This window comes from Actinia tenebrosa, unplaced genomic scaffold, assembly GCF_029948245.1.
Source record: "Actinia tenebrosa isolate PJP-AT-01 unplaced genomic scaffold, QUT_ActTen_1.0 PGA_scaffold2__45_contigs__length_23673736, whole genome shotgun sequence".
Taxonomy (NCBI): Eukaryota; Metazoa; Cnidaria; class Anthozoa; order Actiniaria; family Actiniidae; genus Actinia; species Actinia tenebrosa.
Window position 1 is genome coordinate 10,381,777 of NW_028292579.1, and position 101,747 is coordinate 10,483,523.

The following is a 101,747-nucleotide window of genomic DNA, read 5'->3' on the forward strand; positions in this document are numbered from 1 at the left end:
GCAAAGTAGCAACGCCAGAGCCCGTTAACACAACAGTTATGGATCCTGAAGTTATCGCAATCTTATGTAGCGTACTCCGGGCTCTGACGTACTTTTTTCGGAATTTTTCGTAGTGTTTTGTCTGCCCTTCCAAGTAAGCCAGGATTAAATTTACTTTATTGAGCCTGAAATTCTCCGCGTTTTGTTCGTTGGGTGTAGTATAGGGAATATCTGGGTACATTTTAGGTGCTGATGGTATAACATCCATTATATATACTAATGTACGACGCTTTTGGGAATGATATTGAGGAGCAGCCACATCATGACAACCGGGATTACTGGAATTGGAGAGCATTTAGGAAGATGTTTCCGCATGCAGACCCTAGTAAGTTCGAAAGAAGACCCGATGGGATTTACTTCAACGGCGAAAGAATGTACAGCAATGAGGATTTGAAACCTACGCTGGTCGATCAGATAGACTCTCAGCTGAAGCATCCTAAGATCTTACCGCATAAGCCTAAACCCGAGCAAGGTTGGTCAAAGGAATTATTGCTGGGTACCAGTACTTATCCGATACCCGCGGTTCCATTTGATGAACATCCAAGCTTGGGCCTAACGCTGAATATGCGGATCTCAAACAACCATTCCTTTCCGTTAAAGGTGCGAGATATCTTCAAAGAAGTTCCCATTGTTCATACCACCGCTAAGGAATCTCATGAATGGTTAAGTGGTCCTAACATGCGTTATTGGCCGCAGCAACTAAACTTTGCGGTTTGGTGTGCCACTAGCGGCTGTGGTGTAAGTGCAAACTTGATGAAGAATTCAATATTTATGTTTCATTTTCACTTCACGGTTAGAAGAATACTGCATGAGATGGGTGTTACTGCATTACCAGGAGATGCTGCGTTCTATCCAAGAGATAACAAATACGACGTTCCAGCCTATAACAGGCTTTGTAAGGAGTTCGGTGTTGTAGGGAAGGATTTTAGATGCACTGTCGGTGCTAACAATGGCTTGGGGCATATTTGGGCTTATTGGGGGATTGGTGGACACGAGCTAAGTGATAAGGAAGTTCATGCATTGAATCTACGATGGAACACTGGGTATCATAAAGAAACTCACGACAGTAGCACCTTCTTTGAACCAAATGCTAAGACCACTAAGGAAGTCAGAGACGGACCTCTGTTCAAAGACGAGGGCGGTAAGTATGCAGGGGCCAATCCACTGATTATTAAGATTACCAACGACGAGCAAACAAAGCAATATCTTAATTTCATACCCCCAGAAGGTAAAGGACTAACTAGGGCTGGTCTTGCCCGTTTGAACCGCAGCATAGAAGCTTACGTGTATTCCATCCTTGGAGCTCAGGTAAACACCCGATCAAGTATAATTGGGAATACGGGCGCCGCAGAAGAGACGCGAGCCGAAGCCTTGATCTTATTCGAAAGTTCGATCTTGGAGGGCGACATTAGCAAGGGCGTACAGCGTTACCAACTAGCTATACAAAATTCTAAGGCAAGGTTGAACTATGCAGTAGCCCCGGGTTGTTGGCTAATGCCAAGTAATTTGGTCATCAACGCCAATTCCGTTGTGGGTTATAACAACAAGCTGCAGCGAGCAACCAAAGACATGAAGTTTGGGGCAAATGACGTGAACTCTGACATGACCAAGGGCATTCCTCACTTCGTAGAGAAGCCAAAAAAGGAACACGAAACGAAGCTACCCGTAGTTAAGAAACTATCAAAGCACATTCCCGCGTTACCAACCATACCTGAGGAATATGACCATAACTTACTAAAGGCCGGCTTAGCCACCGCAGGCGTTGGTCTGAGTTATTATATATGGCGATGAACAACCCCTACGTAGCTGGAGTAGATTGTGTCTATACGACTTACACAGGTGAGAAAAAATACACCCAGGCGGCTTGGGTCGATGTCACGGGCATGTCCGTGAATTTGAACTACTCAGGAAAGAAGTTAATCCTTTGTAGTATTTGCATTGGCACGAGCAGCCATGCCAACGTGGGCTTTAGGTTTTGCGACGACAACGGCATGTTGCAGCCTATGCGTGTGAAGACGAATCTAAGGGAGCCTACGCATTTTTCCGTAGAGCCACCAACGAATAGCTCTGAAAATCATTCCGTTTGGACTTTTCACTTAGTTGCCGACTGTCATGGGAAGGTAAAGTTACAAATGCGTGTAGATGACACTGGAAGCGTTTGCGTAAATAGCGTAGAGGATCAGAGAGATCAACCTTATAACCATTTAACCATTAGCACTCTTACGGTGCTTAGCCTTTAGAAGGGGAATTTATTTTCTGAAATATATGAATCCACACGTAAGAGAAGATTGGTTTTTTCATTACCTGGAGGAAGATTGGCATCAGGATGATGAATGGCGCGATGTTTGCACGTGGGTTAAAGTTGGAGGGTTGGGGTTAATTATGTGTGCCATTAACATTAGCGCGGTTAATAGCGCTAATGTTAGGTTTAGGATCATTGATGAGAATAACCAGCCGTTACTACCTTACAGGAAAAAGGTTAATCGTAGGCATCCGGCTCATTTTACGTACGAAGGCTCCACGTTAAGTGTAGAAAACATGGCGTCAGTAGCGTTTCACATGATAGTTAATTGTCAATACGCAAAGCTTCAATTTTGCCCAGACGACGAGTTGAGTTCGGGGGGGTACCCTGGTATTGCTATGGTTAATCGAACTAATAACACAAATGCTACTTGGAGTCATAAGCCTATTAGCACCATGAGCGTGCTGCCGCTAGTTCCGAATTACCAAGGCGGTGCGAATACTATCTTTACTTATCCCCGGTCGAGGATGCCTCGGGCGCCCGACGACGATAAGCCACCAGTAATACACAAGGATAAGATTAACCCCGCATCTTCTTCAGGAGTACCACTCCAGTAGCGACGACCAAGATCCCAATGTTGTTGCCCACGAACTTTAACAGTTCGCCGCCGGCCCTAAGTGCCAAGGAAACAACCGAACCCAGCAGCCCAGGCAAGCCGGCTGCCATCTTTTTTCCCAAGTTTGTTAAGCCCTTACCCAAACCCTTAACGCCTGCGCCTGTTGCCTTAAGCGCATTCATGATAGCCGCGACTGCGCCTGCAATACCAACCGCGAATGCCAGTGGCACCCCATACTTCACCAGAGCTCTTTTTACCTTTTCCTTGGTGGTAAGCCCCCGCTCCCTTTCCGCGGTAGCGAGCTTCGTCTTTGCCTCTTCGAGTCTTTCTAGGGTGGTTTCCAATTCCCTTTCTGCAGCTGCCCGCTCTTCTTCGGGGCGCGTTTGGTCAGCTATTATTTCCCGCTGCACGTTGGCGTGATGTTCTAAGTCTTCGACAGCGCCACTCAATTGCCGAATTTGCTCGTCTTTGCGAGCAATTTCGTTTGACAACTGCATTCTGCGTCGTTCGACTTCCATTAGGGCGTTAGCGGAATTCATGAGTTCCTCGTCCTTTTCGTCTAAGCCCGCTATGGCGTCCTGAAGAGCCTGAAACGTTCCACTTCGGTCTGCTTTAGCCTCGCCGAGTTCTTTCATGGCGCCCTCGTATCTTTTTTCTAATGCAGCCTTTTCCTCCTTTGCAACTTGCAATTCCTCCTTTACGGCTTGTAGTTCCTCGGCTTCCTCGCGACCAGACGTAATGTTTTTGATTTTATCTACGAGCCTTTTTATTTCCGCGTCCTTTTCCCTCTTAAGGGAGGCTATGGACGCGATCTTTTCTTGTTCCAGGTTTTCAATTTCCCAGTTTTGCTTTTCTACTTCCGCAGATAGGCTTTCGATTTCTTCCTTTGCGGCCTGAAGTTGCATGACCTTTTGGTCTTCTGTCTTTCCACCTGCTTCAGGCGGCAGCTTTGAAAGGGCGGCGAAGAATCTTTGTTTGCGGGCGCTTACTTGGTCTTCGGTCATTTGCTCTTGTACTGCTAAATTTGGCTTTCCGATGGCTCGATCCAACGTCTTGGGAATATCGGGGTAAGCAGAGAATCTCCCCCTTTCATCCCTAATCACGTAAATCTTAGAGCCGCTCCTTGGAAGTCTACCCAGGATTACTTCTTTACCCCATTCGTTGCTACCGTCGAATACCATTATCGCATTGCTAGGCTCCCAATCGGGAAATAAGTCCATCAGCCTATCAAAGTCGTCCGGTTGTTCCTTTTCCATGGATTCATCCATTTGCTCCTGGATTTTGCTAAGCCATTGGGCGCCGGGGGCTTCAGGAACCGGTTCTAAGTCCTTCATTTGCATGTAAGACGGAAGTGATTTGCCTGGGTTCTTACGCTTGAACATGTCAGCAAGGGAGTTTAAAGCGCCGCGAGCCCTACTTTCACCAAATTTACGCTTTAATTTATCAAAAAAGCCCGGTTTATCCGCTTCAGGAAGCAAAGACTCATATTCGTCGTCGTTAATGTCAACTCGACCTTCTTCGGTGAGGGGATCCAATTCGGGATCTATTCCTTCTACTTCCATTATATATGATAAGCTCGAAGTTAAATCCCAACGTATTAACTAAGCAGGTTGGCGGACTGAAAGCAGAACGCACCTTTCACCGGGTCACCTTTACTCCCAGCAGCGCAAAGCCAGGAGAAACCTTGTACGTAGGCGTGCCCCGCCTAACGGATAACCTAGTCCTAGTTCCTGGCACCTTGGCGTTAAGGTTTGACCTAGCAATACAGCCAGATACCGCAGACGCGCGTTATGTGGTCAATAACGTGGGCAGGAACCTCGTCTCTAAGATGAGAATCAAGTTCGCCGGGGAATCCCTCTTGGACTTAAATAGGTACGATTTATACACCACATACGAGGACTTATGGTTGACGGCCTTCGACCGCGCGCAAAGGATAGAACAAGGAATAGCAAGCGCAGCCATACGCAAGGTAAGGAGCGCAGCCTCTGGCGCCTCAGGAGAAGACGAAATAAAGGCAGCCTACGGTACTAAATATGTTATCCCGTTGGACTTCGAAGTTATCACGAACCACGGCGCGTATTACCCAAGGCAGCTAAGTGAACTGCAGTTCGAAGTAACCCTAGCAGATACTACGAACATCCTGCAAGGAAAAGATGTAAGTTCAGCAGCCGTGGACCCTTATTTCATCAAGAACTTGGAGTTGCAGTACGAGACGGTATATAGCGAAGAGCTGGCCCTTAGCGCCGGTATGGAATATAGCGCCGGAAAGGCATTCCTTTACGACCACGTAGTGATGTACAAGACGTTCAGCTTCGCAAACAACGTCGAAGAGGTTATTAACCAAAGCATTAACCTTCCTAGGCGCAGCCTTACAGGGTTAATGTTGCTGTTTGCAAAGACATACACCGCAGGATTACGTGACTCTGAGGCATTCTTTAATCCTAACATTACCAACGTAGGTGTTAGTATTAACGGAGTGCCTAACAAGGTTTACTCACAAGGGATAAAGCCAGCGGATATGTACCGGGAAGTCGCACGCAGGTTTGGCGACCAAATTGCCCCAAAGGAGTTCTTCACGGACAAATACGCGTTATGGATTGACATGCGCACTAACAACGATGAATCTATGCACGGCCAGGGTTTACGTCTAGTGAATACGCAGGATGGGATAACATTGGAAATTAAACGCACCAAACATGCCAGCGATTCGACTAAGATAAACTGCTACGTCTTTGTGGTGTCCGACGCGCAGCTAAGCGTAGAAATGAATCAGCTAAAGAGCGTTGCTTATTAAGATATTTGACTGATATACCATGTTACGCGTCTTCGAAAACGACAACACCAAACTGCAATGCATAGTGCAAGGCGACAAACCATATTTCAAAGCGAAGGAGGTGGCGTCTGCGTTAGGATACGAAAACACCAAAAAAGCTATTAGCGACCACGTCTCTGAAAAACATAAGAAAAGGCTGAGCGAGTTAAGGGTAACGAATCGCATCCCTTCTACTATTCACCCACATTCCGTGTTCATATCCGAACCTGGGTTCTATCAATTAATATGTAGTTCAAAGATGCCAAAGGCAGAGGCATTTCAGGATTGGGTATTCGAAGAGGTCCTCCCCGCATTACGTAAGGACGGTCGATACGCAATAGAAAAGCGGTTTGACGGTCCAAACAAGTTGGTCTTCAAGATAGAAAACGAATTCGACCTGCATAAAAAAGTGGTGGACTACATCCGCAAGTTTTACCCCCAAATGCTCGTGGCCCCCGGTTTGGGCGAGCTGCAGGACTCGGATGGTAAGCGCATAAAGTGCTGGCAGAAGGGCTACCAACGTGGTCAGCCCGACCTTCTTATTTTGAATGTGCACGTGCAATACCGTGGTTTCTGCGTAGAGCTGAAGACCCCAAAGGCGACGGCAGGTTGTCGCCGGATCAGCGACTGCTCTTACAGCAGTACGAAGATAACGGTTATAAAGTGTTGATCAGTAACGACTACGATGTCATCTGCAGAGCCATCACGGAGTATGCACGAGGAATGCGTCTACCATGTAGGTGGTGCTGCAAGCGCTTTAAGAACGCGCAGACTCTGGGAACGCATTTAAAGATATTCCATAGGTATAGTGGTGAGGCAAATACATTGGCGAGATCTAATAGAAGGTATTGCGTATGAAATAAAAAATTACGTCGTCTTCGAGGATATCAACCGCTTGCGGCTGGTCCTCAAGCACGACGACGTGGAGTATTCCCTGTGGGCGCCTGATCGCGTCAGGTACGTCATACAGGGCGAGGAATTCACCCATCTGCGCTCGCATGGTAAGCAGAACGGGCGGTGGGAGTTTGACATTGAAAGGAGGGTTGCCGCGTCTCCACTGTGTGGTTAGACGTGTCTAAAGTAGGTGTAGTCATGCCTTCGCTCTTTGGCGGCGAGGATGACTCCCTTTTTTTAACGATGCAGTCGTTGGGTATCTCGCACGTGATACAGTCCATATATTGAAAGGGTGATTAGGAATCCTCCAAAGCGGCTAGCATATATCTTGGATCCCCGGAACCGTTTTAAAGGGGCCTTTATTCTTCTTTATTATTATTCTGCAAACCTCCTTTAAAAGGGGTCATTATTCTTATTTATTATTATTTAACCTTAATAATAATAAATAAAAATAAGATCAGGATTTGAAACTCTTTGCGCAAACCCTGATCTGACTTCCTTACTAGCCCTTACGGGCGATCTTATCTTTTAAGTTATTACCGCTCCAATCTTGGAACGTTTTTACGTGCTCCTTAAAACTGCGGGGATCAAACCGTGGATACAGGCACTGCCAAATATGATCGTTACCTTTCCTTGGACAACCGCAATACTTGCAGTCCGCCTCCCAATATTCCCTGTCTTCCCAGCGCACGCCTTCAACGCAGTCAAACATTGCAAAGCGCTGATCGATCTCCTTTTTACGTTGAGTTAACCGCCGCTTAGTCTCGCGCGGACAACACCTAGCTGCGACGTCGCCATGTTTTAAACAAGCTACGCCTTCTAAGTCGTAATTACCGCGGCAACGGAAACGATGCCACTCTTCATCTTTGTCCTCCTCGTAACGCTCGCATGCATTCTTTAGACAGACACGGTTATCAACGTGATACTTCAACATCTGCGCGCTGCTAAACAGATGATTACACTCCTTGCAACGCCTTTCGCGCACCTTTTGACACACCTTCTTTTCGACGTGGTATCTTAACATTTGCTTTGAGCTGAACTCCTTGTTGCACCGCATGCACTCCATATATAATAAGGATTTAATAAGCCTTATAAGGGATACCGAATGAAGTCCTTAACGGACTCCTTAGCCCAGCCCGCCATCGTTATCAGCGCACCAAACCGTTCTGCGCGCTTCAAACCGCACATTTCATCGTACAATTCCTGCACGCGTTCATTCAGCCGGTCTATCTCCTCCCTTTGCATTTCGACCGTCCTCTCCAGGTCTGACTTTTCTTTGACGACGTTAACCATTGCTTTGACAGCTTCCACGGGCTCCATATATACCAGCAAATAAATTTGCTTCTAGTTCATGCCTCCACAATACTTTTTGAAATGCTCCGTCGTCGTGCGGTAATGCACTTCCTTTATCAGTTCCCGCAGCTCAGATACCCCCTCCTCCATCTCACGAAGTAAGGAATCAGCGCGGTTGGCTAACATGTGCACGCTGCTGTTCATGTGACCCCTGTAATTTTGTAGTGCTATCAGATCTGCTTCCATATACATAATGCGATATACCAACAGCCTGTCCAGTTCCCTTCTTTTGAAGGGATATAATGGATCCGAACCATATTCCTTGTAACGCTCTGATAGTAGGACCCACCGGCTGCGGAAAGACCCAGTTTGTGGTAGAGCAGGTATTAGGACCCTTTAGATACCGATTTGACTATATCGTGTTGCTTTGCCCCACCTACGTGAACAACCGCACCTGGACGGGTGTAGGAGTGAAAGATGATGACTTCTTTGTGGATATCTTAGACCCTAATGAGTTATCCAGCCACCTTAAGGTTTGGCATAAGCAATTCCCTAAGGATACTCAGACTTTACTTATACTGGATGACATTGCCTGCGGGGACGACGTAAAAAGACGCACCTCCGAATTAGTGAAGCTCGCCTTTAGCGGCAGCCATGACAATATTAGCGTTTGGTTGCTCTCGCAGCAGCTTACCAGTGTCTCTAAGCCCTTCAGGGAAAACATAGGATCGCTTGTCGTCTTCTACACGCCCAGTAAGTCAGACCTGGAAACCATCTTAAGCGACTACGGCGGTGAGATATCCAAGGAACAGTTACACGAATACATGCGGCACCTAAAAACGCACCAACATTCCAAGATGATCTTCTCTTTGAGGTTTCCCTACACTGTTGGAATCTATGATTCCTAATGTATATGGATATTGAGCAGCTCTTAGATGAAGTCCCCACACAGCTAAATGAAAGTAACCTCAAGGAACAACTTAACATCCTGGTGTCTTCTGGGAAGTGCAAAGAAATGATAGGCAAGGAACTTACCCATGAGCAGGTTAATAAGTTGTCGGAAGAGGAGGTTAAGAAGTTCCATAAGAGGTACGAGGCCGCCCTTGCAAGTAAGACCACGGACGCCGTAGCAGACTCCGCTATCCGACTTGCGACTAAATTACTTGGACTTGCGCTGCCCATAGACGACGTGAAGCAACTGCGGAAGGACATTAGCGAGGACTATGTCATCGCCCAAGAACTTAAATGAACTTAAGTGCGGTAAGTTAATGGCAGTCGCCTCTGCGGCACTTCACGTAGCTCAGCATGTCGACTTGAAGGAACTTACGACGTCTTGGAAGGACTTCAAGAAGGATAGAGAAGTCGAAAAGGTCTTCCAGGCAGCACTTGCTGAGGTACCTGATCAGGTCGCCTCAAGTACTTAGTCAAGTCGTCCTCAGGAATTACCCAGGTCGCCTCAAGTACTTAGTCAAGTCGTCCTTAAGTACTTAGTCAAGTCGTCCTTAAGTACCTACCCAGGTTACCTTAAGTTACCTGTCAAGTCCTTCAAGTCCCAAGTATAAATGAGTGAAGCTGAATCAAAGGTGGAGGAACCCGAGCAAAAGATTACCAAGGCTAAATCTCCAGGCAGAGTCGCTGCCGGAAAGAAGCTCGCGGAGATGAATAGAAAGAACAAAGCAAAGAAAGAGGAAAAGGTGGAAGAGAAAGAAGAGGAATCCTCCATCAATCCGGGATACGTCATTGGCGCGTTAGGAGTCATCATAGCAGCAGGTAGCCTTTACTTACAATGGAAGGCAGCAAAGCCAAAGGTAGAATTAGAACCCGTGCATGTGACGCAGGAGCCTAGAAGCAAAATACCCGTGATGGAATAGCAAGGTCATTCCCATGCGGAACAACCTTCTCGCTCTGTAATATAATGTCAACCGCGTTATTGAAAACTGTTGAAGAAGCAGCTATCATTACTTCCATCGTTGCGGGTATTGGTTGGGTAGGTAAGAAAGTCCTTAAGGAGGACTTTACTGAAGACCCAAGCAAAAGCTTCGCTAATTTCGCTAAGATGACCGCTTCCGTCGGCGGGGCTATCATGGTAAAGGATTACCTACGGAAGGAAAAGTACCTGCCGACGACGTAAGCTTTGCTTGCGTCTAGTATAAATGGCTAGCGTGGTCGCAGGTGGAGTTATTGCAGCTTTAGCATTCACTGGAGCTAATTATGGCGGTCAGTATTTGGATAGATTAGTTAGAGGTGATCGCAGCGGAGATTTAGCCGCCGAAAGGAAGAGACACGACTTAGCGCTGGAGAAATATCAGCGAGACGTGGCGGCTTGGAATGAAAAAAGACAAGCTTACAGGGATTGGTTGGATAAGAACTACCAAGACAAGATGCAGGCAGACAAGAACTTCGAAAATACAGACTACGCCTTTAAGCTCTATGCGCAAGCACACCCCGCGGCATCGACGGGGTTGAGAAAGCCTCAGTTTAAGAATTACTATCAGCCTTCTAAGAAACCAAAAGATAGTGAGCTGGTCTTCGTAGGAATCGCAGGGCTGGCAGGAGGCGTAGCTTTGGCGTACTTAGTCTAAGTCAGCAAGCGTAGCTTGCTTCTAGAAGGGGACTTGTCCCCTGTAATATATGATCGTCTTTTTGGAAAGCGACAAGAATGACTTTACCACTTATTTGAATCCCCCCATCAAAGCCCATAAGGTTAGGCTGGTTAGTTGCTCTTTGTACAATTCTTGGTATAATTTAGTCAATGCCTTGGTCACCGTACTTAAGGCGCCTTGCAAATATCAAGGTGAAATGCTGCCCGATGGACATTACACGCCAATCACCCTTGCTAAGGAGCTCACCAAGCGCGGTTATACTCTCACCACGGGATAGCCGCACGAAATGACCCTCAAACATAATATGCCAAACTATTCAGTAACTTTTGGAAAGTTTGACCCATTGGGATCTTTATTATGTGCCTCGGGCAAAACAATTACCGACACAGCCATACCTGTGAAATGGAAAGTCGCATCCTCTTACGAAGTCTATTGCGACTTGGTCAATAGTTACAGCAATGGGGAAAAGTCTTCTCTTATGTCCAAGTTTCTACCCAAAGGTAATCCATTTGACCCAGTAGAATACACTCCCATTTCTTTGAGCTATGACTTGTCTCATTTGGTAGAAAGCATGAAGATCACCATTAAAGTGGACGGAGAGACGGTGGATTTCAACGGGCGAAAGATCAATCTTGTTTTGGAATTCATATAATGGGCCGCGTGGAGGACAAACTTAAAAAGATTTACTATGGGCCCGAAGGCTATTGGAGAGGAGCGTCAGCTATCAAGAAACTCGCGACCGCGGCCAGGGTATCAGAAGAAACGGCTAAGAATTGGCTAAGAAAACAAACCCTCTGGTAGGTTTATCTTCCCGTGCCCAAGTACATTCCCAGGCCCAGCTTTACCGTAAATACCCCTAATGAAGTTCATCAGGCGGATTTGCTTTTCTTGCTGCACGATAAGGTGAGAAAAAAGACCTATAGGTACGCTTTGACCGTAGTTGATATCGCAAGCAGATACAAGGACGCCGAACCCATAACCAGCAAGGATTCTGGGGAAGTCGCAGAAGCCCTAGGTAGGATTTATAAGCGCGTTTTGAAATGGCCCAAGCTGCTGCAAGTGGATGCGGGGACAGAGTTCATGGGCGTGGTTACTAAGACCCTGAAAGACCACAACACTAAGATTAGGAGAGCCGAAGCTGAGTACCACAGGGGTCAGAGCATCGTCGAAAGATTCAATAAGACCCTAGCCGAGCGCCTCTTTGGGTACCAGTATTGGAAAGAGCTGGAAGATCCCTCCAAACGCAACAGGGAATGGACTCAGAGGCTCCCCCAGGTGGTCGCGGCCTTGAACAACGAGGCGGCCAGGCTACGGGAATGAAACCCAAGGATGCCATAAAAAAGAAACACGTGGAACACAAGTCCTACGTCAGAAGTTCGAGGGCGGTCGGACTGAAGGAAAAAAAGCTCCCGCGCAACATAGTGGTCAGATACCTCTATCTGCCGGGGGAACTCGAAGGTGGCAGTAAGAGAGCCACGGATCCTAACTGGTCCCTGGAAACGTATAAGATTTCGAAGTCCGTCACCAAGGAAGGGCAACCCGTTTTGTATTACCTAAATGGCCCAAGTCGCGGATTCGTCAAGGAAGAGTTGCTCATAGTCCCCAAAGACTCAGAGTAGCGCTGCTCCGCGCGCCCGATTACACTCTAGGCATGTCAGTCTTACGTTGCCTCTGCAATGCCCGCGTTTGTTATTTATACGATCCACGGAGAACTGCTGATCGTCATTTGGGTCAAACCTCCATAGTAGAGGTATGTTACATTTGGCACACCTTGCCCCTTTCTTATAGACGTCGTCCACGCATAGGTCGAACGTCATATCTTTTTCTTCGTCGTGCCGCTTGTAGCGAAGGAGTTTCTTGGCGATATTCTCTTTGGCTACGTCCTCTGGCGTCTTATCGTAGCGCAATTGCGGACCCCAGGCTCTTTTTAACTGTTTGGCATATTCTACGCGGCTTACGGCGGTGTAGATAAGGTTGCTCCAACACAGCCGCTGGTCTATGATCCATAAGGTTTCTTTTATGGTAAGCCCTTGCGCGCTGTGGACTGTCATGCAATAACCCAAGCGCCAGTCTGGATGGGAGGTAATTCTTTCCACCTTTTCTATGGGTACCCAGGCTTTGTCATGCGTTACTGCGTTCTGCAGTTGGATGTCGGTACCAGGTACCCAGACGTCTCTTTTTTGCATGCGGGTGTCGTGGGGTTTGTAGCAAACATGTACGGGATGTGTAGGGAAGCGCTCTCGGTGTATATTTAGCAAATCCTTTTGTATGCGAGACTGTGCTGCGCGTTTGCTGCTCAGCACCAGATCCTTTGGATGCCATGTGTAAAGGAAGTCCTCGTATTTCTTCGCTCGTACGCGTTTGCGCAGTGTCTTGCATTGCTCGGCGTCACTAAGGCCCCTTAATTCCGCTTTCAGGTTTCTTATTTGATCCTTGCTGCGGTAGTCTGTGTTAATTTCCTCCGCATGGTCTACGAACCCCTTTAGCCATTCGTGGGGCATTTCTCCGGATATTGGAGGAGGCTGGCAGGGATCTCCGGCGAATACTACTTGGCATTTCCCACGGAGAACGTCTACGAACTCCTGCAGGATTTCCAAAGGCACGGTGCAAATCTCATCCCAAAGTATTACTGGTGGTACGTCGTGGATAGCTTGCGGTACCCACTTTTGACCATTCCAACGGAAGAAGCTGTGGTAGGTTTGTGCGTCGTGGCCCATTTCGCAGAGTTCTCTTTCCAAACGGTGCGTTGGCGTTAGCACCTTTATCTTAGGAAAGAGTTCTAACACACGCGTCGTCTTACCGCTGCCTCCCGTACCGTAGAAGTAAGAGAAGCGTTGGTAGGAAATGGGGTCGGCAACTGAAGGTAGAGGCTCTTTGGTAGGCGTTACGGAACCACGGGTGTGCTCGCCGTGATATTCTACACGTGCCCTCCAAGACCTTATCTCCTCATCTTTGACGCGCCATTGGCCACTTTCTGCGAGTTCATCGGCAGTGTAGAATTCCTTCATCTTCTCTAAGACGTGCGGTTTCACGTACAAGGAATCCGTGGCTACACGCGGAATGTCTTCTTTGTCAAACCGCAGGAGCATCGCTAATAGGTTAATGTGCGCATATGCGAGCATGCTGGCACGCAGATGGTAATACTGCGGCCGATGGTCCTGGTAGTAACACAAAGCATTCCACTTACGTTCTTTTTGCTCGGCTTCTATGAAATAATCCCATTTCTCCACGGACACCATCGTTCCTTGGTCGTGGGCACGCTTGATGAGGAAACTTAACTCACCTTCGTCTGTTATTAGGCGCCTTTGCATGTGTTTCTCTTCCTCCTTAGCGCCCTGGGTGAACTTTCCTATGACGATTCGGGCGGTGGGGTTGTGTTCTGGTAACCATTTAGTGAAGGCGCTATGGCAGAGTATGGCTTCATGCGCTGTGTAGGTGAGTAGTTTACGTTCTTCGAGGAACTTTAACAACGGTACGGGTATCCATTCTTTCTCCTGTAAATGCTTGCCATACCATGCGTAAATTATTGGATGCAGGCCCTTTGCTAACTTCCAACTGGTCAGTCTGACAAATCCCGTTGCTGGCGCATCGTAGGTGCCATCCAAGGCTACGCGGAAGAACTGCGAGTCCGGGTGTCCGTAACGGTCGTAATATTCCTTACAGTCTCCCAGGCCCTTAAAGCTTGCGGGGTAACAATGTTTCATATCCAGCGACACGTACTCGTCTTCGTCGTACTCCATGTTCCACAGGCCGCCATGACCGTGCTCCACGCAAGCTTTAGCTATGTCTTTGAACTCCTCCGGCGTGGATTTCCACCCATTTCTCTTTTTGGCCGCTAAGAAGTCCAAGCTGCGACTGCTAAGTACTTCGTCAGAGAAATCCTCTCCAAGGGTTTCGCACGCGCTTTGAATGCGCTGGTGTTCAATCTTGGGCCGGTAAAGGGTACCATCTTGCGTCATAAACGGACTTCCCTCCGCGTCCATCAGCCAAACGGAATTCTCGTGCATTAGTTCTAACAACGGCGAGGCCTCGTAGACTTTCGTTTCTTTCTTCTTTGGGAATCTGAGTTCTCGCCACGCGTGCCCGTTGTGCTGGTAGATGACAATAGGCGCTCCACGACCACCATATTTATGCGTCCCGGAGTAAATAAACCCGTCCGTGATGTCCTTCACGTGGATGCGCCTTTCTAAGGCAACTTCCAGCTTTTTGATGTTGTCTATCGTTGCTCCAGCCCTACGCGTGGCATGCTCCCATTTCCTGATGGCTTCTCTTCTCTTCAACGTAAGCTTACCACCACGAGAGGAATCCTCAAAGAACTCTCTCACCAACTTCCCGACACAATTATCAGGATGTCGCATTGGCTTCAACTTCTTAACGTCCGGCTCCTCAATTTCATACGCGCCGTAAATGACTACGGTAACCGGGTAAGCGACCTCGTAGAACAACATGTCTATTCCCTCAAGTGCTCCCGGACGGGTGTGCTTGTTTAAAACGAACAGGTTCTGCTTACCAGACGCCCGTATTGGATTACGGCCCTTTTCTATCACCCATTCGCCGTCCAAGTACTTTATAAACGTCAACTCCAGGCGGTAATTACCTTCGGGCATTACGTTGATTATCTTTTCGGCCCTTTCGTAATTCATAGTTTCATCTGTATCTCCCTCCATAAATGTCGTGAAGGCAAAGTCGGCGTCCAAGTTGTCCAACACCCGGGTTCTGAGCTTGCGCACAGTTTTGTTCTGAATGCTTTTGATGACGTCCATCTATATCTAAGGAATATTTTAACCCTCATTTACGACCTTGCCCATCGTTTCGGCTACCTTTAATCCCCAACATAGCAGCAGTAAGGAAATCGTCGCGCAACATATAACAGAACACGGGTAATTCCCGCGGGGGACGCTAGTGCGTAAACACGGGTAATTCCCGGGCAATCCCAAATGGTGACCGCGAGTCCCCCTTACTGCTGCTGCAGTGCTTTATATAAAATTGCATAATGATCTAAGAATTTATTTTTGCTATTTTTTTCTTTTTTTTTTAATTTTATATTTTATTTTGTTCATAAAGTCATATATTCGAACTTCCATTTTTTAAAAGTGCTATAATTTTTTTACGTTTACATCAATCAGCTGTTGGAGTTTGATTGCACTGTATTAAAGTACAATATATTTGACAGTGTTAATTTCTTTAGCAACAACTATTTTAAGTTTAGATTTGATTTGTTTTACTATAGCATATCAATTCTTCTGTATTAGGACAAGAATAAGATTTGTTTTAATTGAAAAAAACTTCTCATCGCTTATCACCACCCCAAGTACAGTAGTCAGGCACAGCTTAACGGGGTCAAACTGAAAGCATGTGAAGGTGCCTTTGGCAGCCGCTATGCAGTCCATGTATGGCCCCCGAGCACAGTTCTAACCAGTTTGAATTAGTTAGGGTTGATTTGAGAGGAGGGAGGAAAAACCGGAGGACTGGGAAAACCGCTCGGAGTCAGAAAGGGGGGTGACTGGGATTCGAACCCCGGACCTTAGACGTGAGAGGCGAGTGTTTTACCACCACGCCATCCTGACTCCCCATAAATGAATGAACTCTTCTCAGAATTATGCTGCATGGGAGACTTATTAAACATAAAATTACATAAGAAGCTTGGAATTTGTGTCAATTTTTCCTTAATTTTCAAATTAGCCATCCAAGAAAATTTTGAGTGCTGCGGGTCATTTAAGTAATTTAGAAATATTGCGAACAAGAAAGCTCTTCAAAAACTTTCATTATGCTCATTATCCATGCTACCTTTTAGGGTTTGAAATGAGGTTGGTTTTTAAGAGCCTTTTCAATTGATGCTCCCACTGACCTCACACACACACACTATTTTTGATTTGCGTTGTATATTAATAAACGCGGTTTTTAAACTGTTGAAAAAACAAAAATGTCATAAACCATTATTAATTATAATAAATATTTACATTTTTATTTTTAGTGGCAAATCGTGTACTGGAAAGGGAACACCTATTGAATGGTAACTTGCTTCAGCTGGAGCCATGCTTTAAATTTACAGATGACATGGAGGTAAACAGAAATACATAACATAAAAAGGTTACATTGATTGGCAATGTTACCTTCTAAGACGGAGATGGTTTATTTGGAAAGAGGTTTTCCCATTAACTTTAAAAATGCCATTCCTTATTTCCTTTCATTAATTACCCATAACTGATAGTGCTTTACTTGCTCACCATGCTCACTAAAAACGCACTAATCTGCCCATGCCACCAATAAATCCATAGTAGTATAGGGAATGGGGGTTCCAGCGCAATCTCAACACGGGCAAGACCCGTGTCAAAAATCCACCTACGGAAACAACCCACTCCAAGTGGGGTTGGGGGCAACAGCGCAAATATGTTAGTCTATATATGGAGTGCGAAGATTGTAAAGAGTTTGTTTATGATTTCATTGTAAAGTGCTTGAAACCCAAGTTTGTACCTACTAAACCAAATAAGTATATTTGTTGTGGTAAGAAAATGCAAATAGAAGACGACACGTCAGCACAGTGTTACGAGTGCGGTAAAAATATTCGTAATGCCGTGCCTTGTGCTACCAGGGAACAATATTATTCCAACGGAGGTCGTAAGAAGACGCCATACAAAAGAATAAAATACTTTAGGGACTGGATGAGTCATATCCAAGGTTATCAACCGGTATATTTAGACAACGAAGTAAAGAAGAAAATCATAGACCATTTAGAAGAGCCAACCCCACAAAGTCTACGGAAAACGCTGAAAAAATTAAAACTAGGAAAATATTATAAAGCTATTCCTTATCTTTTATCTGAAATTACCGGTAAGTCTATTACCGAGGTTTCTGATATGACAAAAGCCGAGTGGATGTTTTGTCAGCTGGATAAGGATATTCCTTATTACCCTGACGTAATCTATGAAATATTTTACAAAATTGACCCCAACCATCCCCTGTTAGGATGGATTCCAAGAAGATAGTGGACGATTACGTCATATGTTTTCAGCCAATCAAAACCTTCACAATTTTCTTTCACATTTGTGAAAACGTTTCACATTTGTGAAATAGATTTGTGAAATTAATTTGCATATGGACCAGACAGCCGGCGTTCAATATGTAAATAGAATCCTGTCACGCTCTTTTCAAAGCAGATGTTTACTGAGCGAGTTTTCTTTGAAGCTCTTCTTTCGCTTCTTGGTAGATCTTTTTGCGAGATTCCTCGGAAAGATCTTTTACGACTGTTTTTTTATTCCTTATGTCCGCCTTTAGTTTCTCGTATTTGTCTTCTTCGGCCAGAATAAGCGAGAATTCTACGTCGTCTATCTTTCTGTCACGCAGAGCCTTTGAGACAAGATCGGTAATTGTATTTACTTTAGCCCTTGACAGAGCTATTGTCGTGTCATGCTTGGATATTTTGCTTGACAACTGTTTCATAATACCCGTAGCAACAGCAGAAATAATACCACAGGCTGCCCCAACGCCGGCCAAAGGAACTCCAACAATTATTCCCGGTCCAGTAAGCAAAGTAGCAACGCCAGAGCCCGTTAACACAACAGTTATGGATCCTGAAGTTATCGCAATCTTATGTAGCGTACTCCGGGCTCTGACGTACTTTTTTCGGAATTTTTCGTAGTGTTTTGTCTGCCCTTCCAAGTAAGCCAGGATTAAATTTACTTTATTGAGCCTGAAATTCTCCGCGTTTTGTTCGTTGGGTGTAGTATAGGGAATATCTGGGTACATTTTAGGTGCTGATGGTATAACATCCATTATATATACTAATGTACGACGCTTTTGGGAATGATATACAGGAGCAGCCACATCACAATAATCGAGATTACTGGAATTGGAGGGCCTTTAGGAAGATGTTTCCGCATGCAGACCCTAGTAAGTTCGAAAGGAGGCCTGATGGGATTTACTTTAAAGGCTCTAGGATGTACAGCAATGAGGATTTGAAACCTACGCTGGTCGATCAGATAGACAATCAACTGAAGAATTCTGGTTATATCGAACATAAACCCGTGCAAGGTTGGTCAAAGGAATTATTGCTTGGTACCGGTACTTATCCGATACCCGCAGTTTCATTTGATAAACACCCAAGCTTGGACCTAACGCTGAACATGCGGATTTCTAACAAGCATTCCTTTCCGTTAAAGGTGCGGGATATCTTCAAAGACGTACCCATTATTCATACCACCGCTAAGGAATCTCATGAATGGTTAAGTGGTCCTAACATGCGTTATTGGCCGCAGCAACTAAACTTTGCAGTTTGGTGTGCCACTAGCGGCTGTGGTGTAAGCGCAAGCTTGATGAAGAATTCAATATTTATGTTTCACTTCCACTTTACCGTCCGAAGAATACTGCATGAGATGGGTGTTATTGCGCTGCCGGGAGATGCCACGTTTTATCCAAGAGATAATAAATACAACGTTTCTGCTTACGACCGACTTTGTAAGGAGTTTGGTGTTGTAGGGAAGGATTTTAGATGCACTGTCGGTGCTAACAATGGCTTGGGGCATATTTGGGCTTATTGGGGGATTGGTGGGCACGAGCTAAGCAACAGGGAAGTTCATGCATTGAATCTACGGTGGAACACTGGGTATCATAAGGAAACTCACGACAGTAGCACCTTCTTTGAACCAAATGCCAAAACCACTAAGGAAGTCAGAGACGGACCTCTGTTCAAAGACGAGGGCGGTAAGTATGCAGGGGCTAACCCGCTGATTATCAAGATTACCAACGACGAGCAAACGAAGCAATACTTTAATTTCATACCCCCAGAAGGTAAAGGACTAACCAAAGCCGGCCTTGCCCGTTTGAACCGCAGCATAGAAGCTTACGTGTATTCCATCCTTGGAGCTCAGGTAAACACCCGATCGAGTATAGTGGGGAATACCGGCGCCGCAGAAGAGACGCGAGCCGAAGCCTTGATCTTATTCGAAAGTTCGATCTTGGAGGGCGACATTAGCAAGGGCGTACAGCGTTACCAACTAGCCATACAAAATTCTAAGGCCCGACTGGACTACGCAGTAGCCCCGGGTTGTTGGTTAATGCCTAGTAATTTATCTATAAATACTGGTTCTGTAGTAGGATACAACAACAAACTTCAACGAGCTACTAAGGATATGAAGTTTGGGGTGAACGACGTGAACTCTGACACTCTTAGGAACATCCCCCATTTCGTGGAGAAGTCAAAAAAGTCGCATGAAACGAAGCTACCCGTAGTTAAGAAACCATCAAAGAAGGCTCTACCTGCGATACCTGAGGAATATGACCATAACTTACTAAAAGCCGGCTTAGCCGCTGCAAGCATTAGTCTGAGCTATTATATATGGCGATGAACAACCCCTACGTAGCTGGAGTAGATTGCGTTTATACGACTTACACAGGCGAGAAAAAATACACCCAAGCATCTTGGGTTGATGTCACGGGCATGTCTGTGAATTTGAACTACTCGGGAAAGAAGTTAATCCTTTGTAGTATTTGCATTGGCACGAGCAGTCATGCTAACGTGGGATTTAGGTTCCTGGATGAGAATGGTATACTACAGCCTATGCACGCAAAAACGAATAATAGAGAGCCCACGCATTTTTCCGTAGAGCCCAACCCTAACAGCACTGAGAATCTATCCGTTTGGACTTTCCATATGGTCGCCGACTGCCATGGGATGGTAAAATTACAAATGCGTGTAGACGATACGGGAATCGTCACCGTGAATAGCATACATGACCAAAGAGACCAGCCCTATAATCACGCTACCATTAGCACTCTTACGGTATTAAGTATATGAATCCACATGTAAAGGAAACCCATCATGTTTTCCATTTAGACCAAAAGGAATATGGCGAAAAGAATGAGTGGATTGACATCGGAATGTGGGTTGAAGTCGGTGGCTTGGGATTAATAATATGCACTATTAGCATTAACACGGGTAATGGTGCAAACGTGGGGTTTAGGCTCGTCGACGAGAATAACCACCCATTACCATCATACAGAAAAAAAGTTAACAATAGAAGCCCGACCCATTTTTCGTCGGAGCCCCCTCCGCTAAGCGGAGAAGACTTAACGCCGGTTACTTTTCATATGATAGCCAACTGCCAATATGCCAAGCTGCAAATTCTCCCCCACGATGGCAACGTAAGGATAAATTACGCCGGCGGCGCTGCCACCCCCGACAAGCCCTGGAATCATAAGCCCATTTCTACTATGAGTGTCCTACCCCTGATACCGCATTATCAAGGCGGTGCGAATACTATCTTTACTTATCCCCAGTCGAGAACGCCTCGGGCGACCGACGACGATAAGCCACCAGTAACGTACAAGGATAAGATTAACCCCTCATCTTCTTCAAAAGTACCACTCCGATAGCAACAACTAATATCCAAATGTTGTTACCCACGAACTTTAACAATTCACCTCCTGCCTTTAAGACCAAGGAAACAACAGAACCAAGCAGCCCTGGAATACTGGCTGCCATCTTTTTTCCCAAGTCTGTTAGGCCATTGCCTAACTTCTTCACACCAGCTCCTATAGCTTTAAGGGCAGATATGATTACCCCTACGACGCTTGAAACGGCGACTGCAAATGCTAAAGGTACCCCATACTTCAAGAGAGCCCTTTTTACCTTTTCCTTGGTGGTAAGCCCCAACTCCTTTTCCAGGTTGTCCTTTTGAGCTTGTAATTCCGCGACTCTTTCCTGAAGGGCTTCTAATTCCTTTTGTGCTGCCTCCCTTTCTTCCTCGGTACGAGTTTGGTCATTGATTATTTCCTGCTGCCGCTCTATTTGCCCCTCCAGGTCTTCGATGGCCTGATCTCTTTGCCGGATTTGTTCTTCCTTAGTGTTAATTTCGGCAACCAACCGCCGCCGTTCCTCTAAAGAGCCAGTTATGGTGGTACGTAAGTTCTTAGCATCTTCCTTACTTATGTCTAGGTCTTGTAGGGTGAGATCAAATGCTTTTTCGGCCTGGTTCATTCGACGTTCAGCATCGTCTCTTTGTTCTCTAAGTTCTATTATTCTTTGGTTTTTATCGTCAAGTTCTCTCTTTTGAGCATCAAGGAGTAGTCGGTTTTGTCGCATATAATCTGCTTCCCTTTCTTCCAACGTTTCTTGTAGTCCCTCGACGCGCTTTTCTAGCGCGACCTTTTCATTCAGGATTTGCAGCCTTTCTAACATGCTTCTAGTGGCACGCTGGAAGCCTTTTAATCTCGCCACGTCACCCCTAACGTCACCATTCTCATCAAAGAGGTTTTGCGGTTTCGTCCAGCGGTCTTTATCAGGAAATCTTAGGTCTTGAACGCTTATGAGGACTTTGTTTTCGCGTTCTGTGAGTTTTACGTCGTCAGCATCAAAGTTGTCGTAGCGCTGCGTTAGCTCTTGCGTTGCCCACTCTACGGTTTCCCGCGCGGCTGCTTCCGGCTCGCCCATGTTTTGAAGCTCTATGCGCTCACGCGGAAACAAGTACTCGCGTGCTTTGGGATGTCTTAGGGCCTTTACAATCCTATCCCTTAGGGAATCGTCGACTTGTTGGGTGGGAAGCAGCGGTTCTTCATCACCGTCGTTAATGTCAGCCTGACCTTCCTCAGTGGTGGGATCGAAGTCGGGGTCTGTTCCTTCTACTTCCATTATATATGATAAGCTCAAAGTTAAATCCAAACATATTACCTAAGCAGGTTGGTGGGCTGAAAGCAGAGCGCACCTTTCATCGGGTTACATTCACGCCTTCTAGCGCAAAGCCAGGGGAGACGCTGTATGTAGGCGTGCCCCGTCTAACGGATAACCTAGTATTGGTTCCCGGTACCTTGGCACTAAGGTTTGACCTAGCGGTGCAACCAAGTACCGCAGACAAGCGCTATGCCGTCAATAACGTGGGCAGGAACCTTGTCTCTAAGATGAGAATCAAGTTCGCCGGGGAATCCCTTTTGGACTTAAATAGGTACGACCTGTTCACCACGTATAAGGATCTGTGGTTGACGACCTTTGACCGTGCACAGAAAGTAGAGCAGGGAATTGGAAGCGTTATGCTTCGTAAGCTTCGCAGCGATACCGACCCGGCGCCTACGGACTCCAGCGGAGCAACCGCAGTAGAAGACGCGACGAGGGTAGTAACTGCGTACGGTACCAAATACGTTATCCCTTTGGACTTTGAAGTAATTACGAACCATGGCGTGTACTACCCCAGACAGTTATCCGAGTTACAGTTTGAAGTAACCTTGGCAGACACTACGAACGTCATAGGAGGAATGGACAGCGCAATTAGCGGGGCTGTCGATCCTTATTCTATCACTAACTTAGAGCTACAGTACGAAACCGTGTACAGCGAAGAGCTGGCCCGTAGCGCCGGCATGGAATACAGCTCCGGGAAGGCATTCCTTTACGACCACGTAGTGATGTATAAGACGTTTAGCTTCCTGGATAAGACGGATGAGGTTATTAACCAAAGTATTAACCTCCCCCGAAGAAGTCTCACGGGGTTGATGCTGGTGTTTGCCAAACCCTACGAGGCTGGTAAGCGCGACTCCGAAGCCTTTCACAACCCCAACATTACTAACGTCGGTGTGAATATCAACGGAGTTCCAAACAAGGTCTACTCGCAGGGAATAAAGCCCGCAGACGTGTACAGGGAGGCAATGCGCAAGTTTGGCGACCAAATTAGCCCCGAGGAATTCTTTAATGATAAGTATGCGTTATGGATTGACATGCGCACCATTAACGACGAAGACCTACATGGCCAGGGTTTACGTCTAGTAAATACGCAGGATGGTATAACATTGGAAATCAAGCGCACCAAGAATGCCTCCGCTGGCGACGGTGACAAAATAAACTGCTACGTCTTCGTCGTGTCTGACGCGCAACTGAGCGTAGAAATGAATCAGCTAAAGAGCGTTGCCTATTGATTAAAAAAAAAAAAAATATCCCTTACGTATAATATGCTTCGCGTATTCGAAAACAACGAAACCAAACTGCAATGCATAGTGCAAGGCGATAAACTATACTTCAAAGCAAAGGAAGTGGCGCTGGCATTGGGTTACGAACGTCCAAAAGATGCAATTAAGGTGCATGTTCGTGAAAAATATAAGGTAAAGCTTAGCGAACTTAGAGTGGAGGTGAATCGCCTCCCCTCGTATTCACAGCCTAATTCCCTGTACGTAACCGAATCTGGGTTGTATCAACTAATATTTAGCTCTAAGATGCCAACGGCAGAGACATTCCAGGATTGGGTCCTCGAGGACGTTCTTCCCGCATTGAGAAAGACAGGTAAGTATGAAATAGGAAGGCGGTTCGATAGTCCTAACAAGTTAGTCTTTAAGATCGAGAATGAGTTTGACCTGCATAAGAAAGTCGTGGACTACATACGTCGGTTCCACCCTATCCTATTGCTTGCACCAGGTCTTGGAGAATTACAGGACTCGGACTCCAAAAGGATAGTATGTTGGCAGAAAGGTTACCAGGCAGGTCAGCCTGACATCTTAGTTCTTAATGCACATAAAAAATATAATGGGTTATGCTTGGAGTTGAAGACACCTAAGGGTAACGGCGTATTATCCCCTAAACAAGAGGCGTTACTAGCGCAATACGAGGTAAATGGTTATTTAACTATGGTGTGCAACGATTACGACCTTATCTGCAGGGAAATTGACTATTACGCGGAAGGCATTCGGGTACCTTGTCCTTGGTGTGTTAAGGCTTTTAAGACGCAGGAGACGCTGCAGACCCACCAAAGGATATTTCATAGGTATAATGATCATTGAACAAACGCACTGGTGTAATCTGACCGTGGGTCAAACTTACAAAATAAAAAATTATGTCATGTTTGAAGATATCAACCGATTGAGGTTAATCTTGACGCATGACAATGAAGAGAGCACTTTATGGGCACCTGACTGCGTGCGGTATGTCCTTCAAGGTGAGGAATACACACACATAAGAAGTTATGGTAAAGTGAACGGTCGATGGAAGTTTGACATCGAACGCCGCACCGACGCTAATCCATTATGTGATTAAGCGACCAATAAATTAATGCTCCGCCTACGAATGCGCAGGTGTGAGCGACGACTTTTTTTCTCCGCTATGCTTGATCGATATTTCAGGCAAGTCCCTCGCACAGTACGAGCATTTACCTGTTACGTATTCGCGCACGAGACCGATAGCTTGACATAGGCCCAGCGCTCCAAGGGAATAACGTGCTACGATTAACAAGTTCGACATATATTAAGGGATATTAACTATTTTTTCTCACCTGCAAATGTTCATTTCGATCTTTTCTTGATGTATGAGCTATCAATGTCATAGGCGTTGATAAGAGGAAATTCCTCACTTGCTGGGAAAACCTCTTCGCAAACGGGGCACATGATTATACCATGCTTGCCTATTGCGTAATTATACGCGATACTAGCAGCCATGAGCACAGGTAGACCTATAAGGATAGCGTTCACAATCGTTTCAGATGACATATATATTAATTAATTAAACCATTTTTGGGTGGCTTTGTCCTTTGCATTTTGTTCGGCGGCCTTCTTAAAGACGCCTATGTAATGTAAGAAGGTCCTGGCTGCCGTGGGGTCATACAGGCATTGCCAAATATGTTGGTCTGACCGGCAACAGCCGCAGCGACTGCAAGTATCATCCCAGTAATCCCTGTTTTCCCAAGGAACGCCTTCGTATTTGTCAAAGTTCATAAAGTGAACGTCAATCACCCTTTTTTTACGCTGTTAACCTAGCCGCGGTACCTATGGGGCAGCAGCGGCTGGCTACATTGCCGTGGTCTTCGCAGCTGACATCAGAGAGATCGTAAGATAAACAACGGTGAATATGCCAGTCGTCGGTGATGCTCCGTTGACATCGAATGCATCGATCCTTGAGGCAGACACGATGTTGGGTATGGTAATCTAATGCGTGGTACTCATGATCTTATTACAAAGGAACACGTTAGGGTTTTCTCTTCCTTAAGGCAGACCTTATTTTTGAGGTGGTAGGTCAATCCTTGCTTGCTACTGAAAGTACGCTGACAGGTTTCGCATTGCATGCTATATAGAGTCTTTATTCTTATATAAATTATAAAAGAAATAATAAGGGGTAATTTGGAACTTATTTGTAGGCGTCAGCTAAGGTTCTCTGTGCTTTAGGATCTGCGGGGCACCAATGCCCAACGAAGGATCCTTCAGGGAATACCTTGTCACAATGAAGGCAGGTGTATTTTTTACATGGTTTGGGGGTCGTAATGCAGTCGGCAGGTAGTTCGCACGTAATACAGTCCATATATTAAAATGAGAACTGTATTCTATGGAGGGTATCGCATGAAATCCTTAATGGACTCCTTAGCCCAGCCCGCCATTGTCAACAACGCACCAAACCTCTCCGCGCGCTTCAGACCGCACATTTCATCGTACAATTCCTGCACGCGCTCTTTTAACCGGTCTATCTCCTCCCTTTGCATTTCTATGGTGTCTCTTTTATCTTTTGCGTCGGCGGTAATCCTTCTTACTGCTTCCACTGGGTCCATCGTATATATAATGAACCATATTCCCTGCAATGCTCTGATAGTAGGACCCACCGGCTGCGGTAAAACGCAGTTCGTGGTAGAGCAGCTATTAGGACCCTTTAGATACCGCTTTGACTACATAGTGCTATTATGCCCCACCTACGTGAACAACCGCACCTGGACGGGTATAGGAGTGAAAGACGACGACTTCTTCGTAGATATTTTAGACCCTAACGAGTTATCCAGCCATTTGAAGTTCTGGCACAAGCAATTCCCTAAAGATACGCAGACTTTACTCATACTGGATGATATTGCCTGTGGGGACGACGTAAAAAAGCGCACCTCCGAATTAGTGAAGCTCGCTTTCAGCGGCAGACACGACAATATCAGCGTTTGGTTGCTTTCCCAGCAGCTTACCAGTGTCTCTAAACCCTTTAGGGAAAACATAGGCTCTCTCGTAGTATTTTATACACCCAGTAAGTCTGACCTGGAAACCATCTTAAGCGACTATGGGGGTGAGATATCCAAGGAACAGTTACACGAATACATGCGGCATTTAAAGACGCACCAACATTCCAAGATGATCTTCTCTTTGAGGTTTCCGTATTCCATTAACATATATGGAGATTGAGCAGCTCTTAGATGAAGTCCCCACACAGTTAGATGAAAGTAACCTCAAGGAACAACTTAACATTCTTGTGTCTTCTGGGAAGTGCAAGGAAATGATAGGCAAGGAACTCACCCATGAGCAGGTTAATAAGTTGTCAGAAGAGGAGGTTAAGAAGTTCCATAAGAGGTACGAGGCCGCCCTCGCAAGTAAGACCACGGACGCCGTAGCAGACTCCGCTATCCGACTTGCGACTAAATTGCTTGGACTTGCGCTGCCCATAGACGACGTGGAGCAACTGCGGAAGGACATGAGCGAGGACTATGTCATTGCCCAAGAACTTAAGATAACCTGCGGGTGGTTGTCTTTGAAGTGCGGTAAGTTAATGGCAGTCGCCTCTGCGGCTTTGCACGTGGCTCAGCACGTCGACTTGAAGGAGGTACTAGGTTCCTTTGGAACATCTTGGAAGGACTTCAAGAAGGACAGAGAAGTCGAAAAGGTCTTCCAGGCGGCACTTGCTGATGATCAAGTCGCCTCAAGTACTTAGTCAAGTCGTTGTCAAGTCACCTCAAGTACTTAGTTAAGTCGTCCTTAAGTCATTCTCAAGTACTTAGTCAAGTCGTCCTTAAGTCATTCTCAAGTACTTAGTTAAGTCGTCATTAAGTCATTCTCAAGTACTTAGTCAAGTCGTCCTTAAGTCATTCTCAAGTACTTAGTCAAGTCGTTGTCAAGTCATTGCCAAGTCATTGTCAAGTCGTCATCAAGTTACTTGTCAAGTCCTTCAAGTCCCTTAATATAAGATGAGTGACACCGAAGAACAACCAGAAAAGTCTCCCGTAGAAGATACCAAGATTACCAAGGCTAAATCTCCAGGCAGAGTCGCTGCCGGAAAGAAGCTCGCGGAGATGAATAAAAAGAACAAAGCCAAAAAAGAAGAAAAGGTGGAGGAAAAAGAAGAGGAATCCTTCATTAATCCTGGGTACGTCATTGGCGCGTTAGGAGTTGCTATAGCAGCAGGCAGCCTTTACTTACAATGGCGGGCAACGACAAAGGTAGAACCGCCAACGTATCGCGCACCTGTGGAGGTTAAAAAAAGTAAGATCCCTGAAATGGAGTAGATTTATCACCACGTACCGTGGCGACCTAGATTTTCCTTCTCGCTTTGTAATATAATGTCGACCGCGTTGCTGAAAACTGTTGAAGAAGCAGCTATTATTACTTCTATTGTTGCGGGTATTGGTTGGGTAGGTAAGAAAGTGCTCAAAGAAGACTTTACTGAAGACCCAAGCAAGAGCTTCGCTAATTTTGCTAAGATGACCGCTGCCGTAGGCGGGGCTATCATGCTAAAGGATTACCTACGAAAGGAAAAGTACCTACCTAACATATAATGGTTAGCTTAGTCGCAGGCGGAGTCATTGCAGCTTTAGCATTTACAGGGGCTAATTATGGTGGTCAGTATTTGGATAGATTAGTTAGAGGTGACAAAAGCGGAGAATTAACCGCTGAGAGGAAAAGACACGACTTAGCGCTGGAGAAATATCAGCGAGACGTTGCAGCTTGGAATGAAAAAAGACAAGCCTACAGGGATTGGTTGGACAAGAACTACCAAGATAAGATGCAGGCGGATAAGAACTTTGAAAATACAGACTACGCCTTTAAACTCTATGCACAGGTGCACCCCGCGGCATCGACGGGGTCGGTGCCCCTTAGAATGAGAAAGCCCCAGTTTAAGAATTACTACCAGCCTTCTAAGAAACAAAAAGACAATGAGCTGGTATTTGTAGGAGTTTCAGGGCTGGCAGGAGGCGTAGCTTTGGCGTATTTTGCTTGACGCGAAGCATGAGCGTCTAATATATAATGATCGTCTTTTTGGAAAGCGACAAGAATAACTTTACCACTTATTTGAATCCCCCCATCAAAGCCTATAAGGTTCGGCTGGTTAGTTGCTCTTTGTACAATTCTTGGTATAATTTAGTTAATGGTATGGTCACCGTGCATAAGGGGTCTAACAATTACCAAGGCGTAATGCTACCCGATGGACATTACACACCAATCACCCTTGCTAAGGAGCTCGCCAAGCGCGGTTATACTCTCACCACAGGATTGCCACATGAAATGACCTTCAAACATAATATTCCTAACAATTTCTCGGTAACCCTAGGAAAATACGACGCATTGGGATCTTTACTATGTGTCTCAGGCAAGACGATTACCAACACAGCCATACCTGTGAAATGGAAAGTCGCATCCTCTTACGAAGTCTATTGCGATTTGGTTCATAGTTACAACAATGGAGAAAAGTCTTCTCTTATGTCCAAGTTTCTGCCCCAAGGTAATCCATTTGACCTGGTAGAATACACTCCCATTTCTTTAAGCTATGATTTGTCTAATTTGGTAGAAAGCATAAACATCACCATTAAGGTGGACGGAGAGACGGTGGATTTTAACGGACGTAAGATCAATCTTGTCCTATCCTTCGCTTGAATCAAATTTATATAATGGGCCGCGTAGAGGACAAACTCAAAAGGATTTACTATGGGCCGGAAGGCTATTGGAGAGGAGCGTCAGCTATCAAGAAACTCGCGACCGCGGCCAGGGTATCAGACGAAACAGCTAAGAACTGGTTGAAAAAACAAACCCTCTGGCAGGTTTATCTTCCCGTGCCTAAGTACATTCCCAGGCCCAGCTTCACCGTAAATACCCCCAATGAAGTTCATCAGGCGGATTTGCTTTTCTTACCGCACGACAAGGTGAGAAAAAAGACCTATAGGTACGCTTTGACCGTAGTTGATGTCGCAAGCAGATACAAGGACGCCGAACCCATAACCAGCAAGGATTCTGGGGAAGTCGCAGAAGCCCTAGGTAGGATTTATAAGCGCACCTTGAAATGGCCCAAGCTGCTGCAAGTGGATGCGGGGACAGAGTTTATGGGCGTGGTTACTAAGACCCTGAAAGACCACGACACCAAGATTAGGAGAGCTGAGGCAGAGTACCACAGGGGTCAGAGCATCGTCGAAAGATTCAATAAGACTCTAGCTGAGCGTCTCTTTGGATACCAGTATTGGAAAGAGCTGGAAGATCCCTCCAAACGCAACAGGGAATGGACTCAGAGGCTCCCTCAGGTCGTCGCGGCTTTGAACAACGAGGCGGCCAGGGCTACGGGAATGAAACCCAAGGATGTCATAAAAAAGAAACACGTGGAACACAAGTCCTTCGTCAGAAGTTCGAGGGCGGTCTTCCCCCAGGAAAAGAGATTAGGTGATGTCACGGTTCGATATCTCTATGAGCCGGGTGAATTAGAAGGAGGATCCAAAAGAGCTACGGATCCTAATTGGTCTTTGGAAACTTACCAGATCCGAAGCGTAATAGCTAAGAAGGGTCAGCCCATTCTGTATCATCTTCACGATGGTCCCACGCGTGGGTTCGTCAAAGAAGAACTGCTTATCGTGTGATGTCCGAATGCTATCGTATGCACTCCGTCATCACACATCCATCGCTTACCGTCAAATGCAGACAGCGACACCTTCTCCTGCGTGACGTTATGTATCTGATGACCATAGCTGCGCAGGCTGTTCATTTTATGTCGCTGTTCCTTACGCGTACGCAGGACCTTTAAGTAGGAATCGTGGGTTATGTCCTTCTTAACCACGTATCTTTTTACGCCTTTAGCTTTCTTTTCTACACCGTCCAGCTTTAGCACGCTGTACATCTTGGGTTTCAGCCCCACGTATTCCACGATGGGTTTTCCTTTCATCTCGTCCTTCATTTTCCCGATTACTTTCTTGTTTTTAGGGGAGTAAAGAAAGTGGTCGCGTGGGTAATCGCTGGTGTCGTATTCATCGATGTCGGGAACACAGTCTTCGTAAATGTCTTCCGTCTGCACCTCTAGTATCAAGGAATCGGTGTCGGTGTATAAGAGGCGGCACTTATCACCGTATTTCGGTTTTAGCTTGTCGTAGTAAAACTCATACATGAGCAGCTTTGATAGGTCTAACACTGTAAACCCCGTGTATACGGGCTTGTTTAGTAAGAGGTTTGCCCTTTTCATGTGAATCACGTAGAAGTTCAGCATTTCTACGTATCTAACGAAGCCTGGCTGTGACACGTATGCTTCTGCTTCCTCTCTGGTGCTGACTATCTTTATGCTTACGCGCTTGCGGATGTTCTCCATTGTCTTTCCGAATACGCTGTTGTTCATCAGTTTGAAGAGGTTTTTCTCGAAGTCATTTTTCGCTGCGGTACGCTTTTGCGTGTTAAAGTCAATGTAGGGGCGCATCCAGGGTTCCTGCGTGAATTTTAGGACTCTGTGGATCTTCTCTACACGCATTCCGTGTCGCACGTAGAACTGCAGGTTGCGGTAATGTACCACATACTTCTTCTTATCCATCAGGTTCATAGTTAGTTTCCTGTACGGTTTGTAACCAGGGCACATTTGCTTTTGCAGCGGACTTAGCTGCTTAAATGGTATCTCTATCGCTTCTGGTGCTAAGGGGAACTCATTGTGTTCGTCGTGCAGGCGCTCTGGGTACTCCAGATCCACTTCTAAGACGTAACCCTTGTCTTCCTCCTTTCCTACCTGCATGTAGAAGTCTATCGGCTTCACTGGATCCCATTCGAAGTCTCTCACAGGTAGGTACTGTGACATTGCCCAACCATAAAGGTTATTCGCATCCAGGTAGTAAATGTATGTGGTTGGTTTCTCTGGGTCGTGCTCTACTAAGGGGTTGTTTGCGCGGGCGTAACGTCGGCTGGGTCCGCATACGCCGCCACGAATACCGTCTTCCATAAACCGATACATGTCGTACTCCGTTAGGAGATCCAACTGCGCATTTGTCTTCTTTAACAAAGCACTCCAGCTGAGCCCAGGAGCCGTGTAGAAATTAGCGGGATCCAATCCGTAATATTCCATAGCCATCTTTCTGAAGCTTTGGAAAACATCTGCAAGCAGCACTACGTCAGACCTTAGGTAGATGTCGTGGTAGTCACCCATGTTCTCACAGGAGTACTTTTCCCACACGTCTAACGCATGCTGGTACTCCTCATCCTTTATACCAGACTCGTTTAGGATGTTGTAGAAGCGATCTTTGGGTGGTAGGGACTCTTTGAATCGATCCCAGGAATCCATGTATTCGTATGGGTAGACTCCTTTCCTTTCCGCGCCATATTGACTGGAAATGGGAAAGTTGGTGTTATACTTTACGAGGTTTGCTAAGGAGTCCGCCATAAACTGCTGCGAATCTAAGAACTTTAGCTTACCCACAGTTACGGACATGTAGCGCTCTTTGTTGTTGGGTATGCATTTGACGTCGGAGCCGTCTGTTCCTTGTAGTAGCAAATGGGAGTCGTAACCGCGGAGGTTGTGAAAGAACACCGGAATCTCCATGTCTGGATCTACTTTGAAGTTTATATTACATTTCCAATGAGCCGCTCCTCTGTATTTACCCGTGATGTGGCAGTGATCTCTAACCTTATCCACATAGAAATCCTCAATAAATGCTTTGTGGCAGTGAATGCAATGCGTGGAGGGCTTTCCCGGCTTCTCACCCTTCTTAGCATACTTCCCGCATTTAAAATGAGCTTCTCCTAAATACTTTCCATCTTCATCCCACGCTTTCTTGGCTCGTCTTCCAAACTGGAGAAGCGTATGTTGACAAATGTGGCATTTTTTTGCCTTGTTAAAAGCCTCCTGGTTCTCTTTGGTAAATTCCATCTTCTTTGGACGTCTTAATTGTTCTCTAATCTCCCCCTCCTCTTCTCGCAATGCTTCTAGAAACTCATTAGCTGCGTTCTTACCTCGGTAAATCACAGGAGGGTTTGCTTTACCGTCTGATCTGACTACTATGTAACCAAAGGAGCAGATCTCGTGTAATCCCACCTTATTCGTGGCACCACTTTTCTGCTCTTCCTTAGTTATCAACGCTTCAAAGTCTGCATATATCACGTAAGGCACCTGCATCTGCTTTTGATGGTCTGCGTAGGATAGGTTCTTATCTGTGGGCATCTGGATCCGTTGCGCCACTTCTTCGACTCCGCGGCAGATCTCATCGTGTTTCTTTAGGGTATTTAAGGATGTAAATGACAGCAAGCAGCAGTCGCAGAAGTACTTTTTACCTTTGTGCTTAGTATGTCTGTAGAATAGTCTGCTAATGTGTTTAACCCATGAGTAGTGTCCACCGTGGTAGAATAAATGTACGCGCTCTCCTTTACTTTTTGACAGAACTAACGGTACTATCGTCTGCTCTCTGACTCCGTAAACGTTAATTGCTAGATCGTTTATTTCCTCAAATATGGGGATGTCTATCAACTGCATGGGAAATTCCACACCATCCCACTCTAAATCATCTGTGGGATACTTACTTGTCCTACAGGGATCCTTATCTACTGGATACAGTGCAGACCTGATTGCCCACATAAAGCATCGATTGTCTTCATTCTTCACGTTTACAATAGCCTTCTTCCTTTCTACCCACGTTGGTAGCGGTACGTAACTCCCCCCTCGTATGGGTACGTACCTGGCTATACTTATCTCTATTCCTTCAACCTCCTCTACTGTCCAACCCGATCCTTCTTTCGTGTAGTTAGACAGCGACTCCATTATTGCTTCTAAGGCTTCACTGAGTGACCTATCCAGATTCGTGGATTCTAATATCACTAACGACTTTGATCGCAACATTGCTGTCGTCATTACCTCGTCTTTTGACAAACTTACTTCTACCATTATGCTCGCTTTCAGGGCTCCTAATTCTTCTATACCTTTTCGGAGAGTCCTTTTAACCTTCCTTTCTGACTGACGCCAAAACTGTCTAACGTCAATCTCACCGTTACCGGGTATTGACACCGTGCTGAAGTTGCTTTGGGATTCCATCTATATAATAGGAAATATTTTATACCTAATACCAAGCACTTTTTAGGTCGTCGTAGTCGTACTCACAGTCCTGACAATGCCAAAACAATTTAACCTTAGTCTCAAACTTCTTACCACATCCACAATCATAACTGCTCATACACTTCGTCTTCATTTTCAAATGCTTTTTCAAATCCGCTTCTTTCTTAAAAGTTCTCTTACAATCTTCGCACTCCATATATAGACTAACATATTTGCGCTGTTGCCCCCAACCCCACTTGGAGTGGGTTGTTTCCGTAGGTGGATTTTTGACACGGGTCTTGCCCGTGTTGAGATTGCGCTGGAACCCCCATTCCCTATACTACTATCCATGCACCTATTTATTTATCCATCCATCCATCACCCACCTGCCTATCAATCCATCCATCCATCCCATCCATCCATCCATCCATCCATCCGTCCATCCGTCCATCCGTCCATCCATCCATCCATCCATCCATCCATCCATCCATCCATCCCCTATCATGGCGGAAGGACGCGATTTTAACTCTCTCGTCGAAACTGATTTAAAATCAAATTTACCACTCAAACTAGAAAGCGACCGCGGTAAGCAAAGGATAAAATGGCTTGGTGAGTTCGAAGATTTAAAGGAATTTGCGAATTCAAGCCTTAAACTTAGTGGAAATTGGTCTTTTACGAGCAATAACGGAGGATTCCATGTTCTTAAGTCCGACACTGTAACTCTGTGTTTCTACCCAAACACGAAAACCTTGAATGTTCAGGGAGCGAAACAGGAATCAATGAAGGAAAAGATTATATCTTTTATTTCTGAGGACAGCGAGGAACAAAATGGAAACTGTAATGTAGAATCAAGTCCCGAATCAAGTTCTGAATCAGAAGATGAATCTGAAGAAGAAGAAGAAGAAGACAAAGATGGCGTCGAGGAGGGACAAAAGAAGACCGAAGAATATGTTTCAAGTCAACCGAAACACGATGATATTCAAGTTCTTTTCTCAAGTATTAAGCCTCCCACTGGGGATAATCAATGCCCTGACTGCCAGAAAAACGCCAAAGATATCGAGGACTTGAAACGAAGACTACAAACTATCGAAAGAAGATTTATGGAGTCAAATACTCCTTCCTATGAGGTTCTTCAAGCAAAATTCCAAATGCTTCAAGAAGAAAGAAACAATCTTTTATCATTATTATACTCGTCCAGATATTCAGCTCCAATCCAAAATTGGAATACTCCTCCATGTCCAATGTTTAACAGAACGTCCGTATATCACTCTGACGAAGCTAACTTTAATGGAAGCACTCTTAATTCACAACCCAAGAAGCAGAAAGTTGCACAACAACGCAAAGAACGACAGACAACCAGAGAGATGAACCAAAACTCCGTTCAAAACGAAAATCAAAATAACGAACCCTCTAAAATACCCGAAGTATTCGTTATTGGCGACTCAATGCTAAAATACATCCAAGGAGATAAACTGTCAAGAGATCAAAAAGTCAAATGTATGTCGTATGCTGGTGCCACAGTGGAGGACACTGAGGATTTCATCAAACCTTCCATAAGGAAAAAGCCTAAGAAAGTGATAATACACTGCGGAACGAATAATTTGAACAGCGACAAACCTAAGGTGATCAAGAACAAGCTTATTAAATTAATTGAGAACGTTAAGAAGGAAAGTTCAAGTACTGAAATAGCCTTTTCCTCCATTATACGTCGAAAGAACAATCAAGTAATTAATAACAACGTAAATCAGGTAAACCAACTATTGAAGAAATATTGCGAATGCAATAACATAAGTTTTATTTGCAACGACAATATTGACGATAGTTTTCTCAATAGAGGAGGTATCCATCTAAATCGTCAGGGGGTAATTAAGCTAGCTTCGAACTTTAGGAATCATATTAATAATCATTGATTTAATCAAGTTGTCAGTGCATTACCACATTGTTCATTTTCAAAGCTCTTCCAGACTAACGGTTTTAAAATGGGAATCTTAAATATAAATAGTTTAAGAAAACATATCGATGAGCTCAGAATTGTTATGTCCAATGACATCTTAGATATATTAGCCATTAACGAAACTAAATTAGATAGTAATGACTGTGATTCTCAGTTTTCCATCCCTGGATACGCGCTGATACGTCGAGATAGGAATAAACATGGAGGTGGAGTTTGTTTTTATATTCGTGACTCAATTAGTTTTCGTAGGAAAAAGAACCTAGAGGATGATGAATTGGAAATAATAATTATTGAGATTAGAAAGCCGAATTCTAGTCCCTTTCTCGTAATAACATGGTATCGACCTCCGAAACTACCTTTAGATTTCTTTGATAAATTCGTAAACGTTCTTCATATTATAGAAGATAAATACAAAGAAATTTACATTTTGGGGGATTTAAATTGTGATCTGCTTTCTAATCCCCCTGAGTTGCATACTTCACGGCTCAATGATATACTTGATGAATTTCAATTGGAGCAAATAATCAACGAGCCAACTAGGGTTACGAAAAAGACAGAGTCCTTAATCGACCATGTAATATCAAATTGTAAGAATAATATTATTCAGTCTGGAGTTTATGCACTATCTATTAGTGACCATTATTTGGCTTTCGCCATCAGGAAAATTGGTATCCCAAGAGGAAGACCTAAAATTATTGAAACGAGAAATTTTAAAAATTTTGACTGTGAAGACTTTGAAAATGACCTTAAAAACACTGTTTGGCCACTCTTCGAGCAACTAAAAAACGTGGACGAAGCATGGGCAAGCTGGAAAAAAATCTTCTTAAAAACTATTGATAAGCACGCTCCCACTAGGTTGATAAAAGTGCGCAACAAACCCTCTCCCTGGATAAATGCTAATGTTAAACAGGAAATGCATAACAGGGACTTCCTAAAGAAAAAGGCCACGAAGTCTAATGACCCAGAAGACTTGTCTAAGTATAGAAAGATGAGGAATTTTGTTAATCAATTAGTTACTAAGACGAAAAAGAAATTTTATCAAGATCAAATTGAAAAACACTCTCGTGACACCAAGAAAACTTGGAAGACAATAAATAATATCAGGGGCAAGAGATCACAAAATGTTGAAATCAGCGAAATTAGTCAGACTGTGCAAAATACTGTTACTAATCCAAAGGATGTAGCAAATGTCCTTAACACTTATTTCACAGAAATTGCCGGTAAATTAGCTTCAGAAATAAATTCTAAACGTGCCAGTAATGTAAATTTCGCTGATTATGTTAAAAAAGTAGACCATGTGTTTACTTTTCGTTTGATCGATTCCTCTAGAGTACTTGAGCTTCTGCAAGGTATTAATACTGCTAAAGCAACTGGTCTTGATAAAATTCCAAATATTATTCTAAAAGCAGCGGCTCCTCATATCTGTAATTCATTAACTACCCTTTTTAACCTTTCGATTAAAACAAATATTTTTCCGTCGGAATGGAAAGTGGCTAAAGTCACCCCCATTTTTAAATCTGGTGAACAAGATGACCCAGGCAACTATAGACCTATTTCAGTTACTTCTGCTATCTCCCGCCTTTTTGAAAAACTAATCTGTGAGCAGCTGATTTCATATCTTGACGAACATAATTTACTAGATACCCATCAGTCGGGCTTTAGACCTTATCACTCAACTTTAACTGCGCTTTTAGATCTAACAAATGAATGGTACTTCAATATAGACAGGAAAATGATCAATGGTGTGATATTTTTAGACCTTAAGAAGGCATTTGACACCGTTGATCATAGTATATCGTTAGCAAAACTAGAATATTATGGGTTTAACGCCACAGTCCGACAGTGGTTTCAGTCATATTTGACTGGCAGATCGCAACAGTGTTCAATCAATGGAGTACTTTCCGAAGCCCGTCCCATCTCTTTTGGTATACCTCAGGGGACAATTTTGGGCCCAGTTCTCTTTTTAATCTACATTAATGATCTACCGCGTTGCCTCGACTATAGTACAACTAGGCTTTATGCTGATGATACGACTTTATCATTTTCTGACTGTGGAATTAATAACCTGAATAATCAAATGGAAATCGACTTACAACATGTAGCTTCTTGGCTCTGTGCCAACAAACTCACTTTGAATGCTGTAAAGTCAGAATTTATGTTAATTGGTTCCCGTCAAAGAATTTCTACTTTAGATGACACAGACTTATGTCTGACTATAGACAGTACCGCGTTAAAACGATCTAAAGAAACAAAATGTCTCGGCGTCTATATTGATGAAAATCTGACTTGGCGTTTTCATGTTGAGCACATTAAAAAGAAGATTGCATGTAACCTAAGCACGTTAAAGAAAATTAAGCCAATTTTAAGTAGGCCCTATCTAATCAAAATCTATAAGAACGTAATTGAGCCTTACTTTAACTATTGCTGTTTAGTTTGGGACAGTATCGACGAAACTTTAACTAGCAAGTTACAAAAACTACAAAACCGTGCAGCCCGTATAATTACTGGCGCACCGTATTTAAGCGTACGAACGAGTCAAATTTTTAATGAACTCAAATGGATACCTTTAAATGAACAAAGACTGCAACAAAAGGCCATTATGATGTTCAAAATCGTCAATGATATCGTCCCATCTTATTTAAAAGATATGTTTTCCAGCCAGATTGGTACTCAATCTTACAACTTAAGGCGTTCTTCTAAAAATTTACAAATTCCAAAAGCCAGAACTGACTATTTCAGAAATAGTTTTGCTTTTACTGGAGTCTGGCTTTGGAATTCTCTGCCTCAGTCATTAAAAGAAGAACGATCCTTAAAAGTATTTAAAAAGAAAATAAAAAGCTATAGGTTTTGCACTGATGACAACTAATATTTAATCGTTTTAGTTCTACGAAATATATCTAATTAACCTATTATCTTATTTCAATTGTATATTTATTGTATCAGTGTAGCATTTGTATATTTTACGTAATTATCATTTGTTAATATAGTTTTTACGGCCTCTAGGTAGAGCAACATTAAGTTTTTTATCTTGATATTGATAGAGTTACCGTGCTTAAATAAAGATTATTATTATTATTATTATCCATCCATCCATCCATCCATCCATCCATCCATCCATCCATCCATCCATCCATGACGTGTATGTGTGGAATATGTGAATATAGATATTATGCACCCATACATTAACATACGTATATATTTGTAACTTATTTGGATCTAAGTTGATGTGCAACTTTGTACAAAACGCCAAATAAAAATGTCTGTCTGTCTGTCTGTCCATCCATCCATCTACCCATCCCATCCATCCTATCCATCCTATCCATCCCATCCATCTATCCATCCATCCATCCATCCATCCATCCACCCATCCCACCCATCCCACCTATCCCATCCCAACCCATCCATCCCATCCATCCTATCCATCCCATCCCATCCCATCCCATCTATCCATTCATCCATCCATCCATCCCATCCATTCATCCATCCATCCATCCATCCCATTTATTCAGAAATAAATTCTAAACGTGCCAGTAATGTAAATTTCGCTGATTATGTTAAAAAAGTAGACCATGTGTTTACTTTTCGCTTGATTGATTCCTCTAGAGTACTTGAGCTTCTGCAAGGTATTAATACTGCTAAAGCAACTGGTCTTGATAAAATTCCAAATATTATTCTAAAAGCAGCGGCTCCTCATATCTGTAATTCATTAACTACCCTTTTTAACCTTTCGATTAAAACAAATATTTTTCCGTCGGAATGGAAAGTGGCTAAAGTCACCCCCATTTTTAAATCTGGTGAACAAGATGACCCAGGCAACTATAGACCTATTTCAGTTACTTCTGCTATCTCCCGCCTTTTTGAAAAACTAATCTGTGAGCAGCTGATTTCATATCTTGACGAACATAATTTACTAGATACCCATCAGTCGGGCTTTAGACCTTATCACTCAACTTTAACTGCGCTTTTAGATCTAACAAATGAATGGTACTTCAATATAGACAGGAAAATGATCAATGGTGTGATATTTTTAGACCTTAAGAAGGCATTTGACACCGTTGATCATAGTATATTGTTAGCAAAACTAGAATATTATGGGTTTAACGCCACAGTCCGACAGTGGTTTCAGTCATATTTGACTGGCAGATCGCAACAGTGTTCAATCAATGGAGTACTTTCCGAAGCCCGTCCCATCTCTTTTGGTATACCTCAGGGGACAATTTTGGGCCCAGTTCTCTTTTTAATCTACATTAATGATCTACCGCGTTGCCTCGACTATAGTACAACTAGGCTTTATGCTGATGATACGACTTTATCATTTTCTGACTGTGGAATTAATAACCTGAATAATCAAATGGAAATCGACTTACAACATGTAGCTTCTTGGCTCTGTGCCAACAAACTCACTTTGAATGCTGTAAAGTCAGAATTTATGTTAATTGGTTCTCGTCAAAGAATTTCTACTTTAGATGACACAGACTTATGTCTGACTATAGACAGTACCGTGTTAAAACGATCTAAAGAAACAAAATGTCTCGGCGTCTATATTGATGAAAATCTGACTTGGCGTTCTCATGTTGAGCATATTAAAAAGAAGATTGTATGTAACCTAAGCACGTTAAAGAAAATTAAGCCAATTTTAAGTAGGCCCTATCTAATCAAAATCTATAAGAACATAATTAAGCCTTACTTTAACTATTGTTGTTTAGTTTGGAACAGTATCGACGAAACTTTAACTAGCAAGTTACAAAAACTACAAAACCGTGCAGCCCGTATAATTACTGGCGCACCGTATTTAAGCGTACGAACGAGTCAAATTTTTAATGAACTCAAATGGATACCTTTAAATGAACAAAGACTGCAACAAAAGGCCATTATGATGTTCAAAATCGTTAATGATATCGTCCCATCTTATTTAAAAGACATGTTTTCCAGCCAGATTGGTACTCAAGATAACTGGAAAACAAACAAAAAAAAAAAAAAAAGGAACAATGTTTCTGTGCCATTGAGGTGCCTACAATACAATATAAAGATGAAATTGACAAAAATAACAGTTGATCCTGAGTTGCTTGCAGTAAACGAAGGTATAATTTAAACACCAATGTTATTTTGTTTAGATGCACGTCTATGCTTCCTTTCCTATCTGCTTTCTTTCTGATATATTTATTCGATTTAGTTCTTATATATTTATTTGATAGTTTAATTCCAGGTGATCATTATTTATCTGCTTTTTTGTATAACTGTTTTAGGTATTTTCTTTAGTCAGCGCTAAACTGGATCCATCGCGCTTTACCGTCGACTTGAAAGAGCTTAATGAACTTCTTGTCAAAGCTCAAGAGGAAACAGGCGTGAATTTTCTCGAGACGTGTGAGGGGTTTTTGGTATCAGGGACGTTAGAACAAATAGAAAAGTCATGCTTGTTTTTGTCAAGATATGCTAAACGTGCTACTCCTGTGACAGAGAATTCAGACAATCTACAGAATGTTCACCGCAATGACCATCCCCTTAGTGATTCGGATGATGAGGAAAACGCTCTCAAGACGTTGGTCTTGGACGTTGAACCCAAGCTGATGCAAATTCTTCAAATAAAAGTGAATGAAATTGAGAAAAAATTCAAAATGAAGATAAACTGGAAGAGTGAACCAGGTAAAGCACATTTGAGTCCCAATGGAAAAGATGTCCAGTTATTTGAAGATGGTAAAGAAGAGTTTATCACACTTTACCAGAAAGAGTTCCAAGATTTACAAGAAAAGGACTTTCCATTAGACGCTGGCAAGAACATTGAAGATATAAACTCTACTGCAAAAGAACTGATGAAACAATTTTCTGTGATAATTGAAAGAAAAGACGACAAAAATGTCCACATATTTGGGAAAGAAAATGATGTGACACAAGTAATGCAGCAGTTGCAAGGCAAATTTGGAAAACGCAGAGGAAGAAAGCTCTATAAAGCGTTAAGTAATGGTGAACTGCCGATGCCTGACGCCTATGCGCAAGCTGCCATGCTACCTCTGAGTAAAACATTGGACAATGGAGTAGTGGTGTCTGTCCATCAAGGTGATATTACTAAAGTACACGTTGATGTCATTGTTAATGCAGCCAATGAGCGCCTTGATCATGGAGGGGGTGTTTCAGGGGCCATAGTAAAGCAAGGTGGTCGACAAATCCAACAGGAATCGGATGCATTAGTTAGTAGATATGGACGTGTTCCTGTAGGTCAGGTTGCACATACTGGCCCAGGAAATCTTCCTTACAAGCGTATCTTCCATGCCGTTGGTCCACAATGGAGAGTTCATGGTGAAGAACGTAGTCGACATTTTATTTTTCGAGGCATGTAGGAACAGTTTTCTCATGGCAAGCAAATTCAAAATTTCGTAAGTATTGTTTAGGACGAAAGTTCCGTACTCTTTGCACCTGTTGGCATACTTCAGCTACTTTGCATCTTGCATTAGTTTTGTCCACGTGCATTTCGTTTATGCGATGATTTATAGACATCAATAAAAAACTTAGTTTACAGTGTTATTGTAGGTTAGTATCATTGCTTAATCAGTAATTACAAACAATTAATATTAGTTTTCAACCGTTTTTCTGACGTTCAATTTTCACTAATGACCTCTATATCAAAGCACCATGGTCGAACAAACATTTGAAATTACTGAATACGAAACCTTAAGCTTGTAGGACTTACTCGTACTCATAATCATAATGCTGATAGTATAATCCGCAAAATATCTTGACCACTTTTGATTATTCATGATGTTCATTGAATTCCGTTCTAGTTCCATTGCCCTTCCCGGAATAAGTTCTGGTATATACGGCGTACCAAAACAAGTTTGCGCAGAGATGATGTTTGCTGCCGCAGAGATATTCAGCGCCGAAGCATCAAGTGACAACCAACTGAAGGACATCCGGTTTGTAAACATAGACACCCCAACTTACGATGCATTTCGAAGGGAGTTTCACAATCGTTACAACTTGATGACAAAGGAACCCGCACACCTTGGAAGTAATCTTAAAGAAGAAGACGCGCTTGATCTTTTTCCTCAAGCCGATCAGCAGATGTTTGGCCCGACAAGAAAGACAGATCAAGTGGTTAACATTGAAGAATTTGAGCGCATAAAGAGGGCAGATGCTGCGGCTCGAAGGATGAAGAAGAATGAGACAGCAATAGGTGGAGAAAAACCGGGAGAGCATGAAACTTTGTCAATGATACCATCGAGTGAAAATAAATCATCTTTCCTAGATGGTTTTGAAGAAAAAGAAAAGAATATTGGAAAGATAATAGAAGCAAAAGGGAAAGAGGAAGAGGAAGAGAAGAAGAAGGAAAAGGAGAAGGAGAAGGAGAAGGAGAAGGAGAAGGAGAAGGAGAAGGAGAAGGAGAAGGAGAAGGAGAAGGAGAAGGAGAAGGAGAAGGAGAAGGAGAAGGAGAAGGAGAAGGAAGATGGCGAGAATGGAAATAAAGTTTGTCCCAAAAATAACATAAAAAAGCAACCAGTTGAAGGCCCAAGAAGAAAACGAGGTGATCGCCATGTTTTCAAAAATGGGAATTAATGACGATAAACCTAAAAGAGAAGATGCAGTAAAGACGGAAACAAATGAGAACAATGACCCTGAAATAGTAGAAGCAAAAGAAAAGCCAAAGGTTGCGGATAAAACTAAATCGATTTATGAAACAGAAAACGAGGATTTAGATGTTAAGAAAATTGATCCTGAAATCCCCATTGAGACTGACGAGTCGTCACGTCTGAAAGAAAAGCCCAATGATCAAAGTCATTCTGAAATCAAAAACAAACCTCACGGGAATAAAATAAAAGCTAGTGATAGAGAATTATCCGGAAGAGGAGTCACCTACGAGCATCCAACTGTCTTATATCAAAAACCAAAAAAACCCTTAAAGTCATCTGGACGTGGAAGAGGTGCTCTAGCTTTTACTCCAACGCTTACAGCTACAATGCCTGGACGTGCAGTCAGAGATGATCCCTTCAATGTAAATGGTGACAGTCGAACAGACGAGGACGATCCATCAGGAGGTGATTGCAAAGAACCGCCGGGGCTAACAGTAAGCGAGGAAGGCTTGAAGCTTGCCAACACGATTGCAGAAAGGAGCGAGGAAAGAAAATTAAGTCAGGAAAAAGATAGTGTAAATGCCAGAAAGAAGCATCTAGAAAGCAAGCCCAAAGATACAACAGATGGCGTTCCTCCTAAGAAACTTAAAGTTGATGAAAGGACCGAAGAAAAAAAAGGGGGAGGATTAGCAAAACATGGAGATACCATGACAAACTTCAACAAAAAATATGAGGACCCGCCATCTGGTAAAAGTGACAATAATAAAGAAGAAGTCAAAGAAGAAATAAAAACTGATACGTCTGAGTCTAATGAGTATTATGCTTCCAAGGAAGACTCCAATTCGGACAAAGAAAATAACGAACATGACATCGTGGATAAAAGTGAAAACGTCTGTGATCAGGAAAAGAAAGAAATCAAGTCTAAAGATGACCATCTGAACAACAATCAAACGGAAAAGATCAGTGGGATGCATGCTGAAAAGGAAGAGGAAAGCAGTGCTACATCTGGAGGAACAACTGATTCTAAGGAACCAATGGATTCAAAATTGAAGTCTGATGGTGATGGCCAAAGTTCAGATCATTACGCAAAACAGGAAATCAGTGCTGTGCATGAAAACGCAACTGGACCGAAGCCTTTGTATCCCAACGCCGAGGAAAATGGTGATGATCAAAATATTCATAAAGACGCAAAAGAAGAAATCATTGATGCATCCGCAAAAGCAACTGAACTTAAGAATCTCTTGGATTCTAACGTCGAGGATAGTGCTGATGATCAGAATTCTCAAAAGGATTCAAAGGACGAAAGCAATGTTGCATCATCTACGAAAGCAGACGATCCTAAGGAACAAGTGGATTCCAACGTCGAGGACTATGGTAGTGATCGAAATTCTCATAAAGATTCGAAGGACGAAAGAAGTGTTGCATCTGCAGAAGCAGCTGAACCTAAGACACAAACGGATTCCAACGTCGAGGAAAATGGTAATGATCAAAATTCTCATAAAGACTCAAAGGACGAAAGCAGTATAGTATCTGAAGAAGCAACTGAACCGAATAACCCTTTGGATCCTAACGTCAAGCGTGGTAGTGAAAGTCAAGCTCCTGACCTAGAAGCAAAAAACAACAGCAAAGATGTGTCTTCAGAAGCGGCCGATCCTAAAAAACCTTTGGAGCGTGATGGTGATGGCGAAAGTTCTAATAAAAAAGCAGAAGAGGAAAGCAACACCGAGTCTGCAGAAGCGATTGATCCTAACAACGTTTCAAATTTTAGTGCTGAACCAGATTCCATGAATTCTTTTGTGTTGTTGGATATGCCAAGTGTAGATCATGACAGCTCAATAAGACCTGAAAAGACGTCAGGAAGCAGCGACGAGTCAAGTGAGAGCATCGAACTTCTTAATTCAGAAGGAGATGGATTTTCTGATACTTCGTCTTCAAGCCCTGTCATTGAGCAAGGAAGTGACCTCGCCAAGCCATCTGGTGGTGACCTCGATAACTCCAACACCTTGAGCAATACACTCTACGAGGTAAATCCTATATCAGACTCGCATACAAAAGCAACGGGGGAAACGGTTGGGTCTGCTGTGACGGACAACAAAGACCAAAGTGTTGAAAATAATGCAACGGAACTTGAAGGTGGGGCTGGTAGCTATAGTATGCACCAAGAAGCCAATAATACTGAGAGTATTATCAAAGACAATGATCATCCAAAAAAAATATCATCAGTGGAAGAACTATCTCATGATAACGTTGCAGCAGATACAGTGAAAAAAGCAGTCAACTCGGGTAATGATAAACAACCATATTGCCTTTTTTATGTTGTCCTCTGTTCAAATCTGTTCTGTGTTAATTTGATAGTTTGTTTATTTGTTCAATTCGTCAGTTTGTTCGTTTGTTTGTCCGTTTGTGCGTGTGTGTTCGTATACTTTTTTCTGCCTGTCTGTCTCTTTGTGTATTTGTGCTTTTTTAAATGGGGGAGGGGACGTTTTTCATACGCGCTATAAATAAAGGAGATATTTTAGCATTGTTAATGATGACGAAAAAAGTATATGTCCTGATTGAATTGAGTGATATCCGAAATCGTGCTTCGTCAAAACCCATGAAAACGAGTGAATAGAGTTAATATATTTTTCTTATGTTTTAGATAGCGAAACCACTTCCGCCATATCAAACGAAAAACAAGAATGTGGAGTTTGCTTGTCTACACTTGATTCAGCTCAACTTTTAAGGATTTGTGATTCTGGTCACGCAGTCTGTAGAAACTGCTTCGATAACCTACAAGACGCTGAGCTTAACAGTGTTTGTCCAACTTGCCACGAAGTTGTCCCTAGAATTGCGCTACAGCCTCCAAATGGTCAAATGAAGTCTGGTATTATAGAAAAAGGTTTGGTGGGTTACGAAAGCTGTTTTACAATATATGTCGACTATGAATTTCCTGAGGGAACACAGGTTGGTATCCACGAATGGTTTCCGATGTGAAGTGCTTTGAAATAAATTATTATCATCATCATCATCATCATCATCATTATTATTATTATTATCATTATTATTATTATTATGAAAAAGACAAAATCACTTGTTTTACGAGGCGGTAGCACTTAGCCGTCTTTGGCTAACAAAAACTAGTTGCACCCATTGCTTGACATGTGCATGATCGTATAAATGGAGGGGGCTTCGACCTGTTTTTGTACTAATATCCACTAAATGTTTTTTTTCCCTCGACTTTTCCATACTAGTCTGCTATATTTCCAAATCTAAACCCTATTCCACTTTCAAAGGTGGCTCGCGGTCATTGCATTACAGAAAATTGTTTCACACTTCATTAGTTGGAGGTTTTCGTTTAGCACCCAATATTACTTCTTTTTCTTCCTGCACTTTTTTCTCCTCTGTTGTTATTTGTATATACAGTCAATGTCATTAACGTTGTCCACCGAAAAAAGACATTTACACATTTACACATTTAGACATGTAGACTGAAAGAAATATCACGTGTTTCCTCGAACGTTCTGGCATAAAACAAACGCTGAAATACCATTCTCCATCTTAAATCCTCACTAAATGGTCGGGGCATTCTGGATTTTCGATTCACGAGTTGAATTTTACATTTACAGTTCAGGCTGAGGCACATGGTCTTTTTTCCGTGGACAACGTTAATGACATTGACTGTATTTTTTAATATAATACTTTACTTATCTTTCTCAATCAGGGCCCCTTTCATCCAAACCCTGGCACTCCTTACGACAAACTTTCTAGGAGGACATTCCTTCCTGATAACGAAGAAGGCAGGGAAGTGTTAGATCTTCTCAAGAAAGCATTTGATGCTAGTATTCTCTTCACTGTTGGTAAATCTACGATCAATGACAAGGATAATCAAATCATATTCAACGGGGACATAGATCACAAGACTAATGTCAATGGTGGACCCAAAGTGTGAGTATCAAAAAGTTTGTTGTGTGTTGTTGTTGTATCATGGACGTAGACAAGGGGTGCCTCACTAGGACCCCTCAAAGTCCCCCATTATTTTCCGTTTGCTTTGAAAAGGTCCTGGAAACTATGCAAGTGAAGATATGGCTGTAGTACAGATCTAGAGTAAATATGGTCCCCAACCAGCTGTATGAATTTCATTGCTATTTCATTTCGCATTGTTATCAGCCTTAAATGGAAGGAATACACTGCTAGCTTCCCATGCTTTATTATTCATGTACTTTTTTATTAAAACGTACTTTTAAAAACGTGCTAATTATCTTGACATTTGAACCTAATAAGGACCACTACTTTGATACCCCAAGGATTCCCTACGTGTACAAGCAAGCTCTACCTCATATTCTTCTGTATTTTTTCTAACCATTTTCTTTCTTTGAATAGAAGTGGTTATCCAGATCCAGATTACCTCGACAGAGTAAAGAAACAGCTAAACGCCAAGGGAATCGAGTCAATAAGTCAAAGGCCACCAAGCATTTAAATTGTTATCGTATCTTTCAAAGGATGTTTTTCAAAATCAGTGGTAAACACATGCATATTATACACCAACACGATTGAAAAACGTTTCCACATATAGTTTGTATATATGTTATGCGAGTGATAGTCAAATATCTTGGGCCTGTCTTGGAGTCTTGTTCCTCTAAAGCAACTGGTTAGCACATCCACTTTTTACGATCAACGGCAACAGCGAGAACAGTTGTATAAAAATATGTCCATTTTGGTTATAAAATGCATGCCTTTAAAGTGGATTTTACCAAAATTCAGAGCCAGTCATTTAATCTAAAAAGCATAGTTTCGGCCATTTCACACTAGGAGTATATTCGAAAATAACGCACGCAAAGCGTCTTTCTCTGGATTATAGAGCGCCTTGGCCAGCCGCAGATTGCTTTCTTGTATCTATAAATGAATGAAATAATCGAAAACCGCACGGCTTTATCTAGTTGGATAGATTGAGTTCAAAAACAGGGTTCATTATATAAGGCAATAATGAACCGTTCGATGTTTTATGGTTCTTTCCCATAAGAATTATCATTTGTTTAATAACCAGCCCCGACGTGATGCCATTGTTGATAATTGCACAGATCCGTGATTTAGGAACAATGGATTTGGATTTTGTAATGGTTTGATTTGAATGTCGCCGGGACAGGTCTTTATTTTTGAAATATAGAACTGAACCGGGACATTATTGAGGATAACAACCGCATTACAATATGGGATTGGGGTGTGGCTGGTTATTAAAGCTTGAAATATTTAATAATAAGTTCACAGTGTTACTATAGAGGCTTTGCACCATCACGTGATGGCAGCCATGACAGGAGGTAGGAACAATTGATTCTGGTCTAGTATGATTTATATTAGAAAGGATTCAGTTTCCCAGGGGGAAAAGACTCTATTGTTATGCCCCCTGTCATGGCTGCCATCACGTGATGGTGCAAAGCTTGTATTATAAAAGATTTTTCACTTCTACTTATAAGTTGCCATCACATATTGAATAACCACTAGAGAGCGACCTAGCTTATGTCTCTTTAATTCTGAGTAACGAAGCTGAAAGCCACTGCATATTTGTGACATTTTGTTAGTGTTTGTATATAAGTACTGTTCTTTATTTATCAAATATGTGCGGTAGGTGCCTTCTTAGTCAGGTGGCTAAGTGGTCAGATCTATACATAGCCGACAAAAGCACCAAAATTGGCATAAATGTAGATTAGAGTATGGTAATCAATATTAGGACCGGTGCCCATTTCAATCTCTTCAGGATTCCATATTAATTGGATTTTAATTTTCTGAAAAAAGTCAGTTATGGGCTCCCTGTGGTCAATATCTTAAAAATGTGGTTTTTGGCCGATTTTCTTTTTAAAATTTATATTTTTGATACCAAATAGCTAGTACTGTTTGTTATTATCATTTCCATTAATAAATATATTTCAAACATCGAATAAATGGTGAGATTTCAAATAAATGCTTATCAAGCTCGTACCCAGTCCTCAACTCGGTCATCCAAGATAATAGACAAAAATTACCCATTTTCTTCTAAACGTATGGCGATTTTTACATATTTCCCCATTTTCGATACTTTTAAACTTTCATACCTATAGTTTATACAATTGAATACTATCTTGTATGATATGTACTGTATCTTCAATTCAAGGGAATCTCAAATAGATATTCCTAGATTATACAAATGCCAAATTTCTATCATTAATATGTTCATTAATGTGGCCAGTCTTCACACATTTACATCTGGTACACTGCTACTTGCATGCACGTGCACACTTTAGTAAATAGGCAGCCAAATTGATCAGGAGAAGAAATATCCTGGTTGCTTATGTCACTCGTCCAGATACCTGCCTGGAGGATAACTTACTGAAGCTCTCTTAATATACTGCAATAGTGCATTCTAGAGACATTACATCGGTTATATTTCTAATCATACTATTTTCAATTGTCTTACCTGAGTAGGAGGAATATTGCCAATTGCTCTGTTGTGTCTACAAAACAGATCCATTCTCACATCGTTGATGGAGCTCAAGGGGCTTGACTTATCGTACATGACGACAGTCATTCTTTCAAGCTCGTGGAAGTGGGCTGAATCTGAGGTCAGCTGCTGAAATAGATGTATAGCAAGGAACTCCAAAGTGGGTGTCACATTGTCGTTACAAAGTACCCAAGTCCGGGTACCCAAGCCTGCCAGGCAGACCGTTTGCCTTCCACAGAATGAAGACGTAGTGTCGCAGCCGGTAATAGCGTGGAAAACAGGGAGGGAGCGCGACTTCTGTACACCAAGGGAAGCACAAATCCTGTTAATGCTAAGAACTTGAAGTTTCTTCCCATTCCAAAGGCTACCCAGATATCCACGTCTGAATTGACGGCTTTCATGTCATGGAACTTCCCAACAAGAATCACCACGACATCTGTATCCACAGTTCTGACAAGAGTTGTGACGGTATCTTCAGTGTTCAATGAATGACGCATTTCTACGCTATTACCGGCTGCGACACTACATCTGCATTCTGTGGAAAAAGCAAACGGTCTGCCTAGCAGGCTTGGGTACCTGGGGGAGGTACTCCTATATATTGAAGGGCGGGGATGCAGCCTTGGGTACTTTGTAACGACAAAAATTCAACCCACTTCCATAAGCTTGAAAGAATGACTGTCGTCATGTACGATAAGTCAAGCCCCTTGAGCTCCATCAACGATGTGAGAATGGATCTGTTTTGTAGTTTTGTCTCTAGAATGCACTATTGCAGCATATTAAGAGAGTTATCCTCCAGGAAGGTATCTGGACAACGAGTGACATAAGCAACCAGGATATTTCTTCTCCTGATCAATTTGGCTAGCACAAGATTGACGACGTGTGGACGCCTGTTTAAATGACCATTTCAGAGGTGTCAAAGGCTTGCCAAGAATTACGTAAGTGTGCATGCAAGTAGCAGTGTACAAGATGTAAATGTGTGAAGGCTGGCCTAGACTGCACTCCTCTTTGCAAGTGTCAATGCAATGGGAGTAACACACATTAATGATAGAAATTTGGCATTTGTATAATCTAGGAATATCTATTTGAGATTCCCTTGAATTGAAGATACAGTACATATCATGCAAGATAGTATTCAATTGTATAAACTATAGGTATGAAAGTTTAAAAGTATCGAAAATGGGGAAATATGTAAAAATCGCCATACGTTTAGAAGAAAATGGGTAATTTTTGTCTATTATCTTGGATGACCGAGTTGAGGACTGGGTACGAGCTTGATAAGCATTTATTTGAAATCTCACCATTTATTCGATGTTTGAAATATATTTATTAATGGAAATGATAATAACAAACAGTACTAGCTATTTGGTATCAAAAATATAAATTTTAAAAAGAAAATCGGCCAAAAACCACATTTTTAAGATATTGACCACAGGGAGCCCATAACTGACTTTTTTCAGAAAATTAAAATCCAATTAATATGGAATCCTGAAGAGATTGAAATGGGCACCGGTCCTAATATTGATTACCATACTCTAATCTACATTTATGCCAATTTTGGTGCTTTTGTCCGCTGTGTATAGATCTGACCAAAATTTTGCACTTAGCCACCTGACTATCTTAAGAACAATAACAACACCTCTTTCCCAGTTAAAAAAGTAAATAGAAAACCTATATTTTAAAGCCATGTAAACGTGTTAAAACAGAACGATTAAGTATTTCATTTGTAGCAGGTGCAGAAGACTTATTTGCCTTAAAATGCACACATTTGTAACTCAAGGCAACAAAAACGTAAAGACCGTGGGCTATTAACTTTCCCGAATTCTTGAAATTCGTTGCGTCATAAGGGCTAACAAGAGATAACTAGCTAAAACTAGTGTGAGCTGCTTCGGTGTTTCTAATGAAACAGTAATGATAAAATGGTAAATTTTACACCGCGAAAAGATGAAAAAACTTACTGACGTTTCGGACGCTAGTTCTTCTTCGGAGTAAAAGAGGGTTATATAAGGATATTTTAGGTTTTTTTATTTTCAATTTAATTTTTATTATTTATTTTCTTATTTTTTTATTAAGAAACCAAAGAAGTTTGAGAATTAACAGGATAATTAATGTTTCCAATCACTTAGCAGGGGCATATCCAAAAGTTTCCCTCGATTAGATTTGTCCCCCTCCCGCCTGGCTACGCCTTTACTGTGCTGTTCACTATCAACAAGAGAAAAAACAAGTACAAGTATCAAAGCGTCTCCAAAATTGGGAGAGACTACGTATCAAGCAATTGATGTAATGTGTTCATAAAAATACAATGAGTTACACAATAGATAAAACGACAATAGAATACAATAGATTTTCTGAAGACATTACATCAACTGATAGCTATGTAGGTTCTTCCCTCCTAAATTAGCCCTATGATGCAACGCGTTCTGTAGCTACACGACAAGACTAATCAGCGCGCAAGGGCTGCGCACAATTTATTTAGAAGGGTTTTAGCTCGCCGCACCGTGGGCTTTTTATCGTAAGGTATTTGACTTCATCATGAGTTTTTGCTGTTGAATGTTAATAAATCGTTTATTGGATGAGCTGAGGATTATTCCCGAAAGCAACTTTTTTAGCGAACTTTATCACATTATCCTTTCCTGCATTGGTAAGAAAACCAGTAGTATGAATAAGCAAAAGGCAAACTACAAAACTTCCTTCTTTAAAAAGTTATTCAATCTTAAAGTTGGAACGTCAGAAATTTCAATATCGGTTGACATTTTACCGCATAAAAGACGAAATACTCAAAATATATATGAAAAATCACTCGCGCACTTTCGTGGTTTACTCTTTTGCTTATTCACAACGTGCAATTTTTTTTTTTTTTTTTTGGCTATACGCACTAGCGGCATGTCCATTAATGCACCTCTATGGAACGTGCCCAATTTTGTTTTAAGGCTCCGTAATTGTTTGAAATTAAAAAATCGCTTTTAAATAATATTATTTTCGAAATCTTTATCATGAGAGCTTTAAAACGATATATTTTTTTAATGGGTTTTGTTGAATGTGTTGCGAAGAGAGAGTCTTAAAAAAACATACTACCCCTGAAGGTCTCCAGTTAACTTGAGAAATATTTCCCAAGACTGGGGTAAAGTATTCCGTAACATCCACCCGCAACAGAACCACCCAAACCCATGAGCTCTTCCTTACAAGTTCCTCATGGCATCCGAATTTGTTAACATACTCTTACATGTTCATCCAGCCTTCAGTAATTTGGAATTATAGCGAAAACGGAGTCATTTCATAGTTAATACTCCTTGCAGCACTTTTTTTTGTCCCCCAGATCGAGCTGCTTTGATGTCGCATGTTAGGGATCTATTGGAGACTTCATCACGTTTTTTTCCAAACTAATAGAATAATCAAACTAATAATGACCTGTCTTCCCAGCTAATGAATTGAGTTCCATACAATTTTGTTTAACTTATTCATAGCTTGACCCACTATAGTCTTCAGTCGATTTTGGCAATTCTTCCTTCCCCATGAATACAATTATGGCTAGCTTTGCGCTTTAGTTACTGCCGTTACTTGTTATTTGTTGAATTATGTGAGTTGTGTGACGGCCATCTTTTCTTGGAATTATTCACAAACAGCAAAATATTCTGGGAAGACACCTGAAATTAGAGTCGTCACTACACAACATAATTTAGTGTGAATATCTTTCAAGCTCAAGTAAAATAGTTTCAGTAAGTTTAGAAATAAGTGATGCCTACTTACTTCAGTGGTTCAGTACGATCTGCCGATCGTATTTTTACGTACTCAGTTATTTTTAACATGATAAAGCAAGACGCACTTGACTGGTCTTGTATATATTTTAGCGATGGATATATTTCTGGCATGAGTCATGGATTAAGATTTTGTTTCACAAGTATCTATATATTCTCGTTTATAAGACTAATTATATATTTTTATGATTGTAATATTTTCTTGATCAAAAGGTCGAGTGAATCACAGGGCTTGTGATAAATTCAAATGAAAAATGGCTGAAAGTCCAAGCTTTGAGGATCAGGAAGACTTCGAAGAACCAAAATATTTCGTAAGAGTGACGGGATTCTCGACAAACACCACGCAAGATGCACTTCTGAATTTTTTCGAGAACACTCGACGATCTGGTGATGGGGACATTACTGACATTCAGTTCAACTACGATGAAGGTTTCGCTGATATAATATTCTGTTCTAATAAAGGCAAGTATTCTAAATAGCTTCGTATGTAAATTACCCCGAACCATGTGATATTATACATGCTGAAATATGTTTCTTTCAAATGTTTTCATATATGTGCATGAATATGAACGAATAAGTATAAGAAAGATAAAGGAACAATTTTTTAGAGAACATTATATAAACATCACATGGTTTGAAATGGGAAATTTATATAAAAAGTTAACTAATAGGTATATAGACGACTAGTTTCATAACTCAGTTTTTTCAGATAGAGAAAATGAAGCCTTTTTACCAGAAACTATTAATGCTTTCTGAGAAAATACTTCACGAAAACTATTTCCAGAAAATTTTGTACAATTTGACTGAAAGAAGGAAAATAGGGAGTTTTGTATGTGTTTATCACTGGAAGCCTTGGTGGCCTCGTTTTGGTGCATTTTCAAAACTTCAAATGCTCACATCTTGTAAAGGATTTATTACTTTAAGTAGAAACTCACACGCCTTATCTAAATCAACAAGATCAATGATTTAAAAGGGTTTTCACTCCAGTTATGAAAGTCGTGTATTGGACGACCTTTCAGAAAAGGTACGTTTGCCCTGAAGGCTAATTTGCATACAGACATGCTCATGTTTGATGCTTTTTCCCTTGCCACTACGGAACTCTGCGCTTAGAAAAAAAGTCAACTAAACGAGATTGGAAAAAGTAATTACATTAACGGCATTTTCAACGGCATTTTCATGGAATGACCTTGTTAGACATTTTCCGCACAACAACAGATTTAAATAGCTTTAATTAATTAAAGATTATATATTTATAATCATCAAATACCTATAGCACGAACTGGATGTTTTTGCTTGTGCTGTAGACCATCGATACAAGACATGGAGCTATTTTATAATATTATACTTAACAGATGCCGAAGGAGTTGTCAAGAAAGAAGGCTTACAGCTTGATGGCGCTAGCCTTATCACGACTCTGAAGCCAATCCCAAAAGAACTGCCAAAAGACCAGAAAAGATTCCATGTGATGGGTATAAGCGATAGGACTATAAGAGACGGACTCGTATCGTTCCTGGAGGTAGTGAGCGGAAAAGAAGTTGAGAGTTTACTTTTTGGTGATAATTCCAATTGTGTGGTTAGTTTTACTGAGCCAGTAGGTGAGCAAAATTCTATCATTTCCGCCGCATTTTGTCGAGTGCTCTGGATATTTGCATAATTATTGACATCGTTGTCTTGCACTGTGTGCTAACCCACAAGAGGCGAAGGAAGTGAGCTTTAGTGCGCATGAGTTAACAGACTTTGTACGAGGTACTGGCACAGGGGTTAGCACATTGTCCTTCCCCGATCCGATCTCCACTCTGACCGACACTTTGTCTTTCCCTAGGTATATTCCTTTAAATACCTCTCGCATATCAGTGCTCAAATTTTAGATCGGGAAAACATTTTTGAACCTACTCTCCGGTTCCTCCCCTTCAACCTATGAAATATCATATCCTCAATTTCATAAAAATAAAATCATAACATCAATAAGTAATTATCTTTGATTCTTAGATTTTCCTGAACTGCAGAGGATATGCAAAACAAGCTCCTTGGACGATTGCTTCTTTAACATAGAGCAAGTCAAAGTATGTGATACCATTGAAATATCAGGATTTACTGTAAATACAACCCAAGACACGATTTTGTACTACTTCAGAAATAAACGAAATGGAGGTGGAGATGTGGAACGTATCGATATGATTGACGAGGGGAGAGTGTTGCTTTCTTTTGAGGACCACAAAGGTAAAAATAATCATCGTGCTATGTTTGACTTAGGGAAAGTGTGTTCCTTAATGGAAGTGGGGAAAGTCTGGGGCTTTAGAGGGAAGGGTCTTACTATGTTCGTTGATTTGTTCTGACTAAAAGTTCTATGGTGTCAACTTTCAGTTGCTGATGCCATATTGAAGCAAGATCATATGATAGATAGTGTCCATCTAGAAATCAAGCGTTACTACCCTTTCCTTGGTGAAACATCGTTCAAGCACCCTAGAGGCGAAAAGAGGGAAAGAATTGTTCAAGTCGATCCACAAACCATGCCGTTTATCAAGGAATTGTTCCATACAGAATTTGACCAACTTCTGCAGGAAACTCAAGTGAAGTACACATCGCAGGAAGGTTCAGGGGAGATTTTTCTTGTTTGGGCTGAACCTAAAATGGATAAGAAGACATGGGAGAGGTCCTGTGAAGCTGTTGTAGCCTACATCAATCAGTTTGTGACAGACAAGATAACCATTTCTCAAGAAATTTGGGAACAGATGAGTGAGGACATAACAGAAAAATGCGCTGCTTTGAAAACTCAAATCCAGATTTTCCATGTATTTGACTTCAGTAAAAAGCAAGATTCGATTATGTTTAGAGGAAAGAAAACCCATGTATGTGCACTATCGAAGCAGCTACATAGCTCAATTTCTCAGGTAGAGAAACAAATTATGTTGGAAAAAAGCAAGAAAATCGAACTTTCCAACGCACAGATGGAGTTGATGAGTTTGTGTGGATTTGTTGAAGATTTAAAATCAAAATACAAGGACCTTGAAATAATGATAAATTCTGGGGACAATGCAATCCAAATGAGAGGACAAGAAGACGTAGTGAATGAAGGTAACTTAGCAGTCTGGCAAACTTTAGCAGCAATGAAGGAAAGTGAATTGAGACTTGATGAATCAATGGTTGACATTCTTGCTTCAAAGAGTGGGATGGCATTTCTTTCTACCATGCTAAAGAACAATGAGATTTACGCAGTTGTTAGTCGAGATAGCAACTTAACCGAAGGGGATCTTGTAGTGACGGCAGTGGATCGGAATAACCTGAAGAAGGCGGTGAACCTCATTCTAAAAGATGCAACAACAAAGGAAAGCATTCCTTTGAATACCGTTCAAAAAGAACTAATGGACTCTGAGAAATGGAGAGAATTGAAGGACTCCATTCAAAAGTCGATGCTTTTAAAAATTACGGAAGAACCAACAGAGAGCAAATTATTGTTGGTTGGTATTAAACAAGAGATCGACAGCGCTAAGGAACAAATTGAAGACTTTTTCAAAAATAATGCTATAACAAAAAACGTTTTAGCTGAAGCAGAAATTTCCATCGATAATATTGAACAATACTTAGTTGGGGATTCCTTAAGAGAAGAAGAGGAGGGGAATAGTGGAAAGCGGATATCGATGTTGTATCATTGTACCGAAGAAGATGTGGATAAAACTTCTGACATAGATGTAGTATTGCTGGGTAGAAATGAAGACCGTGCTAAAGTTGTAGGCAAGACAGAAGCTATGAACAAATCAGGTGCTGATGATGAATGGAAGCATGGTGACAGTGTTGAGGATAACCCCAGTTCTACTAAAAAAGAAAAATGCTACGAACCAGAAGAAACAGAAACAAAAACAGAAACTGACAGTGACAGTGACAGTGTTGAGGATAACCCCAGTTCTACTAAAGAGGAAGAATGCTACGAAGCAGCTACTATACCTCGTGTTTCTTTAGACCCCAAGGTAAATTGCGTGTCGATGATATTATTTGTATAGGAAATCGCACGATCTCGTGTACAATGGTATAGGTACGAGTGATGCTTTGAAAGTTTTCAAAATTGAGCGAGCCTTTAGGCGAGTTCAATAAGAAAACTTTCAAAACATCACGAGTATCTAAAAATTCGAATTGTACGAGAAGAGTGTACGACTTTTTTTTACAAAACAGTCAGCAAAATTGAGCAACTTAATTGGAACTCGATACAGTACAATTTGGGAATTAATTGTACTCATCTTGTCCAATCTGTATCAAGTAATTTTGTTGAGTGTATTATAAAATGATATTAACTGACCCCATGTGTTTGTTTGTTAGTGATTGTTTGGTCGTTTAGCTTTACTCTTTAAAATTTTTAATTTTTAATTCTAACTATCACAGATCCATTCAAAGTAACGTTAGACCACTTTACAGTAACACTGTCCATTTACTTTCAATCTGTTTGTCACCTAGAAAAGCTAGTTTTTAACATCATCGGTTTGTACAGGAAATCGCACGATCTCTAGTACAATTTGGAAATTAATAGACACGAGTAATGTTTCGAAAGTTCTTGTAATTGCACGAGCCTTTAGTCCTTTAGTTCTTACGGCTTTAAAATTTTATTTATATGTTTTTTAAGTACAAAATGATAGAAAATAATTGTTTTGCCATGGTTTGGCCGTGTTGCCATAGCGACTTAATTCGGTACTCCTACGGAGTACATTTAACGCTATAATGGTACTCCTCTCGACCAATCAGAATCGAGTAATTTTGTTGAGTGTACTATAATAAATGTAAATGGGTTTATCTTTTGCAAATGACGTTGAAATACAACAAAAGACTACATTTTCTATTTGGATGCCTCTAAAAAAAATTTCTAGTTCCAAGTACGTTGCCTTGCAATATTTATAGTACAATTGGTTCATCCATAGTATAGGTTAGTAGAGAGGAACGTCCTCCTCATCTAACTATAACCAATCTATATTATATCTATGCACCTTTCGTTTTCAGAATTTCCAAGAAAATGATTTCCAATTCGCCGATAAGAAGATGGCAGAAATAACGGAAAAGGTTTTTGTAGTAAATGATGACAGAACTACCCCTATATATGTGAAAGAAAAGGGCATCCCAAACATGCCGATGCCCGACACTTATGTACAAGCTGCCATGCTACCTCTGAGTAAAACATTAGACAATGGAGTAGTGGTGTCTGTCCATCAAGGTGATATTACTAAAGTACACGTTGATGTCATTGTTAATTCAACCAATGAGCGACTTGATCATGGAGGGGGTGTTGCAGGGGCCATAGTAAAGCAAGGTGGTCGACAAATCCAACAGGAATCAGATGTATTGGTTAGGAGATATGGACGTTTTCCAGTAGGTCGGGTTGCACATACTGGACCAGGGAATCTTCCTTACAAGCGTATCTTCCATGCCGTTGGTCCAGAATGGACAGTTCATGGCGAAAAAGGAAGTCGACAGTTAATCTTTGAAGCATGCATGAACTGTTTTAACTTAGCAAGCAAAAACAGAACAGCGTAAGTATTGTTTAGGACGAAAGTTCCGTACTCTTTGCACCTGTTGGCATACTTCAGCTACTTTGCATCTTGCATTAATTTTGTCCACGTGCATGTCGATAATGTTATGATGTATAGACATCAATAAAAAACTTAGTTTACAGTGTTATTGTAGGTTAGTATCATTGCTTAATAAGTAATTATAAACGATTAACATTAGTTTTCGACGGTTTTTCTGACGTTAAATTTTCACTAATAACCTCTATATCAAAGCACCATGGTCTAAGAAACATTCGAAATTATATTATTGAATACGAAACTGATGGTATAATGCGCAAAAACAATATCTTGACAACTATTGATTACTCACGATATTCATTGAAATCCGTTCTAGTTCCATTGCCCTTCCTGGAATAAGTTCTGGTATATACGGCGTACCAAAACAAATTTGCGCAGAGATGATGTTTGCTGCCGCAGAGAGCTTCGCAGCTGAAGCATCAAGTGACAACCAACTGAAGGACATCCGGTTTGTAAACATAGATACCCTAATTTACGAAGCATTTCGAAGGGAGTTTCACAATCGTTACAGCTTGATGACGAAGGAAGACGCAGACCTTGGAAGTAATCTTAAAGACGAAGACGCGCTCTATCTTTCTCCTCAAGCAGAAAAAGAAAGAGAATACAAAAAGAACACCAACCAGCAGAGGTTTGGCTCGACAGGAAGGACAGATCAAGTGGATAACATTGAAGAATTACAGCGCAAAAAGGGGTTATCTGCAACTACAGATGCTGCGGCTCGAAGGATGGAGCAAGGAAATAAGAACGAAACAGCGATTGTTGGAAAAATACCGCGAATAGGTGAAATTGAGGGGGGGATCGGGAAAATTTTGGTAGGAAAAAGGGAAAGATGCATTGTAATGGCGGAATTACAAAACTGTCATATCAAGTAATGAATGACTGCCTCAGTGATAGTTCTTACAAATCAACATGGACTGAAAAAATAAAATCCATTCTAGATAGATTAGGCCTTGGATACTTAAGGCAGCATGATTGCCATGAAAAGACAGAAGATCGGTGGATATACCTAACAAAACTCATTAAACAAAGAATCGAAAAGATCAGGAATCTCAAATTTGGCTTGGCGACTTATATAACGACGAAGGACGAAAAGATTCACAAAAAAATAAATTGAGAACGTATAGAAGGTTTAAAACAGTCTATAAGCAAGAAGAATACCTGAGAGAAGTTAGCAACATCAAACATTGAATAAGTCTTACAAAACTTAGAATCAGCAATCACTGTCTCCAAATTGAAGTAGGAAGATACACTCGACCATACACTAAACCTGAAGAAAGGCTATGTTCTGTATGTAAGCTTGGTGTAGAAGATGAAGCACACTTCCTTCTAACATGTTCAAATTATATTGTAGAAAGAAAAAAATCTTCTGAATAAGATAAAGGAGGCAGTAGACTTTAAAGTACAATACAATTTTATCATTAACCCCAACAAACCAATCCAAAAAATAGTAGCTAAATATATACATGACTGTTTTAAAAAGAGGGTTAATCTACTAAAGCAATAAATTCTTTGACAAATTTTACTGAAAAAATCTGGGAAATGGTATTATTAATAGATCGATGGGCGTCGATCACTGAAGTCAATATATATTAATATAACTAATTAATTGAACTATTCAATATTTTTATTGGCAGCAGTCCAATTTAAATATGTTTATACGGAGCCAATAAAATACATTTTCTTGTCTTGTCTCTTGAGCAAATTATTATCAGAAAAATGGTGGCGATGCACAACTTTTGGAAGAAGATACAAGCCTTGCTTATGAGAGATCGTATTTTTTGCATGACTTTAAGGAGGGTGGGTGTTAAGAATTATTCTGGACATTTCAAATTTTCACCTGCCTCTCCCCCCCCCCCCCCCCACCCCTGCCATACATTATGAACGCAGCCTAAGAGAGCCTGAAGAAAAAGAATGAATATATCTAGAACAGGAGTAAAAAAGAGAAACTAAAAAGAAATACGAAAAGAGATGGGGATGGAGATTGAGAAGGGAGGCATATATAATAGTCAATAAAATATGTGCAATAAATATATTATGGTTTTGAAAGGCATACCATGGAATATCCCACAATTTCCATAATATTTCCTATTATTATATAGATAGAATTCCTGACATTGTGTGAAAAGCGCTTGCAGATCGAGTTATTCAAGACGAAGTTGTAGCGGTTTCAATGCGGCTAGGTGTGCCAGACCAAAACTACCCAGAGCTTCCTTAAATACCCGGCAATTTTTGATTTTCGATGTTTTCGATCTCATCTAAAACGAATTCTTACCGAATCACATTAAAGGGATCTGTCTGTCTTCGTAAAGAAAAAAAACCCACACCACACAGACAAGCACAAAACAAAACCTGGTTACACACTTCAAAACACGTTGCCGGTCGGAGATCTGAAATTAGAGACAGAAATCTAGAGTAACACGTATGTAATATATTATTCGCAAGCAAATAACGTAGTCCTTTAGGATTTCATATGAAGCATGACCTTTGAACGTTTGAAATGTGATTTTTCATATTTTAGCTAGAAAACATAAAAGTTCAAAAACATTTTTCAGTCTAAGATCGTTGAGATCAGATGTCGGAACGACAACGTTCTTCCAAATAGGTATATTTCTTCAAGCGTCTTATATCATGCATCAAGAGTTCTGTGGTATTTTTACAATCACATCCCACTCTTCGACCCCAGCAGTAGCGCTTGATGCACATATAGATGTTGGGCTCCCTGTGTGCAGTGTAGCCCTGGGCCTGAGTCCATCTCCACCAGTCACAAGATGGCGGATCCAGAAGAAGAAGTCAAACAACCAGTTCTTCCTTTGGACTCCAAAGACATTGATCCCATCGCAGAAATTCTCCTCAAGCACCAGTTATATCTAACTGCACTAGAACTACACACGGAGCTGGTAGAATGTGGCATCGAGATCCCAAAGTTACGAGATTTTTTCTCCAATCCTGGGAACTTTGAAAGACAGTTTCCGCTTCGAGCTCCATCTCCTGGCTCAATGCGTGAGTAGAATTGCTCATTTGCAGTACTTTAGCACCTTTTATACCTTAGATTCTCGACTAGCAGAGATATTCCTTGTATTACATACGAAAGCTAAACTGCAAGTTGTAAAGGTGACCTGCGTCGTTTTTATAACATTGGTCGTAGAAGGCTTACTGTGTACAGTTTTTTTCAATATATGTTATCTTTATTCCATCTCTAAACGTGTATTTTTAATCCATTCTGAATTATATTTTCGTTAGCAAAATATTACTTTCGTTATCAACAATTTCCTGAGTTTTTTTTCAATATCGATGAAAACCCCCAGATATTGCGCACTTTATACTCAAAATAGGCCTAAATTTAGGTCTATTTTTCTATTTTGATCGAACTGTCGACATAACAAATTAGTAGTACTAAGTAATTTTAATTGGTTTGCGATTTGATTTTGTTATTTTAATTTAGCTCTATTGTATTTTCAGCACGCACTTCCAGCATCAACACTATTGATTCTTTGGACGATTTCGCCCGGTTTTCTTATGATAGTGGACACGACAATACAGATGAACGTATCGCAGGTTGTACAATTTGTTCATATTGAGGGTACACATATTCACACAACTAAGCTTATATTTATTCCGTTCTCGAAAAACATGTTTATTAAATTATTAAAAAATAATTATGTGTTTTCAAAAAGAACAGGTAATGATTTTGTCTGTATAATTTACAGAAACCAATATATAAATATAAATTAATGATGGTAATTGAACTGAGTGGAGTGCAATTTGATCTGAAATCAAACGCGCGATTCGTAATTGCAAGTTTCATTTTAGAACAAAATTGCACGACACGAAGTTCAATTACCACTTTATTACATCCATTTTGAAATCACAAGCAAATCCTGCAATCTGATTGGTTCCCTGCAGCAGTGATTTCAGCATAAATTGCATGATTTTGAGCTCTAAATTGCATGATTTTGCACATCAACTGATATGAACCAATCACAAGAGAGACATGTCATTTTCTAGCCAATTATATCAAGGAATCCATCTGAGTGTTGAGCTCACCGCTTCTTGCGAAAAAACAAGAGCCACGGCTTTCTGAAGAACGATTTTACCGTTAAAAGCCTTAAAAAAGACTTAAAAAGCCGTAAAAAGGACTTAAAAAGACCAACTGATCACTTAAAATCGTCAAAAGCATCTTTGTAAAGTAACTGCTTAAGTAAGTTGAAGATATTACAGCGAAAAGCAGTGGGAGAAAATGCAATCGGCATCTTTTGAATGTGACTTCTTGGCGATTGATCGTGGAAAGTGGTTTCCTTTTCAATCTTTAAAGCATAACAACACATCGAAAATACAGTCATTAAAAGAAGTTTTTCTTAAGAAGAAGATTTTTGCTGAGCTACGTGACTTCTTAAGGACAACCGAAGGACTAAAAATCCTTTGATTTTTGCTGTTTTGTCGGCACAAGTGTGATCTAAACATGTTGAACAGAAATCGTAAAAATACAAGCAGTGAGAATTGGCTGTAATATGGACAACAGCAAGTTCATTACGACCCTTTTGGGCAGGATTGTCTTGTTATTTAATGTAAGTAAACAATTCTTAATACACGTAATGCCTTTTGGTCTGATATAAATTCATTTTAGTTTTGGATTGAAAGTGTTGGTTTTCAAAATGAGAATCATTGCTCGATCAGTATAAACAAGTTCTTTTGGCAGCATGTTTGAATCGACTGCTTTTAGATTGTAAGTCATGTCGGTTTAACTGTAAAAAACGTCTTTTTCAAAAAAGATTTCAAAATGGATATAATAAAGTGGTAATTGAACTTCGTGTCGTGCAATTTTGGTCTGAAATCAAACTTGCAATTACAAATCGCACGACCGCGACGCGGTCGTGCGATTTTGTAATCGCGCGTTTGATTTCAGACCAAATTGCACTCCACTCAGTTCAATTACCATTATTAATCGCACTCCTTTGAGCAAATCAGATTGCAGGATTTAGTAGTGATTACAAAAAGGATATGATTAATATAATAATACATATCAATGGTATACAATTTTTTTAAGAACTCTCAAAAAGTAAAAATGATTTTCCCACAACTTTTCCTCTCAATATTCTGATGTCTTATTAAATTTCAAAAGTTGTATTTGTTTTTAGTAGTATAGGGGATGGGGGTTCCAAAACAGTGACCATCCGAGGTTTACCCGCGTTTGTAGAACCTCGGTTTACACCGGAAATACCCGCATCCCATGTCTATGTAGTTAAATATGTTAGTCTATATATGGAGTGTGAAGAATGTAAGAGAACTTTTAAGAAAGAAGCAGACTTGAAGAAGCATTTGAAGATGAAGAAGAAATGTATGAGTAGTTATGATTGTGGGTGTGGTAAGAAGTTCGATACAAAGGTTAAATTATATTGGCATTGCCAGGACTGTGAGTATGACTACGATGATCTGAAAAGGGTCTGGAATTAGGTATAAGATATTTCCTATTATATATGGAATCCCAAACCAATTTCGAAACGGTGTCAATATCCGGTAACGGTGAGATTGACGTTAGACAGTTTTGGTGTCAGTCAGAAAGGAAGGTTAAGAGGACGCTTCGAAAAGGTATAGGAGAATTAGGAGCCCTGAAAGCGAGTAAAATGGTAGAAGTAAGTCTATCAAAAGACGAAGTAACGACAACAGCAATGCTGCGATCGAAGTCACTGGTCATATTAGAGTCCACGAACCTGGATAGATCACTTAGCGAAGCCTTAGAAGCAATCATGGAGACGCTTGCCAACTACACGAGAGAAGGATCTGGTTGGATAGTAGAAGAGGTAGAAGGTATGGAGGTTAGCATGGCAAGGTACGTGCCAATACGAGGAGGAAGTTACGTACCACTACCAACGTGGGTAGAAAGGAAGAAAGCTATAGTCAATGTAAAAAATGATGATAACAGATGCTTTATGTGGGCAATACGATCCGCACTGTATCCAGTAGATGATAACCCCTGTAGGACAAGCAAGTACCCAACAGACGATTTGGAGTGGGACGGCGTGGAGTTCCCAATGCAGTTGATAGATATTCCAATATTTGAGGAGGAAAATGACCTAGCGATTAACGTTTACGGAATCAGAGACCAAACGATAGTAGCACTAGTGTTATCAAAGAGTAAAGAAGAACGAATATACCTCTTCTACTACGGTGGGCACTACTCATGGGTCAAACATGTTAGCAGGCTGTTTTACAGACACACCAAGCACAAAGGCAAGAAGTACTTCTGCGATTGCTGCTTATTATCGTTTACCTCCTTAAAGTCCTTAAAGGACCACGACGAGATTTGCCGCGGCGTAGAGGAAGTAGCGCAACGGATCCAGATGCCCACGCAAAAGGAGTTAGAGTACGCAGACCATAAGAAGCAAACCCGAGTGCCGTACGTAATTTACGCAGACTTTGAAGTAATCATTACCAAAGAAGACCAAAGGAATGGTGCCACGAAAAGGCTGGGATTGCACGAGATCTGCTCGTACGGGTACATCGTAGTACGTTCAGATGGGCAAACAGATGGACCAGTTATTTAGAGAGGCGAGAATGCAGCCAACGAATTCCTAGAAGCGCTGAGGGAAGAGGAAGAGAAAATAAGGCGACATCTGAGAAAACCAAAGAAGATAGCATTTACCAAAGAAAGCCAGGAAGCATACGCGAAGGCAAAAATATGTCATGTATGCAAGCAGCGCCTCCTACAATACGGCAGACAAGTCAAGAAAGCTTGGGATGAGGAGGGTAAATATTTAGGAGAAGCGCACTTCAAGTGCGGGACGTACTACAAGAAAGGTGAGAAAGCAGGTAAGCCATCAACGCACTGCATTCATTGCCACAAAAGATTCGTAGAAGACTTCTACATGGATTAGGTGCTGGATTACAACCAAGCGACGGGTGAATACGTAGGAGCCGCGCACTGGAGATGCAGAACGCATATGGACCCCGACATGGAGATTCCCATGTTCTTTCACAACCTGCGTGGGTACGACTCCCATTTACTACTACAATGGACAGACGGAGCCGACGTAAAGTGTATACCCAATAACAAATAGCGCTACATGTCCGTAACTGTAGGCAAGTTGAAGTGCCTAGACTCGCAGCAATTCATGGCGGACTCCTTAGCAAACCTCGTGCAAAACACGGAGTTCCCCATTTCCAGCCATTACAGCGCAGAAAGGAAAGGAGTGTACCCATATGAGTACATGGATTCCTGGGAGCGCTTTGAAGAGCCCCTACCGCCTAAAGAGAGATTCTACAGCACTTTAACAGAATCTGGAATAAAGGATGAAGAGTACCAGCACGATTGCCAAACGATGGGGGACTGCCACGACATCTACTTAAGGTCTGACGTCGTCCTACTAGCGGACGTCTTTCAAAGCTTCAGAAAGATGGCTATGGAATATTACGGGTTGGACCCCGCGAACTTCTACACCGCGCCAGGACTTAGTTGGAGCGCACTGCTAAAGAAAACGAATGCGCAACTGGATCTTCTAACGGAATACGATATGTACTGGTTTATGGAAGACGGTTTCCGCGGCGGCGTTTGCGGGCCCAGCAGACGTTACGCGCGGGCAAACAACCCCCTAGTAGAGTACGACCCAGAGAGGCCAACCACATACATCTTTTACTTAGACGCAAACAACCTCTACGGTTGGGCAATGTCGCAGTACTTACCTGTACGCGACTTCGAATGGGATGACGTGCAGCCGATAGACATTTACATGCAGGTAGACAAGGAATCCGACAAAGGTTATGTCTTAGAAGTGGATTTGGAGTACCCAGAGCACCTGCACGACGCGCACGATGAGTTCCCGTTAGCACCGGAGGCAATAGAGATACCATTTAAGCAGCTGAGCCCGCTGCAGAGGGAAATGTGTCCCGGATACAAACCATACAGGAAACTAGCTATGAACCTGATGGACAGGAAGAAGTACGTGGTGCATTACCGCAACCTGCAGTTCTACGTGCGCCACGGAATGCGGGTGACGCATATACACCGAGTCTTGAAGTTCACGCAGGAACCGTGGATGCGCTCCTACATAGACTTTAACATACAGCGTACAGCGGCTAAGAATGACTTCGAAAAGAATATATTTAAGCTAATGAACAACTCGGTATTTGGTAAGACGATGGAACACATTCGCAAGCGCGTAAGCATAAAAATAGCCAGCACCAGAGAGGAAGCAGAAGCCTACGTGTCACAGCCCGGATTCGTTAGATACGTAGAAATGCTGAACTTCTACGTGACTCACATGAAGAAAGCGAACCTATTCTTGAACAAGCCCGTATACACGGGGTTCGCCGTGTTAGACCTATCGAAGTTGCTCATGTACGAGTTTTACTACGACAAGCTAAAACCAAAGTACGGAGACCGCTGCCGCCTCCTGTACACGGACACCGACTCTTTGATCCTAGAAGTGAAGACGGAAGACGTTTACCAGGACTGCGTAGAGAACATAGACGAGTACGACACCAGCGGTTACCCAAAGGAGCACTTCTTTTACTCCGCGAAAAACAAGAAGGTAATAGGAAAGATGAAGGACGAGATGTCAGGCAAGCCCATCGTGGAGTACGTGGGCCTGAAACCAAAGATGTACAGCGTGCTGAAGGTAGAGGGCGCAGAGAAGAAGGCGAAAAGTAAAAAAATACGTGGTTAAGAAGGACATTACCCACAAGTCCTACCTAAACGTATTACGTACGCGCAAGAAACAGCGGCATAAGATGAACAGCCTGCGCAGCTACGGGCATCAAATACACAACGTTACGCAGGAGAAGGTGTCCCTGTCTGCATTTGATGGTAAGAGGTGGATGTGTGTTGATGGTATCCATACGATAGCATTCGGACATCACGCGATAAGCAGTTCTTCTTTGACGAACCCACGCGTGGGACCATCATGAAGATAATACAAGATGGGTTGACCCTTCTTAGCTATTGCGCTTCGGATCTGGTAAGTTTCCAAAGACCAATTAGGATCCGTAGCTCTTTTGGATCCTCCTTCTAATTCGCCTGGCTCGTAGAGATATCGAACCGCGACATCGCCTATTCTCTTTTCCTGGGGGAAGACCGCCCTCGAACTTCTGACGTAGAACTTGTGTTCCACGTGTTTATTTTTTATGGCTTCCTTGGGTTTCATTCCCGTAGCCCTGGCCTCCTCGCTGTTCAAAGCCACGATGACCTGGGGGAGTCTCTGAGTCCATTCCCTGTTGCGTTTGAAGGGATCTTCCAGCTCTTTCCAATACTTGTACCCAAAGAGACGCTCGGCCAGGGTCTTATTGAATCTTTCGACGATGCTCTGACCCCTGTGGTACTCTGCTTCGGCTCTCCTAATCTTAGTGTTGTGGTCTTTCAGGGTCTTAGTAACCACGCCCATGAACTCCGTCCCCGCATCCACTTGCAGCAGCTTAGGCCATTTCAAGACGCGCTTATAAATCCTACCTAGGGCTTCTGCGACTTCCCCAGAATCCTTGCTGGTTATGGGTTCGGCGTCTTTGTATCTGCTTGCGATATCAACTACGGTCAAAGCGTATCTATAGGTCTTTCTTCTCACCTTGTCGTGCGGCAAGAAAAGCAAATCCGCCTGACGAACTTCATTGGGGACATTTGCGGTGAAGCTGGGCCTGGGAATGTACTTGGCCACGGGAAGATAAACCTGCCAGAGGGTTTGTTTTTTTAGCCAGTTCTTGGCCGTTTCTTCTGATACCCTTGCCGCGGCTGCAAGTTTCTTGATAGCTGACGCTCCTCTCCAATAGCCTTCAGGCCCATAGTAAATTCTCTTGAGTTTGCCTTCTACGCGGGGCATTATTTGAATTCCAGGACGAGATTGATTTTTCGCCCGTTGAAGTCTACCGTCTCTCCGTCCACTTTGATAGTGATGTTTATGCTTTCTACCAATTCGCGGGACAAATCATAGTTTAAATAAATGGGGGCGTATTCTACCAGATCAAATGGATGACCTTTGGGTGGAAACTTGGACATAAGAGAAGACTTTTTTCCATTGCTGTAGCTATGAACCAAATCGCAATAGACTTCATAAGAGGATGCGACTTTCCAATTCACAGGTATGGCCGTGTCGGTAATTGTCTTGCCCGAGGCACATAATAAAGACCCCAATGGGTCAGACTTTCCATAAGTTACTGAATAATTTAACATATTATGTTTGAGGGTCATTTCGTGTGGTAATCCTGTGATGAGAGTATAACCGTGCTTTGCTAATTCCTTAGCAAGGGTGATTGGTGTGTAATGTCCATTGGGTAACATTACGGCTTGATAATTAGATCCTCCTGTATGCTCAGTGACCACACCATTGATCAAGTTATGCCAAGAATTGTACAAAGAGCAACTAACCAGCCGAACCTTATGGGCTTTGATGGGGGGATTCAAATACGTGGTAAAGTTATTCTTGTCGCTTTCCAAAAAGACGATCATGTATATTAGACGAAATACGACAAAGCCGCACCTCCTGCCAGCCCTGCAACACCTACGAATACCAACTCATTGTCTTTTTATTTCTTAGAAGGCTGGTAGTATATCTTAAACTGAGGCTTGTTAATTCTAAAGTCGGGGTGTGTTTGCGCATAGAGTTTAAAGGCGCAGTCTGTATTCTCAAAGTTCTTGTCCGCCTGCATCTTGTCTTGGTAGTTCTTGTCCAACCAATCCCTGTAAGCTTGTCTTTTTTCATTCCAAGCCGCCACGTCCCTTTGATACTTTTCGAACGCCAAATCATGTCTCTTCCTCTCAGCGGCTAATTCTCCGCTTTTGTCGCCTCTGACCAACCTATCCAAATACTGACCGCCATAATTAGCCCCAGTGAATGCTAAAGCTGCGATAACCCCGCCTACAACCACGCTAGCCACTTATACATTAGGAATGTACTTTTCCTTCGTCAGATAGTCCTTAAGGGCAATGCTGCCCGCGACGGCGGCGGTCATCTTAGCAAAGCCGGCAATGCTCCTACTTGGGTCTTCGGTGAAGTCTTCTTTGAGTACCTTCTTGCCTACCCAACCGATGCCCGCAACGATGGAAGTAATAATAGCAGCCTCTTCAAAGGTTTTCAATATGCCAGGCGACATTATATCATATCCTTAGAAGCTTTTCTCCTCTTAAGCTCGCGAATGACATCCCTCCTTAGCGCCCAAAACCAGATCAAGTTAATCACGGTAAATGCGGCCGTCATCTTGACAAACTTAGCAAAGCTTTTACTTGGGTCAACCACGAGTTCTTCGCCTATGACCTTCCTGCCGAACCAACCAAGCAAGGCGAACCCTATAGTCTTTCCGATGGCGAGGCCGAGACCAGCGCCAACAACGCCACCCATTGGTACGTCCATATATTCTAAGGCCTAATCCATTTCAGGAATGCGGCTCTTTTTGGGCGGCTCCTGCGTCACGTGCACGGCTTTCCACTCCACCTTTGATTGCGCGGCCTTCCATTGCAAGTAGAGGCTGCCTGCGGCTATGACGACTCCTAATGCGCCAATGACGAGGCCTAAATTGATGGAGGATCCCTCTTCTTTCTCTTCCGCCTTTTCCTCCTTCTTTGCTTTGTTCTTCCTATTCATCTCAGCGAGCTTCTTCCCCGCCTCGACTCTACCTGGGGACTTAGCCTTGGTGATTCGTTGCTCTTCCTGAGGTTGCTCTGCCCTCGACTCTGGCTCACTCATTTATACTAAGGACTTGAAGGACTTGATAAGTACTTAGGGGCGACTTAGGGCGACTTGATAAGTAACTTAGGGATGACTTGACTAGGTACTTGGGGCGACCTGAGTTACTCCCGCGGATGACTTAACTAGGTACTTGATTAGGTTCGTTGTCGACCTCGGCAAGTGCTGCCTTGAATACCCTTTCGACTTCTTTGTCCTTCTTAAAGTCCTTCCAAGACATAGTAAGTTCTTTCAAGTCGATATGCTGAGCTACGTGAAGTGCCGCGGAGGCGACCGCCATTAACTTACCGCACCCACAGGTTATCTTAAGTTCTTGAGCGATGACATAGTCGTCTCTTATGCCCTTCTGTAGTTGCTACACGTCGTCTATGGGCAGTGCAAGTCCAAGCAATTTAGTGGCAAGTCGGATAGCGGAGACTGCTACGGCGTCCGTGGTCTTACTTGCAAGGGCGGCCTCGTACCTCTTATGGAACGTCTTGACTTCCTCTTCCGACAACTTATTAACTTGCTCATGGGTAAGTTGGCATCCTATCATTTCTTTGCACTTCCCAGATGACACAAGGACGTTAAGTTGTTCCTTAAGGTTACTTTCATCTAGCTGTGTGGGGACTTCATCTATGAGCTGCTCAATCTCCATATATGTTAACGTCATGCGGAAATTAACCTCAAAGAGAAGACCATCTTGGAATGTTGGTGTGTCTTTAAATGCCGCATGTATTCATGCAGCTTTTCCTTGGATATCTCGCCGCCGTAGTCGCTTAAGATGGTTTCCAAGTCACTCTTACTGGGTGTGTAGAAGACGACCAAAGAGGCTATGTTTTCCCTGAAGGGCTTAGAGACGCTGGTAAGCTGCTGCGAGAGCAACCAAACGCTAATATTGTCTAAAGGGTCCTAGCAGCTGCTATGCGACGAATTGGGTCTTTCCGCAGCCGGTGGGTCCTACTATCAGCGCATTACAGGGCATGTGATTCGGGTTCATATATATCTAATGAACCCCATTTATATATATGGAGGCAGTTCAAGGAATGGTTGATATTGTCAGGAAGAAGTCAGATCTGGAGAGGACCGTAGAGATGCAGAGGGAGGAGATAGAGGAAATGTGCGGTCTGAAGCGCGCAGAGCGGTTTGGCGCCTTGGTAACCATGTCAACGTGGGCTAAGGAGTCCATCGTGTACTTTATGAGGTATCCCATGTAGAAAATCTCAAAAATCCTCCTGGGGTGTTAAATAGGGGTTAAAATGTTGTTAAGTATATATGGACTGCTTGAGTTGTGGGAAGGTGTTTAGTAGTACGCAAAGGCTGCAATACCATGTTAGGCATGGCGTTTGCACGAAGAAACCAATCAGTAAGGCCTGTGAGGACTGTGGTAAGGAATTCAGCACTCTTCAAAAGCTGCAGTACCACATTAAGAAGGGCGTTTGTCGTAAGGAAATCACCACCCAGTGCAGCTACTGTGGTATGGTCCTTAGTAGCCGCCAACGTCTTCAGACACATAAGAAGAGACATGAGAAGAAATACCAAATTCGTGCAAAGAAATACGACTTAGAAGGGGTAGATTGTTATGAATGCGGGGATCTTATGAGCCGTTGTAAGAATAAAGATGACTACATAAGGGATAGAATTGACTACTTTAGGAAGATAAGTAAGACATTCCCATTCTTTGACTCCGCCGAGGGCGTCCCCTGGACTAACAGGGAATACTGGAGGCAGCAGTGTGGGAAGTGCGGATGTATTAGGGAGGAGGAGCACATACTCAACTGTCTCTTAACAAGATAACAACCCTCATTTAACGTTCTGGGATGGTTTCTGGGATAGTTTCCGACCTTCCTTAACAAGATAACAACCATTCCTTAACATTCTGGGATGATTTCGGAGATAGTTTCCGACCTTCCTTAACAAGATAACAACCATTCCTTAACATTCTGGGATGGTTCCAAGACACGCTACTACATTCTTTGGGGCTGTGGTTACCTTAAATATATGGATTGTACTACATGTGAACCACCTGCGGAATGCATAATCGTAAAAAAATACGACTGCCCACGCTGCGGCAGCACTTTTGTCGACCACCGGTGCTCGGCAGATCCTAAGGCGACTTCGTTAGACACTTACCATGCAGAGGAGACTCCGGCTCATGCTTAACTACGTCAAATACCCATTTACCATCCTTTTTACCATGGCTCATAACATGGGTAACATCCTGCCCTTCGATGGCGTACCTTATCCTATTAGCCGCCCAAAGGGTGTATATCCTTTTTTTATTCTTTGACACCAAGCGCAGACGGTCAATGTCTTCGAAGACCACGTAATTCTTTATCTCGTAAATTTCCCCTACCGTCAGCTCCCTCCAGTGCGTTTGTATGAACTTTAACTCATTGAATTTGTCCTTATCCATTATATATTCTATGGAATTTTTTATGGTGTACGTCCAAGGTGTCCATGCTTTTGAACTTCTTGCAGCAGTATTTACGTGGTAGGCGAATCCCTTGGGAATACTCCGCGATACTGCGGCAGATGTCGTCCTAGTCGTTGTTGATGAGCACCTTGTAACCATTTTGTTCGTAGCTGTTCAACAGGCGACTTTGATCCTCGGATACTACCCCGACGCCTTTAGGAGTCTTCAGCTCGACGCAGAAGCCCCGGTACCGCATATGTGCATTAAGGATTAACAAGTCGGGTTGACCGCGTTAGTATCCTTTCTGCCAACACTTTATGCGCTTGCCGTCGCTATCTTGCAGTTCACCTAGACCGGGATCACGAGCATTTGGGGGTAGAACCTGCGGATATAGTCGACGACTTTCTTATGCAGGTCGAATTCATTCTCGATCTTGAATACCAACTTGTTAGGGCTGTTAAAGCGCCGCTCTATCTCATACTTGCTTGTCTTGCGCAGCGCAGGCAGGACGTCCTTAAAGACCCAATCGCGGAACTCTACGGCCTTGGGCAGTTTGGAACTAAATATCAGTTCATACAGACCAGGCTCGGAGATGAACACGGAATGTGGGTGGATAGTAGAAGGGGAACGATTTGGGGCCCCTTGCATGTCAACCCATCTTTTCTGGTATTTGTCAGAAACGTGATCTCTAATAGCCTTCTTGGTGTTCAAGTAGCCTAACGCAGCAGCCACCTCCTTCGCCTTGAAGTACAGTTTGTTGCCTTGCACCACGCATTGCAGTTTGATATCGTTGTTTTCGAAGACCCGTAACATGGTATATTAGCCAAATCTTTTATTCTTTCTTGGATGAGTGAGCGCAGCGAACAAGTCAATACGCAACGCTTTTGAGTTGATTCATTTCTACGCTTAGCTGCGCATCGGACACGACAAAGACGTAGCAGTTTATCTTGTCGCCGTCGCCCGCAGCAGCATTCTTTGTGCGCTTGATTTCCAAAGTGATGCCATCCTGGGTGTTAACCAGCCGCAGACCCTGACCGTGCATGGTTTCGTCGTTGGTGGTGCGCATGTCGATCCACAGCGCATATTTGTCCTTAAAGAATTCCTCAGGACTTATTTGGTCGCCAAACTTGCGCATTGCCTCCCTGTACACGTCTGCGGGCTTTATTCCCTAGGAGTAGACCTTGTTAGGTACTCCGTTTATGTTTACCCCCACGTTAGTGATGTTGGGGTTGTGAATAGCTTCGGAGTCGCGCTTGCCGGCCTCGTAGGGCTTGGCGAACACCAGCATTAGCCCCGTTAGGCTGCGCCTGGGGAGGTTAATGCTTTGGTTGATGACCTCATCCGTCTTATCCAGGAAACTGAATGTTTTGTACATTACCACGTGGTCGTAAAGGAATGCCTTTCCGGCGCTATATTCCATGCCGGCGCTACGGGCCAGCTCTTCGCTGTACACCGTCTCATACTGCAATTCCAAATTAGTTATCTTGTAGGGATCCACGGCCCCGCTAATTGCGGTGTCCATTCCCCCTAGGACGTTTGTAGTGTCCGCCAAGGTTACTTCAAACTGCAGCTCTGATAGTTGCCTTGGGTAGTACACGCCATGGTTCGTAATTACTTCGAAGTCCAATGGTATGACATACTTGCTACCATAGGCGGTCTTTACCCTCGTGGCATTTGCTACTGCCGTCGCGCCACTGGATTCCGTAGGCGCCTGGTTGGTTTCTCTGCGAAGCTGACGAAGAATGACGCTTCCGATTCCTTGTTCTATCCTTTGCGCGCGGTCAAAGGCCGTTAACCATAAGTCCTTGTAAGTAGCGTACAGATCGTATCTGTTCAAGTCCAAAAGGGATTCTCCAGCGAACTTGATTCTCATCTTAGAGACAAGGTTACGGCCTAAGTTATTGACGGTATAGCGCTTGTCCTTGGTGCTTGGTTGTATTGCTAAGTCAAATCTTAACGCCAAGGTGCCAGGAACCAATACTAGGTTATCCGTTAGACAGGGCACGCCTAAATACAGGGTTTCTCCTGGTTTTGCGCTGCTGGGCGTAAAGGTGACCCGGTGAAAGGTGCGTTCTGCCTTTAGTCCGCCAACCTGCTGAGGTAGTACGTTGGGGTTTAACTTTGAGCTTATCATATATAATGGAAGTAGAAGGAACAGATTTTGACCCCCTTACCGAAGAAGGCCAAGTGGACATAAACGACGAAGAATTCGACGCATAGACCCAAGGCGCGGAAACCGACCCCCTAATCTTCGACATTGCCCTAGAAAACAATTACGGCAGTAGGCGGGAGGCCGTCAAGGCCGCCCTGAGACGCATGTGGCCATCAAGAAACCCCGGTAAGTCCGTCCCTGAGTACTTAGAACTTCGGGATATGAACGAGCAGGGGGCGGCCGCGCGGGAAACCGTATAGTAGGCAGCGCAAGAGCTGCGGATACGCTATCCCCGTTTTGAGGCTGACGACATAAGGCTCACAGAACGCGGAAACAAAGTCCTTATAAGCGTCAGAGACATGAGGCATGCCGGGGCCGAACGTTGAACAAAACCACAAGTCCTCTTCGATGAAACTGGCTCAGTCAAGGTTAACGTAGCCAGATTAAGGGGCTTCCAAGAGGCTACCCGAAGTGCGCTAGAAAGATTGGAAACCTTAAACGAAAGGGTCGCGTTAGAAAGGCGCGCCGAGGGGCTACAAGAAACGTTGGTAGAAAGGGAGGCGGATTACATGAGACAGAACCAACTGCTTGCCGATGCTCAAAAGAGAGAACTTGACGACAAAAATCAGCTAATAGTACAGATGAGAGAGCAAAGAGACAAGGCCCTACGCGATAGAGACCAAGCCCAAAGGGCCTTCAATCTTGCTCTGCAAGACCTGAACATGAGCAAGGAAGAAGCAAAAACCTACGAACCACGATAGACGGCTCTTTGGAGGAACAGCGGTAGTTGGTTGCCGAAATCAACGCTAAAGAAAAGCAAATCCGGCAACTTCAACGGGCCATCGAAGACTTGGAAGGGCACATGAAGCGGCAACAGGAAATCATCAACGACCTAACTCGTCCCGAAGAGGAGCGGGAAGCAGCCCAAAAGAATTTAGAAGCCCTCGAGGTAAGAGTTGCGGAATTACAGGCGCAAAAGGTCAACCTGGAAAAGGAGTTGGGGCTTACCGCCAAGGAAAAAATAAAAAGGTTCCTGATGAAGCATGGCTTTACCATTACGTTTGCGGTTGCTGTTGCTGTTTCAAGCGTACTGGGATATATCCTATCCACGCTTAAGGCCGCGGGTAAAAGCGTAAGTAAGTTAGGTAAGGGTTTGACGGACTTGGGAAAAAAGATGGCAGCCAGCATTTCGGGGCTGCTTGGATCTGTCATTTCCTTCGCACTTAGGACTGGCGGGGAACTGTTGAAGTTCTTGGGGAATAACATTTGGATCTTGGTGGTAGCTATTGGGGTGGTCCTCCTGAAGAAGGTGAGGGGTTGATCTTGTCCCTCTCATCGGGGGGTGCCCCGCTTTGAGGATAATGAAAGACAGTATTAGCGCCGCCCTGGTAATTCGGAACCAACGGCAGCACGCTCATGGTAGAAATGGGTTTAGGACTCCAGACTGCATTGGCAGGCCTGCGACCTACACGATTTATCCCAAACTTACCATCATCAGAAGTGACTTGCAACTTAGCATATTTACAATTGGCCAGCATATGAAAAGTCACTGGCGTTAGGTCTTCAGGGGACCTAGTGTAGGGTTCCATCGAAAAATGGGTAACTTTCCTGGTGTTCGTTGAAGTTCGATAAGGAAGCAGAGGCTTATTATTTTCATCGATCAGTCTAAACCCCACATTTGCATGCGTGTTTGCGTTAATGCTAATAGTGCAAATGACCAACGCAGTGCCCCCAACTTCAACCCACATTCCGACGTCATGCCAGGCGCCCTTGTCATATCCTTCTTCATCTAAGCGATGGGTATAGCGCGTTTCTCTTACGTATGGATTCATATGTTTAAAGGCTCATCACCGTCAAAGTGCTGATGGTCATGTGGTTATAGATAGTATTCCTTTGACTTTCTATGCTATTTATGCAAACGCTCCCAGTGTCATCTACACGTATTTGCAATTTTACTTTCCCATGGCAGTCGGCAACTAGGTGAAAAGTCCAAACGGAAAGATTCTCGGCGCTATTCGTTGGCGGCTCTACTGAGAAATGCGTAGGCTCTCTGTTGTTTATCTTCGCGCGCATGGGCTGCAGTATGCCCTTGTCGTCGCAGAAACGAAATCCTATGTTCGCATTATTAACATCTCCCAAAGAAAGACTGCATAAGATTAGCTTATTTCCTGAGTAGTTCAAGTCCACGGACATCCCCGTGACGTCCGCCCAAGATGCTTGGGTGTATTTTTTCTCGCCTGTGTAAGTCGTATAGACACAATCTACTCCCGCTACGTAGGGGTTGTTCATCGCCATCTATAATAACTCAGACCAATGCTTGCGGTAGCCAAGCCGGCTTTTAGTAAGTTATAGTCATATTCCTCGGGTATCGTAGGCATAACATGGACCTTCTTTCGTTCCTTAACTGCGGGTGGCTTCGTTTCATGTGACTTCTTTGGCTTCTTTACGAAGTGAGGAATGTCCTTGGTCATGTCAGAGTTCACGTCATTCACCCCAAACTTCATATCCTTAGTAGCTCGTTGCAGCTTGTTGTTGTAACCCACAACGGAATTAGCGTTGATAACCAAATTACTTGGCATTAACCAACAACCAGGACTCAAGGCGTAATCCAGCCGCACTTTGGATTGCTGCACCGCTAATTGATATCTTTGCACCGATTTGGATATGTCATTTCTATTATTGCGGACTCAAATAGGGTTAGGAATTCCTGTTGCTTTTCCCGCGACGCACCTTGGGATCCAACAATGGGGCTGCGGGTATTTACCTGCGCTCCTAAGATGCAGTAGACGAATGCTTCAATGCTGCGGTTAATCCTAGCTAGGTTTCTTAGGCCTTTTCCTTTTAATAATACAAATGGGTCCCATGGACTGGGGTAAATCGTCTCAATCCTATCGATCAGAGTAATGTCATTCTTACGACCGCCCAGGTCATAAAACTTCAAAACCCCCGGGTATTTTTGATGATACATGTCTGCCGGACGCACGCCGTCAACATGCCAAGCATAAATGATGCCTAAGCCATGCGTGGCGCCCTCCCGATAACGAAAGTCCCTTTGCTGCGGCTTAAACTCATTCATTAGCCTTTCTAGGGCGGCGGAATCATAGGGATTATCCATTCGCTTAAAGGGCTTTTCCCCTGGCAATGGAACACTCAGCTCCTTCAATATACGGCGCATAGTAAAGGCAACGTGAAACCTTAGAAAGGCAATGTCAAACATGTCCACGGCAACCCCACAGCCCTTCGTGGCTGCCCAAACGGCAAAGCTCAACTGCTGCGGCCAATACCTAAAGTTGGACCCCTTTAACCATTCTCTGGCTTCTTTTCCTGAAGTGTGCGTAAGGTTAAAATCCTTAAAGAAAATCCTTACTACTGCGTCAAACGTTTGCTTACACACTGAAATCTTCAAATGCGTTACTATCTTATCAAAGTCGTTTATACCACCTTCCGCGTCGTAAAATGGGTAATCCTCTGTCGTCCTTAACAGATTCTTTGGGAAATTAGGCTGTAACTCCTTTGCCATTGGCGCATGCTTTACCTCTGGTTCCTTCTTTGGCTCCAAATCTGCGTTGCTGTACATTCTGGTTCCCTTAAAGTAAATCCCGTCAGGTCTGCGCTCGAACTTGCTAGCGTCTGCGTGTGAAAACATCTTCCTAAATGCTCTCCAGTTGGCGTAGTCCCGGTTGTCGTGATGTGGCTGCGCTCCTATGTCATTCCCAAAAGCGTCGTACATTAGTATATATAATGGATGTTATACCATCGGCACCTAAGATGTACCCAGATATTCCCAATTATCACACTACGGCGCCCATTGCGGATGCAGAGAATTTCAGACTCAACAAAGCGAACCTAATTCTGGCTTACTTAGAACAACAAACAAAACACTACGAAGGCGTCAGGAAGAAATACGCCAGAGCCCGCAGCACGCTGCACAAGATTTCGATAACAACCGGGTCCATGTCTGTCGCTTTGACGGGCAGCGGCGTCGCTACTTCGCTTACTGGCCCTGGAGTAGTCGTAGGCGTTCCCCTTGCCGGCGTCGGAGCTGCCTGCGGCATCGTCTCCGCCATTGCCACGGGTATCATAAAACAATTGTCTAACAAGATATCCAAACATGAAACAACGATAGCCCTTGCAAGGGCAAAAGCCAACACTATTACCGATCTAGTCTCCAAAGCTCTGGTAGACCGTAGGATAGACGACGTGGAATTCTCTTTGATCCTGGCGGAGGAAAAGAAGTACGGGGAATTGAAGTCTGGCAACAAAAAAAACAATTGTAAGGGATCTTTCCGAGGAATCTCGAAGGAAGATCTACCAAGAAGCAAAGGAAGAGCTCCAAAGAAAGCTCGCTCAGTAAACATTCACTTTGAAAAAAGCGAGACAGGGTTGTATTTACATATTGAAAGACAGTCTGGTTCAAATGCAGATTAGTTACACAGCCTCTGGCGCTTTCACAAAATATTACACAGATGTGAAAAAACTCGTGTAAAATCATCGCCTGGGAATCCATCTTAACAGGGGGTGGTTGGGGTCTATTTTGTAAAATATTTCGTAAATTACGTCGGGGTAATAAGGAATATCCTTATCCAGCCGACAAAACATCCACTCAGCTCTTCTCATAGTATCTTCAGAAACCTCGGGAATAGACTCACCGGTAATTTCAGACAAAAGGTAGGGAATACCTTTGTAATATTTCCCTAGCTTTAATTTTTTCAATGTCTTCCTTAAGCTTTGTGGTGTTGGTTCTCTTAAGTCAAGCGCTTCCATTACTTCGTTGTCTAAATATACCGGTCAAAGAACTTGGATGTGAATCATCCAATCCCTAAAGTATTTTATTCTTTCGTAGGGGGTCTTCTTACGACCTCCGTTAGAGTAATATTGTTCCCTGGTAGTACAAGGTACGGCATTGCGAATGTTCTTACCACACTCGTAACACTGTGCCGATGTGTCATCTTCTATTTGTATCTTCTTACCACAACAAACAAGCTTCCTTGGTGGTTGGGGCACAAACTTTGGTTTCAAGCACTTTATACAGAAGTCGTAAACGAATTCTTTACAATCTTCACACTCCATATATAGACTAACATATTTAACTACATAGACATGGGATGCGGGTATCTCCGGTGTAAACCGAGGTTCTACAAACGCGGGTAAACCTCGGATGGTCACTGTTTTGGAAACCCCATCCCCTATACTACTGTTTTTTGAATAAATTGATTTAAAACATAAAATTCAGCTGAGTTGACCGTGTTCTCCAAAAGGGATAATGGTCAACTATTTTTGGTTAGCATTTTCTAGCAGGGGCTAAGTACGATGTAAATTTCTCATGCCATCGATTTAGAGAATGGAATTGTCATATTTCATAGGTTCTCTCTGCAGAATCACGGGAAATGCTAATCAAAAATATGATGTTGAATCCTCAATTCTGATTGGTTGACCTTGAGTTTGTTCTGAAGGTCAACTCAGCTGAGTTTATATTGAAGTAATAGAAAACATACAAGCTAACATGCTGGCTTAGATATTGTTCTCTCTATGATTGGCCCACAAATGGGGTTTATTAGCTAGTGAATGAAGAACACTTGCTGATGCCATCAGCAGTGGACTTCTTTGTTAATACAGCAGCCATGTTGCCAGGGTGCGAAGGAAAACAAAGATGACAAAATATATAGAGTTTTTCGTGTTTGTCTTTCTTTTTTGGGTAAAGATGATCGATGTGCCGTTTTGATTCATCTTTTGTCGTATTCTCTTGTGGTGAGCTGTTAATATCAAAGCTTTTTTCCGCCCCCTGGATGTCCCACAATTCCTTGCAACTCAAGATGGCTGCAATATTGTTGAAATAGTCCAGTGTGGCCGGTTATCATGCCAACCATTAAGTAGCTGTTATTTCTAGCTCTACAGTCAGTCAATGGATCCATTAATAATAAAAACACTTTACTTCAACCTTAATTAATAATTGCTGTAGCCTTGATAAATAAATTTTCTTAAAAAATAATATTGTTAATATTTTCTTTATATATGAATCAGAGGTGTAAAATAGAAAGTAAAGTTTATTTTATTTTTGTCTCTCAGTACTTGAATTTGAGTTGAGGAAGGCTCATGAAACCATCAAAGCACTGCGTGGATCACTGACAGAAGTTGCAGGTACATTGGGGTTTGCCAGCAATGGAGGGATTTCATGGTAGTTATCTCATAGGGCAGTAACAATGCAATTCTTTAAAATGCTATACAATTACATTTTATTATTATTTTATTATTACATGTTTATATGCCGACTAGATGTAACTCCAGACACAACACATTTTCTCAATTTAAGCTCTCACAAGAATTTTTTATTATTTTATTTTTAAAACATTTAAAAAGTCAGTGCTTTATGCAAAATGCCTTGATTTCTCAACCTTTTGTTATATTTGATGTTGGGTTGCCATGCCAAACAGGTTAATGTGTAGATTCTCAGTCAATATTAAATTGTTTTATTACCATCAGGGACTGACTGTTCATCTCCTTCAAGAAAAGGACCAGGATCTACTGATACAAAAGAACCTTCTTCAACTGATGTATGCTACCCTAATTACATCCAACCTCATTATACATTTGGCTGGTTCATAAAGTATTTTTTTAGGGTCCAGATCACCAGATGCCATGTTATTTATTTTTGTTTATGATTCTTTTTCTCTGTAGGATCCAATCAAGCCACATGAAATAAGAGCACTGAACTTCCTTGTCAATGAATATCTACTGGTGAACAACTACAGGCTAACATCGATTACCTTCTCTGATGAAAATACTGAACAGGTTGGTATGGTAATGGTTTGACATGTTAGATTACTAGCAAGCATGTGGGGCACAAAGGTAGTGACTGACTTACTGATTGACTAACTGACTGATGGACATATGTATAGATGGACGGACAGACAGACCAACAGATGGAAGGATGGACGGACGGAAGGACGGACAGACGGACTGACTGACTGACTGACTGACTGACTGACTTACGGACCGACCGACCGACTGACTGACCAACCGACCGACCGACCGACCGACCAACCGACCGACCGAATGGCTGGCTGACTGAGTGCCTGCCTGTTTGCCTGCCTTGTTACCTTGGATGGCTGGCTGATTGACTAACTGACTGACAGATTGCCCTGCCACTAATTGCTGTGGAGCTGAGTTTCATATTTTGAACCACTATCGCCTGTGTTCACTTCTTTAATTTGATAAAATTAGAAATAAAAATAAATGTATACATTGTTTCCTTTTTTCCCCCTTATTTGATTGGATATTTCCTAGCTCACTCTCATAAAATATGTCCACATATTTGTATCGTGTGATAAAGTGTTCCTAATTCTTAATGTCATTTTCTAAAGGATTTTGATGACTGGGATGATGTTGGTCTTAACATCCCCAAACCACCAAACATCTTGCATCTATTTCGTGATTACGGACGTCATACTGTGCCTGAAGTGATGCTGGTATTGCAGTCAGTAAAAGAAGAGAAGGTCAGGTTAGAAGATGAAGTTGTAAAACTACAGTCAGAGTGCAAGAATCTAAGTGAAGGAGTTGGAGAGCTGAAATTTGAAAATCAAACTCTACAAGAAAATATGGAGAACATCCAAAGGTAAATATGTCAATGTAATCAAATGAAAAAAGAACATATTTATATTTAGGCTGTCAGTCAGTCAGTCAACTGCTCTGTAGCCTACAGAGTCAGCCTACAGAGACTAAGTCAGTCTTTTAATAAGTCAACTAGTTAGTCATTGGCTAGTCAACTAGTCAGTCCAGTTTGTTCGCCTGTCCATCGCAAAGTCTGTCAGTCAACTAGTCAGTTGGTTAATCAGTGTCCTGTCAACACAAAACAACAACGACAATAACAACAAAATGGAAGAAAAAATAACAACAGCAACCACAAAACAAACCAGAAAAAAATAAATAAATAAAAAGACAAACAAAAACAAACATCTACCAAAAGTACGTGCTTTATTGTGAAGACGATTCCGCTCGTGCGATTGAGAACGACTGTAAGTGACACGGTAGAATAATCATATTTTCTGTATCAGCAAGTTTTGATCAGCACGTTGGCCTTACTTTTCTCCTTTAGTGAGTATCAGCAGTTTAGATCTCCTGGAAACACTTCCGTCAACACTATCAAATCAGAGGCATCAGAAGACAGGACCATTACTCCTCAACATCCTTCTACTGACCAGCCAGATGGTGCAGTTGATATGGAGAATAGTTATGTTGGTGAACAGCAAATACCAAGCATTGTTTTTGAGCCAGATATTGAACCACCTGTGAAAAATGAAAAATCCGTAGAATTATAAAGTTTTTGTATTGCTGAAATTCTGCCTTTTTTTCCCTTTTACTTTACTTTTTGTGTTGTGGATATTTTGACGGCTGCTGAAATGACCTAATGTAAGCCCTGAGGGAATGAGTCTGCAATCAAGGAACACATAGATCTGTATGCTTTGGATTAGCAAAACGTTCTGTTTATTAATGTTTGTACTTGTCCAGGTGTCCAAGCTGTCAGAGACAAGTGATGATGTGGTTCTAATCCTAGCAAGGTGTCTTCCTCATATCGTACCAAATGTCCTGTTAAATAAGAGAGAGGTGAGTGCAGCGTTTCTTCAATGTTTCTTGTTTCCACTAACCTGTTGAGGAGTGGTCAATAAGTTGTGGACGCTGCAAAGCAGGTGTAAACCACTTGATCGACAACCTACACTAGCATCCTTTCCAGGGGGTAGAAGTATGACTGCTAGTCGTTTAATGTTTCAAGCGCAAGAGCATACTCATAAGTCATACTGGAACTCCCAAATTTCTTTGGAAAGCGTGTTACCCGAGACGTTTCCATTTAATAACCTCTTCGGCTTGGGGTAATGTTTTCCCATTTCAGGCCACGTGTTATTCCCTTGAGAATAAGATTCTTTTTTGAGCTGTATCCATATTCATGTGTCTTCTCATGTGCAACCGAGCGCAAACCTTAAACAAAGAAATGATACTCTAGGGAATGACATGTGGTCTGAAATGGGAAAACATTACGTCGGAGCCGAAGAAGTCTATATTTGCATTTGTTGGTTATTGTTGGAAAAATTATACTTTTCTCATGTGGCAGCCTTGTTGAGTGGAACAACAGATTGTTGCCCGCCTAGCCTCGCATTCAAGCACTAAGGATATGTTTGAATGTGCAGAAACGACTGATTTAATACTCGTGGGAATAAACATGGCTGCAACACTGCGTGACAAAGTTCATTTGGTTTTTCTTTGCAAACGATTTTCTTTGCTTTTTATTTATTTGTTATTGTTGTTGTTTTTCTAAAGTGAGTTTCTATTGTTTCCTTTGTGGTTGTAGGAATTGATTCCAGTTATACTTTGTACCGCAATCCATCATCCAGACATCAAAGAACGAGACAATCTTATGCACATGCTATTTAACCTCATCAAGAGACCAGATGAGGAACAGAGGTAATAGATATAGTCCCACATAAAGTAATATACCCCATTGAATCGATGATGATAGACTAAACTCAACACGTCTCACCATTTTTTTTTTTTTGTTATTATCTGATAGACAGATAATCATGAACGGATGTGCAGCCTTTGCACAAGTTGTCGAACCTTCGCGTGTTGAAGCTGAACTGCTCCCTCAGTGGTGGGAACAGGTAAATGTTAATAGTGTGCATGTGTTTTTGTTTGACTGTCCTTTTCTATCCTTCTCTTCCTCCTCTTCTCACCCGTCCCTTTCTTTTCTCCCTATGTTACTATTTTTCTTTCCTTCCCTAATTTCCATTATCCTTCATTACCCCATTCACTCCCTCCCAACAACAACACATAGCAACAATGAAAACAATTTATAGCAACCTTTTCAAAGAAAAGAAAAGAAACAGCAATAGCAAAAAATTAGTGACAGCAGTTGTAAAGATGTAAAGAAACCGGCAAAAGCAGCGAGTAACATAATATAGCAGCAATAGTCAAATACGTCCTGCATCAGCAACCACAAAAGCTATTGCAACAAGAAATGTCGCGCAGCTTGTTTTTTTTTATGCCCATGAATGAAAGAGTATAATTTATTTACATCGATCTTTTAACTATTTCCCTCAGATTACACACAAGTTTCACGAAAAAAGACTATTAGTAGCCGAGGGTTGTGGGAACCTATCGTCTTATCTACCGGTAAGATTGTTGCATGTGACATTGGAGCCGTAGATATGAAATAATAGAGAGGTATAGCATGACGTTTACCGAGAGAAACCGCGAACCACTAACCGCAGTTTGAAGTCAGCGGTTTGCGGTTCGAAGTATAGATTTTTAGAGGGGTTTAGCAAATCGTATTTTACATACGACAAAAACCTGAGGATTGTGGTATTTTTCTCAAGAACACGGCGGCTGCTGCAAGGTCGGTAAAGTCATATTTCAGATATTTCTTCATTCTGACCATTTCCTTTCATTTGAAGAGAGTAAGCTAAATTTCAATCTGATTAAAAACAAAACAATCACAGAGTCATATATCTAACAATTAATTGAATATAACCTTATTTTCATACAATTTATGTCTAAACTCATTTAGTATAATTGGAGAGTAAATTAAAGACCAGACGAGGCTTTTATATAAATGAAAAAGGTCAAGAAAACTTTGTAAACAAATTTTAGCGTACCTTTTCAGTGATATTTTTCTTCATCCTTATACTTTTCGATAATTCTTTCCAATCTTTCTCTGCATGCACGACCCGTGAGGTTTACTGGCTTTTCCTCTGTAGAAAATATAGGAGATAGCTTCTTTGCTATATTTTAAATTCACATTCACTGGGTTTGCTTGGCTTTAGGCCCCGTCCACACGTATCCGGAAATTTTTGTATCCGCAAATTTTTTATTTATTTTTTTTTGCGGATACGGGTTGCGTCCACACGTGTGCGCAAATTTTTGTGTCCGTATCCGCAAATTTTACGAAAACGGATACGTGTGGACGGTGAAAACGATTCGAATACGCTGCGTGTGGACGCAAACATTTTCGTATCCGCAAAAAATAATTTGCGGATACAAAAATTTCCGGATACGAGTGGACGGGGCCTTAGACTTGCGACTTCGGTCAGGCAAGTGCAATATCTTGACTAATTGAAAACGATCATGCCAACCAAAAGGCATGATTTCTAGTAAATAAAGGTACTCAATTCAGACATACATATCTGCAAATAGCTAAATTATCTAAAAAGCAGGCTATATTATGGACTCTTTCACTGAAAATACAAAAAGAGCGATTTGTTTTGCCAGTCTGCCAACGAGCATGGGGAGCGCCATGTTTCATTTTCATTCATGACTATGCCTTCAATTAAATTTACTGTGTCTCTTCAAAAATAAAAAAAGGAACAAAAAAATGCAACCCTCAATCCCTTATGTATTAAATCACTTTACAAATAACACCTTACGTCGATCAGTTCTCCTACTACGAAAGATAAAAAATCCTGAGGGAAAACACTTACCACAGAACGAGTGTCTTGCCGTGAAAACTTGAACCGCAAACGACAAACGTGACGGCAGGAGCATAGTCACGTGACATCTTCAGGTTAGCGGTTCGCGGTATCTTCCAAAAAACGTCATGCTAAACCTCTCTAATAGTGGTGAGACTACAGCCCTGCCAAATTATCGGTAATATTTACACTGAATCCAATCCCCAATCCTATGCACCGCAAGTTCGTTACCAGTCTCTCGTACTTCGAGAAGGTTATTAAGGTTAATTATTGGGGTTCGGCGTGCACATTTCAAAGGAATTAAGAGAATTAAGAAAAAAGTGGTAAGCTTATTGATCGTAATCAGATAAGGTACCGTTCATTTTTTTGCGAGCATGTGGGGCTGGGATCTTAAAATGAAAAATTAACGTAAAAATGAACGGCCCCTAATTTCCTATTTTCAAAAACCAGGATACAATTCGTTCATCGCTGATCTGGTCAATGATGAAGCAAATGCTGGCAGACGATCGAAGTGAAGAAGTGCGGGAAGCCATTACAAAGAGTCTGGGACTAGTCCTAGCCGATATGAAAACCCCGGACAAATACGAACAGGTAGGCCTGGACACTAAAATGAAGAGCGACGAGAGAATCTACATAGCACTCAGTTGATGAAGTGTGTTCATAATATTTATTATATTCTATTGTCGTTCTTATTGTATTGTTATGGATACATTACATCAACTGCTTGCTACGTAGGGTCTCCCGAACTAGTCGCCTTCAATTTTTTTCTAAATATTCAAACCTGTATAGAAAACATTGGACATGGAAAGGACGAAAAATGATTTTTTTATTAAGAAATTGCGCTTTTAAAGCGCTGCGTTGCATTGGGGTTTTTTCTTTCTTTCTCTACTTGAAAAAAATCATGTACTAAAGACGAAATGAAATGGAATGAAATGGAACCAAAGGTTTGTTAGCTTCGTAACCAATTACATGCTTACATCTGAAGTCGTACCTTATCTTCTAGTAACGACACGTCGTATAGACCCCTTGCATGTAAAAAATAAAAATAAATCACTTTATTTAAGTGTCTAGTCGTTCTAGCGCTTTCGCACTAATTGGGAACACTTTTCGCTCACACGCACTACCACAACATTTAATATTCTATGCACAAAACGCTCAACTCACATGTTGATTTTTACAGAGGGAGGAAACCGGAGAACCCGGAGAAAACCCTCGTAGCATAGGAGAGAACAACACATCAAACAAACTCAGTTCATGTGGCGACTGCAGGGCTTGAACCAGCGACCCGACCCGTTGGACTCACAGCGGTGAAAGACGACGCGTTAGCCGCGAACGCCACCCATGCTACCCATGTGACGTCAAAGCAGCTCAATTTGGGGGATTAAACCACAGGTTGCCCAAACTTGGTTTCTGTGGTGTCCTTTTATAAGGAAATGTATGGGGATTCATCAAAAATGTCAATAAAATCATCTAAACGTGAAATAAAGCCTCGAAATTTTACCCGATCATTGAGAAATAGCACTTCCTTCGCTCTGCGTGGCTATTTTTTGAATTTAGCCCGTTTTAAGATTTTTCTCCCCACCAGTAAGAAATAAGAGAAGGTTGGAGACTCGAGTCCCAAAAGCGAACCATCACGAGTCTTTGAAACCTCGTACGTCTTCGAATTTTCTTTCCAGCGCCAAATTTTAGTCATGACCCTTCTCTCACATCCCTTTAAGTCGAGCAAAGGTACTAAAGTTATTAAAGCCATAGAAGCTGAATACAAGTGCACTGTTGAGTTAGTTGACCTGGATCAGCTGGAGGAACAGGGAGCAAGCTCTTCGAAAGGAATGGGGGGCTCCAAAAGAGTGGCGAATGAAGAGGTAATTTGCAGCTACACCACAATGGAAAAGAAAAAGCTCGTCTATAAAGATGATCTTACAAAACATCCAGTGGATCTGATCGTCAATGCAGCCAACGAGAATCTTCAGCATGTTGGAGGGTTCGCATGGGATATTGTTAGAGTCGGTGGCCAAGGAATACAAAGTGAATGTAACAGATACATGAACTCGCATGGTCCACTTATCGAGGGCCATGTGCTGGAAACAGGACCTGGGCAGCTACCATGTAAGAGAATTATCCACGCTGTTGGCCCTCGCTGGGATTCATTCAGAGATCAAGGAGATAGCGGGTCAAGAAGAAAGAAGGATATCCTAAGGTTTACCTTTGAGAATTGTCTTGATAGAGCAAAGAACTACCGTTCAATAGCCGTCCCTGCAGTCAGTGCAGGCATATTTGGATTTCCCCTTGATCTTTGTGCAAGTATTTTGGTGGAAACCGTCATGACTTTCTTCCAGAAGAATCCTCATTGCAATCTCTCTGAGGTCCATTTTACAAATATTGATGACATGACCGTTAAAGCGTTCTTTGATGAAGCGTTCTTTGATGTAATCAAAATTCTTTTAGGAGCAGGCGTAGCTCAGTTGGTTAGTGCGCGACCTTCAGAGCTTGAGGTCCACGGTTCGATCCTTAGGATATGAACGTCTGTTTCGACTTTTCTCTAATCCGTGTAGCTTCAGCTTTAAATACTCTTAAAACAGAGCACTGATGGAGAGAGGGGGGTAAAGTGCGCACCGTCGGCTTCCATTGATAGCAGTTGAATTTCAACTGAAGGAACTACCGACGTTAAATATAGGTACTTTACTTTACTTTAAACGAAAAGGCAGTTTGGTAAAGAACGAACATTCAACGAAGGAATGGACAAGCCGACTTTGGTTAGTTCCAATCTCTATCAAGAGTCCAAGTCAACATCCTCTTCTTTTCCTGCTTCATCAAGTGGTAAAGTACTGACCACTCCTGAGGGAATTTCAATATTCGTCAGCAATGGAGATATATCTCAAGAGAAAGTAAGAACAAGAAATAATAAGTATATTTGCATATATATTTTGATGTTCTATACATATTTTACTCTATTTTACTAATTGTATACGCATCGAGATTTTGAGATGCCTGTCTAAAAATGTATATTATTATTATATTATCTAGACTTAGCACCGGAATCGCCAGGGTACGGGTTTAAATCCCGTTCAAAAGTCAGATTTTTTTCTGAATCTTATAATTTGCAGCTGCATAAGTTGCTTCATATATCATATACTGGGGAGGATCAGCTCAATTTGATACATTACAACCGCAGTATAAATATTTATTTCATATATATTCTTACACACACACACACACACACACACACACACACACACACACACATACGCACACGCACACGCACACGCGCGCACACACACACACACACGCACACTACAACATGTATATTATGAGATTTTTTGCCGTAATGACATGCTTACTTTCATTGGCGGACAGGCCGATGTGCTGGTTAATACAGCTGGAGAAGACTTGAACTTAAAAATAATGCCTGCGCACGTTCCTTTAGTAATTTGCAGAGATATTGTAGCAAGATATCACCAGTGAAAGTGGGAGAAATTGGTGTAACTAAACCAGGTAATCTCCAATGTCAGCACGTATTCCATGCTGTTTGTGGAGACTAGGACAGTGGAAAGGGCGAGAAGGTATGTTTTTATGACTATAAAATAATATTTATGATTAGCATAATTTTAGACTTTGATATAGAGTTTCGCAAGCTGTGATTGGTTGAGCGACTGGTTTTTCAAAGTTTTTCAAAGTTTTCCAGATCGGAAGTAATACTAAAACGTTTTCTTTATCCTGAATATCGACTTTTCGCCTTTGGCGAATAATCGTTAATTGGTATTTTTACACAAGTAAATATAATAAATCCGGCGCGCTCATTTGTCACAATTTAATCTTATGCTTCTACATTTGTCTATTGAAGAAATAGAAAACGCGCACGCGTGCTGTATGCAGTTATAAAGCACGCGGAGGTTGGCAGAACACGAGAGAAGTGTTAGGAGAAGCAAGACGCGTAGCGGAGTGATTCTGGACACTTCTCGAGTGTTCTGGCAATCCCCAAGTGCTTTTTAACTCCAGATAGCACAGCAAGCAAGTTTTTTATTTTTTTTATAAAATACAATTTACAATAACCGATATTTTAGATAGGAATGACGCAACTGAAAGTGCGCGCGCGCGTGCTGTGTTCTCCTATCAAGCACGCGCTTACAATCAATCATAACGCGAGATTTATAACAGTTATTTTATAAAGTGTTGTATATTGTATTGTATCGATATTCACTGAGCATGAAACGAATAATCGTCTTCGTGTTTTTAATAGCGCAATGTCTTAAGCTTACATCCATGTACTCTGTGGCACTCGTCTTGCCATTTTGGTCTTTGGTGCGTGTGATGAATCATTTATATTCGATGCAATTTTTTTCGCCATAATAACAGACCCCAACCACTACAGCCACCTGGGTGTTCACCAAATGGAAAACATTTAATGGCAATCTGTGTTTTAAAAACATTGATGAAACTCCTCTTTCAACAATTAAATGCTAGTTCTTTAAACTCATGGATAGAGGCTTTGCACCATCACGTGCCGGCGCTCATAATACAGCTTGGACGGCCTGTGGTTAGATGGCAGAAGAATAAAATCCCTTTGCTCTCGGGAATTGAATTCTTTCTCATGTAAAACGATTGTATTGTTCTTGCGGTTAGATGGCAGAACAATAAAATCCCTTTACTCTCGGGAATTAAATGATTTCTCATGTAAAACGATTGTATTGTTCTTGCCATCTAACATAGCCTCCGTCACTTGATAGTGGAATTCGAAAGCCTCTAACATTCTTAAACCTTAAATTTGGTTCAAACTCTTACTGTACAAACCATTATCGAAGTTTACTAAGTTCATATTTGTTAGGACTGGTGTATGGTTGCCCTAGTTCGACCAAAAACTTATGAATTTATCATGGGTTTTTGGTGTTAATAAACGCGCAGAAAATTAAAAAAAAAAGTCATATTCAATGACTAAGCAGATGGACATCTTTGATTGAAATAGATTTTTAGATACTTCGGGCAATTCTTCAGAAATGTCTCAGCTTTGCTGAAAGAAGAGGGGCCAATTCCATTGCAATTCCTGCAATTGGAACTGGTGTATTACAATTTCCACGTAAAGTTGTGGCTCGGATTTCCTTCGAAGAAGTTATTTCATTCAGGTATATTTGACGACCAGATTTTGGCAATCTTTAGCTTTAACTGTATATATGTTGAATGTATGGATTTCGGATGAAAGGCGTAGAATTGAAGGGTGAAAATGATAACGTTTCGTAAATAAATGTTGTAATAATATGTCATAATAATATAATATGTTATAATAATATATGTTATATTCGTAGAAAATTCGTTTGATAACATTTAATGAGATTATTATTATTTTTACAACAGTAAAAGTCGACCCAATTCCCTAAAAGAAGTAAAGTTTGTTCTGTATGACAAAGATCACCTCACCGTGCAGGCCTTCAGAGATGAAACAGCAAGTCGATCGTCAAGTTCCAAAAGCTTCGGAACACCGAAGAGAAGAACTTCCCGAAAAACAAACATGACACTAAGAAAAAGAAAGGAAGATTGGTTTGAAGTCGAAATGGATGAGCTATCGGTGCAGGTACAAAGTGGTGACATTACGCAAGAAGCAACTGATGCAATAGTTATTCTTTCAAATCCTGAACTTGATCTTACGTATGGCGGAGGTGCTGGAGCTGCAATTCTTAAGGCCGGTGGTCCTACCCTTGAGAGAGAATGTCGACAACATCCAACCCTGCAGCTGGGTGATGTTTCCATGACATCGGCGGGGAGGCTGAAGGTGAAGAACCTAATTCACTATGTTCCATCAGGTTCTCTAAGCGAAGCAGAACTAATTAACACTGTTCTTGACTGCCTCCAGTTCGCTGACCAGAAAGGGTTAAGAAGCATTTCTTTCTCTGCAATTGGAACGGGGAATCTCGGTGTCAATGCAGATAATTGTGCAAAGGCAATGCTGACGGCATTCCGTGATTTTTCTAAAACGAATCCAAAATCAGTCCAACTTGTTCGGGTTGTAATTTTCCAGAAATCAATGGTTAAGCATTTCTATTCACAAATGAAGGAATTTGTTGGAGAAGTACCAGATAAAGATTTAAGCCCTGGTATCTTTAGAAAGCTCGCCAATTTCATTGGAATTACCAGTGAAGAAGAAAGAGGCGTAGAAATAGACCCAGAGATAGAGCATTACGAAAGCTCTGAAATTGTTCTTCATGTGTACAGCGGTGATCAAAAATATCTTGATGCTGCTGTGAATGCTATTAAAGTTATGATCAACGAAAATTGCAAACGGCAAGTTATTACTAACGACGCAATAGCCCACATGGACCAGAATGATCGAAGAAAGATACGCACACTTGAGAGTCAATTTGACTGCAAAATACTAGTGGAAGTTGCTGTAAGTCGAATTATCGTGGAAGGAAACAATGAAGATATTTTGGGAGCTTTGTCTGCGATCCATGATATATTACACGACGTAACTGACAGAGTAAAACGACTTGAACAAGCTGAGCTTCTTGCTAAAGACGTGGAATGGCAATACGAAGCAAGCGATGGCTTTACTGCCTACAGTAAGGAGTCGAACGCCAAGATTGAATTTGCGTTTCAAAACAAGGACAAAGAGGTCACTTTTGAGGAAGATGGCGAGGAGTTGAAAATAAACTTTTCTCTTAAAACAGAATACAGTGCAGAGGGAGAAACAAAAGTAATGAGGAAAGGTCAAAGCGGTAAGAAATAGGCTAGATATTGCCTAATTATAATTAAAAAGAAAAAAAATCTTGAAAATTATTAATGAACAGGGACCATTATTTTCTGAGTAACATTATTTGTAGTTGCTGGTATTCTTCTCCTATATAATAAACTGAAAATACCACTTAAAATCAGTGCAGGTATCATTTTGATTGAGCTGAAATTTTACAGGAATAACCCATTCGGATGCGAAGTATACTATGTTTGGGAATTTTTAAAGGAGTCTGTGACGTCATAAACTCGACACTAAACATTGCTCCATACATTTCTTTGTGTTTTATACTCACTATAGACCGTTTTCTGAAGGTTGCGTGCGCATTCAACTTGACGGGCCACAAAATTGAAAAATGCAAATTTAGTAAAATTGAGAAGCCAGTTTTATATTGAAAGAGGAGAATAATCGATTTTATGAATTCTTATCGAAAACAATTTCATAGAAATGTATGATAATTCTCATTGTAAAGCTTCTGTTCTGATATCGTGGCCCGTCAAGTTCCTTAAATTTGGATGCGCACGCCACCTTGAGAAAAAGGTCTATTAAAGAAAAGATACCATAAAATGATTCTATCCAAAAGTTATGTACATTAAGTCCATAAGCGGACCTTTGGGCTTAATAGAATTAAAGTAAAACATAAAGTTATTTAAAAAGAAATGTATGGAGCGATGTTTAGTGTTGAATTGAGTGTATGACGTCACAGACACTGCGAACTTGCGTAAAAATATAATACTTCCCAGTGGAATATAAAATATTCAACCCTTAAAATTTATTCCATTGAAGTTTCAGCCGAATAGTACAGACTATAAGCAAGAGAGCATAACTATTTATACTCTTTACCTATGGGATTATAGACTTTTCGATGAAAAGAATTGAAAGATCTAAGTTGAAAGAAGCGATCAATGTTATAAAAACTAAGAGTTAGATACTGATGATTTTTTTCTGTCCTGTAGAAATATCGTTGCCAGACGATTGGGACCCCCAACCACTGAGCAGTAGCGGTAGCGAGGTAACAGTTCATCTTGTCGATCTTGATCGTCGCAAACACGTTAATGAATACCTAAAGATTAGTGATCTTGTAAAGAAAACCCTCCCCGCATCAAACAAGATCAAGAAAATACAACGCGTTCAGAATCCAGCACAGTACAAGATATATGCTGTGAGGAAACAAAGGATGGACGAGGAAAAGAGCACAGGTGGTAATGAAAAGATGCTGTTTCATGGAACCCAACCAGAGAGCTGTGGTAGTATCAATGCAATGGGATTCAACATGAGTTATGCAGGGCGAAATGGTTTGTATAAAAAATATGTTATTATTTTTCTTTATATTTAGCTTATAGCTGTTATGTGTGATTCACTATATGTAGTTATTTTAGTGTGTGTCATAAAATTCACCATGCATTAGGGGAAAGTGAGTAAAATAAACTGGAACTGGTCAAACATTTGAAGGGGGAGGGTTGGTGCATTTCTAATTTTACCATGCCGATTCTTTAAATGTATATATTACCATAAATAGTCCCCTTCACAGTTTCCTGCGCCATCTTGAAAGGTAGCCGTGACCTTTGCATCGAAGCGAGACGAACGGTGAGCTTGCAATGATAGAGACATGCGAATAATTGTCCAAGGTGTTTAAAAAAGGTCTTTATCATTGCCAGCTCACCGTTCGTCTCGCTTCGATGCAAAGGGCACGGCTACCTTTCAAGATGGCGCGGGAACTGTGATAGGGACTATTGCTGCAAGGAAAATGTAACTTTCTCCCTTATATGATAAGTGTATTTTGATTGGAATTAGTAGCTAGTGTGATATCACCGGTGAAGGAATGTCGGGAATACGGGACGAAAGGAAAATAGCTCGCAACAACCCTCTCCTTAGCTTTGGATATTAGACTATAGCTACTAATCCTCACTTGTAGAAGATGATATAGGTAAGTTGTAGTGCTTGGGGACGAGGTTATTCCGGGCGAAAGCCCTTGGAATTAAATTCGGAAAAATTAATTTCCGACCTCGCTGGGATTCGAACCCACGACCTTCGGAATTGTACTACCGATGCTCTACCAGCTGAGCTAGAGGTCAGACTGAGAGCAGGCCGGGGTGAAATAGATGTTAGGTCGCGGTAATTATGATGCAAAGATGAGAGTATGTGGACCGCGTGGCACTAATGAAATAGTAGAAGATAATATAGGTAAGTTGTAGTGTTTGGGGACGAGGTTATTCCGGGCGAAAGCCCTTGGAATAAAATTCGTGGGTTCGAATCCCAGCGAGGTCGGAAATTAATTTTTCCGAATTTAATTCCAAGGGCTTTCGCCCGGAATAACCTCGTCCCCAAGCACTACAACTTACCTATATTATCTTCTACTATTTCATTAGTGCCACGCGGTCCACATACTCTAATCCTCACTTGACCAAACTGACCATAGACAACACCAAACAGTGACCAAGGGAGAAAGGGACTGTTTGCAGGCTAAAAACGTCTTTGTCGTTGGCTTACATGTAAACAAGACCAATGTTTTTTTTAATATCAGCTTCTCTCTATGGTCAAGGAGTGTACTTCGCTGTAGAAGCAGAAATATCTGCGAGATCAAATTACTCGCCACCAGATCGACAGGGCAATCGTTACATGTACGTGGCACGTGTATTAACGGGTGAATATACTGTAGGCGCCCAGTCTATGGGCGTACTTCCACCAAAAAATTCTGCAAACCCTACAGATAGGTACGACACAGTAGTAGACGACGTGGCAAACCCATCTATCTTTGTAGCTTTCTTTGATTGGCAGTGCTTTCCTGAATATCTTATAACATTTCAGTGAAATGATGTATGCTTCGATAAACTCTTTACTTCGCTATAAAGTAAGATGAGATGTTAGCTTGATAGTTAACTATCTTTTAAAACAATTATTAACCTTATAGACCCTTGCAAAACGTAGGAATGCAGCTTAATTTAAAACTACAGTTCCAGAATTCTTTTTGGTAGCTTTTTTACAGTGCTAATTTTCACTATTGTCTTGGTATTGTCAGAGGAGTTTTAACATTTGAAAATGAAAAAAATGAAAAAATATTTTGAAAAGGATTGTGGTTTATAGGTATGAAACGTCATAAGGCGGTTAAGGTCTATTCCGCATGACATTGAAAATGTTTTGTTTTGTTCTCCAAATTGAGCTGCTTTGACGTCACATGCAGGGGGTCTATTGTATCTCTATTTTAGGATTCGGATAGCTTAGCAAATAGGCTATGACTATGGCTTATGTATTCGTATAGCTGATTCTAAAAATATATATATAAGCGTACATACAAGGTTTGAGCCTTCGCTCCCTCGATTTTGGGGCCTTCATTTCCCATAAGCAGCAAGATCATAACGATTGTCCCGATCTTATTGATTTAAGTAGTCGGTACTGCTAAAAACAACGCCCCTTCCAACTCTGAGACCTGCTAAAATTCATTATCATGTAATGCCAGGTGATTTCGCTTCTCTCAACCAGAACAAATTAGCCAGTCAGCGAACATTTTATTCAAAGCTTAATATTTCCTAGGCCAGGTTTTTAGCTCGATAAACAACAGCTTTTGCCCAAAAATAAGATAAAACTTCGAATTCTCCGCGGGAGGATTCACCAAATTATCTTTTAGAAATAGTAATTTTCGTTGTCGTTGGGGGGAAATATTTGGTTTTGACAAGAGATAATAAAAAATACTTGGAAATATTCGCTGTGATAATCAATGCATTGCGCGCTTAGATTCCAAATTACCTGGTGACTATTACTGTATACAAATGCAATGTTTAATGAAGTGGCTGGTATTCAGTTGCATAGAAGTCTATTTACATGATAGAAATGTATCCATCGATGAATGATAAAGCAGAGTTTTATTGAACGTTATAATTATATACTTGATATGCTGGTTAAACTTAAACTTTTTATTATTAGTTAGGTCTATATTTACTCCTCTTGTATTTGCACTAACGATTATATGGTTGGTAGCCTGAGAAAACAGACGTCTTTTCGCTCCCCCTTTCGTTGCTTTCGCGAAGGCATGGAAGAGCGAAAGGACGTCTGTTTTCTCAGGCTACACACTTATTTCAATAAAGTTAGTGACCAAAAACCTAGAAAGCTAAGATCACTGAGGATCATGGGAAACTCATATCCATAAAAGCAAAGCCTTTTTGATACAGACCGCAGCTTGAGAATGCTCAGAAGAGACTGTACTACTAGTAAAATATGTGCAAGTACATAAACAGTTATCAAGCGATTGAAACTTGTAAAATATATGTATCTACGCATAATACATGTCGGTATCACCTTTGTAGCATTTCAGGCGACTAACTTTATTGAAATAAGTATATGTAGCTGGTTTCCTTATCTGGCTTCATTCTTGGTATTATGACATATATACTTCACTGAAGTCTTAAGATTTAAAGCACTGCTTACTAATTTATTACTAGGACTAAAGTGTTCTTCAGGAGCGGTGTTTTAGATCAAGTTGAAATAAATAATGTATCCACTGATTTTAATCAAACTTTTAATTTTTGCCTGTGTTTTACAGCGGGAACCTCAATTTATTCGCATAGTTTCTTGTTCGCTTTGTTACGATAAATGAGATTATTTTTTATTGTTAGAGTGTGCGCCATATATCCGTGAAACAGATCCAAAGATTTATTGTCTAATAGCAACTATTTTGCTGCTATTTTTCACCCAAATAGTTGATAATTAAATACTCAGTTTAAGCGGTGTGTGGCTAGTAATTGTATAACAGTAACATGATGTGACATTAATGTAAAACAAAGAACTCCTTCCCAATTAGGGAAAATGGGAAGATGTTGTACAGAACATAACAGCAACTTTTGTACATTGCTAGGAATGATAACGCCTTTTCTCTATATGCCACTAGTCTTTACTGCCATTTTCATAAACATGCGAACTCGTCAAGTGCGAGCTGAACGCTGAAATTTGGGCTTTCAGTCGGTACCTTCATATTAGGGACCTTAAGCTGCAGGACGGGAACGACGACGACGACGGCAACCATACAATAGCAGTAATTGCGCTATTCAATAGATACTCGTTGGAATGTACGAAATACTGTGCATCATTGCCGTCTTATGCTGAAAGTAAGACGTGAAATGTCTTATTTTTACGTACTAAAGAGAACGGCCACGCCAATAGCTTATCTTTTCTGATTTTCGTTATAAGTAAAGCGCTCCCAAAAGACGTCATTTCACTCTAAAACGGGGATGCTTAATGAGTAAAATACTAGGTAAACTCGAAATAATGATACAATAGAAGGTTGAAGCGCCTAAATTTCGCCGACGTTGTCGCCCACGTTGCCGTCCTGCAGCTTAAGGTCCCTATTGCTTACTGGCGGCAGCTAACCCTCCCACCCCCCCCCCCCCCCCCCCCCTTCTAATAAGCCCCTAGTCTGAGACGCAAAAAATAAAATAAAAAGAAAAAAAAAAATTAATAATAATCCACCACCCTTGAACAAACCCTTACCCCTAAGGAACATTAGTCATTTCCCCTTGACAGGCCTTTATAAGTCATTTCACCTGTTGAAATTATGAATAAAAGTAAATGTGACTTGCCAAAGATCAGGAAAAGTTATCTAATCTATAAGTCTCTAGCATCTATTTCCCCCTTCTAATAAGCCTTAATAGGGGGTTAATATAGGAAACAAGGTAAGAGTAAGTCTCAAAAAACAATTCACCATTTTCCATACATTCACTAGTCAAACACAAAGCATTCAGTCGAGGTTGCAAGGTTCAAATTTGAATAATCCTTTGAAAGTACCTTGGCGACTCGCTTGTGCGCTTTGTGTTTGACCAGTGAACCATTGCATGGGAATGGTGAATAGTTTTCCCCCCAGTTTTTACAGTTTATTAGAGTACAAACACTATAAGTGTGTAACATAAATACCACTAAATACTGCTAAATTATGCTAATCCTATTGTTTTTTATTGTTTAATTAGCACTATTTACTACTAAATAGTGCAAAGTGTTGCGCACTTTTCGTGTTTGTACTCTACTATTTCTTAGCAATAATGTTTTTCTTAGGCCCCACAAGAAGAGGTATAACTTATCCTCCAGACGTTATCCTCCAGAGGCCAAAACGAAAAACATCAACAAATAAATTTGCATTGCAAAAACATCCATAGGAAAAGTGAACGATAACCTCGCTGCGAAGTATGTTCGTAATGGTGATGGAGGACGTTGTGTCTTCAAGGTGGAACCAAACTAATAGGACGTTTGCACGATGGCGTTATTGACCTCTACTACCAGACTCCCTTGCACACTTTCTTTTGTTCAGTTGATTAGCACCAATTGTCTTACTATTCTCATGAGGGAATACAAATTTAAATAAGAAAGAAAATTTGCGAAGCATCTTGGTAGTGGGAGTCAAATGACGCCATCATGCAAACGTCCTATTCAGAGCGAATTTTGGACAATTTTATTCTCGCTCGCTTCGCAAAACAACATTCATTTTTGCAATGAAACTTTATTAAATGTAGTTAAATAGTTATAGAGATGTCCTCTTGTTCTGCTCATTTTACTCATGCGCTGCTCACAGGGGCACTAGGGGCACCAGGGACACTTTAAGAAAACCGTCATCATTGAAAAGAATCGATATTAAGAATGAAACCAATGGGCATTAGAGGAACTTTTATTTCCCGCTGTTTAAACAAATAACATTTGACAGAGGGGATTAACCTTGTGAACCCAAGAAAGGTGATGCAATCAAAACCTTGTTCTGAAAGTAGTTCACAGCCTCATTAATTCAAAGTACATTTTTTTTCTTCAAATCTTACTTGAACAAGAGCTCTTTAATATTATGTTCATGTAATATATTTCTCACAATTCCCTGGTTGGGGTTTTTGTCATTCTGAAGAAGGGAAGTCGGCCTATTCTTAATTCTTGTAGAGTCAATACGTTTCATCGCTACTACGTGTACAGCCGGATGGCGTAGAACCGCAAGGATTTTAGAAACGAGACCATAACTCATTTGTTCCTGAATTCATTTTTGCAGTCAGTAAAAATTGTGGGGGAGGGGTGGGGTGGTCTGGGGCCTGGCTTTACCGGCTCCGAAAATTGTGGGGGAGGGGTGGTAGCCTGGCTCCGCCGGCTCCTCGCTCCTGATGTTGCAGAACCCTCATTTCATATCTACTAGTTTTCACATATTTATTTCCAAGTACTGCAGATATGAGCCTTACGAAAAATCAGCATCAAATCTTAAAAACGCATCGACTAAATGTTTTTTTACTAATTGTCGTTGTAAACCTTAGCCTGCGTCACATCCGGAATTTTCTTCGCAAATACGCCAGAAAGCTTGTTCTGGACCCCCCGCAAATTGCGCGTTCACGTTAGAATGAGCAATGGCTAACGGCCAATCAGAATCTATTATATATAATCGCGCAATTTGCGGCGGGTCCAGAACAAGCTTTTTGGCGTATTTACGAAGAATATTCCGGATGTGACGTAGGCTATGTAAACCTCAAATATTAGAGTTTTGCTAAAAATCAAATTTTCGCCTTTTTCTTCAAAACGACTAAAAGTTTTTTCTTTAAACTTCCTACATCAATAGACCAGAGCTTTATCTAGATGGTAGTGAAATTTCTACAGCTCGTCCTATCCACATTTTGGAGAAAACATTTTTGAAAGTGAAGTGCACCTAAGGAGCTCACCTCGTGGGTCGACAACAACGCTCTCGGTCGTTCCGCACGGTTAAGATCGGGAGAATATTTGCATAACGACATCTTCAATGACAATGTGTTTATGCAAATATTCTGCCGAACCTGTCCCGAAGTTAACATTGTAGCATGTCCAAGAGCGTTGTTGTCGACCGATATTGAATTAATTATTTCTAGGGGGTAAGTTAGTTTTGCGAAGGAAGCGAGAACAAAATGGTCCAAAATTCGCTCTGAATTAGTTTGGTTCCTTCTTAAACCCTTTAAAAAAAAGCTTGGCAAAGTATATAAAACCAGTCCGTAAGCCGAATGGTTTCAGATCGCTTTGAAGTACTGACCTTAATCGTAATTCAGCGAGTCGTTTCCAATTGATTTATATAATTAAGACAATTATTGGATGTAATAATAATTAAACAAACAAGGCAAGTGTGGATACATATGTCTAATATATCGTTTAGAAGTATCTTCTCGACAGATAAGCCGGGTAAAATACATAGTTTACGCACATTATAAGTTATGTTGCCAAAGAGTATCCTCTTTTTGTTAACGTGGCCAGAAATCTCGGATAATTTGCTCCCGCGGTCAAGTCAGCGGAATTACCCATATGAGATATATTCAATATGGCGACACTCAGGAAGAAAGACTATGGTGAGGGTTTTGATACTACCAACAATTAAACAACATTTCATCGGTCATTTTACATGAAAACAGGAAGAAAAAAGTAAAAACCTACCCAAATTATTTTGAAGTCGAAAGAATAATATCTAACACGAGTGGAACAATAGATAGGTTGTTTATATGTATTGTGAATGAAATTTCACTTGCATTTACGTATTGTTGTTTTACATAGGTAAGATTACAACTAAAATAAACCCTCAAAGTACTTTGAAGCTTTTCAAAATCATAAAAATCAAGCTGAATCGACATTTTGTTTTGTAATCCGAAAATTTGATCTCA

At 41.9% G+C, this 101,747-nt stretch overlaps 4 protein-coding genes and 1 non-coding gene across 5 annotated transcripts; all 5 read left to right on the forward strand.

Annotated features, from left to right (window-relative positions):
• The first annotated feature begins 13,903 nt into the window (after window positions 1-13,903).
• Window positions 13,904-48,562, forward strand: LOC116299449 (uncharacterized). The gene is made up of 8 exons (XM_089034048.1): window positions 13,904-13,934; window positions 16,474-16,562; window positions 40,654-41,738; window positions 42,184-42,691; window positions 42,900-45,252; window positions 45,611-45,915; window positions 46,673-46,896; window positions 47,332-48,562. The coding sequence occupies exons 1-8, from the start codon at window positions 13,904-13,906 to the stop codon at window positions 47,426-47,428; spliced, it is 4,692 nt and encodes a 1,563-aa protein (XP_088890174.1). The 3' UTR covers window positions 47,429-48,562.
• A 5,502-nt stretch (window positions 48,563-54,064) lies between these two features.
• On the forward strand, window positions 54,065-60,430 carry LOC116299450 (protein mono-ADP-ribosyltransferase PARP14-like). Its single transcript, XM_089034049.1, has 6 exons — window positions 54,065-54,077; window positions 54,528-54,770; window positions 55,165-55,395; window positions 55,540-57,140; window positions 58,159-58,685; window positions 59,059-60,430. The coding sequence occupies exons 1-6, from the start codon at window positions 54,065-54,067 to the stop codon at window positions 59,612-59,614; spliced, it is 3,171 nt and encodes a 1,056-aa protein (XP_088890175.1). The 3' UTR covers window positions 59,615-60,430.
• Window positions 60,431-61,492: 1,062 nt separating this feature from the next.
• LOC148909225 (RAB11-binding protein RELCH homolog) lies at window positions 61,493-62,320 on the forward strand. The gene is made up of 2 exons (XM_089034050.1): window positions 61,493-61,742; window positions 62,202-62,320. Exons 1-2 carry the CDS (start codon window positions 61,511-61,513, stop codon window positions 62,318-62,320), a joined length of 351 nt encoding a protein of 116 aa, XP_088890176.1. The 5' UTR covers window positions 61,493-61,510.
• Window positions 62,321-81,009: 18,689 nt separating this feature from the next.
• Window positions 81,010-81,731, forward strand: LOC116299451 (uncharacterized). Its single transcript, XR_016120546.1, has 3 exons — window positions 81,010-81,090; window positions 81,433-81,503; window positions 81,628-81,731. It is a non-coding gene; the product is annotated as an uncharacterized LOC116299451 (transcript).
• An 8,176-nt stretch (window positions 81,732-89,907) lies between these two features.
• Window positions 89,908-95,934, forward strand: LOC116299452 (protein mono-ADP-ribosyltransferase PARP14). The gene is made up of 6 exons (XM_089034051.1): window positions 89,908-89,965; window positions 90,643-90,704; window positions 91,395-91,522; window positions 91,752-93,109; window positions 94,080-94,418; window positions 95,648-95,934. The coding sequence occupies exons 1-6, from the start codon at window positions 89,908-89,910 to the stop codon at window positions 95,932-95,934; spliced, it is 2,232 nt and encodes a 743-aa protein (XP_088890177.1).
• The last annotated feature ends 5,813 nt before the right edge of the window (window positions 95,935-101,747 follow it).

Coding starts and splice junctions, on each gene's coding strand:
- LOC148909225 (XM_089034050.1), top strand. CDS start 61,511: ATGGCGGATCCAGAAGAAGAAGTCAAACAACCAGTTCTTCCTTTGGAC. Junction 61,743..62,201: donor TCCATCTCCTGGCTCAATGC/GTGAGTAGAATT, acceptor TTGTATTTTCAG/CACGCACTTCCAGCATCAAC.
- LOC116299449 (XM_089034048.1), top strand. CDS start 13,904: ATGGCAGAGTATGGCTTCATGCGCTGTGTAG. Junction 13,935..16,473: donor TGGCTTCATGCGCTGTGTAG/GTGAGTAGTTTA, acceptor TTTTATTTTTAG/TGGCAAATCGTGTACTGGAA. Junction 42,692..42,899: donor ATATTGGAAAGATAATAGAA/GCAAAAGGGAAA, acceptor AAAAGCAACCAG/TTGAAGGCCCAAGAAGAAAA.
- LOC116299452 (XM_089034051.1), top strand. CDS start 89,908: ATGTCAGCACGTATTCCATGCTGTTTGTGGAGACTAGGACAGTGGAAA. Junction 90,705..91,394: donor TCTTGCCATTTTGGTCTTTG/GTGCGTGTGATG, acceptor GCAATTCTTCAG/AAATGTCTCAGCTTTGCTGA. Junction 94,419..95,647: donor GAGTTATGCAGGGCGAAATG/GTTTGTATAAAA, acceptor TTTTAATATCAG/CTTCTCTCTATGGTCAAGGA.
- LOC116299450 (XM_089034049.1), top strand. Junction 54,771..55,164: donor TAGTTTTACTGAGCCAGTAG/GTGAGCAAAATT, acceptor TTTGATTCTTAG/ATTTTCCTGAACTGCAGAGG. Junction 55,396..55,539: donor TTCTTTTGAGGACCACAAAG/GTAAAAATAATC, acceptor GTCAACTTTCAG/TTGCTGATGCCATATTGAAG.